This window comes from Sorex fumeus, unplaced genomic scaffold (assembly GCF_029834395.1).
Source record: "Sorex fumeus unplaced genomic scaffold, SorFum_2.1 ptg000051l, whole genome shotgun sequence".
Lineage (NCBI taxonomy): Eukaryota > Metazoa > Chordata > Mammalia > Eulipotyphla > Soricidae > Sorex > Sorex fumeus.
The window spans coordinates 45,280,943-45,412,043 of NW_026606108.1; the positions used below are offsets into that span (position 1 = coordinate 45,280,943).

At 42.7% G+C, this 131,101-nt stretch overlaps 1 protein-coding gene across 1 annotated transcript; it reads right to left on the reverse strand.

The window, feature by feature from the left end:
• Window positions 1-18,825: 18,825 nt before the first annotated feature.
• On the reverse strand, window positions 18,826-101,107 carry PRELID2 (PRELI domain containing 2). Its single transcript, XM_056124826.1, has 7 exons — window positions 100,995-101,107; window positions 81,666-81,723; window positions 79,201-79,274; window positions 77,152-77,312; window positions 51,066-51,171; window positions 25,495-25,564; window positions 18,826-21,316 (listed from the first exon to the last, which is right to left on the reverse strand). The coding sequence occupies exons 1-6, from the start codon at window positions 101,067-101,069 to the stop codon at window positions 25,505-25,507; spliced, it is 534 nt and encodes a 177-aa protein (XP_055980801.1). The 5' UTR covers window positions 101,070-101,107; the 3' UTR covers window positions 18,826-21,316; window positions 25,495-25,504.
• Window positions 101,108-131,101: the final 29,994 nt, after the last annotated feature.

Here is a 131,101-nt window from a genome sequence, read left to right on the forward strand (position 1 = left end):
AATCATGGATGCAATGTCTCAGAATCAACAAATAATACATAAATCATGACCATTTTAATTGTGAACACCACAATTTCTATCATTTGGGAGAGAATAAAGTTGAGAGAATAAAAAGGAAAGCCTGGCAAGCTATCCGTGATGTATTTGATATGTCAAACACAGTAACAATTGTCACAATGGAGACGTTACTGGGCCCGCTCGAGCAAATCGATGAACAATGGGAGGATAGTGACAGTGACAGTCCCCCAAAATTTAAGAATACCTTAATTTATACATTAACTTATTGATTACCATAAATGTTTTTAATATTTCTTCACCCTCCCCTCTGCAAATATTTAGAAAAATAACGTTTCATTTGAGAGTGATCTAACAAATTTATGGTAATCTGATTATTCAAGGACCACAACTGTGCAGGAAGCAGCCCTCAAATGCAGTCATAATACAGATCACCCATGTCTGTGGTGGTGAAGCAGACAGGGCAGAGAATCGGGAGACCCAAATAAATCCAGATAACTATAAGGAAACTATTGTCACTATTTCTTTCCATCAGACAGGTTACTCCACCTCTTTCCCTAGGGGGAACCAAGTCTCCCTTTCTTGATGTGGTCTTGGCAAACACAATTTCAAAAATTGTTTGTAGCATAAATTTAGGGAGAAAAGAGTAAAAAGAAAATCTGACATCCAGTCTCATATAATATGACAATACTAATAACTGTGAGACAACAAGTTTGCATAATATGAAGACAGAAGGAAAGCAATTCAATGACATCAAGTTCCTTGCACTCAAAGAACTAAAAAACTTATTGCTGAAGTAACTACCTCCATCTGACTTCAGTTCACATCTCTTTGGCAGAATTGAGTTAATACACAAGCCTAAGCCAAGTATTCACAGAAAGAAACTGTCTCAATAATTTTTTTTAACCAAAACTTCCACTATATTCAGAGTGCCCCAAAGTCCAAAAACAAAAAAAAACAGCAATTTCCATATTTATTAACAGCAATTTCCATATTTCCATAGTCTTCAGAACTCACAAGGTACACCATAGGAGAAAAAAGTTCAGAGAATATTGTCACTGTCATTGTCCTCCCGCTGTTCATCGATTTGTTCGAGCGGGCCTAGTAACGTCTCCATTTTTTTGAGACTTGTTGTTACTGTGTTTGGCATACTGAATACATCGCGGGTAGCTTGCCAGGCTTTGCTGTGCGGGCAAGATACTCTCGGTAGCTTGCCGGGCTCTCCAAAGGGGCGGAGGAATCAAACCCGGCTCAGCCAAGCTGGCTGCACACAAGGCAAATGCCCTACTGCTGTGCTATTGCTCCAGTCCTCAGAGAATACATTGGTATATAATGATTTCCCTTTCTTCTATCTAAAGACAGGAAATACTGCCAAATAAAATCACTCCATCATTCCTCTCAGCCCTGACAAAAATGCCCAAATGCAATGTAAGCAAATCTGAACCAAAACTGGGAGCTATATTTCCTCTATTTATCTGTATAGCACCCGTGGCCATCATGCAACAAGTGTGTTAGGCCTTTGAATAGTCAATTAAACGTGTAAGCAAATATAATTTACTTAAAGCAGATTAATAACACTGCTTTTATCTAATGGTAATTTTTAATACAAATCTTCTACAACCCAGGCAAAAGGATTTCAGCAAACACTCAAAGAGCTTGCTGGGCTAGAATAGTACAATGTGTAGGGCACTGGCTTTGCACACCGCTGACCAGGGTTTGATCCCTGGCATCCCATATAGTCCCCTGAGCCAGAAGTAAGCCCTGAGCACTTCCAGGTGTGACCCAAAAAACAAAAAACAAAAAAACAAAAAAAAAGTCAACTCAAAAACCAGTTTTTTGGATCACAACTCATACATTATCACCAAGCACCCTTGTCATCTGTCTCCTGTCTCCTCTTCTGTTCACCCTTGAACTCTTCCTGACGATGTGCTTCATCATTGGATTGTGGTTGACATGCCCCACACAGGTATAGAATAGTAGAAACTTTACTCTCATGAAAACACAGTGGCAGCTTCTCCGTGCGACCTCCACAATCTTATCCTTAATGACCCAAGAAAAGAAAATGTCAGATTTGGTAATATACAGTCCACTTCCCCGGGATCTCTTTCGTCGTCCTGAAATGGGTCATTTGACTAGACCCACATTTAATTACTGCAATCAGAAAGAATAACGCATTGGTTGGCAATGATCAGCCATAGCCTTACTGCTGAACTGGGTGTAGGATCTATGCCACCCAGCTCACAGAGAAATGGACTATGTTTATCCAGGAGTTAGAGGGAAAAGAAGAGGAGAAAAGAATGATTGGAATGATGACAAATCCCACCACCCACCCATTGCTCATGTCCTCCACACCTGGGCTTTCTCTATATAAATTTTTCAAGCAAGCCTCCAGGTTCCAGGACCCCTTAAATGCTACATTTTATAGAAACGACACAGCACATTTATTCATTGAACTGAAGAGGAAAAAAAATCCATAAAATCATGGCATCTTTTATTCAACAGCTGTACCATCATCAGAGTTCTGGTACCTGGGGTGTCTCTTCAGTTGGCTCAAGAGCAGATTCCGTGGCTGCAAAAACCCCTGATGAAATAGGTCACAGCAGTTTCTAGATTCGTGTTCACTGGACTGTAACCACTGCTAATCGAGCTTGGAGATGCAGTTGCTGGCGTCAGACACAAGATGTGAGACAAATGCTGGGATAAGTGATGAATGCCAAAGCCAGATTGTCATGTGGATCATTTTCACTCAATTTCCCTTGGTTGATAGCTCGAAACCCTCTGAGCAAAGCAGTCAACCAGGATAAAAAGAAACGCTCCAAACCTGTGTCTGTCCATCCAGCCCCCAGCTGTGGCCTGAAAACCAAGTAGAAGACTCAGGGAATCTCCTGTTTCCAATGAAATTTCAAGCATGAAAGGGGGAAAAAAATATGACCGGTGGCCCAGAGGAGGATGTTGCCATGGTTGCATCCAGTCTCTTAATTCAGTGGGTGGCAGCAGCCAGAGGACCACCCGGGCCCATTGTCTGCGTAGGCTCTCACCAGACAAGCCACTCCACTGCTTGTGTAATTGACTTGAGGTCTCTCAGACTCAATCTTGCTCTCTGTAAGACTGGAGAACAGACTGACACCAATCACATGAAATGCCTCTGCAGTTCACAATGACCCCTCCAACCTATCCCCACTGTGATCGAAGACTTTTATACTAGATACTCATCATGTAGTGACTTTTATCACTCTATGGTCACAGTGATTTGGCCAAGACAACCATTGGATAAACTCTGGGTCACTACATTTCCCTCCCTCACTGCACCTCCATTGTGTTCTCAAGAGACAAGCCAGCTTTCTTGAAGGAGAAATGTGAACGACAAGGTTTCCTGGCTTTTGTCAACCTGCTTCCTTTCACTCGACCTGAGTTTGATTCCTCTGCCCCTTTCAGAGAGACCGGCAACTACCGAGAGTATCTTGCCTGCACGGCAAAGCCTCGCAAGCTACCTGTGATGTATTCGATATGCCAAACACAATAACAAGTCTCACAATGGTGATGTTACTGTGACGCTCAACGGTGACGCTCGAGCAAATCAATGAACAATGGGAGGACAGTGCTACAGTGCAGTGCAGTGCTTCCTTCCACCGCCAATGGACATTCAAAGAACCTAGAGACAAGAGTCTCGGCTGTGTCCAGGCCCTTCCATCTAGCTCCAGTCATAAAGAGGGCTAGATGAAACATTCTTTTGTTTGTTTTGTTTTAGTGCCATATCTGGAGATGCTCAGGGGTTACTCCTGGCTCTATGCTCAGAAATCCCTCCTGGCAATGCTCAGAGGAACATATGGGATGTTGGAGAATCAAATCCAGGTCAGCCGTGTGCAAGACAAGCACCCTACCCACTGTACTCTCTCTGGCCCCAAACCCCACATTCTTAAACCCAACCTCCTCTCCTCTTTCCTTGTTGAAGACACACGTTGGTTTCTATGATGCCAAGAGCGTTACAAGAGTAGTTTATAAACTCATATCGTTTAACTTACTGAGCTTTCCCAATCCCAAAAATAACCTACCAAATAATATCAACTTCTCCACAAAGTATAAAATAACATTCCCACAGGTGAAACAGGAAGGCTATGACAGTAATCCTGGGAAGCAGCCAATAGGCCCATTCACCAGAGGCCACTGTAAAACCAGCACTTGGCTTTTTGCTTTTGTCATAAAACTTGAGGAAGCCAAGTAGCATAACCTAAAGTTGTTTGACTGCTTGTTTTGGGTCGCACCCAGAGGTGCTCAGGGAATATTCATGGCACAGTACTCATCAGACCATGTGGTGCTGGAGACAAAACCCAGCCCATCCTGCATACAAATCTTATGTCCCTGCCCTTCAAACCACCTCCCCAGACCATAACCTCAGGAGATATCTTTCTAATTAAGCAGATCAAATTACCCAAAAATAGTATTTATAGGAAGGGTTGACACACTGTAAAGGGTCTAATAGTAAGTACTTAAAGCCTTTTGGGGCCAGACAATCTGCCACAACTATTCTTTCTAATATTGCATCAAAGAAGCCCATGGTAAAAAAGTGTGCAAAGAAATAGGAGTGGCTGTATTCTATTAAGTACTAGACTTATTGATGTCCATTTCATCTAAACTTACATTTTGCAAAATAAAATTACTCTTCTGATATTCTCAAACACCAAAAAATATAAGATGTTCTCTGAGACCCATGGTTTGGATCCTGACTGGTAATTAGCAAATAAACATGTGATATTTTGCATGATTAATTAGCATATTCAGGAAATCTGAGGCATGCTTTAAGGGTATCTCTTAAGAATTCTGTAATTCTAGGGACATGAGAAGTGGGGAGAAAGGCCCCCAGCTCCCCTCCCAGAGATTTCACACTAGATCACCCCTGTTGGTGTCATTGATTTCATTACTACACAGGAAAATCTGGAAATCTCTGCTACAGTAGAAAAAAATAATCCTAAAAGAAAATGACAGATTCTTTTCTTTTTATCAGCTGTGTGGTCTTAAACAAGTCACTTAACATCTCTGAGCCCCAATATCCACATTAAAACATGATTAGATCATTTCTCAAGTCACTCCTGGCTCTAATGCAATTTTACTTCATCATTTTAATTACTGTCCATTTTTTCTTTCTCTTTTGTGTTTTTTTTTCTGATTCCTTCTAATTTCCATACAATAAGCATGCATTTTTTTAAAGAGGAAGATTTCTTTTCAACGACATATAAATTAAATTAAACAAAATAAATTCCTCCCAAGTATTCTATGCATTTGCATGGTTTTTAACAAAAGCTAGAAGAGATGTTTTCCACGTTCTCTCCTGGGGAGAACAGAATTTAAAGTCATGCTGTAGGGAGAGCCGAAACCTTCAAAAGCAAGTAATGCTTAATCTGTTCTATTTCTGAAGCACAAAATAAAACCAAACAAAAAAGGAAAATAAGCTACCGCTTGGCTGATGCCAAGTTTCCTCATGCATAAATAGAGAGCCATCCAGAAAAACAGCCTTCTCAGTCGGGTGGGACAAATCCTCCTGTGCTTTTGTGGAAAATTCCCCAGCACACTGGCATCAAGGACACGTTGAGAGCTGCCTCCATATGTGGTCAGAAAAGTCCACAAAGGTGGTGAGATTCTAAGAGCTCTGCTCTAAAGAGTGCAGGGGAATAAAAGGGACTCACCCATATACGGACAGGCCTGTCCGATGATGAAAGACCAACCTGAGCAAGAGCAGTGTAAAGTGACTGGCTCTAGATATCCAGTCTCAGTTCCTTTGTGCTTTTTCATTTTGATATGAGGGGACAGCATAGACCCAGGGACCAAGCACCAGGATCATATGAGTGCTGGATATGTGTTTCAGTCCTGCCAGCTATTTCCAGTGTCCTAGAATTAAAAGGCCTTTGGGGAGGAGGGGGTAGAGACACACCAAGTAAAAATGACAAATGAAAACTATATCACAGATTAAAAACCTGTTATTCCTAAGATACTCTTAAAGGAAGTCACTGTCACTGTCACTGTCACTGTCCTCCCATTGTTTATCGATTTGCTTGAGCGGGCACCAGTAATGTCTCCATGTGAGACTTGTTGTTACTGTTTTTGGCATATTGAATATGTCACAGGTAGCTTGCCAGGCTTTGCCATGCGGGCGGAATACTCTCGGTAGCTTGCCAGGTTCTCCGTGGGGCGGAGGAATCGAACCCAGGTCAGTTGCGTGCAAGGCAAATGCCCTATCCGCTATGCTATTGCTCCAGCTTAAAGGAAGTAAGATTTTTTAATGAAAAAAATCTATTATCCCTAAGATACTTTATTTATTTATTTATTTATTTGCTTTTTGGGTCACACCCGGCCATGCACAGGGGTTACTCCTGGCTTTGCATTCAGGAATTACTCCCAGCAGTGCTCGGTGGACCATATGGGATGCTGGGAATCGAGCCCCAGGCAGCTGAGTCCAAGGCAAATGTCCTACCTGCTGCACTATCGCTCCAGCCCCACTAAGATACTCTTAAAGGGAGAAAATTTCTTAAAGGGGAAACAAATGACCATAACCCCAGACTTTGAGCTAAAATCATAAATTCAAACAACAACAAAGGTTTACAATGATCCTTAGCATAGAAAACTATTTAAATTTTATTTAGAATTAAGAGAAAGGCTAATAAAACTATGTTGAGATATTACTTCTCTTCTCCCAGATTGGGTAAATAAAAGTTTAGTTGATGACAACTGCATTGGTAGGGCTGGGAGGCAGCCATTGCTTCTGGGATGCCAACAGTACAACCTTTATGCTGGTGAATACTAACAGAATAAAAATTCTATATACAGTTCCTTTCAACTCAGCATCAAGGCACAAAATAAATTATGCTGCACCTTCTCTTCTTAGAGGCTAGACAAATAACCAAATAAGTATCAGACAGAATGAGAAGAGACAATATAAAGAAACTTAATAGCTTGGACAGCTCCTTATATACACAGAGCAGAGATACAAGTCACTGGGGCACAGAGCCTTAGATGCTGATGAGTTTTATGTGTATTTGTGGGCATACCCAATTATGTTTATGGCTTTCCTGGCTCTGAGCTCAAGGATCATTCCTAGCTAGGCTATGGGGACCATAAGCGCTGGGGTCTGCCATGTTAAGAGGATGGTCAGTTATAGGAATAGTCAGAGATAGCAAAGTAAAACCATTAGCAATCCCAGTTATAAGAACATAGGAAGCCTGGAGAGAAAGAGAGAGAGAGAGAGAGAGAGAGAGAGAGACTGAACAAAGTGTTAAAATTAGTGACTGAGTAAATAACATAGAATTTCTTATTTCTTATTACTTTGCAATTTTTCTAACTTGATATTCAGAATAGGATTGTAAATGTAAATGTAGATTTCTGATGGACACCACGGTTAATGAAAGAATGGGGGAAAGTATTCTGAATGTCTAAAAGATGCAAGACTTTAACTGTATGCAAAAGTGAATTCTGTAACACAACAATTCATACCACTGCCCCCACCACCACCACCAAAAACCCCACATCAGGAATCGTAATACAAAGAGGCAAAAGCTAAGAACACAAAATGTATATAGAAAAAATGCTCGGGGGCTGGATCGATAGTACAGCAAGCAGGGTGTTGGCATTGCACGCAGCTGACCTGGGTTCAATTCCCAGCATCCCATATGGTCTCCTGAGCACAGAGAGAAATAATTCCTGGGTGCAAAGCCAGGAGTAACACCTGAGCATCGCTGCGTGTGACCCAAAAAAGAAAAAAAAAGAATACTTAAAGTATTCAAAATTGTTAGGATTTATATAAAGGCCAATTTCAAAGACAACAAAACACCATTTAAACCTACTTACTCAAAAAATAGAATTCTAAATAATTCTAAGAATTGCCTGAATGCAGAAATTGAGCAATGATACATTGCTAACAACTACTAATCCAGCACAGACCCTGTGGACAATAATCTGGCATTACTTCATAAAATATGTACACTGCTACAAAAATATTCACTTATTCAAAAATAAGCTGAAACATTCTCTAAATATGATCACAATTATCAATAAAATAAGTGGATAATCAGGATGACCAACTATATCAGGAGACTGAAGTCGCTTTACTTGGGTTCCCCTCTGAACTGAGTACAATTTTAGTTCATCAGAGCAATGGTTTCCATTTGAAACCTGGCTGATATTCCACACGTCACTAGGTACCGCTCATCATAGCCTCTGATGTCTGCGAAATGTAACACAGAGATTATTTTAAAATAAAATAAGATCAAAACTAGACTGCGGTTACTGCCTAACTGGCTCTTGTTAAAGTGGTTTCATTAAATCCAACAATTCCTCGGATTCAACAAATTCAACAAATCCAACAATTCCTACTGCAGTGAATATCTGTTTCCATATTGTTGGCACCCATATTTATTTACTATTTAAAAATCCTTCAAATCTTAAGCACTCTGGCTTTCACTTTTGTTTTATTGTTATTATTAGACTTTAGGTAATATGGCTGTAATATTATTGTTTATGGTTTTGAGATACAAAGTTACTGTACCCTCAGCCTCATCCCCCCACCAGACCCTTCACCACTATTCTTGATTCTTCTAATCCACCTCTTTTCTCTCCATGCCCAAGTGTTTGGTCATCTGTTTTTTTTTTAATCCAAGACCAATGGTGTGTCGCTGTTTGTTGCTGTCTGTCCCCTTTGCTTTGTTTCTCTAAATGCCACCAGTGAGATCATTCAGTACTTGTCTTTCTCCCTGTCTTATTTCACGTAACATGGTGCCCTCAAGTTTCATCCATGTTGTAGCAAACTGCAATTATTTCATATTTTCTAACAGTTTATTTGATATTCCATTGCCCATACATGCATGTACACACACAGCCATACACATTACAATTTCTTACCTGCTCTTCTGTCATTGAGTATTTGGGTTGTTTCCATATCCTGGCTTAGTGTTGTACTTAGTATTCTACTTAGTGTTGTAGTGTTGTAATAAATGTAGCAATGCATATCTTTCCACATTAATGTTTTCATGTTTATGTAGTAGATGCCAAGAAGTGGGATTACCAGATCACACAGAAGCATAGTAATTTTTTCATAAATCTCCATATGAAAAACATCTCCATCTCTTTCTTATAGAGACTAAACCAGACAACATTCCAGGCATGAGCAAATGAGGTTTGTTTCCATTCGTTTCCATATATTCCGTTCTCACTCATCATTTTGATTTGCATTTCCCTGATAATAAACGATGAGGACCACTTTTTTATATGCCTACTGACCACCTGCATATCCTTTTCAAGGAAGTAACTATTCATCTTCACTCCCTATATTTTGATAGGGTTTTTGGGTTTTCTGTTGTTGGGGTTTGTGAGTGCTTTGTTACCATGGATATTAGCCCTTTACCTGATGCATGATGTATAAACATTTTTCCCATTTAGTAAGGTGTCTTTCAATCTTTGGCTTGAGAGTTGGTGGGTATTATTTGTTTTGCTTAATGTTTCTGCTATGCAAAAGCTTTTTTAATCTGCACAATCCCATTTGCTTATTTTTGTCTTTTTTACCTTGGCAAATAGAGTCAAGTCACTGAAGGCTCATATTATCGAGAGCACTGTCTATGTTTTCCACAATGTGTTTTATGGATGTGGTCTAATCCTGAGGTCTTTAAACCATATGAATTAGCTTTGGTGAGTTGTGCAAAATATGGATCGTTTCTTTGTCTTACATTTGAATATCCAGAGTTCCAAAACCATCTGTTGAAGAGGTTTTCCGTGCTCTACTTATAATACCTGGCTCTTTTATTGTAAACTAAGTGTCCATAGATTTGTATGTTTGTCCGTAGGGTCTCAGTTCTAGTCCACTGGTGTAAGAGACACCATGCGAGTACCACAAAGTTTGTATAATTTAAAGTCAGGAAAGCAAGGCCTCCCAACATCTTTTTCCTCAGAGTATCTCACAGCAGGTAGGGCGTTCGCCTTACAAGCGGCCAACATGGCCGACCCGAGTTCGATTCCTCCGACCCTCTCAGAGAGCCCGGCAAGCTACCGAGAGTATTTGATATGCCAGACACAGTAACAACAAAGTCTCCAATGGAGACGTTACTGGGCCTGCTCGAGCAAATCGATGATCAACGGGAGGGCCTTTACCTTTACCTTTATCTCTAATTATTCCGTGAAAACTTAATACTTGGATTCCATATAAAATAAAATACTTTTAGTCCTTAAAGACTGTCATCTGAAATTTGAAAACAGAAAGACAGATGGAAAATTTCTAGACAACAGAGAACTAGAAACAGACTTGTAAATAATTATTAATGAAAAAGTTGAGATATAAAAAAATGCACTGAACTGAATGGAAGTGAAAATCTATTATACCAAGTCTGTGGAGCACAGTTAAAACTGTGCTGTGAGGAAAATTTATAGCATTAAATGTATCCATTAGAAAAGTGGATAATCTAAAATTCCCATCCCAAGACCAAGAAAAAGAGAAAAACATACCCCAAACGAACAGATAACAGAAATGATAAAGAGCAAAATTTTATAAAATATACCAGAAAAACAACTAAGAAAAGCAATAAAACAAACAGATAACATTAATACAAGTAATAAATGTCTAGAAAGACCTTCAGGCACAAATTACCAATATCAGCAACAAAATATCATCATCATTAAATGCGAGGCAGCCATCAAAATGACAATATGACAATACTATCACTTAATCACTTAACTTCCCGTTAGTCGTCGATTTGCTCGAGCGGGCGCCAGTAACGTCTCCATTTGTCCCTGTCGCGTGCTAGTGTAGCCCAATGGCATCTCTTCGCTCCGGGAACATGGAGGGCCTCAAACCGATCGTTCATGACCTTGACAAAGAAGTCTGACCATCTGGTAGGTGGGCGGCCACGCGGTCTCTTGACATCCCGTGGAATCCAATCAGTAACAGCTCTAGTCCAACGGTCGTCTTTAAATCTCATTACGTGACCAGCCCATCTGATTTTCGACACCTTGGCAAATGAGACAGCGTCCCTGATCCTTGATCGTCGACGGATGTCAGAACTCCGGATTCGTTCTCTCATTTGAGTGAAACGTGATATTCCAAGCATAGCTCTTTCTATTCTTCTTTGGGAGACCTGAATGGCGTTCTCATCTTGTTTGCGTAGGGCCCAGGTCTCTGAGGCATATGTTAATGCAGGAAGAACAGTGGAATCAAAGAGATGTGCCCGGAGCCGGAGGTTCTTCGTCCTCTTAGCTATTTCTTCGACAATACTATAAACCACTCATTTTAGATAAAATGGACCAATTCCTCAAAGAACACAAACTACCATGACTCATCACTATAAAACAAAATTTGAATAGCTCTGCAACTACTAAAGAAATAAGTTTTGTTATTAAAAATCCCCATATGGAGTGCCAGGTATTTAACCCAGGTCAGCAAGTGTCTACCCATTGTACTACAGCACTGGTCCCTGCTGCTTTTATTTATTTATTTAGGCTTGTGGGTCACATCCGGCGATGCTCAGGTTGCTCCTGGCTCTACATTCAGGAATTAGTGCTGGCTGTGCTTGGGGGACCATATGCTAGGGATCAAACCTAGGTTGGCACCGTGCAAGGAAAGCGCCCTACCTGCTTTACTATGGACTATCAACCCTGTTTTTAATCTTTATCCATTTGCATTTTAAGTAGCTTGGTTGAGTTAAACTCTACCCATCCTTTTGTGGTTTTTGCTTTCTTTTCTGCTTTTGACTTAATATCTTTACTCCTGGGCTGGAGTGATAGCACAGTGGGTAAGGCAAATGCCCTATCCCGCCCGCATAGCAGAGCTTGGCAAGCTCCCCATGGTGTATTTGATATGACAAAAAAACGTAACAACAAATCTCACAATGGAAACGTTACTAGTACCCGCTCAAGCAAATCCATGAACAACGGGAGGACAGTACTACAGTGCTATTAAAAATCCACCCCAAAGAGAAATTTTCAGACTTAGATGACTTGTCTGGAAAAGCCTAGCAAACATTTAAAGAATTCACATCCATTCAACACAATTTCTTCTAAAGACTTAAATATTTACTATATGTCAGGCACATTCTAATTGTTCTTGTCTTGAACTCTTGCCTTGAATTTCATGCCTTTACCTCATTTAATTCTTTTAAAAACCCCTACAAAATAGACACTATGATCACTCTTTGCTGCAGGAAGAAAATGAAGCCCAGAGGGTTTATGTAAATAATGAGGATGTGGCAGAACCAGCATTCCAAGCTTAGTCTTCTAGGTTATATTTGAGTTAAATCAGATGCCAGATTGCTTCTTTTTAGATCTTGATTTATTATTAAATTTATTGTTAAATTTCTCTCCTGTGAAGAGAAATTCAAACTTGACCAGAATATCCTATTTCAACAACAACCACCAAAAAATGGGGGTCTACCAAAGTTGGCATTCTCCGTAAAAATGTTTTATTTTAATAAAAGTAAAGGTTATTCCTGCTAGCAACAATTTCCATCTAGATGACAGTTAAAGTATATCTGAGAGAATAAATCAGGAAAGAGGTTGTTATTGGAAATAGTACGAGCTTGACTATTACAGAACCAGCCGCACCACTATAATTAGAAGAATCAAAACACTACTTCATTAATTTTTTCCTTCTGTTATTTTACTCATCAAGATTAATTATACCCCTTCCCACTGACTTTACCAAGTACCCTGGAAAAACACAGGCTGGTTAGAGAGCTGTGTTTTAGAGGTATCTGAATTGCTTCCCTTGGGGTGGGGTGGTGGCGGGTGGGGGGGGGATGACACTTTAAAAGCATTATACTAACAAATAAAAATTTTCTGACTAAGAGCTTTCTCTGAACAATAGAGTAAGCATGGCTACCCACCCAGACCAATTACAGAGGAAAAACTTCTATTTTAGTGATCCATAAATGCTCTTCTGACATGTATGCTTCTTTGGCATAACTAAGAGCTCTATCTTCACTCAGTTCTCAAAACAACCCCTGATGCCCCAATGGCAAGGCTTGTCCAATTTCACCAATTCTGCCTAGTTTGTATAACCGAGCCACTGGCAGGCAAAGGCCACGTTGCTTTGATGTGAGGCCGAGACTCCTGAGGCCAAGTCTCTGAGGAAAGTCTGGGAGGAAGTCTGAGGAAAGAGTCTGGAAAGCCCCAGAGTTTTCTCAGGTTTTCCTGAAGGGACCTGACTCCCCCAGCAGAAAGGTTCTGGAGCACTTGGGCTGTACTGACTCCAAGTTAGTAAGTGAACAAATGGGAGTGCCCTCTTCAGTATTTCCATTAGATTCAACCTTTTCATTAGATTCAAAGATATATATACACAAACACACACCGGGTTGGGCAGCATACTTAGCTGCAGAATATTTTTTTGGTTTTTCTCTGTGTGTTTGCAGTGTCAGAGATAGAACCCAGGGCTTCACACATCCAAGGCAAGAACTGTTGCTGTGCTCCATCCCCTTGGCCTGCAAAATGTCTGTTTTTAAAAATCTCAGTTTTCTTTTAAATTAAAATCTATTCCAATTTTACATTCTACAAAGGATGTTATGTTTAATATAAAACTGATATTCTTTCCACAAAATTCTTGGAGAATAAATGCTCTCCACGAAGAACATTTTGCCCATCCAACTTGTGACTTCTCAACTTCTCACATCCCCCAAAGAAATAAATGTACATTTCAAGGGTACAAGCACTTTGTTTTCAGACTTGCTGGGGACACCCGGCAGCAAAGGATTTCCGGGGCAGAGAAAGGAAAAAAAGTTAATACCTAACTCTTTTCCCTTCCCTAGTTCTTCTCTGCAAATCCTTCTAATAATGCTCAAAAACATTGCTGGCATTTATTTTTTTCCAGAAAGAAGTGGTTCTCATAGCATTTGACAGAACAATTAACACTTATGGAAACAAGTTATAATGCTAACTTCTGACTTCTCACATACAAAAAGACTACTTTCCATATTGGAATGGTTCCAAATATAATCCGGTGCAGAGTTTAATCCAATTTAAAACTGAAATTAAAATTTGTTGCCATCTAATGCCTCAGATGTGACTTCAATTTCCTCCCAGACTTTAGAGCCAAGATATCAAAAGAAAGACTGCACTGAATGGTTTCTGTTATCTACAGCTAAGTAAGGGGGTGGGGGTAAGGGAAGACATGCATAAACACTTTAACATTATATATTACATATACATGTAATATTACAATATATATCCTATATTACATAATATATGATTGGAGATATATATATACATATATACATATCCCCTTTTTACCCTTTTTCTCTCCCTGCTTCCTTATTTGATAAATTATATTTCTATTTAGAAATAGAAGTAGAGGTCATTCATTCATTCATTCAATTCTTTCTGGTTCTTTTTGTGAATTTCCAGCTTAGGGAGTGGGGGAAAAAATTTTTTTCGACTGATCAATAAGAAAAGACTTTCATACTGAAAAAACCAAAGATTACATCCTTAAACAAACACAAACGACAGTCCGGAGGCTTGTTTTCTCCAGGCCTCGAAAGAAGCCAGCAGTGTGGTTAATTTCAACATGTGGACAGTCGAAGGACTTTTAGATATAGGGAGAACCCTAAATTCAAAATGGAAAAACAAAAACATACCATTGAATAGTTAATACTTTCTCTTTTGTCATTAGATCTAAAAGTTCGTCCTGGCACCAACACAAAGAAGTAATGATTCCATCAGCAGCCTAACAGATGGCGAGCACGAAATGGCTCTAACCTTCTCCGAGAAAGCCAGAGAATAGCTCCGTGGAGTTTAATTTAACAGGATGGTGGCTGCTGTTTTCTTTCTGCCGCCTCGCACATCACGCCTGTCCAGAGTTTGGAGAGCCACATCTTAACGTCCTGCAGTGCAGTTATTGCTCAGACTAACCCTTTGAAACAAGCAAAGGCCTCTAGTTATGGTGGGATTTTTCAGCTTGGGATCTCTTCAGATCACTGTGATTCTTACAAAAAGGGCAGCGTTTGGGGGAGGATTTCTTGCAAGTCTTTCCTTTAGTAGCACTGAAGAGACCCTAGAATACTTTTTCTCCCCCTTGGACCATGAATAGTATTTTTTTTTCATCCATAACAAAATCTTTTTATTGATTGAGTCACCGTGACAACAGTTACAAAGCTTTCAGGTTAAAGTCTTGGTCATACTAGATCAAACACCCATCCCCTCACCAGTGCATATTTTCTACCACCAAGCACCTCAATATAACCCCCCATCCCATCCCTCCCCACGCCTGTGAGGCAGATGATTTCCACTTAATTCTCTCTACTTTGATTACATTATTTCAACAAAAGATGCATCATTATTATTTGGAAATTTACCCCAACAATCAGACCAGCTGAAGAGGCATTGTAAAATAATTTGTTTTCTAGTGCTCATTATGAAGACCATATGATGTCGCATGGCCGTGTTAGTGGTCTCATGATTTTGGACTTCTGATAATTTACTGATTAAGTCTGGAGGGATTTCTGCCAATAGCTGCATAGTTCTGAGATTTGTTTGTGTGCCTCTGGGTCCATGACAGTGCCAGAGAGCTGCTCGTGGGGGGCAACTCGTGGTCTCGGCGGGGCGGGAAGGACATGCTGGTTGCAATTTGCTTTTTAAACATGAATATATTTTTCTGATGGACAAAAGGGAAAATGCTAGAAAGGGAGATTTTGTACAACCTGCACAGGTTCCCTCCTCCAGCCAGCTCTACAAAAAAAGAAACATCCCTTCAGAAGTCAGGAGGAATTACTGTCCCTAAGTTAAGGGTGTCCTAGCAGCTTTATACAATCCTAATGCCGAGCTATAAACTGGAACCTCCACGGTGAAACCAGGCTATCAGTATTGTTTTTATAAAGCTTGTTTTAACTGTCATTCCAAATACAAATAAAATACTGTATTTAAAATCTAAAATACTGCACTGGAAATGCCTGTAAACTATTTCTACAAATAAACTTAATTTTTTTTGAGTTCCCAATGAACTTGTTTTTGTCATTCTTGGAATCTGCCCGCTGCACCTCTTAAGGCTTGTGATAAGTGATTTCTGGGGTTTTACAGGATTGGCCCACAATAGTTAGCTCATCCCTCAAAGCCAGCAAGAAAATACCAGGCTGGTATTATGGCCTTAATCTCAAGAGACACCCTCAGTCCAGGCTGCAAGTCAGAGTTCTGAAAGAAGAGATATTGAAGTCCAGATATCCTGTACCACGGTTACTGTGCACAGGTGCTCCTACGTGGGACAGATGAGCTTGATCTAAAGCAAATCACACCTTCAAACAGGGCTAGAGGAAGAGGATGGGAGTGAGGTACATGTTTTGCATGCAGCCGGCCACAGTTCAATCCCCAGCAACCCATATGGTTTCCCAAGCACTGCTAGGAGTGTTCCCTGAACACGGAGTCAAGAGTGATCCCTAAACAAAGCCAGGTATAGCCCAAGCTCCCCAAAATAAAAGGAAAAGAGACTTGCAGTAGATAGAAGACTACGCCTCAGGGAACCAGCTGTCATTCAAAAGGTCTGATGTGCCTCTGACTAATTCAGACATTACCATTCACAGCCATGTCATCTGCTGGGGAGACACTAGGGCCACCAAGCAATGCATTTTCTCCCAACACCTGCCCTGGGCATCCAATGATTTACTCTGCACCCTTTAATACACAACTGTCACCTGATTTCCCCAAGAGGTAACTGTGTCTGGCCTTAGCATCACTTGTAGCATCCATCAGGTAAGAGCCAGCCTTCTGAAAATTCACCGATCATACAGATCCTGCTTAGGCACCAAATAGAAGCTGTTTAAACTAAAGACTGAGCCGCTAAAGGGAACCCACTTCTGACCAAAGAAAAGTGTCAAAAGGACTTGAAAAAGGCATTTTGGTGACAAGGCACAGAAACACTCAAATGCACTGAAGGACCCATGGACGAAGAAGGGGAAATCTCATGGAAATGGGGTACAGAAAATGTAGCTGACCCCACAGGCCCGCAAGCAGCTGTCTGCACCCCCTCTTTCTTTGAGGCCCCCTTGTCTGCATGCTGCCATCCTCTTGATGGGGCTCCCCCTCTTCTCCTTCTCCAGTGCTTGGTCCTTTGCTCCATTAGCACCTGACCTCCTCTGCATCCCTGAGAGCTCTCCAGTTATTTCTGGGAGAGATTTTCATGCATAGGGGAAGGGAACGCTAACATCATCTGGTGGAGAATGCTCTCGCTGGGGCCCGGGAAATGGACAAGGATCATCAGGACAAATCACGAAGAGGAGCTGCACAGAAGGAATTAGATTCCACACATAAACACGAATTGCAACACCTTTATTTCAAATTGACTGCAAGATTGGATTTCCTAGGTAGATACCAATTTACCGGTCTAAATCACAATAACACTAAATCAAAAACACTTTATCTTGCACAAGAATTTGGCCTGAGAAATAGTCATTTGGATTTTCACTGGCTTACAATTCACATTATAGAACCAGAGAGATAAAATATTAGCATGATTGGGGGGAAGGGCACAATTTACAAATCAAGAGAGATCAGGCATTTGTATCAAGCACTCACTTATCTTGAGGCCAGAGCTCTGATAACTACAGTTGAGGATAAGGAAGAAAGGAAGGAAGAGAGCTGAGTTCTTATAATAATATCACCAAATCAACGAGGCCACATTCATTCATTTCACTGTCGGAAAAGCCTCCCAAAGCCTTCCTCAGAGTTGACACAGAATCAGCAGTTACATGGTTTCCTAACCCCACACAGCAAATGGGAGGGAAAGTCCCGAGGGGCGGGCAAAGAGAAATGACAAACCAGGAGGGATGAGAAAAGCTATAAACAAACATTGCCAATCTCAGGGCAGAGTTACTCAAGGCTATTTTGTGTGGGGACATTAATAAACCTGAAGAAGACCTTACAGAAAATGTATAGGATAACCCTGACAGATTTTTATTACCTTCAGTGGGTTCTATTTGCAAAATCAGGGAAGTACATTATGAAAGAGTTCCATGCAAATGGTTGAAATAAAACAAAAACAGTGTTCCACTTAAACGAATCACAGTTGTCTATACCGCACACCCACGATGTGTCATAAATGATGCACTATTACATATATACTGCTCATAAAATATGCAAAGCAATTTTTATAAAAAAGACAACAGCACCTTTTTTAAATCCACATGATTGAAACCGTAAAAGCCCGTTCAGGATAAAAGCACCTCAATCATGCAGGGTTAGCTTAAGTCAGCTTCTCGCTGCATAAAATCTTAGACTGTGTCCTGGATAATCAACTGGATGGGCCCATCTAGCTGCAAAACCATCTTGAGTGATGAGAAACACAGAAGCTAAAAGCACCTCCCCTGACATAGAATTTCTCACAGTGAGGTCTGTAGAATGACCAAATCTGATGAATTTGTTTGAAAACATAGATCCCAGCTAACAATTCACTAATGAAAGTGGAAAAAGGAGCCTGAGAAGCTAGGACCAGGGTCCCAGAAGTGTCCAGGAATCACATCTGAGGGATTTCTGGTCCAAGTAGAAGGCTGCAGATCACTCCAGTGAATCAACCCTTTGAGATGAGTTTCAGCAGCCCTGGGACTTGGAAGAGATGAAACGGGCCATTCTGAGAGTGAGTCTTTCCAAACTCTGCTCTTCACATGCTTCAGGAGGCTGAGTGCTTGGTGCTGGTATTCCTGCCATTGAACTTGAACCAGAGAATACTGCCACATGGGGATATCTGAGTTTTATCACAAAAAGGACTCTGACAATAAAACATAAATTCTAACAAGACATAGTTAATCTTTAAAAAGAGCCAAAGATTTCTTAGCTACAGAGTTTGAAGAAATAAATATCCATGGGGCCGGGGGGGGGGGGGGGGGGAGTATTAATACTGAGTAAGGAAAAGTGTTTGATGCAATTCCAGAGAATTACTTGGGAATGGAGGAAAACACATTGAAAAGCGTCTTTTAGAAGCAGAACACACACTTTAAGAAGAGGAGAATGAAAATCGATTAAAAATTGGCTGGGATGTTTTAGGCTGGTGCTTAGCTCTGTGAAGGCTGAGAACTACTGGCAAATATGTTTTGTTTGGCCAGCACAATGTTTTAAGCAATTATAAATTCATTGCCAACATGAAAAGGTTGATGAATGTCTCTCCTTTGCAGTACCTTCTTTTACTGGAAAATTGCAAATTAGAATTTTTAAAAAAAAGGCATGTGGCAGTACCAGGCAGAAACTGGGCACCACTGCCTTCCCCTTATGATAATGGCCCCCAGCTCTGCCAGACTTCTGGAGGCATTTGTGCCGGTCACTCCAGCTACTTCTGTGGGCTCCACTTTCTATAACATGCAAATATTGTCACAAAATATCCTTTCTTAACGCAGAGGTGTGAAGAAAGAATTCAGACAGTGACTGGAGAGATAGTACAGTGGGTAAGGCACTTGCCTTGCATAAGGCTGACCTGAGTTTGGTCCCCGGAACCCATGTGGTCCTCTGAGCCCCACCAGAAGTGATCCCTGGGCACAGAGCAAGGAATTTTATCAGCACTCCACTGGATATTACCCCCCAAACAAAAACATTTTAAAAATAATAAATAAGATGATATCTGCAGACCATCTAGAATTTGGGTCTTAATTGTGGGGAAATGTGAAATCTGATTTTCACCTTTGAAAATGTGACTTTCTGGATACTGTTCAAGATGTTCAAGATACTGGCCTGAGACATAACCTGGGTATCAGTATTGTTCCCCAGTTGATCCTAATGGGCAGAGTTAAGAACTCTGGGCAATATAGGATACAAATTGTTAAGCACAAAATATAAGACTGACATCCTCCAAATACAAATTTCTTGTCTCTCATGTCCATGATAATCCATACACTACTTGCTTTTGGAAAATGGCCCTTATTCACAAGGCTACCAAATGCCACTCAGAAGGTGAAAAAGGGGGTCCATGTGTGTTCTGGTTTTCTGGTTCTGGTTTTACCATTCATTTTTCTTCCAACACAGGTGCAAAATTAAACGCTAAAGAAATGAAGGGAAATTATCCTAAGGGAAAAATTCAGGCAGCATAAACAGTTCAAATACAATAAAAGGTTCACTGTAGAAGGATTTTTTAAAATATATGACTGCTTTGAAATTCATCAATGGGATAAGTGGAAAAATTTTAATATTAAAAAAAGAACAATTTTCCTAACACTTTCCAATAATGGCCCAAATTTTATCTTAAGATGAATTCCAAATGTTCTTCAGTATCTTAGCAGTGCACATTTATATCTTGGCTTCTGATCATAAGAAATGCAAACTACTGTCATCTAACTTTGAAACAATAATACTACCTTATATTACATTTGAAAAGCACATTTTCAAAATGGTTCCACATAATAATAATGGCTTCTATTTACTGGACTTCTACAACGCACCCAGCTGTGTGCCAGGCACTTTATACACATGATCTCAAATTAGAACAATAACCTCACAATGTTTATTCCATTGCATTTCCCATTTTATGGCTTCGGGAAATGGGCTTCAGAATGATTAAGAAGTATGTCCTTTCAGAAAGATTTAAAAGATCATTGAGCTGGTGGGAATCAGCACACAGATTCAAATCAAGGTCTGTCTGTTTGACACCCAGATCTGTGATTTTTCACATCAAACATGTATGATCAGCACAACACAGACAGGAAGTTCTTGAGCCCACTTGTCCAGTTCAAAGTACAAATTGTCAGATCTGCTCCACGTCACAGGAGTTGGTAGGAGCCGAATTCTATTTTTGCTTTCCACTCTCCACTCTGTGTTCTCTCAAGAACCCTTGAAGCACGGAGTTGGAACGATAGTACAATGGGTAGGGCACCTGCCCTGCATGTGTCCAACTTGGTTTGATCCTGGGTACCCCATATGGCCCCTGAGCTCTGCCAGGAGTGATCCCTGAGCACAGAGCCAGGAGTAAGCCCTGAGCACTGCTCAGTGTGGCCCCCAAAACAAAACAAAACAAAATTAAAGGCTCCTATCAGCAACGATGCTCGTGATTGAAGAGCACAGTGGGCTGTCCAGGTTTGGTCAACCTGACACTGTCACTGGGAAGTTAGCAGGACATCCTGGAGAAGGGCAGCTTCATCTTGCGTGGGATTTTCCTTTATCTGTAATGCCATGCAATTTCAGCAGGAGGTTCCTGCCCATGAGTGCTGCTACTTGAGGCACGATGCAGAGAGGTTCTCATTTCAGTCCTGGCATAAGGGTCCGTCTTTCCTTTATGCTGCTGACACCATATCTTTAGAGCCGTATTTCCAAAACTGGGTCTATAATGTTTGTGGCGGGGAAGTGATTCTTGAGCCTAAGCAGATAAACCACATGTTCCCTGCAAGAAAAAAAGCAAAGAACTTTATCGCCTAATAAACATGTCTCTTGAACCCATACTTATTTGCCTCTTTTCTGAAACAACTCTTAAAAACTCACTTGAATTCTATCACGATGGATAATTCTTGAAGAAATTGCACTTCTGCTTCCTAATGATATTTGAAGAAAAGCAAGCACCTCATTTTAGTAAGTCCTTTAACCCCGACGAGGTGATTCAAGGAAGAGTTCGGATAGAGCTAAAATGCAAGTCTTAATCATCCCAGCAGAAAGAACTCAGCCATGGTATCAAACCAAGCAAGCCCCATCTCCCAGCAGCCAGCAGCAAGAACAGATGTCAGGGCTATTTGTTTTATTCAAGAATGACAGGAAATCAAAAACCTATCTAATGGATGTGTCAGCAGCAACACCGCAAACATATTGGTTAGTAAGATTTTGCGCCTCTACTTTGACTCAGGACAAAATCCCCTTATAAGTTTTCAAATTTCAAATACCTACTAATCTACTAAAATATACACACCAGTGAGCTCAAGTGAGGAGCATTAATGCATTAATGCCATATACATATGTGTGTGTGTGTGTGTGTGTGTGTGTGTATTCAGCATAGTCACAGTCTGTGTGAATTAAACTGACACCAGGTATATATGAATGACTCAGTGCTATCTCTCTAAGCATATCTGTACCACCCACACAAAATGTTTCTTTAAAACAATGTTTGTGGGGCCAGAGTGGTAATACAGTGGGTAGGGCATTTGCCTTGGGATCAATCCAATCCCTGGGTTCAATCCCTGGCACCCCATGTCATCCCCCAAGTTCACCAAGAGTGATTACTGAGCACAGAGCCAAGAATAATCACCACTGGGTGTGACCCCCAAAACAAAAAAACAGCAACGCCAAAAAGTTAACAACTGCAAGCTTCCAAAGCCGGCGGGTTGTACGAGTATATGCATTGCTTATAGCATATGCCATAGCATGGGACATCATTACCTGCTAAAAAAATACCTATGCATCTTATCAGTATTTTATTGGTACGTTATGATCACCTTCCATTTTTGTACCTTACTACAACATCATCCAACTAGTGACACTGAAGCTAGTGCGGAAACATAAGCTACCACACTATTAACTTTGGAGAAGATGGTATTATGTAAGAGACATATAGTATCTTTGGGCTCCCCGATGTGAATTTAAGAGATTATGTTCTGCTCTAACTCAGCAGACAGAAATGTTTTTCTTAATGGATGAAGGAGTAAATATTTTTGGCTCTGGGGACTGTCCAGTCTGTCATAGCTGGTCCCTCTGCAGTGGAAACTAGTGCAAGCTGGGACACAGGTGTATTCCAATAAACCCATACTCACAAAGCAGGCAGCAAGCTGGATGGTCTTGGCCTGTGGGTTGGAGTTTGCTGAGCCCCGCTCTAGAGACAATTTCACCCCTTTATTTTTATATAGCATTTTACTCCTCAAAATAGCAGTCGATTCAGGCTAGAGAGATAGTACAGGAGGTAAAAACACTTCTCTTGCATGCAGCTGCAGTTGCTATGGCCTGGTTCAAATCCCCAGCACAATGGTTCCGGGGCCTGGAACAGCTCCTGAGCATTGCAGAGTGTGGTCTATCCCACAACCCGCTAATAAATAATATTTAAAAAGTAGAGTACCATACCTACAATTATGCTTCTATTTTCTATGCAACTAATTTTGAAGAAAAAAATTTTAATTCCATGAAAACAAGCACAAAAGTTTGTAAACTCTAAAAATAGTTGAGAAAGGGGTAAAAAGAGAAAGAAAATGAGCTGGCAACCACACTGCAGTAACATAATTCTCTGTCATGTGTCTGGTGGTGCTTATATAATGCTATTTGTCAAATTTAACCAAATTGTATATTTAAAAGTGCCAATTTAGTCATACACAAATAATAATAATATGCAGACTTTGGAGGAAAAAAATAAAGCCTCATTAATAGCATCATGACTTGCAATAATTGTAGATTTAGGTGGTAAGAGAATACACCTCTTATATTTTACCTTTTCTCCTCTGAGAAAACTCATCATAAATTAGGAGTTTGAATGATGTCAACCCTGCAGGAACTCAGTCCCCTTAACTGCAACTGTCCTTCCCTCAACTCCTGATTTCAGCTTCCAGACCTCAACTTTTCACAAAAGGAAGAAGCTGTAAAGTCTTGAGTTCATCATTTACCCCTCAAACACAAACAGAACTGGGTAAAAACAATACATGGGTCATTAAAGGACAGATAATGCTTGCTGAACTCTCTAGTTTTCACTGGCAACACCATCAATCAAATACACAAGTTGATTATTTCAAACATAAGTAGGTGTAAGTCCCTTTGCTTTCTCTCTGGGCAGTTTTCAGCTCCAAGGTGGAGCCCATGAACATTCTAGCAGCACAAAAAAGGCAAACATGAAGAGGCTGTGATGATAAAAATCAGGGGAAAGTCACACAAAGAAAATCAGTCCTCTGATTAAAGTCATTGGAATACAGGGCAACAAGTTCAAAGCCTGAGCGTTTAGTTTCCTCAGTGCCCTTGCGCTAATCTGCTTCCATTCAGAGATAAGGACCCATTTGAAGAAATAGTTCTCCAAAAGTGTTCTCCAAATTGGGGGCAGCAGCTCCCTGGAAACCTATTTTTAAAAAACGAGTTTCTCAGTTCACAGACCTACAAAATCAGTGACATGAAGGTGGATCTGGCCACCAGTCCTCTTGCCATCCCCAATCTGTGTTTAATAAATTTCCCTGATGACTGAGGCTCATACACTGTCATAGTCACAAATTTAAAGTTTGAAAACCAGTATATATTGATAAGGGGGTGGGGATAGCCGTCTTTGGTTCCCACTCTGCAAGGTGAGAGGCAATCTGAAATCGGTGACCCAGGGCATGAGCACTAGAGCTGCATAGAGAATAGCCTGGAAAAGATGTTGCCAAGTTTCTCTAAACAACAGTTCAGAGAAACGAGTGGGCACCATATTTACATTCCATTCCAACACTTTCTGAGCAACTGCTGTGTGCAAAGCAAGTGCTAAATGAAATGATCTTATCTACCAATAAACAAGTCTACCAATGTGTTAACTATATAGAGGCTTAAGTGAACAGAAATGGACGGAAACCTGCAAACAAGCAGAAACGCTTTCTAATTCTCAAATTTACATCCACAGGTTTTGCCAGCACATTGAATGAAGACACTCTTGCACATAAATGTTCCTATGACTTCTTCACATCACAATTGGATCTAGGGTACTTATACCAAAATCATGTGTAGTTCTATGGATTTTAGGCAACATAGGGAAGTTTGGGGTAGTTGTGAATTCAGACATTGTCTGCTTTACTCATAGGTTTCATCTTCTTTAAGATGTTGACAAATATAAGGCCTATAAATTTTATAAGATATGGATCAACTCTACTCATTTATTTTAGGTTATGTTCTCCTTGAAATAACTTTGCATTGCCCCTTTCACTATAAAGACCAATCCATGATGCAGATAATAAATCTTAAGGATAAAATGAACTAGTTCTAAAATCCCCCAGCCATCTACTCATTCAACTGCAAACTCTCCATCACTTTCCCTAAATTAGAGGTGACATGCCCTATCGCTCTTCTATCCTGCTTCTATGGTCGGTGCTGCCAATCAATCAAGGCATGGTTAACAGAACCTGAGGCTTCTTTGCCAAGTCTTAGAATCTTCCACAGCATTTCAGACAACCACTCCCAAAAGGATGAGGAAATATTGATTAATGGGAAAAAATGTATTCACTAGCCAATCAACATGCCCGGCTTTTGTTTTGCTTCCTGCTCCTACACAACTTTCAGGTTCTCTTTTTGATGAGCTTGAAACAGTAAGACTAAGTTTCAGTTAATCCTGAAACTGTCTTTCCTATAAATCTATACCACCTTCAGGGTCAAAATCATAGTGGATTGTGCTGAGTGGTTTAAACAATTTGAATGTAGTTGTAACCCATCACACAGTACAAAACCGCTCTGAAAAATACTAAAGAACCAAGTAAATAAAGGTATTAAACAGGCAAGAAAAGGAATGCAAGCGAGGACACTGTGCATACAACCGGGAAAGGTAAAGCATGAATAGCCCAGGGAGACGGTGCATAATACCAGGCTTAGAAGCATGAAAATAGGGTTGCAGTACATAATTCTGATTTTGCTTTTGGTACTCACTGATAATTCTTTATTCCGCTAAAGGGGCACCACACTGTTCTTTTAGCAGCATCTCCATTATTCTAATTCCCTATGGAGAGAAGAAAGAAAAATCAAAATGCCGTATTTCACGGACAAGCACTTTCACATTTATCAGAACGCTTTCCCTTCGAGGGATCCAAGTCATGGCCATATATTCATTTCAGAAAAGTAAGCGCAGAGCCCTGCCTTGCCTTCTTACAATATTTCACTCAGCAATTCCACATGCATTATCCCCACAGGTGCTGAAAATATTCAGGGAGGGAAGCAAACACAGTTTAGGATCTCCAGTTTTCACAGGAAAAAAACAGCCTGCTAAAGACTTACACCACCATGGAAGGGAATGAAACAATTGTAAAATATGAATAAGTAAATAAAACAAATAAAAGTAAATCAACCAAACTAGAAAAAGAAAAAAGAAAGCTCTAGAGAAGTTATGCGATTTCCTGAAAGTGGTTCAGCTACTAAATGTTACTGTCAGAGCTAGAATAACAGAAATAATTATTACTTGTTAACCACTTTAAAATTGTGCAACACTTGGTGCTGGCCTTCTTCCCCTTCCAGGTCAGTTAACCTGCCAGTATTTGAACCAGGGACTTGGCTTTTGCCGTATAAGCGCCCCAGGCATCCTCTAGGACCCTGGGACAAAAGCAGCCCTGAGCCTCTTCCTCTTCATGTCCAATGCTGTGCCAGTCTTCTTCCCTCCCAGGTCGGTTAACCCACCAATATTCGAACCCGGGACTTGGCTTTCACCATGCAAGCGCCCCAGGCGTCCTCTAGGATCCTGAGACAAAAGTAGCCCTGAGCCTCTTCCTCTTCGTCACCAATGCTGTGCTTGTCTTCTTGCCCTCCCAGCTAGTACCCCCCACACACACCAAGTTGCCGTGGGAGCGTGGCCATTTCGGAAGTGGGCGTGGCTTCTACAGAAGTGGGGGTGGCCTAATTCCAGGCCAGCCAATGTTCATGTAGCTACAGGTAGTTTACTCATACCAAAATAATTAGTGTAACATCTCAGTTCCCATACCTACAAACCAACATTAAGAAACAACACAAATCCCCACCACGTGGGGACAAAAATGAAGAGTCCAGAATCGGGAGAATTAACATTGTCAAAATGGCAATTCTTCCCAAAGCACTGTAGAAATTCAATGTGATCCCTATAACGATGCCCATGACATTCTTAAAAGAAATGGAGCAAACACTCCTGAAATTCATATGGAACAATAAACCCCCATGAACAGCTAAAGCAATTCTTGGGAAAAAGAAAAAGGGAAGAATCAACCTCCCAAACTTCAAACTCTACTACAAAGCAGTAATAATTAAAACAGCATGGTACTGGAACAAAGGCAGAGCTGCAGACCAATGGAACAGGGTTGAATATACTGACATCTCCCCTCAAACATAGGATCATCTAATCTTTGAAAAAGGAGCAAGAAATATGAAGTGGAATAAGGAAAGCAACTTCAACAAATTGTGCTAGCAAAACTGGACAGATACATGCAAAAAAATGGGCTCAGATCTCTGAGTAACACCATGTATAAAAGATCAAAATGGATTAAACACCTCAACATCAGACCGGAATCCATAAGGTACATTGAAGACAAAGTTGGCAAAACCCTCCATGACATTGAAGCTAATGGTATCGTCACAGATGTCACACCACCGGCCGAGCAAGTGAAAACAGAGATAGACAAATGGGACTATCTTAAATTAAGAAGCTTCTGCACCTCAAAAGAAACAGTGACCAAGATACAAAGACAGTCTACACAATGAGAAAGGATAATTACCCAACATACTTCCAACAAGGGGTTGATATTAAGGATATACAAAGTACTGGTTGAAATCCACAAGAAGAAAACATCCAACCCCATCAAAAACTGAGGTGATGAAATGAACAGATACTTTCTCAAAGAGAAATTCGAATGGCAAAAAGGCACATGAGACAATGCTCTACATCATTAATCATCTGGGATATGCAGATCAAAACCACAATGAGATATCATTTCACACCACAGAAACTGGCCCACATCCAAAACAACAAAAGTAACCACTGTTGGCATGGATGTGGTGATAAAGGAACCCTCCTTCACTGATGGTGGGAATGCCAACTGGTTCAGCCTTTTTAGAAAACATTATGGACAATTCTCCAAAATTAGAAATTGAGCTCCCATTTGACCCAGCAATACCACTCCTGGGATTATATCCCAGAGAGGCAAAAAAGTATAGTCGAAGTGACATCTGCACTTGTTTGTTCATTGCAGCACTCTTTACAATAGCCAAAGTCTGGAAAAAACCTGAATGCCCGAGAACAGATGACTGGTTAAAGAAACTTTGGTATGTCTACACAATGGAGTACTATGTAGCTATTAGAAGAGATGAAGTCATGAAATTTATATACAAGTGGTACTACATGGAAAGTATCATGCTAAGAGAAATGAGTGAGAAAGAGAGGGACAGACACAGAAAGATTGCATTCATCAACATAAAGTAACAAAATAGGAGACTAACACCCATGAATAGCCGAGATTAGTACCAGGAGTTTTACTCCATGGCTTGGAGGCCAGCCACACATGCTAGGGGAGAAGGCAGCTCAGATAGAGAAGGGAGCACCAAATAAAGGGTGATGGGAGGATCCTCCCAGGTTGGGAGAAACATGCTGAAAGTAGACTCTAGACCAAACATGATTGCCACTCAATGCCTCTTTTGCAAACCACAGCACCCAAAAGGAGAAAGAGAACAGGGGGGAATGCCCTGCCACAGAGGCAGGGTGGGATGGGAGAATGGGGGGTAGGAGGGATACTGGGATCATTGACGGTGGAAAATGGGCACTGGTGAAGGGGGACGGGTACTTAATCATTGTATAATTTAAACCCAAGCACAAAAATTTGTAAGTCTACAACTGTACCTCATGGTTTGTCAGTAATAAAAATTAAGTTAAAAAAAAGAAACGAAAAGAGTCCAGAAGCCTCAGTAGGTGCTATTCACCTAAAGGACCTCTCTGAGAAAGAATTCGGACATGAAGTCATGAAGATGTTCAATGAACTCAATGAAGTAGTCAGACAGATATCCAGTAACATGACAGAAATAACTGAGAAATTACGGAAGAAATGAAAGCAGATATGTCACGAATAAAAGATTCTGTAGATGAAATGAAAAACTCAGTCTGTGCTCTCAACAGTAGAATGACCACAGCTGAAGACAGAATAAGTGAGCTGGAAGATCAGCTGCACCAAGCCAACAGGCAACAGCAAACAATGGCAAGGGACCTCAAAATAGCTCTAGAGTAGCAAATGATTTCAAGAGGAGCAACATTAGAATCATTGGACTACCAGAAGCTCAGGGAAACAATCCCAATGAAAAAGCCATAGTTAAACAAATCATTGCTGAAAAATTCCCAGAGCTGGACAATACAGCCATTTGGACTCAAGGAGCCCGAAGGATGCCAGCTAAAAGAGACCCTAACAAAAACACTCCAAGACATATCATAGTTAGAATGATCGATGCCACGGATACTGCACACAATACTGCAAGCAGCAGAGTCAAAGAAGGAAATCACATACAAAGGAGCACCCTTTAGATTCACAGCAGACATATCAGAGGAAACCCTCTAAGCCCGAAGGCAATGATGGGATATAGTGAAAAAACTCACTGAAATGAATGCTTCACCAAGAATACTCCATCTGGCTAAACTCTCACTCAAACTGGAAGGAACAGTACACTATTTTTTAGATAAACAGCAGCACAGAAACTTCACCGACTCAAAACCAAACAACAGACTTATATAGTAAAGCTGCAGGCTATAAAATCAATATCCAAAAGTCCATGGCTTTCCTATTCGCAAATAGTGAGAGAGAACAAAGTTACATGAAAAAACAATCCCGTTCACAATTGTGCCCCAGAAAATCAAATACCTAGGAATTAGCTTAACTAATGAAGTAAAGAACTTGTACAAAGAAATAAAAGAGGACAAGAGAAAATGGAAAGATACCCCCTGCTCACGGATCGGGAGAATTAACATTGTCAAAATGGCAATGCTTCCCAAAGCATTGTACAAATTCAATGCGATATCTATAACGATACCCATGACATTCTTCAAAGAAATGGAGCAGACACTCCTGAAATTCATATGGAACAATAAGCCCCCATGATTCTCAAAAAATTAGAAATTGAGCTCCCATTTGACCCAGCAATACCACTCCTGGGAATATATCCCAGAGAGGCAAACAAGCATAGTCGAAGTGACATCTGCACTTGTTTGTTCATTGCAGCACTCTTTACAATAGCCAAAGTCTGGAAAAAACCTGAATGCCCGAGAACAGATGACTGGTTAAAGAAACCTTGGTATGTCTACACAATGGAGTACTATGTAGCTGTTAGAAAAGATGAAGTCATGAAATTTACATACAAGTGGTACTACATGGAAAGTAGCATGCTAAGTGAAATGAGTCAGAAAGAGAGGAACAGACATAGAAAGATTGCATTCATCTGGGGAACATAAAGTGACAAAATAGGAGACTAACACCCAAGAATAGCCAAGTTAGGTACCAGGAGGTTCACTCCATGGCTTGGAGGCCAGCCACACATGCTAGGGGTAAAAGCAGCTCAGATAGAGAAGGGAGCACCTAATAAAGGGTGTTGGGAGGATCCTCCCAGGATGGGAGATGCATGCTGAAGGTAGACTACAGACTGAACATGATTGCCACTCAATGCCTCTTTTGCAAACCACAGCACCCAAAAGGAGAAAGAGAACAGGGGGGAATGCCCTGCCACAGAGGCAGGGTGGGATGGGAAGGTGGAGGGTGGGAGGGATACTGGGATCATTGACGGTGGAGAATGGACACTGGTGGAGGGATGGGTACTCGTACATTGTATAACTGAAACCCAAGCACAAAAATATGTAAGTCAACAACTGTACCTCATGGTGTTTCATTAATAAAAATTTAAAATAATAAAATAAAATTGTGCAATGCTCATTGTTCTGGCTTTTATGTGCGTTAGACTGAGCAGTGGGTGCTGGGTGTGTGAAGTTTGTTGCATTCCTTATCTGCCTACCATGTGGGATGCTGCTGGTACCAGGCAGCTCCTGCCCCAGACTTAATCTCTCTACTCTGGTGATTGGGGCACTCCAGGATGTATAGGCACCTGAACTTTGATTCTCACATCAGCCCAGAAGGGCTTCCATCACAACAGCTGCTCGTGGATTCAGCAAGACTTCCCTTGTAACTGCATCAAGTCTGGACGTCATCTGCCTAGTACTGCTCCCTTGCTCCTTCCCAAGAGCAAGTCCTTTCCAGTAGTACCCTGCATGCCAATGGCTGACTCCAAGTCTGTCCTAACGGTGGTTAGGCCCAAGAGTCTGACCTTGGTCTGACCTTGGTGTCTTTGTTCTGTTCTCGCCCCCATGTTACTGATGAGGATACAGAAATTTGAAGGGCTATAAGTAATTTGCCCCAGTATGCTTTTTTTTTTAATTTTAGCAATAAGGCTAAGTAGAAGATACAGACCTTCTACTCTGATTTCAGAGCACCCCTTAACCTCATAGTACCCCCTCCATGACATACCAACCAATATGTCTACCCACCCTGTCCGGTCAAATTCTATCCTGGAGGAAAGAGGCAAAGGCAGAAATTCCCACTTTCCTCCTTTAAAGAAAAATTCCATCAGCCAGAGAATAAATGTTTGGAAGGAAAGGCAGTAACAGGATGTACTTAAGATCTTCAAGGAGTCAGGCTGGTGGGGCATGTGAAGCAGCACATATTCACAAGGCATGGACAGCAATTTAGAGAGAAGAATGTGGCCAAAGCTGAGAGAGAAGAGTGGGAGAGGCTCTTGCTTTGGAGGAGGCCAGTCCCAATTCAATCCCTGCTCTGCATACAGACCCCTGAGATCCAGATGAATTCACTTGCGAGCACAGAGCAGGAATGTCCCAGGAACACTGCGGCGTGTGGTCCCAACAAGCCCCCTAAATACCGTCTTCTAGAATCGTTTTACTCAATAAAACACCAGCCGTTCGGTTCTGCACTTTTAATAAGCACCCCAGTGACTACAATTATAGGGCAAGACTAGGAATCAATGATCAGGCTAAAAGGAGAAGGAATTCCCACTCAGGGTCTCTATTAGCCTGCGCATGGAGAGTACCCACGAGTATCTCAAGAGAAAAGAGTCCAAATTTATTTTGCACCAAAGAATACTGAGCAAAGTTAAACATTCCTTGAGAGTTTGGAAGAATTTGAAGAATCGGACTCAGACTCCAGAGTCTGTGTTGCTGTCACCACAAATACCATGGTTCGTTTACAAGGAAAACGGACCAATCAAGACAGAGCCTTTCACCACCAGTCAGCAGAAACATTCTGCCAGGGTGTGAAAAAGCTATTGCTGTTTAACAAACACCTGGTATGCCTGGGTGAAATTTTCATTTTAAAATATTCTACTTGAAAATGAATATACTGAATACTATTATAAAGAATGGTTTTTATTTCTACCTTAGCAGTCCATGAAATAATTCTACTATTTCCACCAGACACAACAGATGTAAAAAACACTCGAAAACCACTGAATTAAAAGATCTTACAAAAGCTGGAGCAATAGAACAGTGGATAGGGCATTTGACTCGCTCACGGTCGACCCGGGTTCAATTCCTCCATCCCTCTTGGAGAGCCTGGCAAGCTACCGAGAGTATCCCACCCACACGGCAGAGCCTGGCAATCTCCCTGTGGCGTATTCGATATGTTAAAAACAGTAACAAGTCTCACAATAGAGATGTTACTGGTGCCCACTAAAGCAAATCGATGAACAATGGGAGGACAGTGCCGTGTCCTGCTACAGAAGCCCATGGAGTAGTGAGTGTATTCTTCTAAAGAACAGGCGGCAGAGAGGGAAGGCAATGATGGAAGCACCAGTGGATAAATTTTACCTAATCTTACCCCTTATGTGTACTCATTCCTGCTCCCATTCATTCAACAACAGAGCCCATTCACAAATATTTATTATATACTTGCTCTGCCCACTGGAGGTACTATAGTGAACAAACATGTCAGAGTCCCAGCACTCAAAAACTTACAGATGACGAGAAGCAGAACAAACCACTGGCAAATGTGGTACTCTGCCATACGAACTGAATTTGGCTTAAAGGCAATTAAATCTCAGCAGATTCAGAAAAAGCTTCTTAAATTCTTTTAGCTGCCAAAAAGCTTTTAGATGCGGGGAGGGGAGGAATGTCAGGAAGGGGGCTCTTCCCAGAGAAAACTTTTTCTACCGTAAATACTGACAGACATGGCAAAATAAACATATTTGCCCTTCTCCACTGGGGCTAGAGCGATAGCACAGCAGGTAGGGCATTTGCCTTGCACACGGCAACCTGGCCGACTCGAGTTCAATTCCTCCACCCCTCTCAGAAAGCCCAGCAGCTACTGAAAGTATCTCGCCCGCACTGCAAAGCCTAGCAAGCTACCTGTGACATATTCAATATGCCAAACACAGTAACAACAAGTCTCATGATGGAGACATTACTGGGCCCACTCGAGCAAATCGATGAACAACGGGAGGACAGTGCTACAGTGCATCTTGCTATGAAGGGGAACATCGGTTTAAAGATACTTTCTCTGCTCATCTTCTTTTTGTTTGTTTCTCTTCGACGGCCACACCCAGGGCTTGCTCCTGGTTCTGTGCTGCAGGATCACTCCTGGTGGGCTTGGGGGACCATATGAGATGCTAGAGATGGAACCTGGGCTGGCTACATGTAAGGCAAACACCCTAACCCTTACTGTACTATCTTCCTGTCTTACTAGGAATTGTCTTCCTAACCACTGAAGTTCCCAAATCCAGCGCCCTTCTCCTTGGCTCAGAATGGTACATAATCCTCAACAGCCTAGACATCTGTCTTTGAGTCTCAAATTTATTTATGGGGCCCCCAAATGCATGTAATCATACCTGATTAACATCGATGATGTTAATCTATCAACTTTTGTGTGGCCAAGAATTGGACCTAGGGCCTCATTCATGTAAGGCAAATGTCCTACTGGTGAGTCACAATCTCATTTCTGTTAATATAATTACTAATCCATTCAAAAAACCTACAAGGGAAAAACAGGCTTTTTGTTGCATGTGTACTGCAGGGAAAAGGGCGGGGGAGATGCCTCCTCAGTGGCAACTAATAAATTTCCCCTTCTCAACTTCTGGTTTGTTGTTTTTATAAACCTCTGAACAACAATTAAATGTTCTCCTATTTTCAGGAAGGAGAAGAACATCTACAGTGTTCATTCTGTTTCGAGCTGCATCTCGCCGAGTGGGAACATAAATCTAGAAGATATTTCTTTAAAACCTTCCTTAGGAAGTGAGTGCTGCTGAGGTCCCCATCCGTCTAAATTAAGAACGCCACCACTTACTGTACTGAACGCTAATTGACATAAGTGAAGACTCCATGGTTTGCCTTGGGAACTGAAAGACATTATTTATTGAATCAATTATGTCCATGATGTGACAGTTGATTTTTCTTTCCCTCTTTCCCCCCCTCTCATACCATTTTAGTTTTTTTAAGCAGAATCTTTAGAAATAGAAGGCAGATAAAGGGGGCAGAGTGAGAGGCCTAGAAAATAAATTTAAAACAACCCCTCCCTCTAAAAAACACCCCAACAGGATACTAAGTCCTGCTCTGTTGGATAAAGAATGAACAAATTCAAGCCCAATAGACAGAGAGAGTCATTTCAAAAGAAGTTTTGATGCTTAAACCTCAACCTACAGAACAGAAGGTCTGAGGGGGCTAAATTGATACCACTTACCATACAGTGATGCCTTGAAAGGCAGAACAAACATTAAGTGGATCCACCTTTAAAGACAGGGCTTAAAAGCTTTTGGGATGACAAGCCATAAACCAACCTGATTTTATTATTTAATTTCCCCCTGAGAAATTTTTCTCACTCCAACAATGTGAGCTCTTCCTCTTTGCCAGTGCATAAATCAGTGAGAGGGTAGATTCAGGGACATTTCCTGCTAGCAGGCACATCTGTTTGTCATAACACCTAACTTCTGGTAAACACTCAACATGAAATGTTATTCTTTATTAACATCTCCTTCATGATCACCTGTAAAGTAAGCATCACTGGTCAACATGTATCCTCTAGAAGAACTGTGACTAATACATAACAGACAGAGAGCAACTGTCCAGTGAATGAATGAATGAACTGGTTTATCAATGAAGCAATCAATGATTATCTTACACATCTACCCCAGTATAAAGTAAGGTGTTTCAAAGCAGAAAACAGGAGCTATTTACCTCGAAATCCTTACAAAAGTTGCTACACAGTAGGTGCTCAAATTTGATGGATTAAAAGATAAATCAACTGATTGCTTTGAATGCCAGAGTTTGATATGGGAATTATAGTACAGGTGGCCCAGTAGTAAGGATATTGAATATATGCTGAAAAAGTCAGAGTGAGGGCTGCCCTCACAAATGAAATACGAAAGACAAGGAACAGGGTGAAAGATAAAAAGGGGAAGAAAAGATGCCCAAGAACTGGTAGCAGAGGTGGGACTTAAGTGGGTCTTGAAGCACGTGGAATAGTCAAGAATATAGAGAGTGACTAACTCGGTTAGTTGGGGTTTTCAGGATCCAACCTGTACCTCTCCATCAGAGTCGCAATAAGTCAGTTTCTAAACAAACCTACTTTTATAACAGGTTTCTAAAAACTTTTCCAGAAGTGTCTTTACACAGAATCCGGAGAGTTTGAGTAAAGCTGGAGTCAGACTGTCCCACCCCTGCTTCAACCCTTCCCTGGTGGTTGCTGCTTATCCTTAAATGTACCCCCTGATCACAGCTGCAAGGCTGGTAGGGGTCGGCTCCAACCTCCTGCCCTATGATCAGTCTCCCTCCCCCCTCCCCAAGAGCTCTCTTCTCTGGAAGGGGTGCACATGGCTCCTCTTAACTTGCTGTGCCCACCCGCAGGAACATCCCATATGGAAATATTGCAATATTTAGGCAGAGACTCTCCTGACTGCCCTTGCTAAAACAGCTGGATGGGCCAGTCTAAAAAAAAATAGCCCCATTTTACTGCCTAACATTCAATACTTTGGTAGCCCTTTTTGTCTGTTTGTTTGTTTGTTTGATTTGGGGGCCACAACTGGCGATGCTCAGGGCTTACTCCTGGCAGGCTCAGGGTACCATATGGGGAGCTGGGGATCAAAACCAGTCAGCCATGAGTAAGACAAGCCTCCTACCCATGGTACTATCTCTTGACCCCCTCGCCCCAAATGACCTTTCTTAATAGTCTGTTAACTTTGTTGGCCCCTTCCCATATGATGTAAATATCAAGAGACTGGAGAGAGACCTGGTAAGTGGGCACAGTCTGAAAAAAAGGGAAGGAGAAAGGAGGGGCTGTCAATGAGTCTGGCTCCAGTTTTCTCATGAAAAAGTTTGAAAAACACAGTTCAATGTTTCTCCTGGAAGAGAGCTATTACCACAAGAAGTATTTTTCACAGGATGCTATCCAAGTCCTTTCCGTTTAGAATGACCACTTATCTAAAACCAGGATAACAACCAAACAATAATAATATAAAATAATAATGCAAGTAAAAAAAGATAAGCATGTACTTTAGGTAAACAGCTGTGCTATTTTTGCTAATGGCTTATGTTACCTTCCTCTCTGCCTTAGAGAATTGTTCTCTTCTTTTCTGGACAGGAGCCATAATGCTCAGAGAAATTAAGCTTCAAACAAAACCACAGAGTAACTAAAGACTCCAAGACTTGACCTGAGGCCATCAGAATTGAGCATCCAGGACCCAGAATCTCAAAACTCAGTGAAGCAAGCCAAATGAGACTGCATATGTGAAAACACCCATTATCAGGTATCACCAACTCTTTCTCCTTTATCTCTTGACTATGTTCAGATGGCCTAATAAATAAATCAGGTATTTTAGCCAGGCTCCCCAACTAAATGGCACAAATCTTAACCTATGGATCAATACTTAACCAAAATTACCAGTTGTCTTAAGGACAATGCTTTTCAAGTAAGAATAGCCTAAGAGTACAGATGACTTCAGTGTAATTTTTCCACAGTGGTTAAGAAGCTCTTGAGTGAGATGAATTTATATTTTGACAAGCAATACAAAATCTCTAGGAGTAACCACAGAGCATTAATCGGACTCAAGAACTCGAGAACCTTCACTTTACATTATGAAATTCTCACAACTGGTCATGGAAACAAACAAACAAAATTCTCAAAACAAAAAATCCAAAAATTAGGGATTCTGGGACCAAGATGGCAAGAAGCAGGTTCTTTGTAGCACTCCCAGATACAACTCATTATTAACCAGAACGAGAGAGAGAGAGAGAGAGAGAGAGAGAGAGAGAGAGAGAGAATACCGCATCAGGTAGGTGAGAGGTGTGAGAGGTTTCAGTTGACATGGAGAACATACCACAAAGCAACCAGCCCAGCCAGCAGCCCCCCTAGGGGTGTTGAGCAGAAACGAGGAGAAAGTTCACACAACCACAACCTATATGTCCCCAGGGAGGGACTGCAGAGTTCCACATAGGCCTGGGCCCTGTGAAGGAGGAGAGTGGAGAGACCATCTACACTGAACTTTCGATTTTCATTTCTCAGGCTGGAGTGATACCACAGTGGCTAGGGCATTTGCCTTGCACATAGCCAACCCTGGTTCAATCCCCGGCATCCCATATGGTCCCCCAAGCACCCTCAGGAGTAATTCCTGAGTGCAGAGCCAGGAGTAACCTCTGAGCATCGCTGGGTTTGACCCAAAAAGAAAAAAAATGCAATACTAAATCCATTTCCACTCCTCTAGACTGGTACTGACCTTGGAGAGTGTGACCAGCAGAGAGACACCTGAGTCTCAGATCTGGAAGCCCATAGACAGCTGCGGGATCTAAACACAAAACAAACATACTCCAGAACTCAACTGCTGCCATGCTCACAGCTGATTTCCACAGGCTCAGATAAGCCTTCTCTCATGAGTGAATCTTCTGAAAAAACCCAGGTATGTGGGACTTGTGACTGAAATCTCCAGGCTCACACAGAGTTGGGAATGGGCGTCCTTCTACCATCTCCCTGTGCTTCCAGTAGCCTTGCAGTCACACCCAAGAACTATCTCTGGCACCAAAATCCATAATGCAGAGACTCAAACAGATCTCTCAGAAGAGAGCAACATGACAGCAACACGCCACAGAGATGCTTCCAGATCCCATAGTCAACATCCTCTTAAAAAAAAAAAAAAGATTGAATTAACCTCAGCTGAATCACTGTATTTAAAATTTTAGAATTCCTAGAGCGCTCAGCTGCATTTGCAGCCGTGCAACATCTCATACTCTACACCACTGATGCACCAGGACAAGGACTTAATGGCTCCAAGGTGAGATACAACAATCTCCACACACTTTCCTCAAAGGAATCTTTTTGGATCATTTTTAGCAGAATATTCATAACAAGCAATACAAAATAAATTATTTAGGTCCTGTTTTGGGGGTTGGGGTGGAAATACAGTGGTGGGAAGATATAATGGTGGTGGGATTGGTGTTGGGATATTAAATGTAATAAATTACTGTGAACAGCTTTATAAAAATAAATTTTTTAAAAAAGGCATATTTTTGCCCACAGCACATTCTCATCAAAAGCTGGACCTTCCCATACCCCACCCTCTACTGACCCAGCAACTGCAGAAATATATCTCAGCACTACAGGAGTGAGCCAGGCAAATTAGTTCAATCTAATTGAACACTGGTCTACTACAGTGCCATGTGCTGGAAAATGAAAATAGCTCAACTCACAGTTACTGAGCCAGAGATGATAGAAATAATTAAAAGTCTAAGCTTTAATTTTAAAAAAATCAAGTAATAAAATGGGCACATTAAAAAAAAGTATAACATATGGCAAGCTGAGACCTTAAGGGACTTATGAATCACAAAGAGGGCACAAATCAGAATTAGACCTCCAAGACATGGAAAACTGTGATACAGGGAGTTTGAAACTGGGCTGATAAAGAAACTCAAAGAGGCAAAAGAAAATCTGCAGATTATAAAAAATACATTCAGACATTCTGCACTTGGTGAACTACAAAGGTGGGATTTCTTTTATATAATAAGTGCTGCAAACCTATTGTTCTGAAACTGATGAAAAATCCTCAAGGCTGAGGGACAACTCAAATTCACATGCTATTTGTGAACTTTGTCAACAAATTCAGGCTCCCTGGGAAATATTCCACCAAATTAACTGAAATGCAAAGGAATAAGCAGCTGGAAAAGTAAAATTAGGGGGGAGGTAACTAGTCATCAGAGACCTACTGGTTTTGAATGTGGGTTCTTACTACTTACCACCTGCGTGAATTTCAAGAGCTCAACTCACCTCTCTCTCTGCCTCTTCACCTATTAAATGGTGATAACAGTACTTACTGCAGAGAATACTTGAGCAAATGTGGGGACGTAAAGCATGTAACAGACTCAGAATGATGTCTGGGACACAGGAAGTACTCAATAAGTATTCCACGTTATTGTCACCTTTCTAATACCTTGTAGGATAACATTGGTTTGTCCTTTCTGCCTTGCCACAGGGAGCTAAGGTTTATTGGGTTACTCCCATCACAGTGCTCCCATTCCTCTGTGTTTATCTGTAACCTCTTTCTTTGTGCTCTGCTTCCACAACCAATCACCTTTATCTCCTGATCAGACTCTGTTAACTTGTATATATTGCTTTTCTCCACTCCTTATCTGTTGCATAGTCAATTCAGAGCAATGTCCTTTTTGTATAGACACAGGAAGACAGTTAATGCTATGCTTTTGTAACTTGGGAGTTAATTGATGCCGAATGATATTCACTCCCGGACATCTGTTCTTTCCACTTAGGCCTCAGTTGACCTTACTTTCTAGCATTCCAAAAGCAGGGTCCCAACAAAGGACTGGATGAACCAGGTCAAGCTGTGAGCTACCTTGACATCAAAATGGGCCAGGCCAAAGTGCCATAATACTTAATAGTTAAAAGCACAGTCATGGACAAATTCTGTCATGATCCAAAAAGTAACAACTAGATTAGGACCCTGCTAGGGTTAGAAATTATTAATCTGGCCTGAGCACTGTAGTCTGATATCTACAGCGAGATGTCCCCAGAAGAGCCACCCTACAAGCTTAATGTATCTCTTACTGTGGCCATACAAAATAACTAAAATTAAGAAGTAGAATTAAGATGTTAATTAAGCATCAGCAGCCTGATGGTGCCTTCAGACTTCCAGATACACCAAAATTGCTGCTGTGCCTTTGGCCAGACCCCAATAACTTGGGGCAAAGTTTACCAAGAAAGTAAATAGCCAAAAGTTAGGTATGTGGGAAACACACCCACAAACTACCTCCCGCTCAGCTATATAATTGGAGGAATGGCCTCTCTGGTTCCTGATTGAACTGCTTAATGGTCACGATCCCAGAGACTCAGAAACAAATCTCGAAACTCAGAGGCTTTTGGCAGAAATGCGTCCGGTCCCTGCAGTAGGTTACCGGTACTGGGCAAACCCAGGTGGGAATAGGCTTCGTGCCTTGACCTTGAGCAGCTTGATCAGGAGCCAGAGAGGCCGTTTGTGGGCGATGACTTGGAGTCTCGTTGGGTTGGGGAGGACAGGCCCGGCTCCACCCCCATCCCGTGAGGCCCAACAAGTTTCGTCACTGCGGGCCCAAGCCTGACTGCCCAATGGCCTCTGGAGGATGATGGCCACCAAGCCCTCAGGGGAAAGCAGGAGGAAGGACAGCACTCTTTTCCCCCCTGGGGTGGCCCGGTGACAGTAACCTACTGCAGGGTCACATGGCCCTACTGCAGCCACGCAACATCATATGTTATTCATAACCAGCAATAGAGCACAAATTGTCTACTGTTGCCTTTTCAGCAGATCTGAGTGTTGGGGTAAAATCTCAAGTAATAATGGTGGGTCTGGTGTCGAAATATTGAATGTGATCAAAGTAGAGAGAGAGTAATGTGGAAATCATCTGCCCCACAGGTAGGGGGTGGGTGTGGGATGGAGGTATACTGTGGTTTTTGGTGTTGGAGAATGGGGACTGGTGAAGGTATGGGTGTTTCATTGTATGACCGAGACTAAGACCCGAAAGCTTTGTAACTACATTCATGGTGATTCAATAAATAAAATTATAAAAAATGAAAAAAAAAGTAAGGTGGAGTTCATGCACAATTCAATCAGCTAATCAGTGGCTGAATAAGCAGCAGTACGCCTACATAAATAAATAAATAAATAAAAGATGTTAATTAAGTTATTGGAACAAAGAAAGGAGAAAACCCCCTAAATGGCTTTTTGCCCTTGAGCCTAATCAGGATCAAGAGGGGCTTTGACATGTTGACTGTGTTACCTTACCTGGGTGTGTGGTTCCTACCCCCAAAGCTGGTAGTTGGAAGGACAAAGGGCAGCGAGTGGGGGCGCAGAGAGATGAGCCAGGGGAACAGGAGACTGGAATAGGGAGCTTAGTGAGACTCAAACAGGTGTGTGGGGAGAATGGAATAAACTGATCACCAACCAGCCTGGTCCACGTTTCCTCCTTCATCCACCCATGGCTTTGGCTGTGGCAGGGGAGGGGGGGGAAGCGCAGAGGGGGTAGCATTGGTGAGAGAGAGTCAGGGTTTCCCAGTCACATGGTGCACACAGTACCCCAGTGGATAAAAAGTCCCTCTGCTTTTAAGACTCTTTCCAAATGGTAACAGAATGCAACTATAAATAGGTTTTATAATTTTTGGAAATAATTCAATATATATTTTTCAGTAATTTAATCAATTTTATTAAATAACAATTATGCAGTAGGTGCTGAGGATAAAGCACTGAGTTCCTTACAAAAGGATGCTATTCGGTGACAGAGACAAAAAGCACATTAACTCATAGTGAAAATGGCCTTAGACCAATTAGAGTACCTCAGGGAATGTTTTGTTAGGAAGTTATACAAAATATGAAGTCTCTGTGCCAAGGCTAAAGATGTTTCACATGATCTCACATATAATGGTGAAAGTTAGGAGTAACTTCAAAGGTCAATATTAAAGAAATGGTGGAATCAATTATTATCAATTATTCTATAACTACTTAATAAAGTATCATGCAATTGTTAACATGATGGATTTACAGTTTATGTTTTTATTGTATTACATAAGGCATTTGTGATATTACTTGACAAAATCAAGATGTGAAATTTTACTTAGACTGTAATTATGACTATTTCAAATCTACATATAAAAGACTAAAAGGTATATGTCAATTTGAATAATAATAGAAAGATAATTTCCATTTATGGACTATTTTCTGTGTACAAAGAAATTTTATGTTAAGAATTTCTTTACATTATTTTTTTTTTGACTTTTATAAGTAGGCACTATTACTCTGCTTCACTTAGAGCAATTAAACTCAGACAGACCCTTTAAGGCAGAGTACTGAAACTGAAACTCGGGTTGAGCTGTTTCCAAACAAAGGCTCACCTTAACCACTAAGCTTTATCCACAGTGTCATATGGGACAAATGATGTTTTTGCTTAAAACTCCCCTTGCAGAACATAAAGTAGCAAAATAGGAGACTAACACCCGAGAATAGCCAAGATAAGTATCAGGAGGTTTACTCCATGGCTTGGAGGCCAGCCTCTAGGGGAAAAAGCAGTTCAGATAGAGAAGGGAGCACCAAATAAAGGGTGTTGGGAGGATCCTCCCAGGATGGGAGATGCATGTTGAAAGTAGACTACAGACTGAACATGATTGCCACTCAATGCCTCTTTTGCAAACCACACCACCCAAAAGGAGAGAGAGAACGAAAGGGAATGCCCTGCCCCAGGGATGGGGGGATGGGGGGTGGGAGGCATAGTGGGATCAGTGAAGGTGGAGAACCCGCACTGGTGGAGGGATGGGTGTTTGATCATTCTATAACTGAAACCCAAGCACAAAAATTTGTAAGTCTACAACTGTACCTCAAGGTGTTTCACTAATAAAAATTTTTTAAAAAAAACTCCCCTTGCATTTTTCTTTGTAAATAATATTTGCTGTGTGCCAAGTCTTAAGCATTTTTACAAACTTAACTCATTAATCCCCCACACTCTCTGAGCTAGGGTCCAATATCATCATAACTTTAGAGTGAGGAAATGAGATATGGGAGATTGCATTGACTTGCCAAAGGCCACATAGCTGGTCAGTACAAGGTATTCTGCTGGTTTCAAAGAGCTATGGCAAAAGAACATAATAGGCTCTGCTGGAATTATCATTAAAAACATCATTAGATCCCACCACCCATGCTATGTAAACAATGACCTAGCTCCATAGCTTTACTACTAATCTTAAAAGAGATGCAAGTCAAGCCACTAAAACTCATTCATACACTGGCCGTCCCATGAAAAACACTAGGGCAGGTTCAGGAAGGGGGTGGCGGGGGGGAGGCAGGTTCAGTCCACACCCTGCTAAAGCCCTGTCCACCACACCAACACCCCACAGAGCCACCAAGCAAATGAACCAAATTGCACCTCTTCACAACTAATCTCTGCAGAAATACAAAACTGACAAAAATTCCAGATACACTGGTTTCCGGACTGAAAAGTCTGGGGATTTTCGGAACTGGGGCAGGTTGCTTTCTCCGACCTCATGTTCTACCCAGAGCCTAGCCAGCCACACACATGTCCTACAGCTGCTGCCACATAAACAATGGCCCAGCTTCAGAATTTCAGGACTAGTCTCAGAAGAGATGCCACACCAAGCCAATGAAACTCATTAGCCCAGTTCTACAGATCCTAGCCAGAAGACACCTCCAATTCCACAATTTTGGACAGCCCAATAGGAGCAGAGTAAATTAGGTGGAAAGTAGCACAGAAGCCAACAATGCTCAATAAATTAAAACATTAACACAGAAGGTTCAACTAACAACAAACAATTTAGCAAACCTTCCGATAATAACACTACTATGATATATCATAATTTTTACTAAGTTTCTCTTACTTAAGTATATTTGGATAATTTCATTAGCCATTTTGTTGCTACAAGCAATATAAAATAAATTATTTTGTGCCTACTAAGGAGTCAGGCTTGGGGAATGAGTGGGAAAAATGGGGACAAGGGAGGCAAGGTGGTCACACTGATGGTAGGATTGGTGTCAGGACACTGAATGCCTGAAACAATTGTATTGTGAACAACTATGTAAACTATGGTGTTTAAATAAAGTTAAAAAATAAATTAATTGAAATCTGAAAAATAAAAAACTATCATTAACATCAAATATGCAGACAGTACCTATCCAAAAACATTTTTTAAAAAAACGTTTTAAAAGTTTTGCTTAAAGAATCTTTTATTTTTTTATGAAGTATGGCAATTTTTTTTAAAATTTTTATTAGTGAGACACCATGAGGTACAGTTGTAGACTTACAAATTTTCATGCTTGGGTTTCAATTATACAATGATCAAATACCCATCCCTCCATCACGGATCCCAGTATCCCTCCCACCCCCCATTCCCCCCATCCCACCCTGCCTCTGTGGCAGGGCATTCCCTTTTGTTCTCTCTCTCCTTTTGAGTATGGTAATTTTTTAAGTCATGAAATATTCTAAACATATCAAGAAGAGACTAGAAAAAGCCAAGGGGCTTTAACAAATGTTAATGTCTTTTAAAGTAACAAAGGCTACATCCATACCCAAGCCCACTGATTAAGAAAATTGCCAATTGTAGCCTTTAAATTCTTAAATGCGATATCAATATGAAAGGAATTAACTGACTCTCAGAAAGCCATCATTTTCAATCACTAAAGAAGTTCTGGGAGAGAAACACAGATAAGTCCTGCAAGAGTCTTAAGGGGACGCTAAGCACAAAGAGGTCAAATGCCAAGGAGCAAATGAAACTCCACAGAAATTGAAAGTGACAAAGAAATAACACTGCAACAAATCTGAGTTTAAGAGACTTGAGACATATGATGCAAACTTTCTATCACCTCCTCCCCATCACCTTCCTGGTTGTGTGCCTGCTACTAAAAGTCCCACAAAGGATGAAAACTAATGGGGTCCTTTAGCAAGGGATGAAATTCTCCCACAGAGTGGGGAGAAAGAACAAGAAATCAACAGAGGGAAAGAATGATCAAGATGGGCAACTGAAGCCCTCAGAGAACTCAAGGATTTAATTAGCATTCTGCTGTGTTTAAATATGCACCTAGAGTTTAACTATTGAATGTACTCTAAAAAAGGAAATTGACTTTGCAATTCAAGTTACTCTATTCAAAATTCTGTACGAACTCCTGAAGTACAATGTATAAATGACATTTTTTTCTGACCTTTCTGGTCAATCTAAGAGCCTTGATTTAGCACCAAAAGCCTGCCTGAATCCCAGTCCAATACAACAACAGAGTTTATCCAAAGAAGATTTGTGCTTCAAAGGCACTTAGTCCGCACAATCTTCAAACACGGCCCCTATTTTTCTGGTATTTCAGCTTGGCCAGAGCTCTTTCGGATTTCAATTCAATGTCTGTCCTAGGTTTATTCGAGGTTCTGGAAGATTTATGGAGGTTACAGATACCTAATTTCTCACTGTCTTTGTCTTTGGATTCAGCACAACAGAGTGAGAGGGAAGACTCCGAAAAATAACAGATTGGTTGAAAATTCCATCCAAAATAGTGAGAACCAGGCTCCCCAAATCCCAAAGACAATGGATTTCATAAGAGAATAACAAGCATTGGAAAAGCAAGTAATACAGTAAGAGAAATGGAGACAAATAATTCCTCCATGTTCAACAAGTGTCTAATTCGAACCATATGTATACCCCCACCCCACCTGATGCTGATGGAAATGACTCATGCATCTGTTTACTCTCCTCACCCAAATTCTTGGGGGAAGATTCTATTGTGCAGGTCAGGACATCAGTGAGTAAGGCAGATCAGGGTGTGGTGGTCTCTGAGGCCAGACCATCTAGAATTCTGACTTCACCACTTCTTGAAGATCTAATCAGTTGTCAGTTGCCTTACCTACAGTTGCCCCCATTTTCTCATAAAGAATGAAGAATAGTCTCTCTCTTTCCATTTTGTTGGGAGATCTCAATATTCATAAAAGAGTATAGAATGAGTCAAATTATAGCTAAATAGCTATAGCTACAATTATTATATCTGGCTTTTCCCTGCTTCTGGTCTGTGTTTACAGAAGGCATGCATTAAATATAAGCCAGCGTACTAAATTGGGCAGTTCCTAGAAGGCCTACAAATCTTTTTAATATACAGTCTCTTAGCTCACATATACAATATTAAAAATGAAATTTCAACAACTCTGCCACAAGCTTACTAACCTTTCTGCTAACCTGTATTTTATAAAAACCTATTTCTTACTTTTAAAATGCCACCTAAACCCTCGACCATCTATTTGTTATATGTATTACCTCTGCTACTTTTTGGTCCCCCCTTAGTTTAAACTCGATTTTTATGTAGAATTAAAGACTATTTGTCACATGAAGTAAATAAATCTTAGCATCTGCACATGGTAGCAACAGTTAGAAGGCTTAAATAAAAAGCATAAAATGTCAGAAAAAATGACCTACCTAGCACAATCCTTGATTTTATAATCATCATAATTTCTGAAAGATAGTAAATTTCAAAGCAAGCTGTCAAGCAACATGGCTTCCTGACTTACTGAGTGTTGGACTTTGCAGAGACAAGACTTCGAATCACTATGCAAAGAAAAACATCAACCTACCAAGCACACACACACACACACACACACACACACACACACACACACACAAAACCACTATCTATTATTTCCGGTAAGAGCTTAACTTCCCAGGTTATGTCTAGTTTCACAGAAGGCAGCATCCTAGAATTTCGGTTTGCTGATTTAAGGGATTCCCAAAAGCTTTACCTCTGAGCAAAGTCTATTACAACCCCAATGAATTCAAATGAGCCATTGAGGGATTTGGGATTCCAAAGTCTCACAGATTTAAACTCTGTGAAAGGAATAATAACTGCAAAATGGTGACATTTTTATGTAACCCAAATTCCAGAGATAACAGCTGGTTGCTGAAAAGATGGGAGGAGGATCTCCGTTATTTTACTAAGCTAGAAATAAGTTGTTAAAAATCAGAATTCTTATATTTTCATAGCCTACAATGAATAAGTATCAAATAAATCAATCTATTTGAGCACTCAAGAGTCAGATTAAAAAGTATTACCAACTGAGGTCAACTGAGAGCTAGAAATAAGCCTTCAACTGGAAGGATGGAACGTATTCCATCAGTTCTCCAGAGTGATGCAAGTAATGTAAAGAAGCTTGAAAGAATTCATCTGCCCAAACGCAGGAAAGATAAGTTCCCAAAATACAGTTAGCAGAATATTCTTCTGATTTTCTTATGTCAGCTGTAACTTTTATTTCTCCTTTTGAATGTCAGTTACATTTGCTTTCTTTCTTCTACTGGGTTTTGCAATAATATTTATTGGAATGCTGTGGACTGGTTACCCTGAATGTTTGCTTTTTTTTAACATGTGTCACTACTAAACATGTGTATGCACTACCTATTCAAGCCACATATAGAAAATTAAAGATGTTCAGCCAACTTGTGCATGGCAGCGCGATTAAGAAGCCTGGAAGAGGAAGGAAACCAAACAATCAATCAAAGACCCGACCATTAACTTTCAGTGTCTTTGGAGTAGGAATCAGAAGACTTAAGGAAATAATTTTGTTTTTTTAGCTTCTTAACAACGGCAAACTACCGAGAGTATCTCGCCCGCACGGCAAATCCTGGCAAGCTACCCGTGACGTATTCGACATGCCAAACACAGTAACAATAGTTTCACAATGGAGACATTACTGGGCCCGCTCGAGAAAAACGATGAACAACAGGAAGGCAGTGGCAGTAGCAATTCTTAATGACAAATGGAAGCTTTAAGAGGTTAAGTTATTAATTCAAATCATACAGCAAGAGTTGATAAAACAGAGCCACCTGGTGATGCAAGCTATAAACTGGCAGAATTCTTTTGGGGAAAAAAATTGGTCAGTATATAGCATATATGGGTCCTTTTCTTTTTTTTTTTTAACAGGCTGGAAAGTCACGCAGACACTTTGATAGGCAGGTCAGCGGGCCAAGGCTCTGGCCCCACACAACCTGGGCTTCCCTGTGGGGCCGGCCCCTCTGCTTTCATGGGTCCTTTTCATTTCTTTTTTGGGGTGGGGAGAAAAAATGGCCAGTAAATTTTTTTATTTCATACAGAATGAGCATTACGGTAATAGGAGTTGATAAAGATGTTAAAATCTATGATAAAAGATTATTATATAGGCTCCTTGAGAGCATTTGAAAGCAGAGCCCAAGCTGCAGAACTACCGGTGAAAAAACAGGGGGGGATGTGAGACTGTGAAAGTCAGTGCTTGGGGCTCTGCTCCTAGGGATGCTCCAGGTAGTCCCAGAGATAGAACCTGGGGTTTCTCTCTGTGAAGCATGAACACCGGCCCTTCAAGTACCCCCTACAATGGATTCCTCTAAGATCAAAACAAGTACAGAACTTCAGAAGCTCAGGTCTCTTGCTCTTCAAGCCCGTACTCTCCTTGAACATGCATCTCACCTGCTTGCCTCCGAATTTCTTTGCTTTCTTTTTCTACTCTGGAGAAGCCCATGTTTTCTCATAAATGCGTATTTCCTCTCACATTTTTCTAAGCAAGTTCTATTCAATAAAAACTCAGATTTCACACAAAGAAAGAAAAGAAAGGAAAGGAAAGAAAGAGAAAAGAAAAGAAAGGAAAAGAAAAGAAAAGAAAGGAAAGAAAGAGAAAAGAAAGGAAAGGAAAGAAAAAGAAAAGAAAAGAAAAGAAAAGAAAAGAAAAGAAAAGAAAAGAAAAGAAAATTACATATCTTTAGTTTCAGCATATTTAGGCCAAACCTTCTTTGGGGAGATGTTCAAACAGTTTGACTTGCCCCCATTGTCACAGTGAAAAGAATTTCACAAGAGGTTGAATTCAGTCCTTCTCGGCTTCAGCTCCTGATCAGCACAATACAACAATGCTACAACCAATAATGGGAACGTGCCAAGAGAGTGACTGAAACAGTAAATTACCACAATTGAAAATGTATTTCACAAACTAGAAAAAAAACCCTCTGTGTAAGAGCATAATTAATGCATTCCACAGCATTTCCACTCACTTCTGAGTACTCAAACAAGCTAAAAAAGAACATTTGCATGAACAGATTATTATCACCCTTATGAACTGCTCAACTTCTCCCAGAAACATAAAGTATGGGATTTTCAAAAACAACATGAAGGTTTAGTAAAAAGATCTAATTTGGGCTTGGAATTTTTCGTTTTTGCTTGCTTAGAGAGAAAAGTAGAAGATATAAACTAATGATTGGATTTTTTTGGCTTGAAGAGATGGTGACGAGAACTCAAGAAGATATTTTTATTTGATGTAGCACTGTAGCACTGTCCTCCCATTGTTCATCGATTTGCTCGAGCAGGCACCAGTAACATCTCCATTGTAAGACTTGTTACTGTTCTTGGCATATCGAATACATCACGGGGAGCTTGCCAGGCTTTGCCATGCGAGCAGGATACTTTCGGTAGCTTGCCAGGCTCTCCAAGAGGGACGGAGGAATCGAACCCAGGTCGGTCACGTGCAAGGCAGACACACTACCTGCTGTACTACTGCTCCAGCCCATAAAATACAGTAAAATTTTAAAATCTATAAGTATAAAACAAATATTAGAAATAAGTGATTAAGATCATCATCACAATTTACTAGTATCATATCAAATATAATCATGTGATTACATTCCACCTTCACAAAGCATACAAAGATCTGGTCTTTAGAACTTTAAGAATTAGGACATTGACTTGAAGGAGCTTTGAAAACTGTTGTAAAGGCCAGAAAACAGGATAGACTGAAAATCTCACGAGACAGGTTAAAAATAGAATAGTTCAAACAAGGCACATAGGGCTGGAAGCTGTAAGGCAGCCTGTGAGTCACATTCATAGAAGCCTCGATTCTCATCTGTCTAGTTTCAAAAGTACAGAACGGACAGTTGGGAGCTCTGGAGCTTGATGGGGGCCTGACCCATTCTAACAAAATACCAATAGTAACTACTTTACACCTAAGAGAATTTAAAAGATAATAAATTAAAATTAGTTTCATAGTGAGCAACATATAGTGAGCTTTCAATAGATATAAGCTATCGTTATCTTCTTATTAAGCAATTGCAAGACCAGAGAGAGCACTCATGGTGGAGCACATGCTTCACATGCCGGGGCCCCAGGTAGGATTGTGACACTGTGTGGTCCCCTGAGAACCTTCCAGAGCAGCTCCTGAGCACCAAGCCAAGAGTAACCCCCAAAGAGCACCACTGTGACTGGCCCCCAAACCAAAACTAAGTTAATAAAGTGTTGCCATCGTATTCGGCTGGAGCTATAACACAGGGAGTTGGGCGTTTGCCTTACACGCAGTCGGCCAACCTGAGTTCGATTCCTCCACCCCTCTCACAGAGCACGGCAAGCTATTGAGAGTATCTCACCTGCATGACAAAGCCTGGCAAGCTACCCGTGACGTATTCGATATGCCAAACACAGTAACAAGTCTCATGATGGAGACGTTACTGGGCCCACTCGAGCAAATCAATGAACAACAAGAGGATAATGTGGTTCCATGCAGTGCAGTGTAATCATATTATTTAGAGTCCAGATACAATTATTCTTTCTGATTATTCCTATGAAGTATTTTTCATCTTCTCATATATACTTTGTTGGCATGTTTTCAATTTAATGAGTCACAAATAGTACCTCGGCTTTATTTTGATTCAGAATTGTGTAAACAGTAGGTGAAGGAAATGATTTTTGCAACTATTTATTAATTCCTTTTTTCCTCTCTGTTTGGAGGTCTTCAGCTGCTGGAGCTCTGGTCGGGGCGGGGAGGGAAACTCAACCCGCGCCCCTCCAAGGGGCCCCGGTGAGGACAGCCAGGCACGGGGGCAGGAGACCTCCAGCACCAACCACCACCATGCTGAGACCACTCTCCACACGTGTGAAGGTACTGGCAGAGGAACAAAGGCATGCGGGTCCCGGAGCTGAGATCTCCAAGCCTGCTTGGATCGGGGCTGAGTGTCCTCCACCCAGATCCTCCACCTTCCAGTAGGCAGGGGTCACACCCACCAACTGGCCCCCTGTTGCCATGTAATCCCATCAATGGCCAAGATCCAGAGACTATAAAACCCAGCTCCTGGAAGCGAGCGGCCACATTTGCGGCCGCACAACATCTTATTATCTCATTCTTACTTTGGACAAACTGGCAGGCTACCAAATGTAACCTGCCCACATGGCAGAATCTGGCAAACTCCCCGTGGCATACCCAATATGCCAAATACCAGTAACAATGATGGGTCTCATTCTCCTAAGCCTGAAACAGCCTTGAATATGGCACTTTTTAAATATCTCAGGGCTAGGATGAAGGAGACATTACTGGGGCCTGCTCGAGGCAATTGATGAACAACAGGATGATCGTGATCGTGATCCTCTCTGTTTATGACCTTTATTAGTAACCCCAGGGAAATGTCTAGGGTTTCTCAAAATTAATGTTAGTTCAGAGTACAAACAGTTTAACAGCTTACCTTCTGGGCTCCTTGTCTTAAAAATGTGCTGGCAAAAGTTTCCAAAATGCAGTTGAAAAAGCCAGCCCCTGTGATAGAAATTCTGCCTCTTTGGATGAACTCAGTCCTACAGAAACAAATATATAGAAATCATTAAATTCAGAAACTTTATAATTAGTATAAAATAATATCTGTAAGTCAATACTTGCATACAACACAAAATATTTTGTTAAAAAGAAATTTAGAGTTTCTATCATAAAGACAACAGTCTTAATAAAGAATGCTGTTTCAGGGACCTGAGTAATAATAAAGCAGGTTGAGCATTTGCAGCCAATCCATACTTGATCTCTAGAACCTTGTATGGTTGCCCAAGCACTTCCAGGAGAAATTCCTAAGTGTAGAGCCAAGAGTAAGCCCTGAACATCACTGGATGTGACCCAAAAAGCAAAAAAATAATAATAAAGGAAGGGAGGGAGGGAGGGAGGGAGGGAGGGAGGGAGGGAGGGAGGGAAAAAAGAAGGAAGAAAGGAAAGAAAGGAAAGAAAGGAAAGAAAGGAAGAAAGAAAGAAAAAAGAAAGAAAGAAAGAAAGAAAGAAAGAAAGAAAGAAAGAAAGAAAGAAAGAAAGAAAGAAAGAGGGAGGGAGGGAGGGAGGGAGGGAGGAAGGAAGGAAGGAAGGAAGGAAGGAAGGAAGGAAGGAAGGAAGCAAACAAGCAAGCAAGCAAGCAAGCAAGCAAGCAAGCAAGCTTCTTGAGCTCCCGTTTGACCTACAATACTACTTCTGGGAATATACTCTGGTACCCAAAAACACACAGCAGAAACACCACCTGCACTTCTATGTTCATTGCAGCACTATTCACAATAGCCAGAATCTGGAAACAACCTGGGTGCCCAAGAACAGATGACTGGATAAAGAAACTATAGTACATCTACACAATGGAATATTATGCAGCCATCAGGAAAAACAAAGTCATGAAATTTTCTTATAAATATACTGACATGGACAGTATCATGCTGAGTGAAATGCATTAGAAGGAGAAGGACAAACAAAATGATTGTACTCATTTGTGGGATAAAAAAAGAAAACATATGAAACTAATACCCAAGGACAGTAGAAACAAGGGCCAGGAGGACTAGTCCATGTTTGGAAGCTTGCCACAAGTACAAGAGGTCAGTTAAGATAGAGAAGGGACCACTATGACAATGATCATTGGAAATGATCATTCTGGACAAGAACCTGACTGCTGAAAGTAGATAAAGGGATATACATGATAAACCTGTCAGTACCTGTATTATAAAGCATAATGTCCAGAAGGAGAGAGACAGAGACAAAGAAAAGTGCCTCCCACAGAGGCAAGCTGGGGCAGGGGAATAATAGGAGGTGGCAGGAGTGAAACTGGGGACACTGGTGGTGGGAAATGTACACTGGTGAAGGAATGAGTATTGGAACATCTATGACTGAAACCCAATCATAAACAACTTTGTAACTATGTATCTCGTGATGAGTCAATTTTAAAAAATGCTTTAAAATACAAATAAAATAAAATAAGTGAAAAGAATGCTGTTTTAAATTCCTAAGAGAGTACATTTTTAAAATTCTTATGTCTCCACCAAAGATATCAATGCTATGTGAAGTAATGGATGTGCTAGAAAACCTTATTGTGGCAATCATTACACAACATGTAAATAAACCAAACTCCCTACACAAGGACAGATATCAATTGGGGGAGCAAAGTATCTGGAAGAACAAAAAAATATATGGGCAAATAATTCTAACTATAACAAGATAGAATTATATGCAGAACCTAGGATTCTTACTCAAACCTAAGAAAAAATTTCATAATAAGACTGTGGTAATCAGGAGTTCTATGCCTGTCTTTGACATAACTGATAACAATATTCAAATATTATTTTAGTAGAAAATTCACACATGACCAGCAACTCCACTACTTTGCATCTATCCAAGGAATACTAAGTCAGTACCATGAAAAAATATGTGTATACCTATGATCACTTCAGTCATACAATAGCTCAAATATAGAAGCAATCCAAATGACCAATGATAGACAACACTGTGGATAAAGAAAGGGTGGCATACACACACACACACACACACACACACACACACACACACACAATGGAAATACACTCAGGGGAAAAGATGAAATCCTGCATGTCACTACAACCTGGATGAAGTTAGGAGGGATTATACTAATTGAAATAAATCAGGAGGAGAACGACAAGAACTAAATGAACGCCCTCATATGTAGCACATAAGCAATGCATGGGAAGGGGCAGCATCCAGTGGCAACAAACCCTTGGACTCTGACTACAGGACTGAGGAAACCAGCAGTACAGAGAAAGGCATTGTGGGTAAGGAGAATTAAGGTGACAGAGAGGCAGGGGTGAAAGGACCTGCGGTACTTTGGTGGTGACAGTGGTGGTGCAGTGACTTCGCTGGCCAAAAAACAATAGCACTATTACCATGTGACCTCAAATACAATAGAAAAATATAGACATTTTGTTTTCATGCTGTAAAATAGCTGGGTTTTGGGGGTGGGGGGAGGGACTCAACAGTGCTCAGGGCTTACTCCTAGCTCTGTGCTCAAAGATCACTCCTGGAAGTGCTTAGGGGACCATACGTAGTGTAGGGGATTGAACTGGGGTCACCCTATACAAGGCAAGCATTCTACCTGCTGTATCACTCCAGTCCTGTAATCATGGTTTTTACAAATTGAGCTGAGACATTATCAGCAATATCCCATTAGGCAAATTACTTAGATTCTCTCCTTACAGGAAGAAACACATCTGGTGCTCAGGGGACCATGCAATGCTTAGGACTTAACTCAGCACTCCAAGTGCCAGCAAAGCCTGTGCTCTAGTTCTTTGAACCATCTCCCCAAGCCCACTCAGACACTCGGCTCAGTTTACCCACACATACAATGAGAATCATACAGCTCTTTCTTTTACAGTTATTGTATAAGATGAATAAAGATGACAGAAGCACAGCTTCTGAAAAACAATGTGCATACATTAAATATTAGCCACCATTACTAAAGAGAGTATTCGATATGCCAGACACAGTAACAACAAAGTCTCCAATGGAGACGTTACTGGGCCCGCTCGAGCAAAATCGACGATCAACGGGAGGGCCTTTACCTTTATTACTAAAGAGAGACAGAGATAGGAAAACCAGAAGCATGGATGGCTTCTTTAATCCTTGATTAGAGGAGGGAGAGACAGAGGAGATGTGTACTGCCTGATCGAAGAATCAATACTAATTACTTCCCTACATAAAACAGAAGTTTATTATTATTATTATTATAGTTTAAGTCACATGGTTACAATAGTGTTAGAGTTTACATTTTATATACACAGCCTCTCACCCCAACCACGGAAGCATCCAAGATCCTTCACCACTGTGACTTCCAGTCCACCTTATCATTTCCCCCATTCACCCATTGTATTCTCAGTTCTGGAATTAAGAGCCAAGGGTTTGTTATCATTTGATATTATCAATTCCTTTGCTTTGTTTCTCTCTAAACCAGAGATGACTGAGATCATCTACTTTTTGTCCTTCTCCCACTGGTTTATTTCACTTAACCTGACACTCCTCTATTTGAGCCAAGCTAAAGTGCACTGCATAAGTTTCTCTTTTTCTTATAGCTGCACAGTCTTCTGTTGTGTAGATATGCCATACTGTCCTTTGTTGAAGGACTATTGGATTGTTCCTGTGTTATCCAATGACATAGGAGTACGTGTATCTTTTCAAAGTGATGGTTTTATGTTTAAATGTATAAGCTAAGAAGTGAAATTGCTGGGTCATATAAGAATCTACTTTAAATTTTTTGATAAAATGTCATACTATTTTCCACAAAGGCTGAACCAGACAGTATTCCCACCAATAGTGAATGAGGCTTCCTTTTCACCACATCCCCACCACTACTGTTCATTCCAATCTTTTTGATATGTACCATTTCCACTGATGTAAGATTATACAAAGCTATAGTAACCAAAACAGTGTGGTAATAGAATAAATATAGATCCTCATACCAATGGGATATCCCTCATAAAACCCTTATATATAATCTGTGACAAAGGAGCTAGGCGCATGAAGTAGAGCAAAGAGAAAGTCTCTTCAACAAATAGGGTTGGAAAAATTGAATAGCCACATGCAAAAAAAATGCGATTTGATTCATATTTAATACCATAAACTAAATTTAATTCAAAGTAGATTAAGGAGCTTAAAATTGGACTAAAGTTCGCAAACTACATTGAGGAAAAAACAAAGGCAGAACATTCTAGGATAAGAATTTAAGAGGTGTTTTCTATTTGATTTCATTAGTAAAAGCCACCAAAAACAAAAATAAACAAATGTCACTGTCACTGTCATCCTGCTGTTCATCGATTTCCTTGAGCAGGCACCAATAACGTCTCCTTCGTCCTAGCCCTGAGATTTTAGAAAGTGCCACATTCAAGCCTCTTTCAGGATCAGGAAAATGAGACCCATCATTGTTACTGGGTTTTGGCATATTGAATATGCCACAGGAAATTTGCCAGACTCTGCCATGTGGGCAGGATACTTTTGGTAGCCTGCCAGGTTCTCCAAAGTAAAAACTAGATGTTCTTACTTTATCAAATGTACTTTAACAAATGTACTTTATCAAATTCAAAAAGCTTTTATGAAAAAAGAAAGCTTGACCAAAATTAAAGGTACACATTATCAGAAAATATTTACACACGATACATTAGATAGGGGCAAATATCCAAGGCTCACAAAGCTCAACAACAAAAACCTAGTAACCACATCACAAAATGAAAGTTAATGAACACTTTCACAAAGAGGATATATTGATGGTCAATAGGTATGTGAAAAAGTTCTCAGCATCACTTATTATCACAGACATCAAAGGACAGCACAATAGTAAGTTCTAGGGATCCTCATTCCTCCACAAAGACCTAACAATAAGATAAGGACCAAACTGCTTTTCTTGAAAACTCAAAAAAACAGTGATGAGGTTACAGAGTCCCAGCTACTTAAAAAATAATAATAAAAAAGGACATGATTTTAATAGAATATGTTGTTATTCATTTACCATAACCCCTATCCACCCAGCTCAAATGCAACAAAATTAAGGAAAAAAAACTTTCGACTTATAGCTTCTCCCTTGAGAGAACAGAATGTATATCTAACAGAAGAATGGAATTTATTTTTTTTTCCTTAAATTTTTATTAGTGAAACAACATGAGGTACAGTTGTAGACTTACGAATTTTTGTGCTTGGGTTTCAGTTATACAATGATCGAATACCCATCCCTCCACCAGTGCCCATTCTCCACCACCACCAGTCCCAGTATCCCTCCCACCCCCCACCCCCCCATCCCACCCTACCTCTGTGGCAGGGCATTCCCTTTTGTTATCTCTCTCCTTTTGAGTGCTGTGATTTGCAAAAGAGACATTGAGTGGCAATCTTTTTCGGTCTATAGTCTACTCTCATCACGCATTTCCCATCCTGAGAAGACCCTCCCAACACCCTTTATTTGGTGCTCCCTTCTCTATCTGAGCTGCCTTTTCCCCTAGTGTGTGCAGCTGTCCTCAAAGCCATAGAGTAATCCTCCTGGGACTTATCTTGGCTAGAAGAATGGAATTTACATTGAACATTTTGGCTTTACAGGAAGTGTAGGGAGGACTGCCCAAGAGACTGGATTCTGAACAGTCTCACACCGAATGCTGAGGAAAACAGTCTATAAATTGGATACCAAGACTGCTATTAGCAAAGTCAAATGTGTTGACATGTTCCAGCACAGAGCATAACGTACTATCATTGAAGGCAAGGAATTATAGGCCCTGAGAACAGTGTCAGATCTCTAACTGATAAATTAATTATACTCATGTGTCCAGAGTAGATACAGCTCCAGAAAGGTCTCAAGAATCTCCAGTCGGGCTATTTGATAAACGTCTTACTCTGCATGAAGCAAGTCTATAAAGACTAGGAGAGTTGGGTGTTTTTCCAAAGGCCTATCTCTTAACAAAAGATCACAAAGTACACTATGGAACAGGAATACAAAACTCCAGAAAATGAACAAAATAATAGTAAACATATATTTAAAGAATCATTTTAAAAGGAGCTCTATAATTATCTGGCAAAGAATTTCTTTAATAGCCATATAAAAGATCCTCAGTAAGCTAAGAAAACACAGATGGACAACTATACAAAATCAGTAAAATAATAATGATTCATGAGCAAAATCAGAATATCAGCAGAAAGAGAGAAACTAGCACCAAAAAAATCCCAAAAAAGGGATTCAACAAAAGACATAAACAAGCAGAAGAATGATGAGAGAGCTTGGAGTCATTTGAAATTACTGAGCACAGCAGCAAAAATAAAAAGAAGGTGAATAGAAACCATGGAATATGGAGGAACTCATCATATGGCTCAGAGCAAATTTCCTGGGAATACCCGAAAGAGATGAGAGAAAAGGCAGCAATGACTAAAGAAATAATGAATGAAAAGCACCCTAATGTGAGGAAGCAGCATATATTTAAATTTAAGAATACCAGCAAGAAAAACCCAGGTTTGTGGGACTTGTGACTGAAATCTCCAGGCTCCCATGGAGTTGGAAATGGGTGACCTCCCCCCATCTCCCTGTGCTTCCGGGAGTCTGGGAGTCATGCCCAGGAATTGCCTCTGGTGCCATGTAAACTCATTAACGCCCATGATCCAGAGGCACACTAAAAAATCTCTCAGAAGAGAGCAACACTAAATGATCACCTCAGAGATACCAGCAGACCCCAAAGTCACCATCCAGTTAAAAATATTAAATTAACCTCAGCTGTAGCAGTGTAGCACTGTCGTCCTGTTGTTTATCAATTTGCTCGAGCAGGCACCAGTAACGTCTCCATTGTGAGACTTGTTACTATTTTTGGCATATAATACGCTATGGGAGCTTGCCAGGCTCTGCTGTGCTGGTGGGATACTCTCAGTAGCCAGCCGGGTTCTCCAAGAGCGACAGAGAAATCAAACCCGGGTCAGCTGTGTGCAAGGCAAACACCCTATCACTGCTATTACTCCAGCCCAATCTCAGCTGTATAACCATATTTAAAATTTTTGAATTCCTGGGGCTGGAGCAATAGCACAGCAGGTAGGGTGTTTGCCTTGCACACTGTCAACCTGGGTTCAATTTCCAGCATCCCATATGGTCCCCTGAGCACCATCAGGGATAATTCCTGAGTGCAGAGCCAGGAGAAACCCCTGTGATCCCTGGGTGTGACCCAAAAAAGCAAAAAAAAAAAAAAAATTTAATTTCTGGAGCACGATGCTGCATTTGCGGCCATGTGACATTTTGTATGTTAATATCTTTCATACAGAAGTTTACTGGCTCCAGGGTGAGACACAACAATCTTCACACACTTTCCTCAAAGGAAACTTTTTGAGATCATTTTTAGCGGGTTATTCATAACAAGAAATACGAAATAAATTATTTAGGTGCTGCTTTGGGGGTAGGGTTTGGGGACTGGGGTGGAAACATTTGAAATATGGTAGTAAGTAGGTATAATGGTGGTATGATTGGTGCTGGAATATTAAGTGTAACAAATTATTGTGAACAACTTTTAAAAATACAATAAAATTTTAAAAAAGAATACCAGCTGGAGCGATAGCACAGCGGGTAGGGTGTTCGCCTTACAAGCGGCCAACATGGCCGACCCGAGTTCGATTCCTCCGCCCCTCTCGGACAGCCCGGCAAGCTACCGAGAGTATTCATATGCCAGACACAGTAACAACAAAGTCTCCAATGGAGACGTTACTGGGCCCACTCGAGCAAATCGACGATCAACGGGAGGGCCTTTACCTTTACCTTTTTACCAGCTAAAATAACTCTATAGAGAACCACATCACGATTTATTATAACCAAACCATCAAGTTGTAGATAACAAAGGAATTCAGAAAGCAGGGGAGAAACAGTGATTTATTCTAATTTCTGAGTGTAGAGACAGAAGTAACCCCTTTGCACTGCTGGGTGTGACCCCCCACCCCCGCAAAAAAAGAAAGTCACAAAAAAAGTGATTTATCATATACACAGGAGCTCCTGTGTAAATCTCAGTAACTTTTTGAGAAAAACCCAATGGGGCAGAAGTTCAAATAATATATTCAAAGTACTCAAGGATAGAACTGGAGTGATAGCATAGCAGGTAGAGCTTTTGCCTTGCATGCGGCCAACTGGGGTTCAATCCTCAGCATCCTATGTGGTCCCCCAAGCACCGCCAGGAGTAATTCCTGAGTGCAGAGCCAGGAGTAGCCTCTCAGCATCACCAGGCATGACCCAAAAAGCCAATAAATAAATACATAAATAAATAAATAAAATTTCTTCTAAAAAAAGGAGTAGACCCTGAAAACTACTGGGTGTGGCTCAAAAACAAAGAACTTGCCAGATAAATAAAACATGAGGGACTTCATCACCGTAAGAGATTTGAATTATACTGAACTAGAGCTCACACGTCACTTTGTTCAATATCCACTAACACAGTGTCTTCCGTATGCTAAGTCCTTCCCTGAGTGTTAGCATCCCAAAGGTAAGGAGATATTCTCTGCCTGCCCAGATCTCATGGAGAACAGGAAGAAAATAAATAGACAAGTTGTGAGTACCACATCAGCAAAGCTGACATTTGATCAGGCGGAAACCACAAAGACCCAGGCAGAAGGCATGAAAGTAGAATAGGAGCATACAATATGCAGAGATGAGAGGAGATGAAGATAGGAAAAAATATTTCCCTGGCCTTCTTATAGCTCTATGGAAAAGAGATACTAACCACCACTCCGTTTTATGTGCTTTTACAGGTGTCCTTATGTATTTATAAGCACATTCACTGATTCACTGATGCTAAGAAAGATATTGGGAGTAAAGTATGGATCCCAAAAGCTGTTCATTTGATATTTAAAAAACAGTGTTAATTTCAGTTGGATCTCCTAAAAGCGGTAGTCTCTTCATTTAGATAGTATACACAGTAAACAGGATGCCTGCAAAATATTAGAGAGAGAGAGAGACTGAGTCTTATCCTATACAAGCCAACATAAATACTAGGCAAACAGTATAGGCAAAGCAGCTTCCGCCTCTCAGGTTTAAGCCTATTTAAAATGATTTGCTCATGTAAAGCTATATCCTAGTGACACTAATCTTGCCTGTCTTTATTCCATATTATTCAGAATAGAATTTACAGTGACATTAATATTTACAAGTGAAAGTGGAGCAGTCTTATACTCTTGGGAGAGATACACTTTTCGGTCCTCAAGGCAAGTTTAGGTGAGGGATTAATAAAAAATCTCGCTTACATCATATTCTAACCAATATTTCTTTCCACTACTTTTGGGAGAATGAAGTGCTCAGAAAAGCACTTCCCAGGTTTCTCCCCACATATCAGAGAATAACAAGGCAGTAAGGGGAAACCGTGCCCTTGCCATCAAGAAGATGAGAGTTTATCCTCTTCTACTTGAAGACTGCCAGAGAAGAAAACAGCGCACTTTCCCTCAATATGTCACTGAAAAAGCGCATCAAATATTTTCTTCTGAGTGCATGATAAGCCTCCCTCTAAGTTCCCATGCAAAACGTTGCAGGTTACAGAACAACATACAGTTAATGTAAGCTCCTAAAACGAAGAAAAGAGGGCTGGAGAAATAGTACAGAGGGTAAGGCACTCGCCTAGATGGTGCCCCAAGACAGCCAGGAGTGATCCATGAGCACTGAGTCAGGAGTAATCCCTGAGAACAGCAGGTGTGGTCCAAAATAGCAAAAGAATAAAAATGGATGCATGGACAAATGGATACAGCTGAAAAATGACAGAATCTCTGGGCATGAGAACTGTAAATGTCCCTTTTTTATAATTTGTTCTTATAAATTTTCTCTAATGATTTATAGTATTTATTATACAATTAATAATTAAACGGTAGCACAGTAGCACTATCCTCCCGTTGTTCATCAATTTGCTTGAGCGGGCCCAGAAACGTCTCTGTTGTGAAACTTGTTGTTACCGTGTTTGGCATATCGAATACGTCATGGGTAGCTTGCCAGGCTTTGCCTTGCGGGCGAGATACTCTCAGTAGCTTGCCGGGCGGAGGAATAAAACCTGGCTTGGCCAGGTGGGCCGCGTGCAAGGCAAACATGCCCTACCCACTGTGCTATGGCTCCAGCCCAAATAAAAGGTAATTAAAATTAGCACAGCAGTAGGGCGTTTGCCTTGCACGCAGCCAATATGGCCGACCCGAGTTCGATTCCTCCGCCCCTCTGGGAGAGCCCGGCAAGCTACCGAGAGTATCTCGCCCGCACGGCAGAGCCTGGCAAGCTCCCCGTGACGTATTCAATATGCCAGACACAGTAACAACAGTAACAACAACTAAAATATAAAGAATAATTTAAAATATATATTTTAATATTAATATTACTGATCAATCATCAAAATATTAATAATGTCCTGACCATTTTAAGATCAACAGTTTAAGATCAAAAAGAATTTTAAAATGTTCTACGCCACCAAAAACCACTTTCATCAAAGGTACATGCTAACTTCTGACCTACCCTCTTTAAAAACAACTCTCCTTAAATGCCCTCATGGCTTTCCTTTTCCCCTAGTACTATGTAAAACCTCAATTCCATGATTCCTTTGCCCTAAACTTGCTCCAACTCTCAAACTTAAAGTGATTCTTATTTTCCTCAAGAGACATAAATATGGAGTCACAGAGACAGTACAGCAGGGAGCGACCTTGTCTTGCAAACAGCAACCAGTGTTCAATATTTAGCACCCTGTAGGGTACGCTGAACACCACCAGAACCAGGAGTAAGCCAAGTATGGTCCAAAAACTACATAGAGAGAGAGACAGAGACAAAGAGATAGCAAGAGACAGAGACAGAGAGAGACACATAAAGATCATTCAAGCCTTCCAAATCCTGTCTTGTATCTCTGTTTAGCCCACAAAAAAGACTGAATCACATACTACTGTAAACCCAGGGTCACACTGAACTCTCCAAAATGCTGTACAGCTAAGGTATGAACTATGGCTAGGGTATGAATTGTGGTCAAACGTTTTTCTTTTACACATGACAATATCATAGTTAAATATTGTGACTATGTTCATAGAGTTTGGTATGTGCAAATTTATTATCTATCACCTCAAAACTGTAGCCCTTCTCTCTCAACTAATGATACAACCATTCTCCATGCCTATGGATTAGAAATCTCACAAACATTTTATTTGATTCTTTTTCTAATTAACCCAAACATTCCATCATTTACTAGACTGTGGGATTTTTTACAATTATTATTCTAACATCCCTCAAAAGTCAGTAATTCTCCCCCTTACTACTGTCACTGCCTGAGCTTAGTATGGCACGTTATGAAAGCATGTCTCAGTGCCTCTCCCAACAGCCTCTCAATGGGGTCCTTGTCTCCAGCAGAGATTCCCTAGAACCAACAGTAACCAAAGCCACCATCCAAACCATATACCTCTCTTAGCACTGATTGTTTACTGTTTGCTAAGCCAAGGACAATGAAGCCAGATGAGAATCACCTATACTGTTGCATGTAGTTGTTGAATGTCCAGTTCTATTGTTTGAAAATACTACAAATTACACACTGCTACAGATAGACAATTAATATGGATCCGTTTTGGAGCTTTTACCAATAGTGCTACAATGAAAATACTTATATTTATCATGAACCCAGGACCGTAAGTATACATGTGTCTCTATGAAGTATCTAGCAATCAAATATCTGAACTTTAAGTCATGCACAGTCCCAACTTTAGTAGATAATACCAGATGTTTTCTATATAGTTCTATGTGTAGTATTTATTTACTGCATCTTCAATTCCAACTGCAATAACACACACACAGCAGGAATTTAAAAAATGCATTATAAGCTAAAGGATGGAAAGAAGAGAGTTAGGGAAGGAAGAGTGCAGGGAAGGAGCAAAAGAAACATTCACTGCCTCTCCCTGCTTCTGTTAGGAACCAGAACCAAATGTCTTAGAGGTTCCATACACTCAAGTCAGTAGGGGGCAGTCTCCACCAGGCGGAGAGAGGAGTTCCCCCGGTTCCCTGAAACTCAGTACCAGGAGGAGGTCCTGGAACTCACTCAGAACCTAGATCTGCATCACCTTTTTTTTTTTTCTTTTTGGATCACACCTGGCGATGCTCAGGGGTTACTCCTGGCTCTGCACTCAGGAATCACTCCTGGTGGTGCCCGGGGGACCATATGGGATGCTGGGAATTGAACCAGGGTCAGCCGTGTGTAAAGCAAACATCCTACCCACTGTGCTATCTATCACTCCAGCCACAGATCTGCATCACTTCTACGGCTCTGTCCACGGTCAGATGTAATTCAACATAGACCCAAGGGAATCGCAGTGGAGAAAATGTGGCTCAAATCTAGAAACACTTTGTGGATGTAAATGGCAGTTTACAAAATCAGTATCCTATTTTGGGGTCACTTAAAAATGCATGGCCTTTGGGAGTTGAGAGAAAATCCAGATAGGAACTAATCCCCAGGGCACACTGCCAGCGACTCTGAATCCTCAAAAAGGTAGTTTCCAGGAAAGCACAAGCTTAATGAGATCCTGTCCTTGAATTATTGACTAGTTAGGTATGGCAAGTCTTGCCTAATTGTTTTCATGATAGAAATTTAATTAAAGTGCATTGAAGAAGAGAGAGAGAGAGAGAGAGAGAGAGAGAGAGAGAGAGAGAGAGAGAGAGAGGATTCCATAGATATTCTTCTTGTGGTGACATTTCCGGTCTAATCACCATTTTCAGAATTCTCCTGTGATGACATAGAGGTGTACCACAAAGGCCAGGCCAGGTCTGCAGATCCAACTGGCTGTCCACTCCTATTTAACTGCCCACTCTTTATATGCCACACAGCACATCAGAGTTCTCAGTAATTGCAAAGCAGTTATCAGTCTTTACACACACACATACACAAGAGATTATGTGTATATATTATGTGTGTATACATTATACACACACACACACACACACACACCACACACAGAGACAAAAACAGATGCAGACACAGATGCACTAAGGATGTGCTTCCCAGAGTCAGATTCCAAGCATTCCTCAACTCTACATGCAACAGGTACCCTCCTGTCTAAGGCAAGTCCCCAAAGCTCTATGAAAACTCTCTCCTCCATAAACTGGCGTTACTAATTACTAGCCCATGAGCAGGGGTGAATAAGTAATACATGGAAAGGGCTCAAGGTAATGTGGGTAAGCACTGAATACCTTGGTCAATATGAACACTCATCATATCATAACCATCATCTCTACTACCACCACACTATTTACATCTGCAGAAAGAGAAGCAAGTGTCTGAAAAGGTGCATGCCCTATGTACAAATCCAACCACGCTGAACTCCAAAATCTTTGTATTTCATTGACTTCAAGGTGTCGCTAAACCATAAATCACTTAGTAGTGAGTTCTGCCCTCCCCATCCTGGCATTGGAGGGGCTCCCAGCCTATCCCGTCTCCTCCACCCTGCCGCCACATCACAGGGTCACATACAACACTGCAGTGGTGTGGCCCACACCTCTGGCAGGCTCTCAATCCCCTCTCCTCAGGCACTAACCTCTTCTCCCTTGCACCCAAATCATTAACAATGAGCAGCAGAGAGAAAGCCCAGAACAGCAGGAAATAATCAGACGCTGAGATTCTCAGGGTCCGGGTTGCCAGTGTGGGTGTAATAGGGCAGAGTAGCTCCCTAGCTAAAAAAGAAATAGTACTTAAGAATGGCTCATCAATAATAATGATTAACACTTGATGACAACCTTCTACAGTCCACTGGATTGTATTGAATCACTTAAAGACAGTTATTTCCTACCACAACAAGCCTCGGAAGTCGGGATTTAACACCATCTCACAAATTTCAAAAAGCAGATTCACTGAGGTGGACTGGGGAAGGGCACACCAAATTAAGTGGCAGGGCCATCATTTGAGCCCGTGACATTAACTTCAGTTCCCATGTCCCTTCCCTCAGTCCTGCTACCCAGAAAAGTGCCTACTGGGTGCAACTGATCAGCATCTTAAGTGATGAGCAAAGTCCCACAGTTTATGAACTAGCCTAGTTGGAACTAATGCCAGGCTATCAGACCCTTCGGTGCACAGATGTCGTTCAGTGCTGGCACCAGGGACAAGAGGTCTGTGTTGTCACCTAGAATTCAACTATCTGAAGAGGAACACGAAGCTGGATACTCTGCTCACTGCTTCGAAGTTCTTCACCATTTTAAAGCGAAGGATTCTGAGGGCTGGAGGGATAAGGAGGGGGTGAAGGTGCTTGCTTTGTCTGTTGTCTACCCAGTCTGGTCCCCAGCACCACCAGGACTAACCCCTGAGCACTGTGCAGAAGTAAGCCCTGAGCAGCAGCGTGAGTCCCCCAAACAAAGGATTCTGCATTTTCATTTTGCAGGTACCACTGCAAATGATGAGCTGCTCTTCACCCCATTTGAAACGGAGGCAGGTAAGATGCTGCCAAGCACTGAGCCCTGCAGAGCTTTCTGAGGTGCTTGGAAATGCCTGCTTCTTTTTTGGCACTACGTATCACTGGATCACAATTAAGGGTGCTACCCTGCCCACCCCTCCAGCCCTCACTGGGTCCCCTCACTTGACCACAGCAGCCACCAACTGATAGGGGAGCCTTTTTGGTACATAGTTCACTGTCACTGTCCTCCCATTATTCATTGATTTGCTCGAGTGGGCCCAGTAGCGTCTCCATTGGAGACTTTGTTGTTACTGTGTTTGGCATATCGAATACATCACGGGTAGCTTGCCAGGCTCTGCCATGCGGGCGAGATACTCTCGGTAGCTTGCCAGGCTGTCCGAGAGGGGCGGAGGAATTGAACTTGGGTCGGCCATTTTGGCTGCGTGCAAGGCAAATGCCCTACCGCTGTGCTATGGAAATAAAGTGTGTGATCGAGAACGCAAGGCAGGTTTAGCACTCGTCCAACTGGCTGGAATTTCCCTTCTTCCAGTCCTAAATTCCCTGAGAATTTCTCCCTTGCGTCCATTTATCTCTCCTCAGAACACTGTTCAGCTCATCAGGAAGGCATGTCTGTGGGAAAGTGTTTATTGTTTGCCAGATAGACAGACGATCAGCCGGTCATGCTTAATAAGATTAACAGAAACTGAAAATGCTGGAATTCCTGAGGTGTCAGTCATGTCTGCTTGCAACCAGAACCTCAGGACACTGACTCTTTAATCAAATCTCACCATTCAACAGGTTCACCTAGAGAACTTAAAAACTGTTTCTAACCAGGAGCCAGCTGGGAATGCAACACCAGAATCACAATAAATCACAGAGTTAACCTTGGCCCTGAACCATGGCCACGTCTCAAAACCCAAAAGAACAAATGATCAGGGAAATGCAGATGAAAAACACAGTGAGATCCACCCACTCCCCACCTCTCCCCCCCTACCCCCTGCATCCCCTGCCTGCTGCCCCCAGTCCTGCAAAAGGGCTGTTCTGAAGACAAGAAACCTTTGATGGCAAGGATGTTGACAAAAAGGAATCTGGACACTGTTGGTGGGAAGACAGATTGGTAGACAGTCATCAAATTAGAAACCATAGAGTTACTACAATTTTTAAAATAGCATTATCAAATGATCCATGACCCCACTCTGGATATCTTGATCACTTGACATCCCATTACTCTTCGATTTGCTCAAGCAGGCATCAGTAATATCTCCATTCGTCCCTGTTGCATGCTAGTGTAGCCCAATGGCGTCTGCTCGTTCTAGGAACATGAAGAGCCTCAAACCAATCTTTCAGGGTCTTGCTGAAGAAGTCTGACCATTTAGTAGGTGGACGGCCACGCAGTCTTTTGACGTCCCATGGAATCCAGTCGGTAACGGCTCTAGTCCAGTGGTCATCTCCAAATCACATTACATGTCCAGCCCATCTGATTTTCGACACCTTGACAAAGAAGACAGAGTCCCTGATTCTTGACCATCGATGGAGGTTGGAACTCTGGATTCTTTCTCTCATTTGAATGAAATGTGATACTCCAAGCACAGCTCTTTCAATTCCTCTTTGGGAGACCCAAATAGCGTTCTCATCCTATTTTTCATAGGGCCCAGGTCTTTGAAGCATATGTTAATGCAGGAAAACCAGTGGAATCAAAGAGATGTGCCCGGAGCTGGAGGTTCTTCCTCCTGTTAGCTATTTCTTCGACGCTGATGATTATTTCTCAACATATCCATACATCAACTTACTATGTTGCAGACCTCATACCTCAAACCAATACAATGTGATATGCTGATTATCACTTAATCACTTAACTTCCCGTTAGTCGTCGATTTGCTCTAGCGGGTGCCAGTAACGTCTCCATTTGTCCCTGTCACGTGCTAGTGTAGCCCAATGGCATCTGTTCGCTCCGGGAACATGAAGGGCCTCAAACCGATCGTTCATGATCTTGACGAAGAAGTCTGACCATCTGGTAGGTTGGCGGCCACGCGGTCTCTTGACATCCCGTGGAATCCAATCAGTAACAGCTCTAGTCCAACGGTCATCTTTAAATCTCATTACGTGACCAGCCCATCTTATTTTCGACACCTTGGCAAATGAGACAGCATCCCTGATCCTTGATCGTCGACGGATGTCAGAACTCCGGATTCGTTCTCTCATTTGAGTGAAACGTGATATTCCAAGCATAGCTCTTTCTATTCTTCTTTGGGAGACCTGAATAGCGTTCTCATCTTGTTTGTGTAGGGTCCAGGTCTCTGAGGCATATGTTAATGCAGGAAGAACAGTGGAATCAAAGAGATGTGCCCAGAGCCGGAGGTTCTTCGTCCTCTTAGCTATTTCTTCGACATTCTTGAAGGCGTTCCAAGCCGCTCTCTTCCTCCTGCGCAGCTCGGGTGCCAGGTCATTTCTATACACTGAAGAAGTATATGCTGATTATAGTAGTGAAAAAATAGGAGCAAAGAAAAGGTAAAAGGAGTATCTAAAAAGATAAATGTGGATTCGCTAAAATATCTTAAAAGATCTTGTAAGCAAATGAAAACGTTCCTTGGCTAAATATCTTTTCCAGTTGGGTCATCTCCTTTTCAATAAAAGAGCTTCCTCCATTTTTCAGATGGAGTACCTTGAAGGAGGAGCCCCACTTTGAACACAACTGACCTCTAGTTTCAATGACTTATTCATCCAGTAATGTATCCTCTCCAAGTACAGCGCCTTTTCACTTGTTACCCTATTGGCTATTCCTAGCACTCTGCAACCAAGTGCTGCATGGCAATTCCCACATCCCACAAGTCACATGGCATTTCACTGGCCAATCAGCAAAAACCAGAGATGTCTTCTTAGCACTGGTTCAAAATAATCTGACCTTCAAATTTCCTACCGAACGCTTTTGGATCTCTGAGACAGCTGTCTCTCTGCTACTTCTATCCCTTTTTCCAGATGCTTCAGAAGGATCATTATCCACCATCTAATCAACGAAAAGCAACAAAGCATCCTCCAGTCAAGCCCAGCTCAGGGAATGAAGATGTGGCAGGACTAGAAAAACCCAAGAAGACCTTGGCTATTTTGGTTGGTTTTGCATTTTGTTTGGGGGCCACACCAGGCCATGTTGCGGGCGTGCTCTTGACTCTATGCTCAGGAATCACTCCTAGCGGTGCTCAGAGGCCATGTATGGTCCTGGGGATTGAACAAAGGTTGGCCATGTGCAGGGCAAGGCACTTAATCCCTGCACTACCTTTCTAGCCAGACTACTTGAGCACAAACATAGATCAATGTGTATGTTTTGGAGGTCAATTTTATTGGGGCAAAAATACAGTTCTCAGAGAAAGAAGAAAAGTACCATAGAGACTGGGGACTGGGGGAGGTGGTAGGAGGGAAACTAGGGACATTCATGGTGGGAAATAAACACTGGTGAAGGGACAGAAGGGTGTTGACATTGTATGACTGAAACCCAATCATGAACAACTTTGTAACTGTATCTCATGGTGATTCAATAACAAATTAAAAAAAAAAAAAAAAGCTCTTGTCCAGAAGTCATATTGACAGCACAGTAAAGGCCTTATTGCTGTTAATTGTGTCATCACCACTGTTTCACTGGAAATCAAGATCAATCTGAGAACAGGGAGTCATGTGTGGAATGAGCAGTGATATTTACTGAGACTATTAGATCACAATACCCTCCAGCTGTTGGACTGGAGCTGAGAAATAATTCCTAAGTAAAGTTAACAAACCCGGTGTATTTTAATGTTTCAGTAAAAGCAACTTTGGAGGTCAACTTAAAAAATCCTGTATGAAATACACGGAAGACACCAAACTGTCAGTTTACTCCCGGGAAAAAACTATTTCAGAGCAGAGAAAGAACACAGAGGCGAAGGAAAATATGCCCAACAGTTTGTCCTTCAAATTATGGAAATTCTACTAGTTGTGATTCATCAAAGAATACTTGGGGTCTTGGATAATTTAACCCTGAACTTGAAAAATAAGAAATTAAAAATGATATCGATCTTATTATGAGAATGAAAGCTAGTCACATGAAAGAAGCTTCACTAGTAATGAAACATTATTGAAGGGCACAGTTCAGTGTCCTGGGTTCCATAACAGGCCTGGTCACAGCAGGGGCCAAGAAGAGAACCCAAAAGCTGAAGAATTCAGTCTACACAAAATATTGGCATTGAGCCCTGGATGCTGAGCTCTCCGACGCCAAATTCTCACTCTGGAACTGAAACAGACCAGCTCCTCCCAATCCCAGACACTGTGCACTGACGGGATGCAAAATCCCAACAGGGAAGATTTTGCAGAATAAATATCAACTTTCAAATGCCATTTCTTTTTGTTTTCTTGGTTTTTTTTTTGCAAGGGGGCAGGGATTTGGGGGTCATACCACTGGTGCTCAGGAGTGAACCCTGTTTGTACTTAGGGGAACCATATGTGATGCCAAGGGTTGAATCCAGGTCATGACCACTGCAGTCACATGGAAGCAAGTGCTATCCCTCCTGTCCCATCTCTCCAGCTTTCAGACACCATTTCTATGTTCAAACCATACACTCTGAGGATTAGAATTGAAAGTCACATGGATTTTTCCCACGATGAGCACGACAGTGAAAGAACTAAGGCTAAACACTAACTTATGGAACTCTGCAGCATGCCTAGTCTGAGCTCTCCGGAGAATCTCTTCATTTACATTTCACAGCACCCCTCCAAGTGGGGGCTGCTAATCCCACCATACACCATACACAGGGCTGAAAGCCATGAAGCCAATTTGTGGGGCTTCAGAGGTGGAACTCCAGCCCCAGAGGTAGGTCCTTTAACTGCAGCAGAGAACACAAGAGAGTCTTTACAGGGAAGCTGCGTGCAGAGAAGAGTTCTGTGGATCAGACAAATGAGCCTGGGGTAGAAATTAGAACCCCTGGAGCTGCTTTAGTTCCAGCAAGCTTCCCAGTCCTGGCTCCAGGCCCTCGGGAGGCCCAGTCGCTGGAACAGAGCTAGCCCTGGATTCTCTGATGGAGAGACATTTCTTTCACTTTCAAAACACTGTAGCATTGTAGCACTGTCCTCCCATTGCTCATCAATTTGCTCCAGCGGGCACCATTGTGAGACTTGTTACTGTTTTTGGCATAAAGAATATGCCATGAGGAGCTTTCCAGGCTCTGCAGTGCGGGCCGGATACTCTTGGTAGCTTGCCAGGCTCTCCGAGAGGGGCAGAGGAATCGAACCCGGGTGGGCCTTGTGCAAGGCAAACACCCTACCCACTGTGCTATCATTCCAGCCGCATCACCACACAATGTGCAACCGTGCAAAGGGGGAAAGACATGCAAGGCCGCCTTCTTACCCTCCAGACACCTTTATGCTGGTGCCTTTTTTCTCTCCCCCACAGCCCTAGGTTTCCAGGAGCCAACGGACGCCACTCTTTCCCTTGGTCAAGACAGAAGCAGGGGACCTCAGCTGACTTAGACTGTCAGGAGTCCCTAGGCAGGAGTGAGGTTCTCTCCCTCTCAGAGGTCTCGCCCTCACTTGAGACAGGCAACAGTGCAGACCCTCCTTGCTCCTGGCAGTCATGAGGAAGCCTAACTTGAAGGGAACACAACTGGACACACAGGGAAAGAGACGCCACTGGAATGAGAATGCTGAGCTAGAGGCCCCACTGCCTATGAGAACAGGGTTTCTCAGGGACAGGAAGGCTAGTGACGCTGCCAACTGCAAAGATCCTACAGGGAAGCTGTGTGCAGAGATCTGTGAATCGGACAAATGAGCCAGGGGTGGAAATTAGAACCCAGCTGCCATGCAGGTTGGATTGTGGCTCTGGTCAGTACTGGCCAAATTACCTTCAACAAGTCATTTCACTTGTCAAGCCTTGGGTCCTATGATGGGGATACTAAGGTACCAATCCCACAGGATTAAACAGATATGTATACACACACACACACACACACACACACACACACACACACACAGTCATACATACACCAAGCACTTAAAACCATGCCTGGCACATGTGCCAGTTGAGACTATTCTGTGCAGCCTCACTGGTATCAGAGAAGACAGAGAAGACACACTAGAGGATTTTGCCTGTGTGAGCACCAAGCTGGCCATTGTGAAAGTAAGTCAAGTGGGAAACACCCATCTCTATTTTCTAAAGAGAGCGGTGATCCCACTGCCCTCCAAAGAAGTCTGATGATGCTAATTGGGAAGAAAGTCATCAGAAACAACCCTCCGGGCAACGTCGCAGAGGGGAACGAGATCCGCATCACTTTTGCCCAAGAAAATGCCATGACAGTAGCGCTGTCACCAGGAAAGCAAAACTAGATCAGAGACCCTGAGCACCGACTTGTCCTTCTCCAGAGCCACGCACGGGGACAGCAGGGCACTTGGTTTCTGGTCCCACACACACAACTCACGAACACACAGCTTCAAGGTCTAATTTTAGACACAGAGGCCGTGACAACTTGTTTCTTTGAAGAAAAAAAATTCTTTAAAGGTTTTAATTTTTTTTTTTTAAGAAACCAAAAAAGTCCAGGTTTCCTCTTCAGGGATCAGTGGCTAGTCTCCACTCTCGTTCCCCTGGAACAGGAGGTGAATGAGAGCAATGATGTATTCCTTCCCGATGCCCTCCCCACAGCACACCTCATTTAGAACATCTGTTTCAATGTCTGTCTAAATCCAAGCTGACAGCTGAAAAACAAATGAAAGTTTCCTCAAGTTGGGATCTTTCCAACAGATCATCCCCTGCTGAAAACTCTCTGTGTGGCACAAGAGACAAAACCAGCGGGCTGGAGTGGTAGGACTGTGTGTGTGTGTGTGTGTGTGTGTGTGTGTGTGTGTGTGTGTGTGTTGGGGGGTGGTGCACAGAGCTGCCTGCCTGCAAGTGGCCAACCCTGATTGATTCCCGGCATCACATATGCTCCCCAAAGCCCTGCCGGAAGTGATTCCTGAATGCAGAACCAAGACTTAGCCTTGAGCACCACTGGGTGTGGCCTAAAAAACCTAAGTGGGGAAAAAAGGAGAGGACAAAACCCAGTCTCCATCGCCTGGGCTCCAAAGTACCATACATCTGAGACAAAAGCCCTTCGAAAAAGTCCACATGCGTCTCACCACACACAGTGCTGGGGGTGGATTCATGACACCCACATTCACATCTTGACTTGACAGTTTACTCACTGTAGCAGCTCAAGGGAGTTATTTAACCTGAGCTCCAGATCAATGCAGGAAAAAGTTCTAGCACTGACCTTTATGTGGTAGGTGTGGTAAATACTGGCATGCCGTGTGAATAATGTAAAACAAGTGTTAGGAGAGAATAAAAATATAAACCAAAGGGAGAAAAATGTGTCATTGGTCCAATCATTTTATAGAAAAATTTGGTAATGTGTATCAAAATATAAACTGCCTAAGATCTTTAATCCCTAACTTTAAAAAAAGACGCTGGAATAAGTGGGAAAGGGTGGAGTCATAGGAAATTTCCACCATAGCATTGTTTCTAACAGGGAAAAGACCAAAAGAATCCAAAACCTACATAAATACCAATTTGCAATGGACCAAACATTTTGTAAGCACACTGCTTCAAAGTATAAAAATGTTTTCTCCCAAAAAACACAACATATTTGATAAGGCTCATTATCATTTTTCCCAGAATCAGTTACTATTAAAAAATATTTTTTAATAACACATTTAGAAAAGGTTTCTGAAAGCTAAGTTTTCCTTGGATACTCAGGACCAATTATCATTTTACTTATCAACTGATAAAGGGTCAGTTCAGCTTTTAAGACTAATCACCCAAAGATTTGAGAAAACTCAGGCTAACATGAAAGACTTTTGTATTTTTTTCTGCATAAAAAAATAATTCTGGTCTTTTTCTACTTTGGTAAACAAAAGAAATGCTGTAGGTTCTGCCTTCATTCTTAATCTCAAACATCTATAATACGTAGGCTTAATGTGAATTTCTAATGGTGAGAGAAACCAAAAGAAAAACTGTTTCTCTTGGGTGTTTCAAAACAGACTCCCTCTGACTTCGCATTATCCCATTTCATGCGCTGCTGCTAGAGCACCCCAGAATTATCACAAGACCAAAATGATGGGAGCCGTAACAGTTTCGACAAGGGATGGAGCTTCAGAATAGATTCCATATTCTAGATTTTCAGTTATCTGGGTTTGAATTTCTATTGCTATTAGATAGATTACACTGCAATAATGTACGTCTGGAGACAGCAAAGTGTGTGCTAGGTCCTGAACATAACCCCTAATGCCACCTGGAGCCCTGGCACCATGGGGTGGAACCCTGGTGATTCCCAGTAACTGCTAACTGCGTAGTTCTCCCCATCCTCACCAACACTTGTTATTATGTTATTTTAATTTACAGCAATGCTAGCATGTGCCAAATGGCAACTCACTGGAGCTTCGATGTTGATCCCTAAGGACTCATGATGCACATCATTCCATGTACTTATTGGCTGCATATCTATTGGGAGAAATGTCTACTCAAATTCTTTGCCCATTTTTGTTAATATTGTTTGCTCCCCCTGAGGGTGGAGAGGCACACGTAACAGTACTCAGAAGTCCCCCTGACTCTATGCTCAGGAGTCAGACCTGGTGGTACTTGGGTGACCATGTGTAGCGCTGGGGATTGAATTAGGATCTGCTGCGTGCAAAGTAAGAGCCTTCAGCTCCTGCCCATTTTTTAATTGAGCTGTTTTATATTATTGAGTTGTAATAGCCCTATGTATGCTTCAGATGCTCTATCTCTGTCAGATAAGGTTTACAAATTCTTTCTCCCACACTCTGGATCACCAATGTCCTAGAAAGCACAAAAGTTTTAACTTCAATGAGAACAATTTTACTTATTTTCCTCTTATCACTGCCTTATCCACCATCACCCTCATGATCATCAAAGATTTATATCTGCGTTTTCTCCCAAGTGTTTTATACTCTTATTTCATATAGTTTTTTCCCAAGTGTTTTATACTCTTATTTCATATAGTTTTTTTTAATTTCGCTTTGAGTTCATTTTGTATTGGGTATGATGAAGAGTTCAAACTTTGTTCTGATTAATGTTGGTATTGAGCTGTGCCAGTTCTATTCAATGAAAAGAATATTCTCTCCCCATTAAACTGTCTTGGCATATAGTTTTTTGTTCTAGATCGTAAATGGTCTATACCTTGACTGAGGAAGTATTTCCACAACTATATATGTGTGTTTGTTAGAACTCAAAAAATTATACACCAGAAAGAATAAATATATTGTATGTGCTATCCCAATAAACCTAAAATTAAAAATTCTGTTTTAGGACAAGAGTGAAAGTACAGGGGTTGAAGTGCTTGCCCTACACATGGATAACCCGGTTCAATTCCTAGCACTAAATATGTTCCCTCAGCACCACCAAGAGTGATTCCTGAGTACAGACCTAGGAGTAAGCCCTGAGCACTGTTGAATGTGACCCCAAAAACCTAAAAATAAAATAATATTTAATTCTACTTTAGGGGCTGGGAGAGGGCTCAGAGAGCTGGACCATATGTCTGCTTTGCACCTGGGAGCTTAGTTTGATCCCCAGCACTGCGTGGTCCCCAAGTACTACTGGGTATTTCTTCATTAAAAAAGGAAAATCTACGTTAGAGAAAATTTCAAATATGGCATATACATACAAGAGTCATAGGTTTCAAAAATACTTCAGTACTATTTATAATGCAAATAGCATACCATATGAACATACATCAAAAAGGAAATAGCTAAAGAAAATCTAATAAAACCACAGGATTGAGAACTATACAGCAGTTCCAAGAATAAGCTAGATTTTATATATAAATATAAAAATTTTATTTTATGTTATCTAGCTTAATTGACACATGTATGTCAAAGAGACAAACTTTAGAAACATTCTACTAAGTAAAACTATAAATACACAAAATGAAGACATGTCTATAGAAAAGGCAGACAAAGTCATACTCAGCATGCTCTGAGACCATGTAGGGTTAAAAAAAGGCACAAGTAAGTAAGGACCTTTCAGGTACAGGTAAGTTAAGTTTAAGGTACAAGTAACCGTAAGAGTAACTCTTAACTGTCAGAAAGAAAACTCAGCACAATAGCATTCACTGGAGAAGGAGAAAAGAAATCAAGAGTGGACAATCAGGAGGAAGATGAACACCATTATTTTGCCACAAAATGAACCACTCATGAATTACTTGGTGTGGTTAAGACTTAATAAAGTATCTTTTATGTGAGTTATAAACAGAGTGGTAAGTGTGAAATTATAATTTTCTTCGGGTGCCAGGAATCAAACCCAGGGTCTCACACATGCAAAGCACACTTTCATTACACATTACCCACTACCTTATCCCTACTAGAATCATAGCTTTTAAATATATAATTAAATATTTACATATATATATAAATATCACTTGTATCACTTGTCATCCCGTTGATCATCAATTTGCTCAAGCAGGCACCAGTAACGTCTCCATTCATCCCTGTTGTGTGCTAACGTAGCCCAGTGGAATCTGCTCACTCCAGCAACACGAAGAGCTTCAGCCCTTTCTCCCTGCTCTGTGAAGTAGAATTTTACACAAAGGAGACAGTGGTCTGATCCCATTTGGAATTTTGGGACAAAGCAACATTGGTCAGGCAAAACCATCGATTAAATATGATATGGTCAATTTCATTGTAGAACTGTCCACCGGGAGACTCCCATGTCCCAACCTTTAGACTTGGCCTTCTGGAACTGCAAGTTACCATGGATGGTCTTGGTCAACATGATGACATTCATCATCATATATAAATATATAGCTTTAAATATATATATATATGGGCATATGTGTATGCCCATATATACTGTACATCCCTGAATATATAGGGGCCCCATATATAAATATATAAAATATATAAATGAGCCCCCATAATCATGCCACTGAACTCCATGCAAGGCTGTTTTCACTAGGGGCACCCCAGAGGGGGTCGGGTGAGCTCTCCCACCCCAAGGGACCCAGCCCCAGCAGCCGACCTCCACTACCCAACCACCAACACTCCAGGATGCTTTCCACATGCTCAGGCCAAGCCTCAAATATGAGTGAACATATTCCTGGACACATTATAAGACACTTCCTACCCATTTTCCATAATTACCATACCATGTTTGATGGAGTTCTGACAGTAGGCAAAAAATCATACAGAAAAAATAAAATATATATATATATACATATATATATATTTATGCCTCTCGGAGAGCCTGGCACGGTACCGAGAGTATCCCACCCACATGGGCAGAGCCTGGCAAGCTCCCCGTGACATATTCAATATGCCAAAACCAGTAACTATAACATGTATCATTCCTCTGACCCTGAAAGAGCCTCCAATCATTGGGAAAGAGGAGTAAGGAAAGGCTGCTAAAATCTAAGGGCTGGGATGAACAGAGACACCCGTTTGAGTAAATCGACGATCAACGGGATGACAGTGACAGTGATATAGATAGATCTATCTATCTATATATATATATATATATATATATATATATGCCCATATATACTATACATCCCTGCATCTAAGCTATACACACACTATACACCCACACACACACACACACGCGCGCGCGCACACACACACACACACACACACACACACGTATGTGACCTTACCAATTTGGATTGTCTCCACTTTCCCGGAAGACAGACTCCTCGTTCATGGATGCATACTGTGTCCACGTGAGGCAATGGCTCTGGATGGCCATTTTCCTCTCCTGAGGATTCAGCCATGATTCCTCTTCTAGCTGGATATTGGGCACCTTGAGGATGCTCACCTGTCCAACAGAGGAGAAGCGTTTCCTCAGTGTAGGCAGCGCAGGTTACAGGTCTGCATTGGGAGCTGCACTCTCAGCTGACTAAGAGGACATGTGATCCTGGTCTTTGGGTAAGAACTCACCAGTGGCTCTAAGTTCTAACCATCAAACACATGCTGACCTTACTAGATGCTGGACAGGACATGCAAATGGCCTAGGATTTATGCAGGCTGTTGCATCTCTGGCCTGATTTCCCTAACTGTGTAACACTAGGCAAATCAGCAACTTCCTCTGGGTCTTCTCTGGAGCTGGCTATGGTCTTCATCAGTGGACAGGTGCTCATCGAGCCCATGTGCAGGCCCACATACAGCGCAGGACCAGGTAAAATGAAATTCATCTGAAACTCTCCACCACCTAGAAATGATACTTCTTTAGGTAGAGGAAACAGGAGACGTGGAAAATTACAAAAGCAGATTTGCACAATGCAGAGGTGTCTTTAAATTATTTAAGAATTGAGATACAAGACAAAGTTGAATGCCGTTTTAAATAATAGATTCAAAGCGTGTATGTAGGGCAAATACAGAGTACAATGCTCTGTGGAGAAGCCAGTTACAACTGACTGTATAGAGCGCCTGGAACATTTTACTGCCTGGAAAATAAAAGGAAGTTCATTTTCACTATATATCAGCATTCCTTCTAATAAACAATGAGACAGCGCTGTAATCCACAGCAAGGAAGGAATGGAAGCTGCCATATTTTCTACCAACAGTCTAGTCATACCGTTTGCAAGCCAATCAGCAGGAGACAGGCAAGATTCGACATCACAACACACACCATCATTACCAGGTTAAAAACATCTGAGATATTTCTTAAAGGACATTCAAGATGCTCTTCTTTATATTGCTAGTAATTCTGAAAGGAGTTTGACTGACAAATCATCTCTGGGTCAAGCAATGCGATGAAAACGTTCTACTTACCTATTTCCAATAATCACCAGAGTGCTTAAGGAGTTCAAGGAGAGAAAAGAGTTTGCTATCATGACAATTTCATCACCAAAGCCATAACATGACAGAAACACACACAAGACGACTTACAGAGAGCCTTGAAAACACCCTACTCCCTGGGAATGAAATGGTGCAGACAGTGAAACAGAAACAGAAGCTCTTCCCTCCCTTACTCAGGAAGAGACTAGGGTAAAACAATAGTACAGTGGGTTCTACGTTTGCCTTGCATGAGGCCACCCCGGATTTGATCCCCAGCATCCCACATGGTCCCCACCCACCCCACCCCCGCACCCCCACCACCAGGAATAATCCCTGAGTACAGAGACAGAAGTAAGCCCTGAGCACTGCTGGTGTGGCCCCAAAACAAAAACAAAAAGAAAAACAAAGAAACAGACTAATATTACAATCTCTCTTCTCTTATCATTCTTACCAGAGTCATTTCTAACCACAGACAGATTAAAAAAAAATTTTTTTAAAAAAAAGATGGCAGCTTATGCAAAATGTTCACAGTCTCTTTTTAAAAGTTGTTAAAGCACCTCTGAGACCACTCAGAATCCTCCACAAGATAAAGATATGAAAGAGAAAAATCTGACTTCCAGCGGCATCTACCTAAGAGAGGTGGCAATGAGAGTTTCTTCCTCTGAGGGACTGGGAGGTAGGAAAACAGTTACTAACACCCCTTTTCATCAGAAAATGTGGTCTCAAAATAATTGACAGGAACAACAAACTGTGAGTACAAATGGGGAAGGGGATAGAAAGAAGTTTAAAGAGGGCTGGTGCTGGGATATTCTTTTGGTTTCGTTTTTCAAAATCATTTTTTCAAAAAAAAGAAAACACTGCCTGGCTATTTGAAAACGGCCAATTTTATGCCAAATCTGGTTGGTTAAGTCTTGAAATGAACTTACCTTCCTTAAAATTTCTGGAACCACATTCTGACAGATTGCAATCCTCTTTCTGTAGATGATTCCTGTTGCTATATCTAGAGAGAGAAACATTTTTACACTCAAAAAAAAAAAAAACCCAAAACTGAAGGCCTGTATTTTAGTATTAATGCATGTTTTAATACTGATCTCAATTTTCTGAATGGGGACCTCAAGGAGAAAATGGTCAACTCAAATCTCAGTCTCCACAATCACTTCTCTGGTCAAATCCAAAATAGTTATCTGTGATCCAAGAATAAAGGTGAAACATTTTTCACACAGTTCACTCCAGACCCAAGGATAAAATAACTACAAACCTCTCTCTCTAGACTATCAGTATCAATGACCCAGTGATAATCAGTGGCCAATGAGCCTCCTGATCAATTCCAATGGGAATGTTTTGACCAGATGAAGAATCTAATTTTGCCACTTTTTCACCTGCTTCCTCTCCTCTGAACACTCATCCTCGGTTGACAGACCATGGACTCCAAGTGACCAGCCACTCTTGGAGGCAAAGGGGTCCCCGTCAAAGGCAGGAATTACACTTGACATTGCTGAGTCACTTTGGAACAGGCACACTGGCCTCTTATTGGACCTTCACAGACGCCCACACTGACAACTCTTACTATCTTTCCATTTAACAGCTGGAGAAACCAAGCCCCAGGAAGCCTGGACATGCTGTCCGGAACAAAATCAGGGCTTGAAGTCAGAATTGTCTGAGGTCAAATCTTTTACACAAAGGTCAGGGACATAAGAAAATTGCTTACATATATACTTATATATAAGTATTTATGCTTGCACCAACTGCATAGGCAACAGAAGTATAAAAATGCCCCAATGAGCAAAAGAAAGCTTTGTGTTCAGTAAGCACAGAGAAGGCCTCAGAGGCATGTTGTTACATGATCTCTTTTGTGTTTTCTCAACAGCAAGTCAGACCTGCGTATGGGGTATCTGGTTTTGTGCACTGATTAATTATATCTTGATTGCTTCCTGGTCTGCAGTTCAAGTCCTGATAGTGAAAAGGCTTCTGCTGGAATGGGAATGAGGAAGACAGTGTTCTGCCATGCCAGGGATTGGAAAACATTTTCAGCAAAGAGCAAACAGTGATTATTTTAAGTTTTGTGGGCTACACGGTCTGGTGCAACAGCTCAAATCTGCTGCTGTTGCAGGGATGTCTGAGATCATAGTCATGTGTCAGAAAACAACCCTTGCACCAACTGCATAAGAGAGGCCCCAGATCCCAGAGGCCCGGTGACACCTCAGCATGTCCTGCCTGTGCGCAGAGGAGCACAGGAGCAGCCAGACGGCCCAGGGAACTCAGTCTAAGGAGCTGCTCTGCTAAACTGTTATGCCAAAGACGTGAGACACTGTTGGGAGAGTAACATACTCTATCTGCAGTGCTCGCACAGCCACAAACTCGCCTGGCATACTCTATCTGCAGTGCTCGCACAGCCACAAACTCGCCTGGAGGTACATTTCTCAGAGTGCATCCCTGCCATTCCATGGCAGTTGACTGTATATAAATAAGTGGGCACAACTATGTGAAATGAAACTTTATTTACAATAGGCAGGATGAGCACAGTTTGTCAACCTGTTCTAGTCAATACTGAACCACCTTAAGTACAGTCTTGATAACCCCGATTAACAGCTGTATGGTCACGTCTTAGACATGCAGACACTATCTATCCCAACCATACTGTCACTGATGACATGAGATAAGGAAACAGCCAGATGGGCTTGGATAAGTTATTGAACTTGTCTTTCATTCATGAATTTTTTCCACTCATTCAGATAAGAGGAACTAAATCCTACCCCCTACACTGTTCTTAAGATCAGAAAAGGTAATTAAAAAAAGGTATCTGGTACATGTTAAGTACATGCTAAGTACAGGTAATCTGTGAAAACTGCTACCAATTATTAAAAGTTGCAAGGACAGTTCAGACAAGTCTACTGCAGCAGTAAATATTGAGTGCTTCTCCCTCTCTCTGTCACCTCAGCTCAAATACACCTATATGCCTATTAGCACACCTGTCAAAACATCATAAGTGGCTGGAGACGGCTCAAAGGGCTGGAGCACCTGCACACAGCAACCCTGGCTGGGTTCAATCCCTGACATTACAAGTTCCCCCAAGCCAACTGTTCCCCCTTCCCAAATATACGCACTCATGCATTCATATACACACACATGAACATCTTTTGGGGGTGTGGAGGGCACACACACAATGCTCAGGACTTCTGTGGTCAGGAATCTGGTAGGCTTGTAGAACCATATGGGATGCTGAGAATTAAACCTGGGTCAGATGCAGGCAAGACAAGTGTGCCCCCCCCCACCACCACACACACACACACATACACACACACTGTACTACTGCTCCAGTTTCTGTGAACATCTTTTAAAAAGATCACTATCACTTAAGGATCATCAGCAAAGTGAGGTTCAGAGGACTTACCTCTCTTTTCCTCCACAGTATTGACAGAGATGACGTTTTTATCCATGGGGTTGGGATACTAAATGAAAACACACAGAAAAATTATCATTCATCATTTTGCCAAGTGAGTTACAGCAATAACCATAACTATTGATAAGAACAGAAAATATTTCCCAAGCAATTCAAAACTAGTTTTCAATCAAGGGTCTTGATTTTCATAAGGGTCTTAATTTTAATATTTGGATCCACCATACTTAAATCTATGGGAAACCTTTTTAAAATTATATCATATCTTTTGACATGACTTTTCTATTTGTTTTGGAGACATTTTGTTTGTTTTTCATTTTTGTAGCACTGTGATTTACAATATTATTCATGATAGGGCTTCACGTATACAAAATGCCAACGCCACACTCTCCACTAGTGTCTGCTCCCCCCCCACCACTGTCTCAGGGTCCCCCTAAGCACCACCCCAGCCATTGGTAAGCTCAGCTCCGCAAACCAAGTCCAAAGTTCTACTGTGCTTGACCATTTGTGGTTCTTGTATTATACCGTACATGAAATGTATATGCTACCTGAAGTCTTTAGTTTTAGCTGCACCCAAAGCAGAGAAGGGGAGGGGAGGCTAATCTGATTAAGGAATAATAAAACAATGGATATTGAACCAACATATGTTATATGGAGTGTCCTTTGTGGCTTGTTTGCTCTAGCCCCAGCTGGCCCTCCCAGGTAATCACCAAGCCCCCAGCTCTCTACCCCTTGGGCCACACTACCACTTGCCTCCCACCCAGCAAGTAAGAACCCAACTCCTGGTTTCTCTCCTGGTCCCACCTTCTTGCCCTTCTGAGCAGCTTCCCACCTACAGTCTGCTCCTAGCTGCCTCCTAGCTGCCTCAATGGGGGTGCCAGTTCCACTTCACCCTTTTCACACTCTCCCTCCCGACACAATGAGGTCACATTTTCTTGCTGGCCCCCAGCTGAGTGCATCATTTTCTGGTCACTAAGGTACTGGTGGGTAGAGCCAGGAAATTAAACCCAGCCTAATACAAATGAACTCATTCATAATGCCCTATGTCATTGTCTAGGTTAGCACTGCAGGAAGACAGCCATAGTCGTAGACTTTACCACATGCTCAAGAAATAGCTTAATTATTGATTTAATTCCTCTGAAAAACAATTTGGATTGTAAGAGAGCTAATAATAGCTATTTTTGTCCCAGGCAGTTTACATACATAATTTCAGTTCAATTCTCCAATCTCTCCCATGAGGTAGATGCTGTTTGTCTCCTTTCAGATCTAAGAAATAACGCTCTGATAAAATAAGTAAATTTGCTCAAAGTCTCCCGGCTAATGAGAGATAAGATTGGAAAGTATTTTCAGAAAGCGTCTGTTGCAGAGTCTGTCCACCTCACCCACCCTCAATTGCCTCAGTCCGATCCAGCCCAATCCATTGCTCAGTTGCCAAAGGGGAGAATTGGGAAGAGCAAGTGACCCCCTAAAGCCAGAGGACAAGGGGGCAAATGCCTCAGGCCTACTGCTCCGGGGCGGGCTCTCTCCCTGAAGCCACAGCATCATCCTGTGATCAAGTCTGAAAAAGGAAAGTAGAGGGAAGACACCCAGGCCGTCACAGATGCTGAGAAGGCGAGAGTAACAGGCAGGAGGAAGGGGCTGGGGGAGCAGAGGAAAAGAGAACTTGCACTAGGGACTGGAGGCTTTCGGTCCTCTGGATCCCAGAAAACAGGACACAGAACTCGCTGAGGGCAGGCCTCCCTGCCTGCAGAATCTGGGTGCTGGGTGTTAGTACAGTGTATGCAAAACTCTGTGTGTATAGGGCTGGGGGGGGGGGGGGAATCAAGTGGGGGGCTGGTATACTGAGTTCCAAGAAAAAGGTCCCTAGTTTCACTTATTCTTTTTTGTTTTGTTTAGCTTTTTGGGTCACATCCGGTGATGCTCAGGGGTTGGTTATTCCTGGCTCTGCACTCAGGAATTACTCCTGGCGGTGCTCGGGGGGGCACATGGGATGCTGGGAACTGAACCTGGGTCGGCCACATACAAGGCAAATGCCCTACCCACTGTGCTATTGCTCCAGCCCAATTTTTTATTTTTTAATGAATCATCATGGGATAGTTACAGACCTACAACTTTTGTGCTTACCTTTCAGTCATACAATGATTGAGTACCCATCCCTCCACCAGTGCCATTCTCCACCACCAATGTTCCCAGTATCCCTCTCACCCCCCACCCTCCACCCTAACCCCGCCTCTGTATCAGGCGGATTCCCTTTTTACTATCTCTCTCCTTTAGGGTGTTGTGTTCTGCAATGCAGGTGTTAAGTGGCCATCATGTTCAGTCTATAATCTACTTTCAGCAAACATCTCCCATCCCGAGCAGGTCCTCCAAGCATCCTTTACTTGGTGTTCCCTTATCTATCTGAACTGACTTTTCCCCCAGCATGTGAGGCCGGCTTCCGAGCTATGGAGCAATCCTCCTGTTCCTTGTCTCTACTATCTTTGGGAGTTTCACTTATTCTTAAAGATGTATGTGCTCCCCCGAGGACACTGGATTTGAACATTGTCTCCACGCAGGCAGGAACATAACAACTTCAGTTGTTCCTGCCTCTATTGCCAAGCATAGTGTCTGGCCAAGAAAGCACTCAAAGAACACTTGCTGAGTGAATGAACGCTTCAGATGAGAGAGCTCACTGACCTCAGGGACCCATAAGGAATGTCCACTTAAGCTTTCAAGGGGGACCAATCTGTGAAGAGAGCAGGGGGCTCAGTCCTCAGTCGCCCCCACACCCCATAATGCCCTACAGTGTAAATGCCATCGTTCACTCTGATCCTGAATAACGAATCTCTCTCTCACTCACACACACACACACACACACACATACACACATGCATCCATGCACGTGCGCGCTCACACACACACACACACACACACACACACACACACACACACAAGAGCATGTCAATACACTCATCCAGGTATTCATTCCATTTTGCTCCAGGAAGAAGCGCTCCAAGTCATACTGACTGTTCTTCTGAAGTTCCCTTCCTTCCTGAGGCAGGTGTGGATCGTCTGCCCCTCAGCAGGCCCCTGAGCAGGTGGGTGGATCTCAGTTGCCCTACAGGCATGGGTGAGAGGGTGCAGGTAAACTAAGAACTTTTACTCCAAGGTAATATATAAGTATTTCCTCTGCTCTTAATTTGTTTTGCATGCTTTAAAGTCATAAATATGTCTCAGCTGACTATTATAAATAAACCACACGTGATTGCTGAACTAACCAGTAAAGAAGGTTGGAAATGAAAGAGAAATAGAGTGATAAAAGTTTCCAGGTTCTGCTTGCTTCCCTAAGTTATCAGTAACAGCCCCACCTATTATAAACTCACATGCTTTGTAAGGTTAAATAGAACTTTAACGTCTGCTTATTAAGTCATGAGATACTGATTTAAACAATAGTGAACTGTCTACATAACAAAAAAAAATTCACTTGTTTTATCATCTACATGCACCACACTGTTTCAGGCACTGAGGATATGTAATAAAACAAACAAGGCTTCCTGCTCTCAGAGAATTTATTTGGAAGTTGGGGAAACAAACAAATAAATCTGTAGGAAATTAATCATACTAAGGTTTAATAGAGGAATGAGAAATTATGGGGACACCTCCTCACATGGTACTTAAGTGCCACCCACTAGATAGTACTTATTTTAAAATATATACAAAAGACCCTGAACTATTCATTCCAGAAACATTATTTGCAACATTCAAGTCATTATCCTACACAACTACTTTTAGAATTCAATAGACACGAGCTTCAAGTTTTCCCCTGATACCAGGAAAAGAAATCAGAGGCTTGGTTCAAATAGCTTTATTCCATGTTATGAAAGGCGTTTATTTTAACTTTTATTTTAATTATAAGATTTGTTGTACTGAGGCTCCCCCTACCTGGCATTTCTTTAAATGATCTGATGCTGCCTTGTGGTAACCTGAATTGTGCTGGTTTCATTCACAAAAATGTTTGCAAAGCGGGACTGGGGGTTGTGGAGCGTGGCGATGGGCACTGGAGCAGGAGAAACCCGACCTTGCAAAGCCGCCCTGAAGTGAAACCTCACAAAAGGGAGTAACTGGGCAAAGTTAGCAAAACAGGGTGCCTGCATCAGGTGTCTGGCTTGAGCCTCACTCCACCCCCTACAGATGTATGCCTGAAATGCAGAAATCATCACGTTCACCTTAAACAAAGCATTCTAACTCCAACATATAGCCTTGAAAAGAAATGGACCTGGGACAAAACAGAAAGGAAAAGGTTCTAGGTCAATAGTGTTAAGCTCTAATGTAATTGGGCCTCCTGTTAGCCAAGGCCCCCTATAAACATGTGTTTGGCAATAAAGTGAGCTGTGATCAACTGCTTCCAGAGGGATTTCTCGCGTGCTGGTCCTCCTTTGCCCCACAGTGAGGCTCCTGCCCCGACCCGGTGCACAACGTGTCCGGGTATGTTGGGAATAACTGTTCCCCAACACGAAGTGGGATGGCTGGTCCCAGAGGGTCCCCACCAAGTCCAACTTGGGACGATATGAAGTCCAAGGCCGGGTTTTTCTGGTACCTTTCCAAACAGGAGGTGGCCCTGGACTGGATGGAGCTGGCCAAGGATGCAGTGAGTGGGTGGTAGCCTAGAGGCCAGAGGCTGCATCTGTGTCCTCCACCTCCTCCAAATGAGCAAACACATTGACAAGCAGGACGAAAAGACTCCTCTCCGTAGAAGGACATAATGGCACCAGGCTGGTGAGGCAGACGGCAACAGGCTGGGACGCCCCCACCCTCTCCACATGGAGGCTCTCAGCCTTCCTGCCCTGGACCTGGCCGGGAGCAGCAGAAGCAACCGAGGCATCTGAGGCGCCGCAGAAGGCTGTGCACATCCTCCACACATGCCAGACCGCTACGGGGAGAGGCAGGGAGCACCTAAGAGACAGCAGACTTCCTCTGGAACTTCCACTTTCTTCACAGCACGTAGAAGCAAACTACTTCCTTTCCTCAAGATTGAAACCCATGATTACTATCCCTCTCTCCTCCATGTCCTCTACTTTGCTTTCACCTATCTTTAGAGGACAAATACTGTAAAATAGTGAGTAAAAAAACAAAATGTGCTATATAAATATATATATGTACATGAATATATGGACATAAATTCATAGAGACAGACACATAACATATATATGTACATGAATATATGGACATAAATTCATAGAGACAGACTCATAACTATGACTAGTAAGAGGTCAAAAAATCATCTAATCAGAGAAGCAGCTGATTTATTTATGGACTGGGGGAGCCTCATGAAGAAATGACATTTATTTTTGTTATCCACAGGAATTTTTCTTAATTTTTTCAATGAAATAAAAGCCTATTATCAAAAGGGGAAAACAAGGGCTCCGGTCAAAGGACTCCAATGCTGGGTTCAATCCCCAAGATCACATGGTTCCCTAAGTTCCAAATTCACCAGATATGGTCCCAAAGAAAAAGGAAAGGTATTAAAAATAAATTAATTTAAAATAATAATAATAATAATTCCCCGAGAGTTAAGAAGTCAATGTCTGCCTTTTATGATATCCCCCTGAAACTTCTTCCCCAGCAAAAGGAAAAAGAAGAATTAATGACCTTGTAAAGAGTTAGTTTAGCAACTTTCATATGACTTTCTCCAAGAACGCACAAAACATGGGGTTAAAGCAATAGTACAACGGGTAGGGCATTTGCTTTGCAAGCGGCCGACCCCAGTCCAATCCCCAGAATCCCATATGATCCCCCAAGCACTGCCAAGAGTAATTCCTGAGTGTAGAGCCAGAAGTAACATTTAAGCATCGCTGGGTGTGACCAAAAAGAAAAAAGAAAAAAAAGAAGAAGAAAGCACAAACCAGAGGGCCAGAGTGATCTTTTTGAATGACCTGCAAAGAAAGCCAAGTGGACCTACAAGTCTGGCAAACTGACCTCTTTTACAGCATTACGGGTAATAACCCCCACTACTTCCCGAGTGCATGTGTAAAGGGCTGGCATTCCTGAAAAAGAGATTTGCAACTGAATTACACAAAATCACCCTGAGCTGTACCAAATTCCCTTTATGAGCTACACGCAATGGTCTTAGAAGAAAAGCAAAGTTGATTTGCTATCAAAATCAAATGAGTCATCAATCAAAGTGTCAGTGATCAAGAACTGCACAGAGTTAAGTGGATAGATACTTTGGATGGTGTTTGACAGCCTTCAGACCAGTAGGATGGTGAAGTGGAAAGAATAAGGAACGAGAAGTCAAGATGCAGAGTTCACTGTTGCCATCTGTGATGCCAAGCGGGGCGACCACCAGATGGTCCCCAGAGAAGCCAGGGCTCTAAGCAAAGGCTCACTAATGTTCTGTCACCCCATCCCTTTCAAACATGTTCCAATTGGCCGTGACATAACAGCAATTTTTAAAAAGAGTTTGTAACTCTGGCACAAAAGAAAGTCCTCTTATCTCAACATTAAATGTCTGCAAGAACTCAACACTCTGAAGATAAACTCTACTAAGTAACTAGCTGATCTGTATTCTTCAAAGGTACCAAGTACCTAGGGCTAGAGAGATAGTACAGTGGGTAGGGTGCTTGCCTTGCACATGGTCAACCCAGGTTCAACCCCCAGCATCCCATACAGTCCCCTGAGCATATGCAGAATTAAACACTAAGCACTGCCAGTGTGGTCCCAAAAACCAAACAAAAAAAGTACCAAGAAAAACTGTGGAAAATGCAATGCAGGAGCTGGACTTTGTCTGGTTTTTAAATGGACGTTGTTTGGTTTTAAAATGATCTTCTGGTTTGAAAAACTGGGAAAGTGGTATATAAAAATTCTTTGTTTTTACAATGTTTTAGAAGTCAAACTATTTCAAAAGGAAGATTAGAAATTTTCAAAAATAAAAATAAAGACAGTGTTAAAAAGCAAAATGAGTTTTAGAATTCAAGAGATCTCAGTTGAAGGGCAAATCACTTATATCTGAGTCTGTCTGAGTTTCTTCACTTTTAAAGAGAAAGATAAAGTTACCATAATGAGTTGCTCTAAAAATTAAAGGAATAATTGAGTACAAAACATAGCACCTTGAACTACTGAGATACACTGCTCAATCAAAAGCCGGTTTCACTATTAGTAAATTAACATTAAAAGAAAACTTAAAATCTCAAGACCAGGCTTTATTATTCTTGCAAATTAGGATGGTATGGCATTAGGTGAGCTACAATTATTGATCTGTGTCCAAAATTTTTAAGTGACAACTGAAAAGTATTAGAAGATATTTTCTACTATTCTAGACCAGAACACTCTCACAAGCTCATATCTGACCAGTGCAGAATATTGGGGCTGTGGTCCAGAAGCCTGGGTTCAAACCATACACACAAAAAGTAATAAGCCCATCATCAGAATTCGTGTTTGTAACAAGGGACTCCCTCTACCCCACATGAGGAAAAGGATTGCAGCAGACAAGAGGGAAAGAAAACTCACTGGGTTTGCCAGGCTCACTCCACCTGCAGCCACCTAGGTCTGGGCAATCTGAGGCTAGTCTTCACAGCGGCTCCAATACCCCCAGACTACCGACCCCCCGCCCCAACCCCCGGCTTGCCTGGAATCTTATTACAGAGCCGGCTTGCCTGGAATCTTATAACAGAACCAAGGTTAGGCAGATAAGAGTGGGAAAACGGCTGTTCCAGTATGAGCAAAATAATAAATATCTGTTATGCTAAACTTGGCCTACCATATAGCAAATCATTTCTTTTAGAAATACAGGTTTGCCTCCCCCCAAAAAAAATATTTCAGAAGCTCTGCAGGGAGAATTGTTCAACACATGTAAGAGATTTGCAAGAGAACAAAAAAAATAGGATCAGAAATGGAAACATTATTAATTACCCAAGCAACTTTCTACTCTAAATGGAAATAGCCATTCATAAATCCCCTTTATGAGTTTAAGGGTAAATACTCACACCATTTTGTTCAACACATCAGGCTCCAGGAGAAAATAAATAAAACCCGAGGCTGCTGTGTTGAAGGAAAGAAATTATTTCAATCTGTCCATTTTACTACACTACCCTAAATAAGGACCCTAATTCTCACGTGTGTATTTCACTTATTCAACATGGATTCACTAAGTATCTACTACGTCCTGAGGCTGCAGTGGGACTTGAAACCCAGCAAGAAAAGTCTTGGAATCCTCTTTACAATGACTGTAGCACTGTAGCACTGTCCTCCCATTGTTCAATGATTTCCTGGAGCGGGCACCAGTAACGTCTCCATTGTGAGACTTATTACTGTTTTTGGCATATTGAATATTCCACAGGGAGCTTGCCAGGCTCTATCATGTGGGCAGGACACTCTCGGTAGCTTGCCTGGCTCTCCCTGAGGGACAGAGGAATCAACCCAGGTCGGCCGCGTGCAAGGCAAATGCCCTACCTGCTGTGCTATGGCTCCACATTTCCATTCTGTGTCTCTATATGGACATGTACATAGTTTATGACAAATCTATGCCTCTATATAGACATACACGTGTCTCTATATGGCAAATGCATGTCTCTCATAGTCAATAACATATATGTCTACATAGAGAGATAAAGAAGCCTCTTTAGGGGGCTGGATTGATAGCACAGCAAGTAGGGCATTTGCCTTATATGCAGCCAATCTGGGTTCAATTCCCAGCATCCCATATGGTCCCCCGAGCATGCCAGGAGTAATTCCTGAGTGCATGAGCCAGAAGTAACCCCTGTGTATCATTGGGTGTGAACCAAAAAGGAAAAAAAAAGCCTCTTCATAATAATACTTTTGCAATTTTTGTGTCTATATATGCTACATATGCATATGTATATATAAATATGCCTACATATAAAGGGGAGAGAGAGAGAGAGTGTACAGGGGTTACGCAGGGGTTAGGCATCTGAGGGGCGATGGCAAAACCAAGAAATACAGATAGATGGGGATTATGGGATTTTTGCCTTGCATGCAGCAAACCAGTTTGAACCCTGGCACTATATATGGTCCCTGAGTACAGAGCCAGGATGTAAGCCATGAACATCACTGGCATGGCCAAGAACAAAAAGATAGGAAGGTACATCACGATCATTATCATCCTGTTGTTCGTTGATTGCCTCGAGCAGGAACCAATAACATCTCCTTCATCCTAGCCCTGAGATTTTAAAAAGTGCCATATTCAAGGCTCTTTCAGGGTTAGGAGAATGAGACCCATCATTGTTACTGGTATTTGGCATATTGGGTACGCCACGGGGAGTTTGCCAGACTCTGCCGTGTGGGGAGATTACATTCAGTAACCTGCCAGGTTGTCCAAAGTAAGAATGAGATAATAAGATGTCAGAGACTAAAAAAGCCAGCTCCCGGAAGAGAACAGCGCAGAGTCTCCTGCCCCTGCACCTGGCTGTCCTCGCCAGGGCCCCTTGGAGGGGGGGCGGGTTGAGTTTCCCTCCCCGCCCCAAGCCAAAGACCTTTAGAACCAGCCACAACCATGCTGAGACCACTCTCCACACGCAAGAAGGTACCAGCAGAAGAACAAAGGCATGCAGGACCCGGGGCTGAGATCTCCAAGCCTGCTTGAATAGGGGTTGAGCATCCTCCACCCAGATCCTCCATCCTCCAATAGACAGGGGTCACACCCACCAACTGACCCCCAGTGCCATGTAAAGAAGGTACATAGATTTAAAAAAAAAAAAAAAGAAAGAAAAGAAAAGAAAAAAGAAAATCGACCTGAACAACCCTGTAGCACTGTAGCACTGTCCTCCCATTGTTCATGGATTTGCTCGAGCGGGGCCCAGTAACATGAGACTTATTATTACTGTGTTTGGCATACTGAATACGTCACAGGTAGCTTGCCAGGCTTTGCCTCATGGGCGAGATACTCTCGGTAGCTTGCCGGGCTCTCCGAGAGGGGCGGAGGAATCGAACCTGGCTCGGCAGGGCTCAGCCGGGCCGGCTGCACACAAGGCAAAAACCCTATGGCTCTGCTATCGCTCCAGCCCCTGAACAACCCTATGGCAAGGAAATATATAACCTTTCAGGTCTCATTTAAAAATAAACAAGGAAGTCCAACTTTTTAATGACTTTAAATTTCAGGAAGAGAGGCTTGAGAAGTTATTTTTTAATCCAACTCAGAAAAGAGAAGCTGGTTAGGGTTAAGAGGAATGGCACTGTGGCCCAGAGCCCTGTTCTTGAGCTGGGCATCTGCAGGCTGGCACCTAGCCACAGAAATTTCCTGGAAGTCCACGAAGAACTGCCCCTACCTCCCCATCACGAGATGGCTCTAAGGCACAACAGATAGCACAGAGCTAAAAAGTATGATTTTAAAACATTGGATTTAGGGCCAGAGTATCTAACAGCAGGTAGGGTGTTTGCCTTGGACAAGGCTGACCCGGATTCTATTCCCAACACCCATATGCTCCCCGAATCCACTAAGAAGTGATCCCTTAGTGCAGAGCTGGGAGTAAGTCCTGGATATAGCCAACTGTGGCCCAAAACCAAATAAACAAACAAAAATTAGCCATAATAAAGAAAACAACAACTACGTTGGATTCGGCATCTATCTTGGTCATCAGCCTACCTGCAAAACAGTTTTCCTCTTTTGCAGGTGTAAAAGGTTAAAGAACACTGGCTTTAGCGCACCTGCCTGGCAGGCATACGGTCACAAATTCAAATTCCCGGTGTCCCACATGCATGGAGCCCAGTCCTGGCCACCCTACTCTTTGAGCCTGGCAGCGCTGCTCTGCCACAAGCCAATTCCAGCTGGATCACAGCCAGCTATGTGTGGGCACACACTAAAGTGTAATGATCATAGTACTCCCAGCAAGCACCACAACTTAAAAGACGTACATACACCGGGACCAAGAAGTTCCAGCCATAGAGAACACTGTGTGAGCACCAAAGCAAGCTCTGGCCAGCACCACAATCTAACCGTGAGCCTCAACCAAGACTTAAGACCACGTGTGACTCCCGCCAGCACCACAGCTAATAAATAAAGAACTGCAAACTGGGGCAGAATGAGAGTTCAGTGGGTGAGGCACTTGCCTTGCACTCAGCCTGAGTTTAATCCCTCGCATTCCATATGGTCCCCTGGCTCAGCCAGGAGTATTTTCTGAGTGCAAAGCCAGGAGTAACCCGTGAGTATCACCAGGTGTGGCCCTCCTTTAAAAAAAAAAAAGACTATAAACTTAAGTGTGTGAGTGCCAGAGCCTGCTGTGCCACCCTCAGCAAAGCAAACCCCACAGGGGGAAATATGCAAGTACCCACACCATGCCAAAAATAAGGGAGGAGGGGGGTTCCCGGTGGGCTCAGGCAGAGAGCACAGTTGTGCGTGTGCTTTACATGCCAGAGGCTCCCAATACCTGACTGGCAGTAAGTGTAGCTCCTGAGTACCAACCCCCACGTCAGCCCAAAAGCAAAAGAAAAATTTTAATAGCAGAGACAGGTGTGTGTGTATCCCCACCCGCAATACTGAATGGGGAAGAAAGAGAGAGAGAGAGAGAGAGAGAGAGAGAGAGAGTGGGAGGGAGGGAGGGAAGGAGAGAGAGAGAACTCAACAGGCCCTTGTAGACTGTTCTGCTTTCATCTATGCAACTTTGTGCTTTCTCTGTGATGAGAACTAGAAAGCTAAGAGTCATACAAAAAAGACACACCAAAATACACTGTCAAGTGCCTTGCCACCACAGTTCATGGGAACTACAGCTTAGCATCTGATGAATAAACCATTTTAGGTTTCCGACTTCCTGCGTGAAGAGCTCAATGAAAAACACTGTCACCGTGATTCATTAAAAAAGAAAAAAAAGAAAGAAAGAAAGAAAGAAAAAACACCGTGTCCCATGAACAAAGAGTGTTGGGTTGTTTATTTCCAAGGTGCCACTTCAGTTGGAAAGCATGTCGCTAATCTTTTGCCAGTGGAATCCAACAGGCAGGTGTAGGAAGAGCAAACATTCCTCCTATTCTAAAAATAGTAGTATATCATAACTTGGAAGGCAGGCCCTAACATACCAAAAGCCACAGATCAGTAAACAATTTAAAATAGAACAATCTCAGTGCTGAGTGGAGTTTCAACACAGATTAAATGTTTCTTATACATCTCGTTATACCTTGTTTTCCTTTGTTGTGGGGGGGGGCTGGAGGGAGAAATACAGAAAGATGACAAAAAAAAAAGAAAAATGCATTTTTCCCAAAATTCTTAGTCTGTCAACATTTATTTTAAAAAGCATGTGTTGAGCTGGAGCAATGGTATAGTGGGTAGGATACTTGCCTTGCATGCGGCCAACCCGCATTTGATCCCCAGCACCATGTATTGTCTCCTGGGCACTGGCAGGAGTGATCCAGAGCCAGGAGTAAATTCTATGCACGCCCAGGTGTGACCAAAACAAAAAGAAGGAGGGAGGGAGGGAGGGAGGGAGGGAGGGAGGGAGGGAGGGAGGGAGGGAGGGAGGAAGGGAGGAGGGAGGAAGGGGGAAGGTGGGAAGGGAGGAAGGGAGGAAGGAAGGGAAGGAGGGAGGGAGGGAGGGAGGGAGGGAGGAAGGAAGGAAGGAAGGAAGGAAGGAAGGAAGGAAGGAAGGAAGGAAGGAAGGAAGGAAGGAATACTCTTGGGAGAGAGGCAGGGCACCTGGTAATTCCATGGCACAGTTGGAAAATTAAAGCAGGAGGATAGTCTTCTACAGTTGCACATCCCGTGCACTGCACAAGGCCTCCCAAAGCAGGTCATGGATACCTTTTCCAACTTTGCTTATGTATCTCATTTCTATTAGCCCTGTTCACTACAAGCTCACGAAGCCCTAGATGATGCATTCTCTACATTTTATTTTGTCTTTGTCACACCCAGCTGTGTTCAGGCCTCACTCCTGGCTCTGCTCTCAGGGATATCACTCCTGAAAAGACCATATGGAATAGAACTCAGGTCAGCTGATGCGAAGGCAAGTGTTCTACCCACTATACCATCACTCCAGCCCAGTGATGCCTTTTGTAACTGGCACAAGGGCACAGTATATGCCAATGAAAACAGCTCCCAAAGGCATGTGAAATCACAATGACTGGAATCCATGTCCACCGATTCTATCTCATAAGTTGAAAATTCTCCCAGCATGTGGGTTTATGAGCTTCTTAGAAATAGGCATGTCAGGGGTTGGAGCAATAGTATAGCAGGTAGGGTGCTTGCCTTGCACATAGCCAAGGTGGGTTCAATCCACAGTACCCCATATGGTCCCCTGAGCCTGCCAGGAATCATCCCTGTGCACAGAGCCAAGAGTAAGCCCTGAGCATAAATGGGTGTGGTCTCAAAAAATAAGACCAAACCAAAACAGGCATACGGCCTCTCACAGGGATTCTGCGAGACAGCTCTGTATGTAGCGTTCTAGACTCTTCCAAGGCCTTAACTCCGTTTCATCACCAGACATGTCATCGCCAGCATAGCACAGCAGTAGGGCGTTTGCCTTGCAAGCAGCCAACATGGCCGACCCAAGTTCGATTCCTCCACCCCTCTCAGAGAGCCCGGCAAGTTACACTGGCAAGCTCCCTGTGACGTATTCGATATGCCAAACACAGTAACAACAAGTCTCATGATGGAGACGTTACTGGGCCCGCTCGAGCAAATCGATGATCAAAGGGAGGGCCTTTACTTTTTTTTTATACAGCCTTCCGAAACATCCTTCTCAGCCTATTCTTACTATGTTCTAGGCACTACGCTAAGTAGTGATGCCACGTCCAAACTGAATCCAGTGAGGCAGATGACCTCAGCCAAAACACATGAAACAGCACAAAACACACCGAGAGAACTAAGTCTCTCACTCGTAGCAGCCATGCAATCCCAGTGGGTCGTAGAGCAATGGAGAACTAAAACACTTCTTCAGCCTGCCACTCATCCAAGTGATCCTCTCTTACCAGCTGTAGCAGATGCACCTGGCGGAGTTAACCTGGGGGAAACATCAAAAGCACAGCAAAGTTGCTCGGTAACCAGTTCTTTCTCTCAATAAATCATCAACAGCCAATTACCTGTGAGAGAGCCCAGCCTGGTCAATTGGACTGTGGACTTTGGATGCCAAAGTCCGGAAATCCTGGCTCTCTCGCCTGCTGCCGTTGGTAACAGAGAAAAGTGACTCCAACTTAAAGTTTCCGGGAGGCTAGAGCATTAGTACAGAACTAGGGTGTTTGCCTTGACACACAGCTGATCTAAGTACAATCCCTGGCATCCCATATGGTCCCCAAGCAATGCCAGGAGTAGCTCTGAGCATCACTGGGTGATGTTCCATTTCTTTGACCAGTGAAACACATTAAGTCCGTCTTACTATATCAAGAGGCTGTGCCAGGAATAAAGATAACTATGAGTGCTTATTTCGAAAACGCAGCATCATTCTGCAAATGTCACCATTTCCAGAAAGCCTTTGACTGAAGAGAAGCCTCAGGAATGTCAGCAGGCCCATAAACTCTGCATGTCTGAATACGCATCACCTACCGGAATTGTTTGCTCATAGGAAGATTATTAATTAACATGAGCCTCACCCACTACAGGTCATCAGGGCCATGAGAAAAGGATCTTCTTCTTGGGCCTTGTACCTACCACAGAACCTGGTACACACACACTCACGATGTCAAATCACCTGGCATTTAACCCAGAGCCCAAATGTAGCTCAGCAAACATAAACAAACGGGACTCATCAAACTAAGAAGCTTCTACATTTCAAAACAAACAGTGACCAAAATACAGAAAGAGCCTACAGAATGGGAAAGAATATTTACCCAATACCCATCTGATAAGGGATTAATATCCAGGATATGCAAGACACTAGAACTTCACAAGAAAAAAACCTCCAACCCTATCAAAAAATGGGGAGAAGAAATGAACAGAAGTTTCCTCAAAAAAGAAATACAAGGGGGTATGGTGCCGCCAGCAGATCAATCTGTGCCTGTGAGGCGAGTGCATCAGCAGCCTGATGGCACCTTCAGACTTCCAGATACCCCAAAATTGCTGCTGTGCCTTTGGCCAGACCCCAAAAACTTGGGGCAAAGTTTACCAAGAAAGTAAACGGCCAAAAGTTAGGTATCTGGGAAATACACCCACAAACCACCTCCGGCTCAGCTATATAATTGGAGGCAAGGCCTCTGTGGTTCCTGATTGAACTGCTTAATGGCCATGATCCCAGAGACTCAGAAACGAATCTTGGAAACCAGCGGCTTTAGGTAGAAATGCGTCCGGTCCCTGCAGTAGGTTACCGGTGCTGGGCCAACCCAGGTGGGAATAGGTTTTGTGCCTTGGCCTGTTCCCCCTGGCGGCCCAGTGGCCGCCATCCTTCAGAGGCCATTGGACAGTCAGATTTTGGCCCCCAGTGACGAGACACACAGGGCCTCACAGGATGGGGGTGGAGCCGGGCTTGTCCTCCCCACCCCAACGAGACCCCAAGTCATTGCCCACAAATGGCCTCTCTGGCTCCTGATCCAGCTGTTTAACGGCCATGATCCCAGAGACTCAAACAAATCTCAAAACCCAGTGGCTTTTGGCAGAAATGTGTCCGGACCCTGCAGTAGGTTACTGTCGCCGGGCCACCCCAGGGGGGAAAGGGTGCTGTCCCTCCACCTGTTTCCCCCTGGTGGCTCGGTGGCTGCCATTCTCCAGAGGCCATTGGACAGTCAAGCTTTGGCCCGCAGTGACGAAACTTGTTGGGCCTCATGGGATGGGGTGGAGCCGGGCCTGTCCTCCCCACCCCAACGAGACCACAAGTCATAACTCAAGAACGGCCTCTCTGGCTCCTGATCAAACAGCTTAACAGCCATGATTCCAGAGACTCAGGAGCAAATCTCGAAACCCAGTGGCTTTTGGCAGAAATCCCTCCAGATTTAAGTGTTAAAATTTCGGAATTTCAAAATCACATGGCCCTACTGCAGCCACGCAACATCATATGTTATTCATAACCAGCAATAGAACACAAATTGCAGCCACGCGACATCATATGTTATTCATAACCAGCAATAGAACACAAATTGTCTATTGTTGCCTTTTCAACATATCTTTATTATCTCAAATAATAAAGATGGGTCTGGTGTCGAAATATTGAATGTGATCAAAGTAGAGAGAGAGTAATGTGGAAATCATCTTCCCACAGGTGGGGGGAGGGTGTGGGATGGGGGGTGTACTAGGGTTTTTGGTGGTGGAGAATGGGCACTGGTGAACGGACGGGTGTTTCATTGTATGACTGAGACCTAAACCCGAAAGCTTTGTAACTGCTCTCACGGTGATTCAATAAATAAAATTATAAAAAATGAAAAAAAAAAAGTAAGGTGGAGTTCATGAACAATTCAATCAGCTAATCAGTGGCTGAATAAATAGTACTCCTACGAAAAAAAAAAAGAAATACAAATAGCCAAAAGGCACATGAAAAAATGCTCCCCATAGCTAGCCATCAGGGAGATGCAAATCAAAACAACAATGAGATATCATCTCACACCACAGAGACTGGCACACATTCAAAAGAACAAAAGCAACCAGTGCTGGCATGGATGTGGGGGGAAAGGGACACTCTTTCACTGCTCGTGGGAATGCTCACTAGTCCAGCCTTTCTAGAAAACAATATGGACAGTCCTTCAAAAACTAGAAATTGAGCTTCCATATGACCCTGCAATACCACTTCTGGGAATATATCCCGAGGATGCAAAAAAGCACAGTAGAAATGACATCTGTACCTATTATGTTCATTGCAGCACTGTTCACAATAGCCAAAATATGGAAACAACCCAAGTGCCCTAGAATAGATGACTGGTTAAAGAAACTTTGGTACATCTACATAATGGAATACTATGCAGCTGTCAGGAGAGATGAAGTCATGAACTTTACTTATAAATGGATAGACATGGAGAGTATCATGATAAGTGAAATGAGTCAGAAAGAGAGGGACAGACATAGAAGGACTGTACTCATTTGTTGAGTATAAAACAACAAAACATAAGGCTGACACCTAAGGATACTAGATACACGAGAGAGACAGATTGCTCCACTGCTGGAGGCCTGCCTCATGAGCAAAGGGGAGAAGGCAGCTGGAATAGAGAAGGGATCACTAAGAAAATGATGGCTTGAGGAACCAGTCGGGATGGGAGATGTGTGCAGAAAGAAGATAAAGGACCAAACATGGTCTCTCAGAGTCTGTATTGCAAACCATAATACCCAAAAGTAGAGAGAGATTATGGCAAATCATGTCTGCTATGGAGGCAGGGGGAGGGTGGGAAATGGGGGGGGGGGGGTGATACCAGGAATACAGGTGGTGGGGAATGTGCACTGGTGGAGGGATGGGTGTTTGATCACTGTGTGATTGTAACCCAAACATGAAAGGTTGTAACTATCTCACGGTGATTCAATAAAATAAAATTTAAAAAAAGTAGCTCAGACGTAGTTAGCAAAGCACAGACCCCTACACTGAGACACACACACCAACAAGATAGTAATTTAAGCCAGAACCTGCCAAACACCCAGCACTCTCCAGATCCAAGCCTGGCATGTCTGGGCTACAAGTTTCTGCAGGATTCCTGCTTTGAGGAAGTTTACAGATTAATACAGACACATTAAAGTAACTTTTAAAATGATCATTGAGGTCTGGACAAGGTGACCTCCATTTCAAAGCGGTAAGAGACCCTTTCTAATGAAGACAATCCAGAAACAAGTTCTAAAGGAACGGTGGCATTAGAAAATCCATGTTTGGGGGGGCCCGAGAAATGCCATAATAGGTAGGGCAATTGCCTTCTATGCAACCAACCTAAGTTTGATCCCCAGCACCCCACACAGTCCCCGGAGTCCACCAGGAGTAATTTCTAAGTAAGAGCCAGAAAAAAATCCCTAAGCACCAGCAAGTTTGCCCAAAATAATAAGAAGAAAAGAAAAGAAAACCCATGTGTCAAAATGGCAGTGCTAATTCAAAACTGTGATGTTGGCTATTCCTCTCTGGGGAAGTATGGCCCAGATCAATAGACCATTCACTCATTTTTATTCATTTTGTTAGATTATGACTGAGTATATAGTAGGTGCTAGACAACGCTCTAGAGAGGGACATCAATGAAATGGGCACCAAGCTGACATCACATACATACATCACACACATACACATACACACAAGAACACACAAGCGCACACAAACAGATTGTCCTGGCAGATTAATCCTGGTCCTCCTCATTCCCTTGTGACCTGGACCTCCAACAATGGAACACAAATTCTGGGTCTAACCCAAATCCTCTACATGCCAGGCAGACACTGCCCTCCAGAAGTCAGGTCTCTGAAGTCAGGTCAAAAGTGACACCCCTCCAGGTAAAGAAGTGGCTAAGGCAACTGCCTTACACGCAGCCACCCCTGGTTCAATCCCCATCACCAGATATGGACACGTGAACACCACCAGGAGTGACCCCTGAGCACAGAGTTCTGAAGAAGGAAGGAGAAGAAAGAATGGGGGGGGGGGGGAGCCTAAAGGCTATTTCAGCACATTCTTACGTTCTAGAGGAAGAAACAAAAAGCTCAGAGCTCCCATCCCTGAACTGGACCCAGAGAGACGGAACTTAGAAAGTAGAGGCAGACTAGAGTCGGGATGCCCCACCCACAAAGCTGGGTGTTTTCCAAGAAAGGTCCCACTCTAATACTGAATGACTGAAATCCAATCAAGAACGCTCTATCACACAGTGATTCGGAGAAGTAAAAAAAAGTTTAAAAATAATTTAAAAATGAAAGATGTGAGGGCGTCTGCCCCGCACGCGGCTGACCAGGGTTCGATTACCAGCATCCCATATGGTCCCCTGAGCACCGCCAGGAGTAATTCCTGAGTGCATGAGCCAGGAGTAACCCCTGTGCATTGCCGGGTGTGACCCAAACAGAAAAAATAATAATAAAAGATGTTTCTGATGGAAAGAAAGAAAGAAAGAAAGAAAGAAAGAAAGAAAGAAAGAAAGAAAGAAAGAAAGAAAGAAAGAAGAAAAAAAGGTCTCACTGTGCCCTTGACCCCTTACCCTGGGCACAGCCCTAAGGAAGAAACTTGGGGCCCAAAAGGAGGTTTATCCCTCCCGGCGGGGAACCGAACCGCGCGCGTGGCTGGGGTTCCGCCCGCTCCGTTTCCTGTCCCCGTGCGCACAGGACACAGAGGGGAACGGAGAGACGGCGCTGATACCCGGCCAGTCCCTGTCCCCGCGTCCCGCAGCGGGTTCCCGCGAGCCGGGGACGCGCAGGCTGCCCGGTGGGCTCCGGCCGCCCCCACCCGCCGCGCGGGGCTGCAGCGTCCCGGGCCCGCGGCGTCCCGGGCCCGCGGCGTCCCGGCGCCCGGCAAGAAGCGCGGCCCGACCCCCGCGGGGCGGCGATACCTTCCGGAGGAAGCTGGCGACCACCTGCTCGAAGGGGTACTTGTACACCTGGCGCACCTCCACCGTCACCCCCATCCCGCGCGCGGCGCCAGCTGCCCTGGATGTGGCGGGGGTGGGGGGTGGGGGGCTCCTTCCTCTTCAAACTCCCGAAACTTTATTGTCCGCCCGAGAACACACACGCCCCGCCCCGCCCCGCTCCGCTCCGCCCCCGCGCCCGTCGGGGCGGCACTGTCCCTCCCCCCCCCCCCCCCACCGGGCCTCTGCCTGCGGGCTGGAGCTGTGTACCACCCCCCCATCCCCGGGTCTCTGCCCGCTGGCCAGAGCTGTGTCCCTCCCTTCCCCCGGGCCTCTGCCCGCGGGCCAGAGCTGTGCCCCCTGCCCGGGGTTCTCTGTCCGCTGGCCGGAGCTGTGTCCCCCTCCCCGGGGTTCTTTCCCGCTGGCGGGAGCTGTGTCCCCTCCCTCCGGGGTCTCTGCCCGCTGGCGGGAGCTGTGTCCCCTCCCCCCCAACCCTCCCTCCTTCCCGAGTCTCTGCCCGCTGCGGCCCTGACTTGTGCGCTTTGCAGGCACCCGGAGCCCCGTGGTGAGCCCGTCAGCGCTTTTGGCAACGCAGAGAAAAGAGACCCGAGCCCTAAACTTGCGGCCTTCTGGGTGAACGAATCGTGACTGCGCCTTCCCCCTCGTGCCCCGGGTCACCTCTCAGACTGGGCCCCAGCACGAAGGTGCCCAGCTTTTGGCGGGGGGCGGGGGGCAGGCGAAGACTGGAGGGGTCTGAAGTCCCTGGGCTCCTCAAACACTATGGAAACTGGAAGGGGCTCGGGGGAGAGAACTTAAGTTTTCTTCATCCAACTGTATATATATATATATATTTTTTTTTTGTCATGGTGAGATACAAAGTTACAAAGTGGTTCATAATTAGGTTTCAGTTATACAATGTACCAACCAACACTCGTTTCTTCAGCAGTGCACAACTCCCACCACCAATGTCCCTAGTTTCCCCCGTGCCACCCTTCCCCCAGCCTGCCTCTATGGCAGATCCCACCCACCCTCTCTCCCTCCCTCTCTCTTTCTGTCCTCTCTGTCTCTCTCAGTCTCACTGTCTGTCTCTCTCTCTGTCTCTCTCCCTCCCTCCCTCCACCCTCCTCCCTCTCTCTCCCCCTCTCCTTTGGGGCATTATGATTTGCAATAATGTTACTGAGAGGTTAAGATGTTTGTTCCTTTACCTGTTTCAACATGCAGTTCTTACCCAGAGTGATCCATTTCCAACTATTTTTGTCATGGTGGTCTTTTCTCTATCCCAGTTGCCTTCTCCCCCAGCATTTGAGGTAGGCTTCCAACCGTGGACCTAACCTCCTGGCCCTTGATTCTGCTGTCCTTGGGTATTGGTCTCACATTGGTTTTTTAATCTCCCACAAATGACTCCAATACAATTTTTTTTATATGCCACAAATGAGTGCAATCATTGACTATATCTTTTAAGAGAATTGTGAGTGTGAATGCTTTTGTTCAGGGCAGTCTCTACAATTTTACTGAACAGTTACTATGTTCCAAGCCCAGTGACAGATGCCAGACTCACCAATGATGGAGCACAGGCCCCACTGTCCTGTAGGGCAGGAGAGCAAGAAGATTCAAGATCCAGTACATCAAGGAGGAAACTGAGTCTGTAAAAAACCTCTGGAGGGGTGGCCAGTGAGTGGCCCTGCCGGTTCTTGCCCTGACGACCCAGGTTCTGGGTGGGCCCGGGCCGCTCCCCCAGCCAGGGCATCCCAGGCCCTGGGGCAGATGGCGGAGGAAGTGAGGGCCAAGGTTGATTCACCAGATGCCGTTTATTCCATTCTCCCCACGCGCCTACCCCAGCCTATCTGAGCCTCCCATTCTGGTCTCCACTGCTCCTGATTCCCGTCTCCTCCTGTCTCTCCTGCTCATCTCTCCTCCATGCTCCATCTCGCAGCCTGGGCTCTCTCTCTCTCCATGTGCCTGCTCCTGTATTCCTCTACATCCTTTTCTCTCTGTCCCACTTGCTAGCCTCTCTGTGGTCCATCTAGCCTCCCTGCTCTCTCCACTCTCCAACTCTCTTGCCTCCAACTCCCCTGCACTCTGGGCTCACATTGCACCCCATCAGGTAGCAAAATCAATATAAGAAAGTCCTTCCTGAGGGCCCACCTAAAAGGTATTCTAAAGCCCTTCCGGACAAAATACCAAGGGCAAAATACCCCTTAAGGTGTTTTTCTCCTTTCCTCAGTCCAATAACTATCAACATATCAATACTAGTTATTTTTGTATGTACACAGTAAGAGATAACATTGAGTCTTGTAGGGAAGCTCTCCTGGGAACATCTTGCCACAGACTCAGACTACAGCGCTCAGGCCAGGTTAATCTTTCCTAACCCTAGCAGGGTTCAAATCTGGTTATTACTTTTTGGATTATGACGCATTTGCCCATGCCCAAGTTCTTATAGTTAAACATTATGGCACTTTGGCCAGGCCCATGTTGATGCCAGGATAGCACATAGCTTACCGCTTGCCCTGGTTCCATCCAGTCCCTGGTCGGGACCCTGCTTTGGGGGGTGCTTGGAAGTAAAGGCAGCTGAGGCTTAGGTGAGAGAACAGATGCCCAGGAGGAAAATATCACTGAAAGTCAAATTACAAAAAGCATATCTTCTTGTGTTCATATAAAAAGGACATTGCTCTGAATAAACTATGCAAAGGACTTAGGGAGAAGAGAAAAACAATATTTACAAGTCAACAGAGCACAAAGAAAGAAGTTACAAATAAACACAGAGGAATGGGAGCACTGTGATGGGAGCAACCCAATAAACCTAAACAACCTGAGGCTATGCAGGAAGGACAAAACAGTGTTATCCTACATGAATCCAATAGTGTGTTCAAGTTACAGACCGCTAGGGCCAGAGAGATAGCACAGCAGGTAGGGATCTAGCCTGGCACCCCATATGGTCCCAAAAGCTCCATGGAATATCACCCAAAAGAAGTATGTCAAGTTTCATGCAGTGGGCCATGGTTTTTGTCAAGATGTATAAAGACAGTTTCTGGGGTGATGACTTATATGTAAAATTTTATTAGATTCCAAGGTACATCTGTTATATATAGTCAGACTGTTCTGGCAAAATTTTAGCCATAGCTAAAGCAGTTCTCTAATTACTGATTGCATCACCCAAATCCTGGAAGTTAGTAGCGCCATCCCCTCTCTACCAACAGATAACTCTGTAAGAGAACTAACAGTCCTCTTTGCATTTTTTCAGTATTCTTTTACAAGTCCCATTATCTTTATTCAGTTTTAAAAGAAAATGCTTTTAAAAATTCAGTATATCAAGAGTTAAGTGATGAAAGTAGGTAAAGGGATATGCATGATTACCTTTTAGTATTATAAACCATAATGCCCAAAAGAAAAGAGACAGACAGACAGAATGAATGAATGAAGAAAGTACCTGCATAGAGACAGGTAAGGGTTGGGGCGGGGGGGCGGAGGAGGCCATCAGGCAGGAAAGAAACTAGGAATATTGTTGGTGGGAAATGTACACTGGTGAAAGGAGGGGTGTTGGAACATTATAAGACTGAAACCCAATCATGAATAACTTTGTAACTGTGTATCTCACTGTAATTCAATTTAAAAAAGATTTTTTTTTAATTTAGTACTCTGTCAGTGCATTTCATTTTTACCGTGAGCTGACCGATTGAATTTTACTGGCCACAATGAGGTAGCATTCAGTGGAGCTTCCAGGTTGGAAGTATAACAGGGAGATCATTTCCAGAAAATGCCAAGCATGGAGTATGATTGTGCTAAAAGGAAAGACAGCCTTTTCTGTGGTGAGCTCCCTAACAAAGTGACTTGGTGATTTATTACCAATTTGTAACAAGAAGTGTGAGATAGGACTAATTTATTTACAATGAGAATCATAGCTGGTAGCCACAACTATAGTATTCAATTCATAACCACTAACCTCAAGGGACATTTTAATGGTGTCAGGAAAAAACGCTACATTTCTCTTAATCCACTTATTCCCCCACATTCCTCTCACCCCAAACCTCTGGCATTTCCCCTGTCAGTTCCTATTTCCTTTATCACTTTGTAAAAAGGTGATATCTGTTTCTCTGTCAAATATCCAAGTGCCTTTTCCTCTGTGTCTAAGGATGAACCACCAACACACAGTTGAGGGTCATTCTTTCCACTCACCTACCATACACATGGTGGGTTGACAAATGAATTAACAAGAACCGCTGGCAAGGATCAGCAGGCATGGTCCATGGTTGGAAGCTTGCCCAAGTGGTAATGTGGAGAGGGCAACTGGGATAGAGAAGGGACCACTATGACAAAGATAGTTGGAAACAATCACTCTGGACAAGAACTAAGTGCTAAAAGGAAATAAAGGGACCAACATGATAATGTTTCAGCATCTATATTGGAAACTATGATGCCCAAAAGGAAGGAGAGAGAGAGTGCAAGCAAGTGAGTGAGCAAGTGAGCAAGTGAGTGAGAGAGAGAGAGAGAGAGAGAGAGAGAGAGAGAGAGAAGTAAAGGGCCTGCCATAGAGCAAGCTGGAGGGAGAGGAGCAAGAGGGAAATTGGGAACATTGATGGTGGGAAATGTACACAGATGAAGAACAGGTGATGGACTATTGTAAGACTGAAACCCAATCATGAACAACCTTGTAACTGTATCTCAGTGATTCAATAAAATAAATAAAGAGAATAAGGAAACAAAAAAAAGGAGGGCAGGAGGTACAGTTCAACCATATTGCACTTTCTTTGCTGTGTGAGATCCTGGGTTCAATCCCAGATCCCCACCCCCCAAAAAAAAAGAAAAGTGATAAAGGTCTACTTCCCGCCACCTTGTACTTCCAGAAGTCACACCCACATCCCACAGTGGTTGCCACTCCAACACATAAACTCATCAGCCCAGTTCTACAGACACCTCCAAATCTCTCAGTACTGACATTCCAGTAGGAGCAGCCAAATTTGATGGGAAAGTAACGTAGACGTCAACTAAGCTGAATAAACAAAAACAGTGAAACAAAAGACCATACTAGCAAAAAACAGCTTAGCAAACGCTCAGACAAGGACTTAATCACCCCATGGTGAGATATAACAATTTTCACAAGTTTTCTTTTTACTGAAGTATTTTTGGAAAATTCCATTAACCATTTAGTTGTAAGAAGCAGTATAAAATAAATTATCTTTTTGCCTGCAACTAGGGACAGGTTGGTGGTAGGAAACTGCAAACAATGGTGGAGGGAAGGTCATACTGGTGGTGGGATTGGTCTTGAAACACTGAATACCTATAACAACTATATTATGAACAATTTTGTAAACCAAGATGTATTTTTTAAAAAATTAAAAAGAAAAGATTTATTCTGAACAGCTGTCAAATATATCTACAATTTTCTTTCTTTTCTGTTTTGTAAGTCAATTTTAGTAAAACAAGCTTGGAACATCTCAAGTTTATGAAATGGAATGGCTATATTGATTAAAATTACTAAAAGCCCCTCACTCCCCCAAAAGAAGGCCATGGCTTCTACAGACTGATTTCCAGGAGGTTAATACCCCCACCATGGACAATTTCAAACTTCTCTGCAATTGCCACAAAACATGACATCAGTCCAAGTATGGCCTTGAGTTGTGTGGGTTTTTTTGCCACCAGACTCAACAGACAGAAAGAATCACAAGCCTGGAAGTAGCGCTGAGTCTAACATCAGGAAGCGACAAGTCTTGACAATCTGCTGCCTTCTTTATGTAGGTCATTGCATTGTACAATTATATGACTTAGTACTTAATAATAGTTCTGTTTAATCACCAGCTGACAGGGTTCAGATCCCAGTGCCTCAGACTCAGGCCCCTGGGCATACTGATGTTGTAAGAGGAAGGCTCTTGAGGAAAGGGCACAGGTGGGGGCGGGGGTTCTCCACTCTCCTCATTCTTCCCGCAGCATGCAGGTTGGAGACCCTCCTGTGAGAGGTGTTTTCCCTCTAGTCAAAGGAAAGGAACCAGGGCCAACCACAGGCAGTGCACGTGTCTTAAGCCTTGTAGGACTTCACTGGCCTCTATTCTCTCATTCAAAGACACCTCTCTAGCCATGTCCCACATTTTTCATACATTTACAGTTTTGCTTCAGCTGAATCATTCTAAACAGCATGTCTAAGGCGGCTGATATTTTTTTCCACTTAAAAAAAATCCACACCTTATTCTTGATAACCTTTCAGTATCAATATTGCAAACCACAATGCCCAAAAGAGAAGAGGAGGAGGAGGAGAGGGTGGAGAAGAAGAAGAAGAAGAAGAAGAAGAAGAAGAAGAAGAAGAAGAAGAAGAAGAAGAAGAAGAAGAAGAAGAGGAAGAGGAAGAGGAAGAGGAAGAGGAAGAGGAAGAGGAAGAAAAGGAGGAGGAGGAGGAGAGGAGGAGGAAGAGAAAGAAGAGGAAGAAGAAGGAGGTCTGCCATAGAGGCAGGCAGGGGGGCATGATGGAAGGGAACCTGGGGACACTGGTGAAGAGATGGGTGTTGGAATACTGTATGACTGAAACCCAATCATGAACAGCTTTATAAGGGTCTGTCTCACAGTGGTTCAATAAAAAATGTTAAAAATAAATAACAACTATGAAGATATATATACTCTTAACTCTTTATCTTTCTCCAACTGTATTCTCTGCTTCATTTTTTCTCCTTAATATAGTTCCTTATAATCTCTCAGGCCCATTCCAATCAGTATGAAGCCCCCATCACTCCACTGAAACAAATATTGGCTAAAAAAAATGTTTCTCAACTGGGGCCATATGTCTCTACCCCCATTGGCCCTCAGAATATTCCAAAGGGATCACACCTAAAACTCTCATGAATGGTTAATATGGGTCATGGCATGAGACTAGGGGGACAACTGGTAAAAAAGGTAGGGTCTGGGAGCCAGAGAAAGCTGTGCTTGGACAGTCCCCAATCGTTAGTAGGTTGAAAACCACTGGTTTAGATCACCCAATCCAATAGATAGTACTTAATCCCCATTAAACAAAATCTATCAGCAGCATATTTTTTTGAAATACTGCTTGATACATGAGGACTGGGTGAGGGTTTGGTGCCAAAGTCACTTAATGCTGAATATCTATTAAAGCAATTCTATGGTATCATCAACTCCTTCTTACAGAGAAAACCAGTAACCAAAAATTAGTTCCAGTGGAAAACTACAGGTGCACACAGGAAAAATAGACTTGTGGGATTTGTAGCATCTCTTCTTTGCCCCTGCTCTCAGAGGGTAGCTGCCAGACTGGGCCCTGGGCCCACACTCCACTTTGACCCTATTTTCTTCTAGAATGTACTGAGAGGGGGCTGCTTGCCATCAACTGATTAGCCCCAAACAGCAAGTTTGCATCCTAAAAGGCCAAAGGATCTTGGCAAGAGCCAGTGCCACCTGCCAATCCCAAGGGCATCGGGGCATTGTGGTGGCAGCAATGGTGCAGGTCTGATTAGATGGGTCAGTGCGTGCAGACTCAGAGCCAGCTAATACAAAAAGAATTGTTTTTGCTGAGTCCTCTAGGGAAGAAAGAAAAGAAGAAACATTAGACAAATTTCCATTGCTTTGAAGTTAGGTGGTTTAGTCTAGAACTAGTTAATCATGGGACTGGCTGCCCTCCCCTACAAGTTCACACAGGTATTTAGATTTTAGGGTGTCAAGTTCATCTTTCTCTCTTCAATGCAAGACATGGTGGTTTGTGTAGCGCACATAGCCAATAAGCTTTTTTGGATGGGACTGATGATTGGCTCTTTATAAGGTGCTTATGTGGACATAGAGCTCCCAGTGCACATAGAGCCTGGCCCTCTCCACCGTTTCTGACCACCCTGACCATTTATCTCGCTACTGCTGATCTTCTTTTAAGCATTCTTATAATTGCCTGCTTATGTGAAGTTACAAGTGGTTTGTCAGACTCTCTACACTGGGGGAACTCTGAGCTTTTTTCCTCTTTTCTTTTTATCTGAGCAGAACGACTTGCACATAATATTAGCACTGTCCTCCTGTTGTTCATCGATTTGCTTGAGCTGGCCCAGTGATGTCTCTTTTTTTTTTTTTTTTGAGTCTTGTCACTGTGTTTGGCATATTGAATACGTCACGGGTAGCTTGCTTGCCACGCTTTGCCGTGTGGGCGAAATATTCTCGGTAGCTTACTGGGCTCTCTGAGAGGGGCAGAGGAATCGAACCTGGCTCTGCCAGGTCGGCCGTGTGCAAAGCAAATGCCCTACCACTGTATTATCACTCCCTGCACCCATAATATATGTTGAGTAAATTTATGACCTTGAGCAACTGTTCCTCCTTGTCCCTATAACTCCAATTTCTCTGTCAACAAAATGCCTGAGTGGACCAAGATTAAATCTAAATCCTCTTCTAGCTCCTTGAGATTTCAAATGGGTAGAGAATCAAGATTGGATATTGTTCAAGAAATCAGAGGATTAGACAGGAATTTACAAAGAAAACAAGCACAATTTCTGAACAATTTCAAATTGCCAGAGTAAGACCTGTGGCATCTCTAACCCAGATTTCTCTTCCTGCAGTTAAGGATGAGATTGTTGAGTCAAAGTTCAAGATCTTTAGTCAAGCAGCGAGAGAAAATAATTCAAGGTAAGGAGCCAACAGGTCATTATACACAGCATGTTCCAGGGGACCTGGAAGATCTACAAATTCCGGTGCATAAAACTAAATGTGTAAAATAGTTCATATTATATAAGGCAGTATGCATGCAAAGGAGAAATATATATCATGTAAGAAGAATGACAAGAGAGGTAGAGGCTCTGAGAAAGTGACAGTTCAAAAATTCAAAAGCTGCCTCGGGGCCTTTGAACTTGCCGCACTCTGTACGAAATGATCATGCTTTATATATGAATAAGCCTTCCTTCCTCTAAGAGGGTACAGAGGGTGTGGCAAGTTCAAAGGCTCTGAGACAGCTTTTAAGTACTCCCTAGTTTGCTTGAAAACTGTGAGGTGGCCTATAAGGCTGGAGCAGAGTTCTGAGAACTCAAGTCAGAAAAAAATAGCAGTGACCTAGGACATCTTGAGTCTTGTAGATCCTGGTGAAGATGTTGGCTTCATCTCTGCAGGAAGGAGGAAGTTATGGAGACCTCTGAACAGGGAAAAATTAAATTCTGAACCGTGTAATTTAACCTACTGACTTAGAGTGCTAATCATGTGGTGTGATTATGAAGAGGCAGAGGGGAAGAGGAAGCACTTAGAGATGACTGCAGCCCACCATGTACTAGAGGCCACAGTGGAGTCAGTGGGCGTGTGAGCACTTTGGGGAATTCTGGATCTGTTGTGAAAGTAGAGATGGCAGCAAGAGCCAAAAGATGAGTTGTCAGAGAAGAGGGTCCCAAGGATCTTCCTGGCTGCAGCTGGGGAAAGACCCTCAATGGTTGTAGGAAATATATCCAGATGCTTTAATTTCCCAGTGCATAAGAACATACCTCACACTAAAAGTCTTAAACAACAGACACTTCATCCCACAAATGTATGGCCTGATCATTTTGGAGGCCAGATGTTCAAACTCAAGGCGCAGCCAGGATTGTTCCTTCTGAGGGCTGTTGGGAGAATGCTCCAAACCTTCTGACTTCTGATAATATTTCTTAGCATGTAGACGATATTTTCCCTGTGTCTTCAGTCTTTCCCTGTCTTCAAACTTCCCTGTCTCCTCTCTCACAGGACTGGCTATAAGGACACCAGTCCTGTGGAATGAAGACCCCTTAGTGTCCAGATAGTGGCTAAAGCATGGCCCCCTCAGAAGTTACCCACTGATGTCCTAATCTTCAATTCCTCCATCACAGAATCACAGAATCTGACATGTTAGTAGACAGAACTTTGAAGGGGTAATCAAGGTAAAACAAGGTCTTGAAGATGGATTCCGGTCTCTGATGACTGGCTTCCTCATATAAAGAGGACATCAGCACTCAGGCATGCAAAGTGGGTGGACCCTGTGAAGACCGAGGAAGAAGACAGCCATCTGCAAGGTGAGGAGTTAGGCCTCTGAAGAAACAACCCTGTTACTGCTAGATCTTAGACCCCCCTCCTGAACTATGAGGAAATACATGTCTGTGAATTAAGTCATCTCTGGTGACTTCTTGTGGAAGATTTTTTACAGCAGCCCTAGCAAGACGTAATGTATCATCTGAATTTGTCCATCTGTTAAAATCTTTCCGAATGAAGACACAATTACGGATACTGGGGATTAGAACTTCAAATCTAGCCGAAAGACATAATTCAATGTATAAACAGCAAATGCAAACAAACAGAGATGAAAAGGGAAGAGAGGCAGGTAGCTCTGGGTACCTATTTCTGCCCCTTAGTCCTATTTCCCGATGCTCTTGAATCTTCCAAGCTTCTTAAGGCCCTTTTCCATGTGTGCATATAGTAATCTGTGTTGGGTTTCCTCTCACTTTCTGCTGAGATTTTTACCTAGTAAGATGCCTAAGGCATATCACTGGGAGGTCCCAGATGGGGTAGATGCTGTCTCCCCGCCTTCTCCAGATGGAATTCCAGTGAGCATGAGCTTCTACAAGCATGGCACTGGCATGCGGGTACCAGGACTATTTTCCGAACAGCAATGGGGCCATCCTGGTTTCCAGGCAACCTCTGATTCCGGAAGTCAGTCCCACAACTGCCCCCAGCGCCATCTTACAGCACACAGCAGCAAAGAAAACCTGCTGGAGGGCTCCAGAACTCCCAGAGAATTCTCCGGACCCCATACAGAGCCGATATCATCAGAGGTTCCAGATGGGGTAGGTGCTGTCTCCCCGCCTTCTCCAGATGGAATCCCGGTGACCATAAGCTTCTAATAAGCATGACTCTGGCATGCGGGTACCAGGACTACATTTCCTGATATGCAAAGTGATCAATGGAAAGTAAATGATCTAGCGTTTGTCCCTGAAAAACAGGCTTGAATGGTAGTGGGAAAATCTGAGCAAAATATAATGCCCAACCGAAATGCATCTGGACTGTGTATTTAACTATGGTGCTATGCTGCCCTGGGAGGGGAAGGGTGTCTGAACCTCCACCTGTTCCCCTTTGCGGTGGCAGCATGGTGGCCTGCATCTTTTGAGCCTAATGAACAGTCAGGTATGAGACTGCATTGATGAGGTACATGGGGTTTCATGGGATGGGAGGTGGAATCAGCCCTGCTCCCCGCCATGACAATGCTCTGGGTTGCCACCCTCAAATGCCTCCTCCAGCTTCTGACTGACCATGAACCCAGAGGCACACATACCAATCTCGGAACCCAGGGGTTTCTGGCAGTAATCCCTCTAGGTTTATTACTTAAATATCAGAAAACCAAATTCACGCAGCCGCTATTGTGGCCACATGACATCATATGGTCTTCATAATTAGCAATAGAAAACAAATTATCTAATGATGTCTTTGTGGCAGTCTGAATGTTAGGGAAAATTCCAAATAACAATGTTGGGTCTTTTGTCGTAATATTGAATATGATCAATGTAGAGACAGAGAGAGTAAAGTGAAAATCTGCCACACAGGTGGAGGGTGGGTGGGAGGGGGATATACTGGAGTTCTTGGTGGTGGAAAATGTGCACTGGTGAAGGTACGGGTGTTTGATCATGTATGACCGACCGAAACCTGAACTGAAAGGCTTTGTGACTGTTATCACGGTGATTCAAAAAATTTTAAAAAAAAAAGTCAAAAAAAAGATTGCTGTTCTGTGCTCATATGCCACAGGACAAATAGAAAGAAAAGACAACGTTTAATTGCCAATTTCCATATCCTTATCTACGCATCTCCTGAGATCTTAGGAAATTAAGCTTCCTTTTAGCTTTATGTTTTGAACTGCTTTTATTCTTTTCACCCTGATTACTTAGCAATCCAATAAGAATTTTATGATTTTATTTGGGTGGCAAAATGGCATCTTTAAAGTCCAAGTCACCACACAACATTAGCACAAAAAGGGAAGTTTTCTTTGTAATAGCAATAGCAATTAGTGACATGCATTTAAAAGGGATCTATGCATGATACTTTCTGTCCAGGAATACCAATTTCAAAATATTGACCCTGCACCGAACTATAGTCCAAAAGTTACTGAAGGAAAGTTGTGGCCATAAAACAGAAAATAATAATAGTGAAACCAAAGGCAGACGGGGGCCATTCCAGATGAACTCTAATTTAGAAAGCAAGGGTAATATATGAGGCCTCGTGTGGATTCATTTTCCAGGCACTTTCCCTTGCCCCATACAAGCATAAGGGAAGAATGTAGCAGTGGTGAGGTAAGGCATGAGAGGGAGAGAATGAAGTAATGAGTTGAGAATGAGAGTGTGGAGGTAGGATAAGGAGAAAAGTAGTGGGGAAGGAGAGCACAATAAGATACCCCAGGGCAAAAGAAGTGTGACTTGAGGGACAAATCACAAACTTACCAGCACAACTTAACCATGCATGTGATGATTTATCATATTATTTTTCTCAAAGAGCTGAGTGATGGGACTAGACAAAAACAGGAATGTTACGATCAATGGTGTACCACCTAAGAATAATGACAAATGGCAACCTCATTAATATTGTCTGTCTAAGACATAGAAGGACCGCACTCATTTGTGGAGTATAAAACAACATAATATGAGGCTGACACCTAAGGATAGTAGATTCACGGGACAGGAAGATTGCTCCATAGCTGGAATCCTGCCTCATGGGCAAAGGGGAGAAGGCAGCTGGAATAGAGAAGGGATCACTTAGAAAATGATGGCTTGAGGATCCGGTCGGGATGGGAGATGTGTGCAGAAAGTAAATAAAGGACCAATCATGATAGCCTCTCAGTGTTTATATTGCAAACCATAATGCCCAAAAGTAGAGAGAGAATATGGGGAATATTGTCTGCCAAGGAGGCAGGGGGAGGGTGGGAAAGGGGGAGTATTCAGGGATATTGGTGGTAGGGAATGTGTACTGGTGGGGGGATGGGTGTTTGATCATTGTATGATTGTAACCCAAATATGAAAGCTTGTAACTATCTCACGGTGATTCAATAATTTTTTTAAACTTATTTATTGAATTACCATGAGAAAAGTTACAAAACTTTCAGGTCTAAGTCTCAGTCATACAATGATCAAACACCATCCCTTCACCAGTGCACACTTTTCACCACCAAGAACTCCAATATACCCCCCTTCCTAACCCACCCGACAGCTGTGAGGCAGATGATTTCTACTTAACTCTCTCTCTACTTTGATTACATTCATCATTTCAACAAAAGATGCACCATTATTATTTGGAATTTCTCCCCAACATTCAGAACTGCTGAAAAGGCATTGTGAAATAATTTATTTTCTATTGCAAGTTATGAGGACCATATGATGTCACGTGGCCTCAATTGCAGCTGCGCAATTTTAGATTGCTGATATTTTACTACTTAAGTCTGGAGGGATTGCTATCAAAAGCCGAATAATTACAAGATTGGTTTGGGTGCCTCTGGGGCCATGGCCGTGCTGGAGAGCCACTCATCGGGGGCAACTCGTGGTCTCGGTAGGGCGTGAAGAATGTGCTAGTTCCACCCCCCATCTCATGAGGCTGCAGTTGCCTGGTCACCACTGGTTCATACCTGGCTGTCCAATAAGCTCTGAGGCGGCAGCCACTGTGCTGCGGGGCGGGGGGGGGGGGGGGGGGGGAGGGGGAGGGAGGCAGAAGAGACAAACACCGTTTTCCTCCTGTGGGGGGGGGGGGCACAGCACTATAGTTTAACGAATTGTCTATTCACATTTCTGCCGCAAGCTGCTGGGTTCTGAATTAGGTCTGTGTGCCTCTGGGGCCATGGCCGTGCCAGAGAGCTGCTTGTGCAGGGCAACTCGTGGCCTTGGTAGGGCATCAATGCAATAACATTTTTTTTTCTTTTTTTTTTTTTTCTTTTATTTTATTTTTTTATTTATTTATTGAATCACTGTGGGAAAGGTTACAAAGCTTTCAGGTTTATGTCTCAGTCATGCAAATATCAAACACATTTCCCTTTACCAATACTTATTTTTTACCATGAAGAACCCCAATAAAACCCCACCCCCCAACCCTCCCCGTCCCTGTGAGGCAGATGAATTCTAGTTAACACTCTATCTGCTTTGATTAGATTCATTGTTTCAATAAAAGATTCACCACTATTATTTAGAGTTTACCCCCCCCCCCCAAATCAGGCATGTTGAAAAAGCATTGTGAAGTGATTTGCTTTCTACGGCTGGGTTCAAGAATTAAATGTTGGTTTTGGATTTCTGCTCTTTTACCTATTGACCCTGGAAGTATTTCTACTGAAAGTCAGATAGTTAAGAAATTGGTTTCTGTGTTCTGGAGTCCTGGCCGTGCTGGAGAGCCGCTCGCGGGGGGCAACCGGTGGCCTCGGTAGGGCGTGAAGGGCGGAGCGAAACGCCCCCCTTCCCATGAGGTTTTAGTCGCCCCCACACTCCCGGCTCATACCTGCTGTCCACAAGGCTCCCATGTGGCTGCCATCTTTCTTTCCAGAGAGGAGAGGGCGAATGGGGCAACACCCTTTCCCCTCCGGCAGACTTGATGGCCTGGATCAATGCATAGTCCGTTCACTTTTCTGCTCCAAGCTGCTGGGTTCTGCATTAAGTCCCTGTGCTTCTGGGGCCGTGGTCGTGCTGGAGAGCCGGTCGCGGGGAGCAACTGGTGACCTCGGTAGGGCGTGAAGGACGGACCAGAACGCCCCCCTTCCCATGAGGTTTTAGTCGCCCCCACACCCCCGGCTCATACCTGCTGTCCACAAGGCTCCCATGTGGCCGCCATCTTTCTTTCCAGAGGGAGGAGGGCGGAAGGGAGCAACACCCTTTCCCCTCTGGGCAAAAATGATTGCCTGGATTAACGCATAGTCCTTTCACTTTTCTGCTCCAAGCTGCTGGGTTCTGCATTAGGTCGCAATAACATTTTTTTAAAAATTGTCTAATATTAAGCCCATTCTCAAATCCAAAGGGATTGCTTTCCAAATAGATATATCTATATATGTGTGCGTATGTGCGTGTGTGTATATATACACACACACATACATATATGTGTGTGTATATATATATATATATACATATATATATATATATATATATACAAATTCATCAACAAAATGAAGAATTTGTATTTATCTGAGACTGGTTACCCTGGAAGCAGACTTTGACACACTGGATTACAGGAAGATTGGAATATTTTGGAGATATACTCTCATGCAGAAATATGGGAAGAACACAATTTGGGCAAAATAAAATAATCTGTGCCTCCAGTAAAGGCCTCAGACAAGCCTATAGGAATCTCTGATGGTGGGGTGATCCCACAGAGGTAAGAGATATGTGAGTTTCCACAACTTTCCTTCAGTTCCCCCACCATGAAGGAGAATTTCTAGTTAGAAGCATGGCTTTGGAATTGGGAAAAGAAAATAAGCCCTGGAGAGGGGGCTTGGGTAAAACATTATCATGTCTTTATTATCCATATATTATGGATATGTCAACGATGCTCAGAGAAAATCATTCATATACTCAATGGAAGTAGGGTTCTGTCTCAATTTTTTAACCTGCAGAAGTATAAACTGTCTGTCTGTCTGTCTGTCTGTCTGTCCTCCCGTTGTCATCGATTTGCTCGAGCAGGCCCAGTAACGTCTCCATTTTTTTTAGACTTGTTGTTACTATGTTTGGCATATTGAATATGCCATGGGTAGTTTGCCAGGCTCTGCCGTGTGGGCGAGATACTCTCGGTAGCTTGCCGGGCTCTCGGAGAGGGATGGAGGAATCAAACCTGGCTTGGCCTTGCTGCACATAAGGCAAATGCCCTAACATGTGTAAACTTACTGGAAGAAAACTGAAATAACTGAAGTCGTAAACACAAAAATGTCCTTTCAACTGCATGGATATTTTAGTTGTTGTTATTGGGATTTTTTTCTTTTGTTTTTTGGGACACACTTGGCTATGCTCAAGACTTAATGCTGGCAGACCAATGGAACAGGGTTGAATATACTGACATCTCCCCTCAAACATATGATAATCTAATCTTTAATAAAGGAGCAAGAAATGTGAAGTGAAGTAAGGAAAGCCTCTTTAACAAATTGTGCTGGCAAAACTGGATGGTTACGTGCAAAAAAAATGGGCTCAGATCTCTGCCTAACACCATGTACAAAAGTAAGGCGAAAATGGATTAAAGACCTCAACATCAGACCGGAATTCATAAGGTACATTGAAGACAAAGTTGTCAAAACCTTCCATGACATTGAAGCTAATGTTATCTTCAAAGATATCACACCACTGGCCGAGCAAGTGATAACAGAGATAGACAAATGGGACTATCTTAAACTAAGAAGCTTCTGCACCTCAAAAGAAACAGTGACCAAAGTACAAAGACAGTCTACAGAATGGGAAAGGATATTCGCCCAATACACATCCAACAAGGGGTTGATATCAAGGATATAAAAAGTACTGGTTGAACTCCACAAGAAGAAAATATCCAACCCCATCAAAAAATGGGGCGACAAAATGAACAGACACTTTCTCAAAGAAGAAATTCAAATGGCAAAAAGGCACATGAGAAAAAGCTCTACATCATTAAATCATCAGGGACATGCAGATCAAAACCACAATGAAATATCATCTCACACCACAGAGACTGGCCCACATCCAAAAGAACAAAAGCAACTGATACTGGTGCGATGTGGTGAGAAAGGGACCCTCCTCCACTGCTGGTGGGAATGCCGACTGGTTCAGCCCTTTTGGAAAACAGTATGGACAATTCTCCAAAAATTAGAAATTGAGCTCCCATTTGACCCAGCAATACCACTCCTGGGAATATATCCCAGAGAGGCAAAAAAGTATAGTCAAAGTGATATCTGCACTTGTTTGTTCATTGCAGCACTGTTTACGATAGGCAGAATCTGGATAAAACCTGAAGGCCCGAGAATAGATGACTGGTTAAAGAAATCTTGGTAAGTCTACACAATGGAGTACTACGTATCTATTAAAAAGATGAAGCCATGAAATTTACAAACAAGTGGTACCACCTGGAAAGTATCATGTTAAGTGAAATGAGTCAGAAAGAGAGGGACAGACATAGAAAGATTGCATTCATCTGGGGAGCATAAAGTAACAAAATAGGAGACTAATACCCAAGAGTGGCCGAGATAAGTACCAGGAGGTTTACTCCATGGCTTGGGAGGGATACTGGGATCCGTGGTGGTGGAAAATGGGCACTGGTGGAGGGATGGGTACTTGATCATTGTATAATTGAAATCCAAGCTCAAAAATTTGTAAGTCTACAACTGTACCACATGGTGTTTCACAAAAAAAAGAAAGAAAGAAAGAAAGAAAGAAAGAAAGAAAGAAAGAAAGGAAGGAAGGAAGGAAGGAAGAAAAGAAAGAAAGAAAGAAAGAAAGAAAGAAAGAAAGAAAGAAAGAAAGAAAGAAAGAAAAAAGACTAACTGCTGGATTTAGGCTAAGGGATCACTCCTGGTGGGGCTCAGATTACCATAAGTGATGCCAACAATTCAACCCTGATCAGACAGGTGCCAAGCCTTACCCACTGTACTCTCTCCAGTCCCTGCATGAATGTTTTTCACTTACTTAATCACTTAACTTCCCGTTAGTCATCGATTTGCTCGAGCGGGCGCCAGTAACGTCTCCATTTGTCCCTGTCGCGTGCTAGTGTAGCCCAATGGCATCTCTTCGCTCCGGGAACATGAAGGGCCTCAAACCGATTGTTCATGATCTTGACTAAGAAGTCTGACCATCTGGTAGGTGGGCAGCCACGCGGTCTTTTGACATCCCGTGGAATCCAGTCGGTAACAGCTCTAGTCCAGCGGTCGTCTTTAAATCTCATTACGTGACCAGCCCATCTGATTTTTGACACCTTGGCAAATGAGACAGCGTCCCTGATTCTTGATTGTCGACGGATGTCAGAACTCCGGATTCGTTCTCTCATTTGAGTGAAATGTGATATTCCAAGCATAGCTCTTTCTATTCTTCTTTGGGAGACCTGAATAGCGTTCTCATCTTGTTTGGGTAGGGCCCAGGTCTCTGAGGCATATGTTAATGCAGGAAGAACAGTGGAATCAAAGAGATGTGCCGGGAGCCGGAGGTTCTTCGTCCTCTTAGCTATTTCTTTGATGTTCTTGAAGGCGTTCCAAGCCGCTCTCTTCCTCCTGCACAGCTCAGGTGCCAGGTCATTTGTCATGTTGACCTCTCGACCTAGGTACACATAGCTGTTGCATTCGGAGATGGTCGTTCCGTTGAGAGCGAATGGGGCGTCAGGAACGAGGCTGTTTCTCATAAACATTGTCTTCGTAAGATTCAGCTGCAGTCCTACATTTCCACACTGACGGTCAAAGTCGGCCAGCATTTGTGTCGCTTGGCTGATGTTTGGTGTTATTAAAACAATGTCATCAGCAAAGCGAAGGTGGTGTAGTTGCCGACCATCTATCTTCACTCCCATTCCTTCCCATTCCAGTCATCGCATGATGTTCTCGAGGGTGGCACTGAAGAGTTTCGGTGAAATGCTATCACCTTGCCGAACCCCTCTCTTGATATCAGTGATTACTTCTTTGTAGAATGGTGAGATCCTGGTAGTGAATCCGCAATACAGCTCAAGGAGGATCCTGATGTATTGGGCTTGAATGCCCTGATTGGCTAGGGCTTCAGTGACCGCTTCCGTTTCAACAGAATCAAAGGCCTTCTTTAAATCAATGAACGTTAAACAGAGCGGCATCTTGAACTCCCGAGAAACCTCAATGAGCTTGGTTATCGTGTGGATATGGTCGATGGTGCTGAATCCTTTGCGGAACCCTGCTTGCTCGCATGGTTGTCCTTCATCTAGTGTTCTGCCAATCCTATTTAGGATGACTCGAGTGAACAACTTGTAGATGACAGACAATAGGCAGATCGGGCGATAGTTGCCAATGTCATGGATGTCTCCCTTCTTGAACAGTAGTACGGTCTTGCTGGTTTTCCACTGGGACGGAACGTTGCATTCAGACAGATAGCGAGTGAAGAGCCGAGCCAGTGTATTGATGAGTACTGATGGCAGGTTCTTCAGGTGTTCAGGACTGACCTTGTCTGGGCCGGGTGCTGTTTGTTTCTTTACCGACAAAATGGCGTGTCGGATTTCGGAAGGGAGAACGTTGGGAACGACATATCCATCCTGTGGAATTTGATATGTCGGCAAGTGGACATGGCTATCGAAGAGATTTGAGTAGAAGTCATGGATAATCTTCTCCATTGCCATTCTGGAGGATGTGATGGATCCATCAGGACGTCGGAGGGCAGTCATCTTGGTCTTGTAGTTGGCGAAGGACAGGCGGGCGTTACGAATACTTTTCCCGGCTTCTGCCGCATCTACCAGTACTTCTGCTCTTCTCTCCTTGAGGTCTTCCTTGATCACATCTCTGCACTGCTTTGCAAGCTCAGACATTAGCTTGCGGTTGCCTGAGGCATGCGCCAAACCACGCTGGCGAATTAGCTCAAGAGTTTTCGAAGATAGGCGATTTTTTTGTGGCTATCTCTCTCTTGGTGTTCCTCGCACATTCATGGAGGTGCTGAACCAGTCGATCATATTCCTCATCAATGTTGTCAACAATAGCATCTTCCCATGTTGCCGCAATAGTACCAAAGAGTTCCCAGTTGGTGGTCATTCTGGGAGTTCTCTTTTTGAACTTTGCAGCCCTTCGCACGGAAGAGCCTGGCAAGCTATCCGTTGTGTATTTGATATGCCAAAACCAGTAACTACAACTGGTCTCATTCACCTGACCCTGAAGGCTTCACTGACATGGCAGCACTGAGAAGGATGAGAAAGGAGAGGCCGACAAAATCTCAAGGCCGACCTAGGCTGCCATAACGAAGGAAGACAAAAATGATTGTCTGTACTTTCAATGCACGTATGCTAGCATCAGATGCATCCATCGAGGACCTGATGGTACAAGCGCGAATGATCAAGTACGATATCATTGGTCTGACCGAGACAAGAAGGCACGAATCTCACCATGCCGTTTTCAACACTGGAGAAGAATTGTTCCTCGGAACATGCGATAAAAGAGGTGTTGGAGGTGTCGGTGTCCTTGTCAACAGAAACTTGGCCAAGAGCATTGATTCATTCGAATGCCTAACAACCCGAATCGGACGTTTACATTTGAATAGATGTGGCTCTCTGCCTGCAGTTCCTATCTTCGTTGTCTACGCACCAACATCTCATTATGATGAAAGAGAAATCGAGAAGTTCTACATGGAGCTAGAGAAGTTCTATAAAGAAGACCACACCTTCTACAAGATCATTGTGGGTGATTTTAATGCCAAGATAGGACCGAGAAGATCAGCTGAAGAACTTCACATCGGGACCCATGGCCTAGAATGGAACGAACAGGGAGAGAGACTGTCTGAGTTCATCATGTCCACCAAGACCATTCATGGTAACTCACAGTTCCAAAAGGCAGAATCTAAATGATGGACATGGGAGTCTCCTGGTGGACGATTCCACAACGAAATAGACCACATCATATTCAATCGACGGTTTTGCCTGACTGATGTTGCTGTTGTCCCAAAATTTCGAATGGAATCAGACCACCGTCTCCTTCGTGCAAAATTCTACTTCACAGAGCGGGGAGAAAGGGCTGCAAAGTTCATGAATGTTTTTATTTTTGATTTATTTATTTCTTTGTAGGGGGATAAATCTGACTATGCATGGGGATAGTCCTGGCTTAGGGGACACATGCAGTTCTAGGGATATCACCTGCGTTGGCTACATGCAAAGTGGTGTCTTACCTGCTACACTAACTTTCCAGTCCTACCTTTGATGGTTTTAAAGGAAAAATACGTCAATCAGAAGAGGTGTTGGTGACAGGAAGTGTTTTACTCCTATATATAGAAGTCACCTAGTCTGTCATATTCTTTCCTCAATAGAAAAATAGATATTCTTTTCCCCAAGAGGTCACATCAGAGTAAAGCCTAATCATCACGCAACTGCCTGATTCCAATCCTATCAGCTTACCAAGTTGACTGAGCATTTTAATGTTCAGCAATCAATAAGAATACTTCTAATTCGTGTAGTAAAGCTTTCTCAGAGTAAATAAAATGGATTAAAATTTTGCTTTAGCTTCCCAACAGCTTAAATGACTCCTCTATTGGATGTTATGCAATAGTTGTACTTATGCTTGGTTATAGCTATTCCCTTGCGATATAGAATTTCTCTTAATTAGAGATGGGATAAAATTAGCTGCTGGGTATGCAAGTTAGAAAATTAATCCTAGTGGTATAACAAATTCTTTTATGTCACACATATCTCACCATTATCCTTACATGTGGCTGGGCATAACTGTCTTTTTGTTATAGCTATTACCATTGAGTTGTATATGCAATAGGAGACAAGGCCAGTCTGTAGTGTTTGCATGAAGTAACATCCCAACGATGCTCTCAGAATCTTTGTGGGATGAACCATTAAATCAGTGTTAAGGGATGAAGATGTAGTTCCTAGTCCTCCTATGATGCTAATTAGTCTATCAACAGCTGCTTTTCAAACCCCAGAACTGGAATAAAAAGGAAGTCTGAATGCCAATTTCTCTGGGCACAAATCTTGAAAATGGATTCATCTGCCACAACATATGATTCCAAGCAGCCAAAAGATGTCCCATGACCTGGGCATAAATTACGACTGTCACAGTTCATGATTAATCAATAAGGGACTTGAACAAAGTCACTCTGGATCTCCTCTCTACCTCTCCTCTGACTAGATGGAGTCTTAGCTATGGTGTCAAAAAAAACTGGTTATGCTACCTTCTCAGACAAACATTTTTAGGACTCAAGGGGCTTCTATAAGATGAATAAATAATTCTTTGGTAGGTCTATGTACTACATGTTCTTGCTACCAGTATTTAATGAGCATCTTTTGGCACAGAACATACTAGGACAGCATTCTTCAACTTTGTACACCTGCCCACTGGCACCTATCTATATACCAGTCCATGGACCAGCATTTATAACCAAACTGGTAAACCAGTGGTTCCCGACCTTTCTGTATCTACAGATAGACATGGGTCCACAGAACGGGGATTAAAGACAACTGAGTTTAGAGAAAAGTTGGAATGGTTCTCCCTCCAAAGTGTAAACTGGTAATGGTTTTATCATCCAATGTGCATTTATTAATGCTTAGTCTTAACCATTAAAAAGAAAGATGATGACATTTAAGATGAAGTTACAATGTGACAACCAGAGCATCAAATTCACTTTCACCATCATGACTACCATCACCCCAACCGTTGCCACAACACCATCTCTGGAACAAATGAAAACCATGAAATCAACATTTTTCAGAAACAAAAAAATGAATATTTAGCATTTATTAAGATAGAAAATTCTGTGTATAATACCCCAAGTTTACTCTCTTTAGATTTACTAAATAAGAAGTTTTGATAATTCTGTTATTCTCATTTGTTCATGAAACAAAGTCATATGATTTTATCTGTCTAAAGAGAATAAATATTGAAAATTGTGAATCAGATAGTGCTGGAAAAAATAAATTCCAGGAAATGAAGGACTATTCAGTTAGGTTGGGCATCCACAGTAACACACCAGAAAGACGGGTCCATTGTGTTTTACAATATAATGTGTTAACCACATGGCCCACACAGAAATATCCCCTACACAGACACAGTCTCAAATCCTAAGAGAATAGATTTTAATAATAATGAGGGAGATGCAAGGTTTTAGTACTGAGACACCAAATCAATGTTTGAGTAGGACAGAATAATTGGTTATATAACAATGGCCAAGTGATCATTAAAAAGCAGTATCAGAGACAGATGTTAGGTTGCAAAATCAAATGAGGTGTAAGACAAAGTCTGAAAGAGTCTCACTAATATTTATGATAATTACTTAACTTAGATTTGGAGCAATAGCACAGAGGTAGGGCATTTGCCTTGCATGTGCCCAGCTCGTCTGAGCCGGGTTCAATTCGGAGAGCCTGGCAAGCTACCAAGAGTATCTCGCCCGCACGGCAAAGCCTGGCAAGCTACCTGTGATGTATTCAATATGCAAAACACAGTAACAAGTCTCACAATGGAAACGTTACTGGGCCCGCTCAAGCAAATCGATGAACAACTGGAGGATAGTGACAGTGAGAGTGACAATTACTTAACTATATAAAAATGTTTTTAAGTATAGAAAAGTTTTTTGAGCTAACAATCTCCTTGAGAGTGACAAATGTAAGAATTAATCTGACTGATGATCTAAGGTGTTTTAATAAGATCATATTTTCTTAGTTATCACTAAGATTTTTGACTCTTAAAAATAATAATGTTGGAATTATCTAATTATCTAATCCATACAGGAGTAGAAAAAATAAGACAATACCAGCCATTATTCAGAGACAAATAATAAATCTAGGAAGAGATCACAAGCTGCAGAGATGCCTCTGGATCCCAGAGTCACCAACCAGTCAAAAATTTAACTCCAGCTATATCCCCTTATTTAAAATATTAGAATTCCTGAAACACGTGGTCTCATTTGCAGTCGCAACATCTCATACTCTACACCACTGATGTACTAGGAGTAATTTACCACATTGGATGGTATATAAAGTAGAAGGCAACCAATTTCAATTAAGAAAATATTAGCACATGGCTTGGGAGGGAGATGTGTGCTGCAAGTAGACAAAAGGCCAAACATAATCGCCTTTCAGTATCTGTATTGCAAATCATAATGCCCAAAAGTAGAGCAATAGTAAAAAGGAAAGTGCCTGCCATAAAGGCAGGGAGTGGTGGTGGGGTGGGGGTGGGGGTACTGGGGGCATTGGTGTTGTCAAATGAACACAGGTAGAGGGATGGGTGTTCGATCATTGTATGACTGATACTCAGTCATAAGAACTTTATAAATGTATCTCATGGTGATACAATAAAAATTGGGAAAAAGAGAAAATACTGGCACACAAAGTTCAACCTTTAACAATATGTTAGTAATCTCTCATAAAAGGGCTTAATGACTCCAAGGTGAGATACAACAATCTTCACAAACTTTGTTCTAAGGAAATCTTTTTTGATAATTTTTAGTGAATTATTCATAGAAAACAATACAAAATAAATTAATAAGGGCCTGCTATTGGGGCAGGCTTTGGTGGTGGTTGGGAAAATTCAAAATAATGGTGGTAGGAGACTGTAATGGTGGTGTGATTGGTGCTGGAATATTGAATACAATAAATCATTGTGACATTCAGAGCACTGGGCAGAAGTCACATCGTGTCAACACCCGCCACAGGCCTTCGACCCGCCTTTTACCCGCGCTTCATTGAATTTCTTCACTTTGTGCCCAGCTCCCGGAAGAGAACAGCGCAGAGTCTCCTGCCCCCATGCCTGGCTGTCCTCACTGGGGCCCCTTGGAGGGGAGCGGGTTGAGTTCTCCTCCCCGCCCCGACCAGGCTCCGGCAGCTGAAGACCTCCAGAACCAGCCACCACCATGCTAAGACCACTCTCCACACACATGAAGGTACCGGCAGAGGAACAAAGGCATGCAGGTCCCGGGACTGAGATCTCCCAGCCTACTCGGATCAGAGCTGAGCATCCTCCACCCAGATCCTCCAAATTCCAGTAGGCGGGGATCACACCCACCAACTGGCCCCCTGGCGCCGTGTAATCCCATCAACAACCAAGACTCAGAGACTATAAAACCCAGCTCCCGGTCATCTTATTATCTCATTCCTACTTTGGACAAACTGGCAGGCTACCGAATGTAACCTGCCCACACGGCAGAGTCTGGCAAACTCCCCGTGGTGTACCCAATATTCCAAATACCAGTAACAATGATGGGTCTCATTCTCCTAACTCTGAAAGAGCCTTGAATATGGCACTTTTTAAAAAAAATCTCAGGGCTAGGACGAAGGAGACGTTACTGGGGCCTGCTCGAGGCAATCGGCAATTAACAGCATGGTCGTGATCGTGAAATCATTGTGAACAACTTTATAAAAATAGAGTAAAATTTGAAAAAAAAAACAATAAATAAATAAACCCATGATGTTGGTCCTTGAGAGTCAGTTTAGGTGGGATGATAGCAACAACACTACACTGAGAACTCTGTGTGTGCAACCAAACTTAAGTCTCCACAGAACCAAATTCCTGGACATTATGACTATGCTTGAAGGACAATAGTAACTGTCCTCAAAAGAACTCATGGCTGAACAGAAACTAAGAATTAAAGAATTACTCACTGTCTACTCTCTCTACTCTCTCCCCCTTCTATAACACCTATCATTTCTTTTTGCAAATATTCAAGTAAATCTCTCATTTCCTCTAGAGAGGATGTTGTTCCTGCCTGCAGATACCGTTTAGTGTTTCTTCTTTTCATTCATTTTGTCCTTAACAGAGCCTGACTCACAGGAAATCTTCAAAAATACACACTTTGTATCTAAGAAAACAGTCATGGGTCAGTTTCTAATAGCCATTTACAGGAGTGTGGGTTAATGGCCCAGTTTTCTGAGTTAGAATCATTAATGGTAGAGGAAATACTTAAGAGCTGGATAAAAGTATAGCTAAAGGGGCTGAAAATAGAAAGCGTGGAGTGTTAAAAGAGATAAACATCGACTGTGGTTTTGTCAAGACTGGGTTTAAATATTCCACTCCTTTCTTTCCCCTCACCTTGAAAACCTGAGAAATGAGGAGGTTCTACCATGGTTTGTCTTTCTCCTCTGGGTTTTATGTGTTCTTTAACACAGACAGTAATTATATGCCATAATTTTGACACTGACATAACTCCATTTCTCGCTCACATAATTGCATGAATGTGAACTTAGTATAATTACTGTGTTTAATTAGAAAACGAGGAGATGCAACTAATGAGGACAGGTGATAAAAACAACTGTGAACATTTCTTTCAAATTTACCTTTATCGTAAAATTCACTTAAGATTAAGCTCTGGTGAACCACAGAAAATGTCTATAAATGTCAGCAGCACAGCCTCTGTAAATATATTGCCTGAGTAATTTGTATTTGTGGAAGACTTTGAATAACAACGTCGCCTCTTCTATAAACTTCAGCTCATTGACATCCCTGGTTCAGTTTAATTTGGAAAGGTTAATTATGGGTCACAAAACTAATACTTCATACGCATTTCAAAAATACATGAAGGGCAACTTTCTCTGTGAAAGTAATTTTCCCTGAAAACTCAAATAAAAACAGGAGAAACATAAGTGTTTCTCTAGGGTCAAAGTTTAAAGCCTTCGAATTCTGTTTCACAAATATGCTGGCGTTAGGCAAAGAGGGGAAGATACAGCCACTTTAATGCAGAGGTGTCTCCTAAAATTTGGGGCCTACAGATCCTGAGAATCACTCCAGGAATAGGTAAGTCTTGAGCCCAAGTCATGACTGGGAGTAAGAGTCAGCAAGATGAGTTGTTCAGAGTAATAAAGAACAGAAGATGAAGTGGGGGGAAAATCCAGAGAATAAAGAGTGCCCAGTCCAGTCAGAGAAAGCTATATTTCTACAGAATATCTCTTTCCTAGAATGCAATATCCCTCCTGGAGGTTTCAGCCCAATTTCCCACTACTTGTTATTTCAGAAAGCCTAGTACAGCAAGGTGCATGTAAGCCTTGTTGGAAGAGTCCACACATAAATTAAATGAATATGATCTGGAAAGGAACAGCTTATGTGGCACAAAGGGATGATCACTAAACAGAATTAATCTGATTATTAATACAAGTCAAGAATTGTATAAGGAGAGGTGCTTAAAGCAGTATCTAGTGCCCAGACTTGCCGATATGTGCTTCTTACAATAAAAAAACAAATCTAGTAGGGCAGCGTGCATACAAGGGCCAGCTCACCTAGCCGGGTAGAAGAATTAAGAGTCGCTGGAGTAAGAAGCAAAGGGTAGCAGCAGTGTTCTTTCAGTTGTAAGGCCAAAAGTCCACCTATTACATTAACTCGATCCCGAGATGATAATCTCATAAGTGAGAATGAGATTCTGTTCTCATCTTTGTATTATCACAACATAGTATGAACCCTTGGAATGGAAATTCATTGAAAATCTGCTCAGTGGATAAGTGAAAGGATAGATGTTATGTTTCCTGAAGAAATACATTCATTAAAATTTATAGCACAGCGGTAGGGAATTTGCCTTGTATGTGGCCAACCTGGCTGACCCAGGTTCGATTTCTCTGCCCCTCTCGGAGAGCCTGGCAAGCTACTGAGAGTATCTTGCCCACACGGCAAAGCCTGGCAAGCTCCCTGTGATGTATTCGATATGCCAAACACAGTAACAACAAGTCTCACAATGGAGACGTTACTGGGCCCGCTTGAGCAAATCAATGAACAACGGGAGGACAGCAATATTTTTACCACAGTATCACTGATTTTTTTAAGCCCTTTTGTGTCTAGTACTAAAAGAATTCTTATAGTCTTTAGAGTCAATACGGCTAACCTTATCACAGCCCTACCCAACATTCTGTCAGTGTTTTGTAGGTCACAAATCAGGAAACGGATGTTTCATTATGAATTTGTCTTCACTAGAAAGCAGAGAACTCAGTTGTGTTTTGCAAACAGTGACTCAAGAGCACTTTATCTCAGGATTACAGAGGAGGCAGGCAGAAATACGCCTCCACTGTAACTGTCAGTGCAGCTACAAGAACTGGGAACATGGAGACTATTACGGGACCTAGGGCTGGTGGCTCAAAGACACACACTCAGTGAATTGGCCAGAGGAAAACATCCACATGCGCCACAGACTGATGGTCATATGACAAAGTTTACTACGGGAGAACAGTGGTTATAGAGGGGCAGAAAGGAATGCATTGCCGGAGGAGCACGAGAAGGGAAAAGGAAGGTGAAATCGATGGTTACATGGCCTAGAAGGGACTGAGTGTCACAAGGTGTCACAGGGCCTCTATGAGCTAACACAGAGGTGGAACAGTAAGCTTTTCAAATACCACAGGTGTCAGCACCCCCTGCCTCCAGCCCCAGCTGCCAACAGTTGCAAGGCTGTCAAGTCGTGCTAATCATCAGGGATTATCACCTCCCCTGGCAGCAGCTCACCCTCATCAAGGCAGGTCTCGGAGCTTTCCTGCACAAGCCCGGCAGCCTACATGGTCAGGGAGCTGTGCCAGGAAGAATCCCAACATCCACCTTCAAAATGTTTCCCTGCTATGCCAACTTTTTAACCAATTCCACGGGTATCACTGGCACAGGCCACCTTAGCATTCACCAGGATGATGCAGTCATCTCCACACTGATCTCCTACTTCACGTTTATTCCATAGTGTTTCTCCACAACACAGCAGTCAGTATGACTTGTTAAGTGGAAATCAGAAATTAAATTCCTCTGCTCAAAACATTTCTAGATCAGTTAGCATACAATTAGAACCAGTGTAAAGGCATTCAGAGAGGAAATTGAAGACAAAGATGAGTTTGCTTCAGGAAACCACTGAGACCCTGAAAACACTGAGACCAGAGAGCAAAAAGAGAGGTGGTGTTACAATGAACCTATCACCAGGACCACCCAAGTGACTATGGCTGGATCCAAGCTGCCTGAACAGAATGTGCAGCTGCCAAGTAGGAAAGGCTGTTAGGACCCTCCTGATGGGTGGAAGGTTCTTCTTAACACACAGGAAGTCAGCAGACAAGGGCATCTAAGGAAGTATAGAGTTCTTTGGTCTCCAACCCTCACAATAGTAGGAGAGTCTGGAAGAGATTGGCAGAGCCAGACTGCTCAGAGCAGCATCAGAGTAAAACCCAAATCCTAAGTGTTGCATGGAAGGAAGGCATCCCTCTACATGCAAATATGCACACACGCACGCACATATACACACATATACACACCACATACTATACATTTACCACATGTCATATACACAGATACACACCACATGTTGCCTACATACATAAGCATATACATACTACAGACCACACACCTGCCTTCTCATCAAATTTCTCTCCAGACTCTGATGTTTTTGCTGCTCTTCAAACATGACAGGCTCCCCTATCACCTCCTGTTTCCTCTGGAATAATCTTTTTGTTTGCTTTCGGTTTGGGACCACACCCATCTGTGTTCACAGCTTATTCCTGGCTCTGTGCTCTGGGATCACTCCTGGTGGGTTCAGGGGAATATACGGGCTTCTGGGGATCAAACTTGGCTTGGATGCATGCAAGGCTAACACCATAGCCATTGTACTGTCCTCTGGTTCTAGTCTGGAATAATCTTATTCCAACTACTTCTGGACTCCCCCCTCAGCCTCCCTCTATTTAAGGGACAACTTTTCCGTAACAACCTCACCCCCCTCCACCAGAAACTGCACTGCTTTCTAAGGCCCAACTTTTCTGTTTCATTTTCCTTCAAAACATGTTTCTTCTTCTAATACACTCTGCAATCTGTATACATACACACAAGGTTTATCATGTAGAAACACATTTTCTTCTATATTAAATATTTGAGTAGTTCTAAGTAAACGAGCTTAGAATATATATATACTATTATAATTTTTGTGTGTGACATACATATTCCAGTTGCCAGTATTCCCCCAATGAAATATAAACTCTACAGGGACCAGAGTTTTGTCTGTTTTGTCTCCTCATATAGGCCCAGTGCTCCATCAGTACTTGTTGCCTGGATAAATCTAATCATTAGTAAGTGTATTTGTTATGGGATGAAAAACAGTGAAATCACTTAGGAGGAGGGGAAGTGGGAAGGAGATGACATGGCCCATTCTGCTTCCTCTGGAGAGCCTGGATAACTGCACTCGGGAACTTTTCTGGCTTCAAAGGCTCCCTGTGATTCCGCCATACCAGAACTTGTCTCTCCTTCATGTTATGATCTGTTTACCCATTTCTCCCTTCCACTAAAACTGCAGGTTCAGGGGCCAGAGAGAGAATATTCAGTTAAGACCCTTGTCTTATGCACAGCCAACCTCTGTTCGGTCCTTGGCACCATCTATGGTCTCCTGAACACCACGAGGAATGATTTTACAAGTATAAGCCCTGACCACCCCGAGTATGGTCCAAAACCAAGACCAAAAAATAATTAACTGCAGGTGCTAGGAATACCAGAAAGGCAGCATCCACCCAGGCCATTCTGCCCATCCAGTCCCTAGCAAGGTGGTCTGGTCTGTCTTGCAGGCAGGACTCAAGCAATGTTTGTTTTCAAATGCTCCTGCTCGCAC

Excerpts from the sequence above, each read along its gene's own strand:
- PRELID2 (XM_056124826.1), bottom strand. The coding sequence starts at position 101,069 with ATGGGGGTGACGGTGGAGGTGCGCCAGGTGTACAAGTACCCCTTCGAG. Across the intron at positions 81,724-100,994 it reads TCGCCAGCTTCCTCCGGAAG|TATCCCAACCCCATGGATAA; the intron begins GTATCGCCGCCC and ends GTTTTCATTTAG. Across the intron at positions 51,172-77,151 it reads AGTGGAGACAATCCAAATTG|GACTGAGTTCATCCAAAGAG; the intron begins GTAAGGTCACAT and ends TTGTTTCTGTAG.